This window comes from Desmodus rotundus, chromosome X (assembly GCF_022682495.2).
Source record: "Desmodus rotundus isolate HL8 chromosome X, HLdesRot8A.1, whole genome shotgun sequence".
Lineage (NCBI taxonomy): Eukaryota > Metazoa > Chordata > Mammalia > Chiroptera > Phyllostomidae > Desmodus > Desmodus rotundus.
The window spans coordinates 47,335,058-47,479,236 of NC_071400.1; the positions used below are offsets into that span (position 1 = coordinate 47,335,058).

Genomic DNA, 144,179 nt, shown 5'->3' on the forward strand with positions numbered 1-144,179 from the left:
ATCAAGCTAACATTTTGATTACAATATGAATGGCATCAACAAGGTGGTGTTTTAGGAAGGTAAGCTTGGCAGATTTATGCACAAGATGGAATGTACTGGCAGGGATGGAAAGAAAAGAACCAATAAACTAGTTAGGGGGTTTGTATAGTTCTTGGTGAAAAGGGGGAGGGGGTTCTAGGGTGGTAATAGTGGGGAAAGAGTAAGAGGTGAACTTTTAGGTACATCAAGATATGTCTCAGAAACTAAGCCCCACTGAGACTACACGAATGTGCGTATATTGAAATACACTGACACACATTTTGGTATTTTAAGTTTATCCAAGTTGTCTGGGTCGCTTATTTCATGGCTGCCTACACCTGCCTCCACCCAGTCAGGCCCACAAAGATGCTCCTCATCAGATGAGTCTGTTAGGCTTTCCTGAACTCTTATTTAAACACACATGTTCCAAAGACTGATTAGTTTGAGGCTTAACATATGCCGGACAGAATATGATGAACGTAATTGGTTCACCCTCTTCTCCTCCAACACACCCAAATACACCATCTTTCACTTTCTCCTCTATACTACCAATCCTACCTGCCCAGGCCAGACATGTCTGACCCTACCCAGGATGCTTCTGTGAACAAGATATAGGACATTTCCAGCAAACCAGAAGGTTCCCACATGCCCCTTTCCAGTCAGTAAAGCCATCCTCTTCATATAAAACTTGTTTTCTATCACCACAAATATTTTGCCTGTTCTTGAACTTCATATAAATGGAATGAAAATGTATTCTTTTGTGACTAGTTTCTTTCATATGACATAATTATTTGTGAGATTTATCCCTGTTCTTGCATTTAGCTATAGTTAACTTTTTACACTAGGTTGTATTTCTTTGTATGAATATAACACAGCTTCATCCATTCTCCTGTTGGTGGTCATTATAGTTGTTTTCAATTTGGGGTCACTAGGAGTAGAGCTGCTATAATCATTCTTGTACGTGGACAGAAGTACAGCAGGTCCTCAAATAGCATCATTTCATTCAATGTTTCATTGCCATGTTGATGAGATGCCATAGGAACTTAACTTTGGTTTATAATTGTCTATGGTAAAATTTGTTTTATTGTATACCATTTCACTTAAAGTTGCAGAACCTATTGAGAACTTACTGTACTCATTTCTCCTGGGTATATACCTGGGCTGGGGGTGGCGAGGTCACTAGTTGAACGTATATTCAGCTTTATGAATAGCGAAACAACTTTCCAAAAATGGTTGCACCAATTTCCACTCCCTTCAGCAGTGCATGAGAGTTCACGTGCTTTATTTCACGTCCTCACCATCACTTAGTATTGACAGTTTTTGTTTTTAAGTTTAGCTATTCTGGTGAGTAGCTAAGCACATCTTAATAAATTAGATAGAGAACTCATCATATTTAATAAAGAAACCTTGGGACAATTTCTGGGTAAAGTAAAAAGGAGTTTCAAAAAAGAAAATTCACTAGAACTACAGTATATAAAATTTTTAAAGGTGTAATTCCCCAAGGACATGAGGAAACAGAAATGAAAACAGTAATTTTTTCAGGGAGCCAGAAGGCTGATGTAAAGTCAAATCTTAACAGAATCCTAAATGGGCAGTGAGGACAAACAGAACCAACTTATGTACATTATGTACAATGTCCAAAGTCTCTGGAAACAGTAGAACCAGGTACTTCTACAGATGGAGGTAAAGGGGCTAAAGCCAAAGGAAGGGCTGTCTGAAAGCTCTTCTTAGGGACTGTATCTCCCCGAAATTCACGTTGAAGTTTGAATCCACAATGCGATTAGGAGATGGGACCTTTGTGAGGTAATTAGGTCATGATGGTGGTGGAGCCCTCATGAGCAGATTAAGTGCTGTTATAAGACACAAGAATTTGCTCTCTGTCATGTGAGATGCAGCAAGAGATTGGCTGTCTGTACACCAGGAAAGGGGCTCTCACCAAGAACCTGACAACATTGGCACCCTGATTTCAGACTTAGTGCCTCCAAGAACTGTGAGAAATAAATGCTTTTTTTTTTTAATAAATGCTCTTTAAGCCACACCATCTATGGTATTCTGTTATAGCAGGGCACACACTGAGGCAGCAGTTTAACGCACACACACACACACACACACAGATCCATCAACCACTTCCCTCATCCACAGCACCCACCTCTCACCTCAGCAAAAAAACTGTTTCATGCTTGAGGAATACAGAAACAACCCCCTCCCCAGAAAACTTGGAACATAGAGCATCATTTAAAACAAAAACAAAACACCTTGGGACAGCAAAATTACAACATGGAAGCTAGTGGTGATGGACCTTATGTCTTCTGCCATTCATCTTCCCCTTTTTGCAAAGGACATCTTTTTTGGAAGTCCAGTCATTTTTAATGAAAGGGAAGAAACTAAACTTAAGAAGGTGAGACAGTGTTATGAGATTTGTCTGTGGTTACAAAACTAGTGGTAGAATGAGCCCCGGTTCACTCACCTCTAAAACCAGAACTCTTACTACAGTCTTTAGGGACAGCCAGTCAATCCTTTAAGGCCCTGAGTGTGCTGGCCAATGCGCTGAGCAACCGGAGTGATGAATGCTGTCTGCGTACAGTGATGATGACAGCTAACACAAGCTTGCTATGTGTTATTTGTTTTTTATTTTTTGATTAATTAATTTATTTTTATTCAGTTACAATTGTCTGCATTTTCTCCCCTTCCCTCCACCCCACCCCAGACAGTCCCACCTCCCTCCCCCACCTCCACCCTCCCCCTTGATTTTGTCCTTGTGTCCTTTATGGTAGCTCCTATAGACCCCTCTCCCCACTATCCCCTCCCCACTCCCCTGTGGCTATTGTTACAATGTCCCCTAAAGCAAGGGACATAAAGGAAAGAATAAACAAGTGGGACCTCATCAAAAGAAAAAGCTTCTGCAGGGCTAAAGAAAACAGCATTAAAATACAAAGAGAACCAACAGTATGGGAAAACATATTTGCCAATGACACCTCAGACAAGGGCCTGATCTCCAAAATATATAAAGAACTCACACGACTCTACTCCAGGAAGACAAACAACCCAATTAAAAAATGGGCAAAGGACTTGAACAGACACTTCTCCAAGGAAGACATACAGAGGGCCCAGAGACATATGAAAAGAAGCTTGCTATGTTTTAAACACTTTCTGTAGATGGACTCATGTTACCTCGTAACCATCCTATGAGCTAGGTCCTATTATCAGTCAACCCCACTTTTCCAGACGGAGAAATGCAGCTGAGGGATGTTAAGTCATTTGCCCAAAGTCCCAAAGTTACTAAATGGCAAAGCCAGGAAATAGACTGAGGTAGTCTGGTTCCAGAGCTCTAACACTATTTTATATGTACCCTCATATAACTCAGATAAATGTATTTTTCCATAAATTTTAATTAGACAAACCCTGACCAGTGTAGCTGAGTTGGTTGGGTGCCATCCTATAAAGTGAAAAGTCACCAGTGGTTCGGTTCTCAGCCAGGGTCCATGCCGTAATTGATGATTCTCTCCCTCTTTCTCACTCACTTTCCATGTAAAAATAAATAAATACAATCTAAAAAAATTAATTAGATAAAATGTAAAAGTTATCATTTATTAGCAGCTACTAACAATCCACATGACATGACTACATGTTGTCACATGTGATCAGTGTTAAAGGGGTTCTACCCTATTAACTGCATCCAAGTAACAGCTTTGGGTTCAAATACTACAGATTGGAATGTGGATGGGTCTTAGAAAATCCAAGTTAACTGATTAATGCAATTCTGTAAACTTAAATATGAGTACTTTAAACATATGTATTTAAAAGTTTGGCTAATATTCTTCAAACTTGCAGATTTTATCTCAATGCATAATTAAGCACAAATTAGCTTGATAACATGGGTGAATTTATTTCTTAAGATACAAGTATAAACTTAAAAACAAGAACAGAGCTTTTCATCAAGAATAAACACAGAAATCGAAGTAACAATCCTGCAATCACGCATTTAAACATAAAGTACAAATATGAATACATTCTAATTTGTAACTACATTTGAAAATTAAAATATTTCTTTCCAAATCCCAAATACCACACAGTCTTTAACCTGTTTTCATTTTACCTCAGAAACATCTGTCCTACACTACCAAGAAAATATAGGTGAGGATTATTTATCAGTCTTTGTGACCAAAGAAATATGACTTCCCTTAACTTCTGACTTTTTCAGTCATTCACCTGTATCTTAGTTCTGAAAAGCCATACAATTATACTTCCATTCTAGAAAAGAAAAATCAATAGAAATATCAAGGAGACAAGATACTTTGATGTAATTAAAGCAAAGGTCACAAGTGTTCAACTTAGAAATGTACATAACTAGTAAATTTTTAAAGCACACTTCATTTGAATGGCTGACATTTAGTAACGACAGTGAATGATTTAAACATGTATAAAAATGTAGGATCAAAATCTTTAGGCTCAATTACTCGAAAAGTCTCTATGAATATGGAAAGATCTGTCCACATAAATATGTGTATTTCCTAATGAAAAATCAGAGGCAGTAGCATCTCCCTGGTCCCTTGACAATATTTGGATTTTCTCAAAAAATTAGCAGCACCCAACCTTAAGTGTTAATAACGTGTTTCTAAAGGACCTTATAACAGATTAGTTGGCAGTGTTCTAGCTTTCGGGAGATGGGAGTGGGTGGGGCGCAAATATCTGAATATGCACTTGCACAGTTAACATCACCGTCCCAAATGCGGGAATATGTCACATACTGGAAAAGTCTAGAGAAATCATCCTTAAAGGATCAACAGTGGGCCAAGAACAGCAGAGGCTGAATAGTAGTCTACTTGATAGTAACAGTCTGTCACTCTTCAATGGCCAGTTGGGAAGAATGAGAATACTCACATGGACATAAGTAGATGGAGAACTTGCCCCGAATTTTACACTGCAGAACACTGAACAGAAATCTCTACGAAAACCTTCATTCTTGCTTATAAGCCCAGATGAATTTTCCTTTTTTACCACCATATACATAACATTTAAATATTTTCCTTATAAATATCTTAGAGCAAAAAAGAATGTATGTTGTTGCAGTGGTGGCCCACATCTGTACAAAGCAATATAAGCAATATATATATATACACACACACACACACACACACACACATCTGTATGTATGTATATATATAAAATGATTAAGAAAAAAGTGCAAAGAGTAACAGTATTAAGAATTTTTGCTGTTTACAGTAACTATGGTTCAAGTGTGAATATCTCTCAGGGATATATAATCCCTGATTTTAATTAAAGATTCAAAAAGAAGCCCATACGCCAAGTTACTGTACAAGTATGAGTCCCTTATTGAGTAATTTCCTTTCTCATTGTCCAGTTTCCAAAGTCTTTTCACAAACAGGAAAAAAGTGTAAAAGTGTATTCTTCCCTTTAACTTCCCCAAAGTCATCCATGTTATTTAATCATTCATAGGTTCAAACAAGATACTGGGGAAGCCATTCATCATAACCCGTTTTGCTAAAATTAAAGCAAAATGAAAGGCTTTCTGAAATCTAAGCTATTGCTCTAGAATCCAATCAGCAACTGCAAACAGATCTTAACTTACAAGTATAATTTAATATAAGCACATTTTAAAATCAGTCCCTGTTATCAAAGATAAATTCAGAGTCTAAATCCTTTCCCAGGTTCAGTGCTCTAAACACGATTGATTGCCTCACCCTTTCTAACAGAGAAAAGGCTTCCTGTTAAAATTTGATTCACTTTCTGTCATTTTACTCTTGGTCTCAGCCTTACATTTTGAACAGAGACAGACAATTTTCAACATTTTTTCAAATGTACTTAAGTACTCTTAAGTCACTCAAATAATTACAGTTACTGATTTTAGACCTCCAAGTTTCAAAAAAAGCAGTTCTATTTGTCTTCAAATATATTACTAGATATTTTTGGTGTGTCTGTGTCATTTTATTCTTACTTCAGGCACTGGAATTATTCACAATAAACAATAATTCTATGTCTAACCTATGCAACAATTATGAATCCTAAAACGGTTTCCAAGGTGTTGATTCTCTACGGTACATCATGATTGAATTTTCCCTTCAGGATAAATGGTTAGAAGAGAATTTTAAAGGCCTGTAGCACTTCTGCACTGAGTAGTGTTAATATATATTTTTGTCATGCTTATTATTTTTACACTTCTTCTGAACTAGGAAGACAACAGACATCTGAAGCTGCAAATTTCCTCAAACTATATTCTATTCTAACTGTAATTAATTTTGTTCCACATTAAATATTTTTCTTATAAAAACAAGTATCTTATGCTAATTTTTAAAAACAGAATTTTTACTCTAAAATTAAGAACAACACAGCTAAAGGGAAATAACTTTTCAATTTCAGCTTCACTAGAACTATGCAAAACTAAGTGAGATTTGACTCAACAATTATTTTAATCACTTTTGGTTTCTTATTACCATATCTTTAGAATGATATACTTTACATTATAACAGATAGCTCAAAAAGGCTTAAAATTTTAGAACTGAAAAACCATGAGGCCCTCTTCTGCACAACTGTAAAGAGAGCGAGCAGCATTTTATTTGCCCCCATACATTCGCTCAATGTCTTTGAGGTAATGGTTCTTCAGTTCCTTCCTTTTCAGTTTGAAAGCGTCAGTGACCAAACCAGTTTCAGGGGTCCATGGCTCTGGGCTTAAGCGAACCTTGATTGGAATTTCAAAACGCTCCAGCTTCACTGAAATGAGAAGGAGGAAGGTGGGGGAGGAGTGGGGAGAGTGGGAGAGAAACAATAAAACATTAATTCTGCAGGATTTAACCATATGGTGCAGGTGATGAGGCAAACTTATTTAATTGTGTGTTAATTAATGATACCACTATCTTACAATTTCATTTCCTATTTCTCAAAGCATATACAAATTGCTTCAGTTAGATAGTTTTTGGTCTATGCAGCTTTTATTCTAATATATGTGTAGGCACCCTCTCTCTTCAAAGTCTTGGTGCTTGCCATTCCCTCTGCCTGGAATGGTCTTCTCCATTGTAGATGCACGTCTGGCTTCCTTACTTCATCCAGGTGTCCGCTCAAACGCTGCCTCCTCAGAGCAGACTTCCCTGACCACTCAGCAAAACCCAAGTCCCTTTGTCTCTCTATATCCTCTTACACTATATTTTCTTAAAAAAAACCCTTACCACCCAATGTGTCATATATTTGTCTTATCTGTTAGAATGTAAGCTCCATGAAAGCAGGGCTTTTGCTTTGTTTACTGCCATCCATAGGGCTACACTGCAAGCCCTCAATAAATATATACATATTTACTAATTTGTTCTATAGAAAATTAAGCCTTTAGGCAACTTTTTCATTACCGTTATTATACGTGGAAATCAGAATCAAAAAGGGGGTTGTGAATTTCATATTTTTAAACGGTATGTGATGCAGCACATATCATTTGAGATAGACTACTCGACATATTGAAATATAAGAAAATAAGGACATAGAAGCAATCGATACAATATTCAGTAATTTTAAATTCAACAAATGACATTTAAATTACTTATTATTCATACCAGCTCATCCTTAAAATTCTGAAGGCCCATTCGCAGTACTAAGAATCTACAGATAAGCTTTATCTTATATCCAATTATTTAAAACAACAATTTTGAAGAAGCATCTGCATGTCTAAAAACTACTGCTAACAGCCTAGGTGACTCTAGAAACAACTTCATTTCAGTGACAAGTACAAAAGAACTCAAATTCATGGGAGTTTTTGTTCAAATACTAGTCTGAGTTTTATGAAAGCCTGGTTGAATTAGTGAGTTTCTCATTAAAATGGGAGAATGTAAAGTTCTGTGTGAAAAATAATCTTTCAAATTATTTAGAACCAACTTCCTAAAAGTAATGCCTAAAGAGGTAGTGAAAGAACAAAAACTTGCTCAAATTAACCATGTCTACTTTGTTGATATATTACAACTTAGTCACGCTGGGGCGCCTGAAATAAGTCCATCTGCTCCCAAGGTCAAGTCACATCTGAATCTCAAAGAAAGAGTACAGTTCCCAACTATACATTTGGTTCCGAAACCTTTTATTTCATATTACTGTCCCTGCTTACACAGGTTCTATTCCACAAACACTGACAAAATTGGGACAAGGCAGGCACATTACTGCAGTTGCACAGAAGCAAATTCAGCACATTTATAAAAGTTCCTATATTTAATCTTTATTAACTAAATTTGTTTGAGCCAAAAAAAAAAAAAAAAAAAAAGGGCTGCATTAGAGGTTTCATTTTTGGAACTCTTAAATATTATCTAGCACCACAGCCTAAAGAGAGTAAAGAGCAATCACACAGTTCCTATAAATAGACTGAATTATCAACGAGTAACAAAGACTAGTGGAGAGAAAAAACAAAAATGATCTTACATGTGGCATTTTTATATGAATTACCTAGAACACTATGAAATATGACCAGCAGGGGGAAGCAAAGGGCAATTTTTCCAGCCCCCCAAACAATGCCATACTTTGCATTCTTATGATACTACATATACCTCATGCTTATATTTAAAACATGAAAAAGACTGCTATGAAATATGTATAAGTTCAGACAGATATAGTTGAACACAATCAAGACTATGTTATACTTTTTGGCATAAGTCCTGAAATTATAAGTTCAAGCAAAAGGCTAGCAAGAGAAATCTTTGTGACAGAAAAGCTTACGATTATTACATTTAGTACATTATCTAACTCATGAGTTGTTCAATTTCATTCCTCACTTCAGCAAAGTTATGGGGGCCAAGCAGGTCCTAGAAGTTGATTCCATTTTCCACCTGATTGTGATACAGCTTGACTTTACACAGTATTGCTTTTTAGTTACATACGCAATGATAAACTATTGAAATCAAATTCTACTCCAGCCCTGGCTTGTGTGGCTCAGTGGGTTGAGCGTCACCCTGAGAACCAAAAGGTCACCAGTTCAAATACCAGTTACGGCACATGCTTGGGTTGTGGGCCAGGTCCTCACTTGGGGGTGGGCAAGAGACAACTGATCCATGTTTCTCTCTCCCATCAATGTTTGTCTTCCTCTTTCTCCGTCTATTCCCCTCTCTCTAAAAAATAAAATCTTAAAAAAAAAAATAGCCCTGGCTGGTGTAGTTCAGGGGATTGAGCGCGGGTTGTGAACCAAAGGATCGCCTGTTCGATTACCAGTGAAGGCACAGGCCTGGGTTGTGGGCCAGGTCCCCACTGGGGGCCACGTGAGAGGCAACCACACATTGATGTTTCTCTCCCTCCCTCTCTTCCTCCCTTTTTCTCCCTCCCTTCCCGTCTCTCTAAAAATAAATAAATAAATATTTCTAAAATTTTTTTAAATAATAAAATTCTACTAAATACATTGAGAATTACTAAGAACAGCAGCCTATTGGCTGAAATAGTTTTTTTAATTAATTTATTTATTTTTATTCACTTAGAATTGTCTGCATTTTCTCCCCTTCCCTTCACACCACCCCAGCCAGTACCACATCCCTCCCCCACGATTTTGTCCTTGTGTCCTTTATAGTAGCTCCTATAGACCCCTCTCCCCACTATCCCCTCCCCACTCCCCTCTGGCTATTGTTACAATGTTCTTAATTTCAATGTCTCTGGTTATATTTTGTTTGCTTTTTTCTTTTGTTGATTATGTTCCAATTAAAGGTGAGATCATATGGTATAAGCCTCACCGCCTGGCTTATTTCACTTAGCATAATGCTCTCCAGTTCCATCCATGCCATTGCAGAGGGTATAAGCTCCTTCTTTCTCTCTGCTGCGTAGAATTCCAGTGTGAAATAGTTTTTGAAATATTACATTTAAAGGGAAAAAATCAGGATTTGTATCAGTAAAATTCTGGTAGCCTGATGAGATTAATATAAAAGGCATGCTATATTAATAATACCATAATTAACCAACCATCATTAAGGAAAAAACCATTAAGTCACTGTCTTTAGTTTTAACAGGTAACTATTATTTAAATTAACTTTACAGTATTCAGATTTGACTGTAAGAATTCTTGAGGAAAAAGTTTTTCAAAATCAATTTTTAAGTAATATTACTACTTCTATTTTGAAAGTAAAATGGAACCTAAGCAGTTAATTAAAAAAATAAATGATAGCAGCCTGGTTAGGAAAATAGGTATGCTTGTGCATTTATGATAGGAGTATAAACTAGTAGTTTTTCTGGGGAAATAGGAGTTATTTGCAACATAGGAAAAGCCTTGAAAATATACATTTTCTTTGTCTCAGAAATTCCATTTTTAGAGGTTTATACTAAGAAAATAACTACATAAGAAAATATCTGGGGATACAAGATATGTGTTATATTTGTTTACAGTCAGGGAAAAAGCTAAACTCATCCTAAGAGTCCAAACACAGGAACTTAGGTGGATATGCTTATACCGGAATACTATTTAGTTACTAAAAATTATAATGCAATTCTGCATCTACTGGCTTGGACAGATATCAGTGAGGTTGATAGGTAAAGTATATACACCAGAAAGTAATGCCACCACCCAAACATAATGACTATCACCAAGTGATTTTTAATTCCTCCTTTATAATTTTCTGTATTGTCCAATATTTATAATAAATACCAATAACTGACAATCAGAAAAATGATACTTTTATATATTTATTATACTACACTTTTGTTATTCTTTTCTTTTAAATTATATTTTATTGATTATACTGTAACAGTTGTCCCAATTTTTCCCCCTTTGTCCACTCCACCCATCACCCTCACTCCCTTCAGGCAATCCCCACACCACTGTTCATGTCCATGGGTCATGTATATAAATTCTTTGGCTACTCCATTTCCTGTACTGGACTTTACATCCCCATGGATATTCTGTGACCACCAATTTGTACTTCTTTGCTTTGCTTTGTTTTTGTTTTTTTCTCCCCAACCCTCCTGCATTCTCCCCCCTTAGTTCATGTCCATGGGTTGTACATATAAGGTCTTTGGCTTCTCCACTTCTTATACTATTTTTAATGCCTTGGTTGTTGGACTTCCATGCAGTTTTGATATCCTAGCAGTTCTGGTTGTTTTTTGTTTTTAAATTGGTTGTTATCCTTCTTTTGGTTATGCAAGGAAGTGTTTTCACCTATGCCTCCACCTTGGCCAGAACCAACTGAGGTCCAATTTGTACTTCTCAATCCCCTTACCTCTTCACCCATTCTCCCCACACCCCTTCCCATATGGCGACTATCAAAACACTCTCCGTATCCATGATTCTGTCTCTGTTCTTCTTGTCTGCTTAGTTTGTTTTTAGATTCATTTGTTGACAGGTACATGTTTACTGCCATTTTACTATTCATAGTTTTGATCTTTTTCTTAAATAAGTCCCTTCAACATTTCTTGTAATAATGGTTTGGCGATGATGACTCCTTTATCTTTACCTTGTCTGGGAAGCACTTTATCTGCCCTTTGATTCTAAATCATAGCTTTGTTGAGCACAGCAATCTTGGCTCTAGGTCCCTGTTTTTCTTCATTTTGAGTATTTCTTGCCAATCTCTTCTTGCGTGCAAAGTTTCTTTTGAAAAATCAGCTGATAGTCTTATGGGAACTCCCCTGAAGGTAAGTAATTGCTTTTCTCTTTCTGCTTTTAAGATTCTCTCTTTACCTTTAACCTTTGGCATTTTAATTATGATGTGTCTTGGAGTGAACCTCTTTGCATCCATCTTGTTTGGGACTCTCTGTGCTTCCTGGACTTGCATGTCTATTTCCTTCACCAAATTAGGGAAGTTTTCCTCCATTATTTTTTCAAATAGATTTCTAATTTCTTGCTCTTTCTCTCCTTCTGGCATCCCTATGACGTGAACGTTGGTATACTTGAAGTTGTCCCAGAGACTCTTTACACTGTGCCCTTTTTTTTAAGATTCTTTTTTCTTGTTGTTGTTCTCATTGGTTTTTTGTTTCATTATGTTTCATATCATTGATTTGATTCTCGGTTTGATCCACTCTACTGTTGATTCCCTGTAAATTGTCCTTTATTTCCATTAGTGTATCCTTCATTTATTACTGGGTCTTTTTTTTATGCTGCTGAGGTCCTCATTAAGTTCCTTGAGCATCCTTATAACCAATGTTTTGAACCCTGCATCTGATGGATTGTTTATCTCCATTTTGTTTAATTCTTTTTCTGGAGTTTTGATCTGTTCTTTCATTTGGGTCATGTTTCTTTGTCTCCTCATTTTGGCAGCCTCCCTGTGTTTGTTTCTATGTATTAGGTAAAGCTGCTTTGACTCTGTGTCTTGGTAGCATGGCCTAATGTAGTAGGTGTTTTGTAGGGCCCAGTAATACAGCCTCCCCTATCACCCAAGCTGGGTACTAGACGTGCATCCTCTGTGTGGGCTGAGTGCACCCTCCTCTTCTGGCTGAACCCTGATTTCTGTTGGCGGGTCAACTGGAAGGATTTATCCAGGATAGTCAGCTGCAAGAACTGGCTATGACCGCTGATGACCAATCTCTGCCCTCCATGAAGGACCACCTGTGCAGGCGTAGTGTGCAGGGGTGGTGCTCTGATGTGGTCTGTAGGTGTCCACTAGGTGTGTAGGCTCTGGAGTTTCCCAGGTGGTGCAGGCCAAGGTCAGCCCCAACCTCAGTTTAGCCCGGGGTCACCCAGCATGAGCTACAAAGCAATCTGCAGATGGCTGCTACCTGTGCTGGAGCCAAACTGTGTTCCAAAGCTGGCTGCTGCTAGTGCTTGGCCTTGGGCCACTTAGCCAATTGTATGGAGCTTAGGGGCTCTATGCGGCTGGTTGTTGCTTGTTTGAAAGGATTTCGGAGGATGTGAAGCCTGAGCACAGACCAGCTATTTATGTGGAAAAGCCATTGTTAACAGCTTGGGTGAGCTGTAAATTGGGTGGTTTGGAGCCTCAGGGATTCCCTAGAGCAGAGCAATCTCTGTCAGCCAGCTTCATGGAGATTCAGATATGGTGCTTGGTGCTCTGTGGGGCAAGGGCTCAGAAAAGGAACAATGGCCTCTGCCAGCACTTCTGTCTGGGAGAAAACTGACCCCTAGCTCTCACCCTGATGCCAGAAACTTCAGTTCCTCCCTGCATGCTGCTGGTGCCTTTCAAGCTGCTACTCTGCTGCTGGAGCTCTAAGGGAGTGAGTTTCAGTAAATCAGAGTGTGAGCCCTTATAGGCACTTCTCGGGAATCCGGTAGTTCTTTTTACCCACTCAAACCCCACTGGTTTTTAGAGCCATAAGTTATGGGAGCTTATCTTCTTGGCACTGGAGCCCTCAGCTGAGGGGCCTGGTGTGGGGGTGGGTCTCCTTGCTCCAGGGATATCCCTCCCTAATTTTTATCCACCACACCTAGATGTGGGACCAGCCCTTTCTGCATCTCCACCCCTCCTACAAATCTGGATGGATGTGGTTTCTTAAATTCTGTACTTGTTGGAGTTCTATTCAACTCAATTTCTGACAGTTCTGAGTGATGGTTGTTCTGTAGTTTAATTGTAATTTTGATGTGGTTATGTGAGTAGGTGAGCCGTGTTTACCTACACCTCCATCTTGACCGAAAATACTATTATTTTTTTAGGAGGGAAAACAATACATTAAAACTGGGCAAATAGCCTCCAATTAGACATGAAGGTGACACAGTTCATCTGTGCTCCCCTAGAAAATAACTTAAAAGCTTTAAAATAATTTAAAAAATTAAAAAGGCATTAACCACAAGGAAAGTAAACTGAAACAAAAGAAAGAGGGCACTAGGTGAGAGAGTTCAACAAAATGTTAGAAGACCGAAAGCAAACGAACTAGAAGTCACTAATTGGGAGCCAAAGAACTAATAGCTAACTGCCAACAAGAAGCAAACCTACCTCCTGAGATTGTATCTCTGAAGACAGGCGGGGATGAGCATCACACTGCTCAGAGGACAGTTGTCCTTTACCCTGCTCTTCCCCAACCAGGCTGGAGACACATTTACTTTTTGGAAAAACTGAACTAGAGACTCTGGACTCAAGCACATAGGTACAATAGAGGGAGGGGCTAAAGCTGGCAACAGAAGGACTCAGTGAGGTTAAGACTCACTCACTCCACACACAGCCCTTTCCAATTTCATCTATTTGGCTACCAGAATACTGGCAGTCAGGCTAATAACCCAGTCAAGAGACTGGAGAAGTCATCTTTGGAAAAATGGAATGACCCAAGACACTAACATTTGAGTAACTTTTCAGTGAAGCCCAGTAAAACTTAGACACAAGTTTTCAATACCTCATTCTCAAATGTGAATGGACATACAAGGATCAGCACACGTGAGAGGCCATGACCAAAGCAAGCAGACAGTGGAACTTGGAGGAAACAGTCAATAACAAAAGAAAACATCATAGGAGGAATGTCTTTAAAGTCCTCAGAGGAGTAAGAGATGACATATTGACAGCATCCATGAAAGAATGAGAGGATGTTATTGAAAGAACACTGAGAAAACAGGAAAGAGCTCTGGAAAATAAAATTCTCACATTGGAAATTCAAAAGATAGAAGATGATAAAGATGAGGGCACTGCCAGAGTACAAACAAAAAATAATAATATAGAAAACAAAAGAAAACGGCATAAAATTAGAGGACTAAAGCTCGAGGTCCTACATCCAGATAAAAATAGTCCCACATGAAAACACAAATACAGAATTTGGAGAGGAAAACTGAAAGAAGAGCAACAAACAAAAAAGGATACACAGATATTTCCTAGAACCGAAGGGCAGAGACCACTAGATTGAAGGGCTCCACACCAATTGATGTGATGTGGGATGTTTAGACATGATGAGAAACATAAACAATAAAAGATCCACACAAGAACACATCATTATGAACTATCAGAACAAAGATGGACCATTCCAAACACAGGCTAGATGACCAGTTAGCAGGGACATTGTTACATTCAATAAATAACTAGATAGGTTATTCTACTATATAACATGTAAGAATCCCTCCAATATGGAAATTCATTATACATATTTGAGAAGCAGGTTTTCCAACCATGTATTTTATTATTAAAACAAAACAAATAAATAGACATCTTGAAGAACCCAGTACACAAAACACCATTAAATGACTTTAAGGTACCAAAAGTCTAGCAATTTCTTACTTACTAGCATTAGCAGCTTCTCTAATTTCTTTCAGTATTTCAGCTTCCATGGCAGGGTTATTGCAGATATCAACCCAAGTTCCTTCCACCCCTTTCTGTTGTGCCAAAAGTGTCAACCTTTTCTGATTAGGAACCACAAAACTAATCACATAGGACTGGTCACTAAAAAATTAGAAAATAAAACAAAAAAGAAATTAAAACACTGAAAACAAATATCCCTAAAGTTCCCAATGAAATAGTACATTACAAAATAACTCCAAATATACATGTTACAGTTTCATTAAGGAAAACGTCCATAGTGCTGACATAAAGACAGATAATATACACCAATGAAACAGAAGAGAGAACCCAGAGAAAATCCCTTGTATATATCGTCAAATGATCTTCAACAAGGGTGCAACAACCACTCAATGGGGAAAGGATGGTCTCTTCAACAAATGGTGTTGAGAGACCTAGATATCCACATAAAAAGGAATAAAGTTGGACCTTTACCTTATACCACATATGACAAGTAATCGAAGACCTAAACATGTAAGAGCTAAAATTATAAAATGCCTAGAAGAAAACATAGGGGAATAGATTCATGACATTGGATTTGACAATGCTTTCTTGGCTATGACACCAAAGCATAGGCAATAATAACAACAAAAACATAGATAAATGAGAATATAATGATTTTTTTTTAAATTTGTGTGTCAACACAGTCAACAGAGAGCGAAAAGTCAATCTATGCATTGAAGAAAATACTTGTGAATCACTTATCTGAGAAGGGGTTAATATCTAGAATATGTAAAAATGCCTACAACTCAGTAACAGTAACAAAATAACCCAATTATAAAGTGGACAAAGACCTGAAATAAAACTCCTAGAATAAAACACAGAGGATAAGGTACTTGATATGGGTGCTGGAAATAACTTTTTGGATTTGATGTAAAAAGCAAAGGCAAAAAAGCAAAAATAAACAAGTGGGTCTATATCTAACTAAAAACCTCTGCAGAGCAAAGGAAACCTTCAACAAAATGAAAAAGCAACCTATAGAATGGGCAAAAATATTTGAAAGTCACATATCTGTCTGAATAGGGGTTCATACCCAAAATATAGAAAGAACTGATAAAACTCAATAGCAGAAACAAAACAAACTACAATCTGATTTTAAAATGGGTGGTTGCTGTTGTGGGAGAGGGGGTTATAAGGGGACTAAAATGGTAATAGAAAAAATATAATAAAGATTATATATTTAAATATATATAAACATTTTTCACAAGAAGGTATACAAATGACCAATAGGCACATGAAAAGTTGCTTAACACGGCTAATCATTGGGGAAAGAAATGCAAATCAAAACCACAATGAGATTATTACCTCACACCTGTTAGAATAGCTATTATCAAAAAGAAAAGAGATAAACTGAAGAAAAAAAAACCCAGGAGATAACAAATGCTAACTAGGGTGTGGAGAAAAGGGAACCCCTGTAACCTGTTGCTGGGAACACAGATTGGTTTAACCACTATGGGCAACAGTATGGAGGTTCCTCAAAAAATTTAAACAGGACTACCCCATCATCCAGAAATCTGATTCCTCAGTACATATCCAAAGGAAATGAAAACAGGGTATCGAAGAGATATCTGTACCATCATGTTCACTGCTGTATTAATCACAACAGCCAAAATCCAGAAATAACCTAAGTATCCATCAACAGAAGAATGAATAAAGATGTAATAAACACATACTAGAGTTATTATTCAGCCATGAGAAAGAAGGAAGTGGTGCCACTTGAAACAACATGGATGCACCAGGAGGGCATATGCTAAGTGAGATAAGCCAGGCAAAGGCAAATGTTGCATGGTAACAGTTAAATGTGGAATCTTTTAAAAAAAAAACAGTCAAACTCAGAAAAAAACAGTAGAAAATATGTTGCTAGGGACTAGGTGTGGAGAAAATAGGGAGAAGTTAGTAAAAGGATACAACCTTTCAACCATAAGATGAATGGGTTTGAGCATCTAATGTAAAACATGATGACTACAGCTGATAACATTGTATTGTATAATTGAAAATAAGAAAAAAAATTAATGGACAAAGGACTTGATTAGACACTTCTCTAGAGGTGATATACAAATGGCCAACAAGCATAGGAAATAGTGTTCAATTAATCATTAAGGGAGAGATATCCCCTCACGCCCATTATGATGACTACTATAAAAAATAGATACAATTGTTGGTGAGGATATCGAGAAATAAGAATCCTTGTATATTGCTGGTGGAAAGGTAAAAATGGTGCTGCTATTATGAAAAATACTACGGGAGTGCCTCAAAATATGGAAGTAGAACTACCGTATGATTCAGCAATACCCCATCGGAGAATATGAGGTCTGTCCAGACAGTATCCACCCATAAAATATGAAAAATAGAGACATTTATTGAAGAAGATAAAAGGTACAAGAAACACTGGACATAGGACAATGATGCCTCAGTCTCCCTCAAAGTAGGCACCTTGGGACCTCACACAGTTCTCCCCACCGCCACCAGCTACCCTGTTGTGTTTTCCTGAATCTCATCAATGGTCTGAAATCTCTTCCCTTTCAAGGGTGATTTTAGTTTTGGGAAAAGTCACAAGTCTCAGGGGGCCTAACCTGGGCTGTAGGGGGGCTGAGTCACCTGGGTGATAAAACTTTGCATGAAACATGATGCATGAGCAGGTGCATTGTCATGATGAAGCTGCCAATCACCAGGTGCCCATAGCTGTGGCCTTCTGAATCATCCAAATAGTTTCCATGGAGGAATGTTCGAGCTTAATGCAAAATCTGATGCAGATTCATTGCTCTAGTCACTCAGTCATTTAGAATGTGACAGCCACATAGTACACATGCTCACTCAACAGTGTCTACCACCCCCACTGACTAGTACAGTGAAGTCATCATTGTTCACACATGTGCATTCGAGTTCATTCTCCTTGGCTGCCAGGTTACATCAATGTCCTGCAAAGCATTCTCGTTATATTAACAATGGCTGGACTTTCTCTGGACAGACCTGGTATATCTGAAAGAACTGAGTAGGATTTGAAGAGACATTCATATATCCATGTTCATAGCAGCCAATAGTCAAGAGGTGGAAGCAACCCAAGTTGTCCATTGATGGGTGATGGCTAAACAAAATTTGGTCCCTATGCATACAATGCAATATAATTAAGCCTTAAAAGGAAATGAAATTCTGACATGCTACAATATAGATGAATCTGAGGACATTATGCTAAGTGAAATGGGCCAATCACAAAAAGACAAATTCTGTATGATTCTATTTATATGTGGTATCTAGAATAGTCCAATTCACAGAAACATAAAGTAGAATGGCCAGGAGCTGTGCAGAAAGGAACATGAGGATTATTTAATGGATACAGAGTTTTAGTTTTTGAAGATGAAAAGTTCTGTAGATAAGTTGCAGAACAGCGTGAATATACTTAACATTACACTGTACACTGAACTGTACACTTAGCAATGGTTAAGATGTTAAATTTTGCCTTGTGTTTTTTAGAATTTTTAAAAATACACATCAATGGTACTTTTATTAATTTTTATTCACTTATTTTTAGAAAGAGAGAGGAAAGGTAGGGGAGAGAGAGAAAAAAACATTGATTTTGTTGTTACACTTAGTTATGCATTCATTGGTTGATTCTTGTATGTGCTCTGACGGGGGATCGAATCCATAACCTTGGCATAAAGGGATGACATTCTAAACAAGGGCTAGAATTAAATTTTTCAAGGAAGTAATAAAGCCCACAAAAATGAACTATATTAAACTACAAAGAAAATGGTTTAATCTGTCAGGATTTTTATTTAGAAAACTTGTACTAGCTATGTTACCTTCTTGGAAAAATTACTTACATGCTAAGTCTCAGTTGTTATGAAAATTAAATAAGTTTTGTGGCATAACTATGTTTTTAATAAGACATAGCAGGGGTCTAATAAAAAGTTAAAATATCTAGATTATCTCAAATAATCTTCAAGCTGCTGAACCCAAAAACTTTCAGAAATGTATAACATTTCAAAACTCTGATGAAAATCTGATGTTTCCCTTATAATTGTACATAATCAAAAATTTCCCAATTATCCTTTTACTGCAAATATATGAAAAACAAATTTAACTTTTAAAATTACCTTTTGGCAAAAGCACAGATGTTGTCAATAAGTGGGCAGTTCTTCAATGCAGCTTCCACTTTTCCAAGAGATACATATTCCCCTGCTTGTAACTTCACCAGATCTTTCTTACGATCTGTAAGTCATGAAGAATGATGTTAAGTTATCCTTAGTCCATTTTATTAAGGTCTGTACAATTCTGATTTTCTTTCAATCTCAATGCCCTCATCTTTATTTACAAAGATACTTCTTCTAAAATCTGATTATACTTAATGCTTACCCATACATATCAGTTAAGAAAATGCCTAGTTAAAATAAAGAACTACTAGCTAAAATGTTACACACTATACCGAAACCTTTAGTATCTTATCATCTCAAACATTATAATCAAGTTAATAGAAGGAACAGAACTTTGGAACATTAGACTTCAATGGTAGCTACGCCAGTTATGTGATCCTGAGCATATTAGTGAATGGACCTCTCCGACCCTCAGTTTTATCAGGGGTAATGAATGATGCCTACCTTATACAAGCATGTAGTACAATGTCTGGCGTAGAGAACATGGTCAATGAATGGTAACTCCTCATGTTCCATATGTGACATTATCTTGTTAAAATGACAGTGCTCTAAGATTGTGAAGGCACAGGATGGCATGGCATAAATATCACCAGGTTGCCTTATGACTCCTGTGTGAGTGTTGGCTTGCCTATCCACAGCCTGGGAACCTACCCTACATGCCAACAGAAAAAACCTTTGATTCCAGTGCAATTAAGGGTGAAGAAAGTAAAGTAGGTGGGGTTATTGGTTCTAGACTGAACCGTGTTTTCTGGAAATTTCCCCAGAAATCTTTAACTATATTCAGGTCAGATATGGTTCCAGAGACAGACTTAAATGGGTCACTACAAATATGACTGAGGGAATTTTATGGCTTTAAAAGGACCTGACAAGGCCCCTACAGAGTGGTCTTATCAGCTAGTCATCTTTTTATTTTAACTTTTGCCTGATTAAAGTGAACAGCATAAGGGTCATTTAGAGTAGCTTTTTGAACTTACAAGTCTATTTCAGTAGGCTCAGAAAGGACGGTGCCAAATCAAATGATAATCTCAGAACAGATTAATGTTGGGGATTGGTATAATAATTTTCTAAGGTTCAGAGCTAGTTAGAGCCATATAAATGGCCACCAGGGAAAATACGTCCACACTGTCTCTTGGGTGGGGAGGTAGAGGGCGAGGAAGGACTACATAGGGAATGTTACAGTAAATGGTTATACAGAACCATATGCAGTTGACCAAAAAAAACCCTCTTCTGAGCAATTTTTGTTTTATCACCCATCTGCTATTTTCCTGTTCATCCTCCCCATGCTTCATGCTGCCGCTGCTACCACTTTTACTTAGATACAAGCAGTGTCCTGCTCTAAACACTTTCCATGTATCAACTCATTTAACGCTAACAAAAGCCATACCAGGTCAGTGTTCGTGTCCTTATTTTACAGAAGGAGAAGCACAGACATAAGTTAAATAACTTTCCCAAAGTTTAAACTAATGGAACCATCAACATTAGTAATGACTTAACCAATATCACCTTTCATATATGCTGAAGTTGCAAAAAGTAAAGAAAACCTCAAAAAAGGAAATGTACTGACCGATAATCTGTAAACATCCATCAGGATGGAATTCTCCAATGTCACCAGTGCAAAACCACCTTTGGCCATTTTCATCCACAGAATAATCCTCTGCTGTTTTCTCTTCATTTTTAAAATATCCCATAGAGATATTCTGTCCACCAATTACAATTTCACCTCTGGGGTTTGGCTTATCGTGAATTGTATAACCACCTGGAAGTCATTAAAACAAATTAGCTGGGCAGATCAAATGAGATGGTTGGTAGTCATATTGATGCTTAAAGCTCCTCTGCAAATACTTTCCTGCTGGCCAAATTGAGCATCACTTTATAGGAGAATATTAGTTTGTATTTACTCAGATTTATGTAATGATAGTGGGTGACTGTGATTTCAAGAGTACCAGGCTCAATGATAATCCTCAACCACTATGCACCCCAAACCTTCCCATGACCATAAAATTTCACACTTAGAGTATCATTAAAGTTTCAGGTTCATAGAGCTCAGTTAAGATAAATTATTCCCAAGAAGGGTAACACTGGAAGCTATTTTAAGTAAATTAATAATAGGTTGATAGCAATGCATTTCAGATTTTTTCTAAGGAGGTTTTAATCAAAGGGAACACAGAGTAAGTGCCTACCAAAGGCAACACCATTAAGTAAGAAAGGGAGGCCATGGAAAACAGGAAGAAAATTTTATTTTCTTCATTTTGCCTATGGCCAATCGTGACTCTAAAAATTAAAACACCAAATTAACTAATAATAACTATTGAAATATTTATTTTTTAAGATTTTATTTATTTATTTTTAGAGAGAGGGGAAGGGAGGAAGAAAGAGAGGGAGAGAAACATCGATTGGTTACCTCTCACACGCCCCCCAACTGGGGATCTGGTCTGTAACCCAGGCATGTGCCCTGACCAGGAATCGAACCAGTGATGTTTTATTTCACAGGCCAGTGCTCAATCCACTGAGCCACACCATCCAGGACAACTATTAAAATATTTAGTCACTATTCATTATGTGGTCATTACTGAATAAACCTTACTTTAAGAAAAATATACAAAACTCTGAATTTATAAACTTATACAACACTAACTAGATTTTACATCATAAAAAGGATTAAAAGCAGTATTCCCTTCAGCTGTGAAATGCTCTTTAAATTGAAAACTGCCCTGACTGGTGTGACTCAGTGGATTGAGTGCCAGCCTGAGAACCAAAGGGTTGCAAGTTTGATTCCCAGTCAGGGCACATGTCTGGGTTGTGGGCCAGGTCCCCAGTAGGGGGTGCTTGAGAGACAACCACACATTAATGTTTCTTCTTCCTCTCTTGCTCTCTCCGTCCGCCTCTCTAAAAATAAATATACAAAATCTTTAAAAAAATAAATTGAAAACTATACAATATTTCAAGAAGATGAAGCCCAGTGTATGTAAACATTAAGATTGTGACTATTACATAAAGCAAAGGTTCCTTCGAAGAAAGAAAACTCCAAATAAGTACATATTCAAATATGGACCCACTCCCCAAAACTGACATTGAAGCACAATACCAGGAAACCGGAAAGTAAAATTTAAAAGGCAAAATTCTCCTTACCAAGTTTTACTATATACCTTGTTTCTCTGATTACAATGCCTAACAAATAACCGATCTCAAAAAACAATTCTGAAGCTGGTGCCCAATACACAAAGATACTTATGGTAGGTTTACAGTTGTGAGTATATGAAACACAGTTTATTCTTGTATTATTATTTATTATTTATCATATTTATTTGCACTACAACTGTAAACCTACTCTTGCCCACTCTTGTACTATCTGTATTTTCTTCAGATTTTCATTCAAAAATTGGGCAGGTGTTACCATGGGAGAAAGGCCTAATTCCCAGGATGTAAAACTCTTGGGAATGAAATTGGTTCTTCAATGTGGTATTTTTTTTTAAAGTGGCTATTTGCTCATGAGGCATTAACAATAATGTACATAATAAGAACATCATATAGTAGTAACACTTTTAGAAACTTTACATTTATGTCAGATGAAGCCTATTGATTTTCTTGGGTTTGTCCAACCTAAGGGATGTCCTATAAAGTAGCCGATGCTGTATAAGTTCTCAGTTTGTGGCTCCATCTCAAGCTCTACATTCTCTTTTAAAATCTTAAGACTTTTTAATTATTCTTTATCTGGTAAGGCTAGGTTGTTAATTATTTATTAATTTTGCAGTTAATATATATGTTTAATATTTTTCCACAATTTTATCATAGGAAGACACAAAGCAGTTTCCCTTTATCTTCAACTGATTTGTAAAAAGGATTATCACCAATGCTTATAAAGTGCAGATTTCTTCTAAGCGGCTTGCCTTGGCAGTTACATATAAAAATTCAACTATACAGCCCTGACTGATCTGGCTCAGTGGATTGAGCACCGGCCTGCGAACCAAAGGGTCACCAGTTCAATTCCCAGTCAGGGCACATGCCTGGGTTGTGGGCCAGGTCCCCAGCTGGGGGCACGCAAGAGGAAACCACACATCAATGTGTCTCTCCCTCTCTTTCTCCCTCTTTCCCCCCCCCTCTCTAAAAATAAATAAATAAAATATTTAAAAAATTTCAACTATATAAACAGCCGGACAGTTGGGTCTCAACTATGATGTTTGCTGGGGTCAAGATCTATAAAGGGGTGTGTGTGTGTGTGTGTGTGTGTGTGTGTGTGTGTGATTAGTCACACAACACCCTGAAAATGATAACACATCCTTCCCCTAACCCAGGACTGCCCCACTAATAATTTTTCTCCTTTGCCATCAAGTATTCCCAAAATCAGAATCATCATGCCTAGCTTTGCGAGATTTTCTTTTCCTCTTGGCAACCTACAGATGCTACTGCAGAAAGAGAATGCACAGGGAGCAAGCAATAACAGACAACCTAACACTTGAAAGAAATAGAAGTTATGAGGCTTACAGTGGTTTTCAGCTAACTAGAATCACTAGCACTTGTCATAAAATTCTTACCTTCCTGCCAGTCTTTTAGCTTAATTTCACAGCAAATGAGAGGGGCTCCAACTCTGCCAGTAGTAAAGTCAGTAACTATGAGGGGAAAAAGCAACAATGACATTAGAATACCACATTCCAGACTTGTGCCAATGTGATAACAGGAATACTAGAGCTAGAGCCAGATTCTGAAAGATGACAAAAGGAGAGAACATATTGAGAGGAGTACCAAGTGTGATCATTTTTCCATATGTCAACTTCATTTCAACAGTGCAATCGATTCCAATGTTGTTACATCATTTTTCCTTCTCATGGCTGTATTTCAGATAAATCAGTACAAAAAGCTGTTAAAGAAGGACAGCTGGCTCCACCACCATCTATGTGGATTTTGATAAGACAGATTTTGATTGGAATTCCCTGTCTAACATTCGCTGATGGGCTATGTAACTTAGGCAAGTTATTTAACCTCCCTAAGCCCCATTTCCTCATCTACTAAATTGGGATAGTAACAGAGCCTATTTCATATAGAAACATGCTCCGAAACTTAAATGAGATATGTGAGCAGTGTTAACACTTCTTGGCAGAAACAACTAGTTCAATAAATGTTAGCTGCTGTCATCAAAGATGTAGATATTATCCTTTTGTAACTTGTGATTATTACTAGCAATATCAAGTATTTATGACAGCCTGTTAATAAATAAGTAGCATTATATTAAATATTGTGAGGACAACATAAGGATGAGAAGGCCCTGCTCTCAATGAGCTTACAAACAAACTACTTGGGAAGAAATACATATGAAACAATTTAGAGCACCTTTAAGTACTAAAGTGCATGGTACTAATGGGGATTACAATAGAATCCCAGAGACTAGAAAGATCTATGAAACGTAAAATAGTTGGGGAAGACTTAATTGAAGAGTTGCACATTAGAAGATGGCTGTGGCTGGTTAAGAAAATGGGCATTCCAAGAAAAGACAGCGGAAAATACAGAGAGGTGGGACCAAGAATGCCTATATGAAAATGGTGAGACTATCTTGTGTGGAGGGAAGAGCCAAGTATGTATGTACATGGGGAAAAAATGGAAAATAAGAATGGCTGGGTACAATGGTGTCAGACTAAAGATATGTTGAAAGCTAGGCTCACCGGGTGCTTGAGGTAGATGTGTCTGACAGAAGTAGGCGGGAATACCAGAATTTATACATTAAAGGCGGACACAGATGTTGAAAGGCAGCCACTGAAAGGCTGTTACCTCAGAACACCATGAAGTTAATAAAAGGGTGGATGCCAAATGTGGCATGTAGGGAAGGGCACGATCCAATGGCAAAACGGGAAGAGCTGATAAAATTTAAAGATATTAAAACTAATCAGAGGACTTCAAAGCTAATACCCTGAAAGGCTTGAGGGATGGTAACACCACTGTCACAAACAATTCGGTAATGTAGAGACAGTTGAGGATAAAGGCATTTGGACACTGTGTCCAATTCTGGACACAATACATTTAAAGTGAAAGTGGGATAATCCACAAAAATTACTACGCCCATTGTTTCACAACCTGGGGTGATTCTGCCCCTTAGAAGATATTTGGCAATGTTTGGATGTACTTCACTGACCCAACTTGGGGCAGTAGGTTACTACTACTATCCATCCATTAAACATCCCACAATTCACAGGAGAACCGCCAGCAAGAAAGAATTATCTGCCTCAAAATTTCAATAGTGCGTAAGTTAAGAAACCTGCGACAGGCTGTTGAAATACGAGAAGAGAAAACAAAAAAGAAGACAGGGCAGGAGCATAGATTCCAGGAGGAGCAAAAAAAGTGATACTTTATTCCAAGAGTGCAGTTCTTCAAAGAAGAGATCATTTAGAGATAAAAGGTTATAGGAAAAGGGTGACAGAATTTTGAGGACTGACAATGGGGCATAAATATGGGGACAGGCAAAAGTAGGTTTACAGTTGCTCATATGGAAAATAATACAATAACTAATAAATAACAATGTAAGAATATAGTCTGTGTTTCATGTACTCATCACAGTAAACCTACTTTGTCAACCCCTGTATTTACAAGGCTTAAAAATAAGGGTTCATATGATACTGCTCTAAAAGTTTCTAAAACTAAAACTATGTAAGTTTGCATTGAATCCTGGTATTACTTAAGAGGTATAATATGGCCCTGGCTGGTGTGGCTTAATAGATTGGGTGCCAGCCTGCAAACCAAAGGGTCACCGGTTCGATTCCCAGTCAGGGCACATGCCTGGGTTGTGGGCTAGGTCCCCAGGAGGGGTGCGCTAGAGGTAACCACACATTGATGTTCCTCTCCATCTTTTTCTCCCTTCTCCTGCCTCTAAAAATAAAATAAATAAATCAAATCTTTAAAAAAACCCCACCAGAGTATGTATAATATGACCATGATTCCATAAGGCAATGCAAATAGGCTTTATGAGTAGCAATGGCTGTGCTTACCTTCAGTAACTGTCCCAGCACCGCATGATTCTGTCAATCCATAACCCTGACCAACTGGGCAACAGAAGCAGACATTCATGAATCGATGTGTCTGAGGTGACAACGGTGCTCCACCAGACAGCATCATGCGAACATTCCCTCCTAGCAGAGCCTTCACTTTTTTAAATAGTATCCTTAACAAAAGGAGAGATAAATTATTACAGCACATATACTACATTATTCTTGAAAACACACTAATTTATAAGCTCTGGGGAAGATTTCTCACCTTTGTTGAGACATTTAAATTTCATAACCATGGTTATAATGAGAGGTTAACAGAGCAAGTAGTAGTAACACTTTCAAAAAATGCCACATACTCTTAAAAGTACAACAAAAAGTGCAATGTCAGGAATTTGCTTTGATACACAGTAAATAAAAGAAAATGATGACTTCCTGCCAAGATGGAGGCGTAGATAGACACACTGTGCCTCCTCGCACAACCAAAAGGACAACAATTTAAAAACAAAAACCAACCAGAACTGACAGAAAATCGAACTGTATAGAAGTCCAACAACCAAGGAGATAAAGAAGAGACATTCATCCAGACCGATAGGAGGGGTGGAGACGGGCAGCCGGGGTGGAGAGGACTCGCGCCTCACAGGAGAGGTCGTTGGAGAGACCCACAGGGGCCTAGAGCATGCACAAGCCCACCCACTCGGGAAGCAGCACCAGAGGGGCCCAATTTGATTGTGGGTAGTGGAGGGAGTGACTGAAAATGGGCAGAGAGCGGAGCAAGAGCCATTGCTCCCTATAGGAAACCTCCCCCACATACAGCATCACAGCCCAGCAACCAGCATTACCCCACCCCGGGGAACACCTAAGGCTCTGCCCCTTTATGTAACAGGTGTGCCAAGACACAAAAAGTGGCCCAAATGAAAGAACAGATCAAAGCTCCAGAAAAAATTCAACTAAGCAAGGAAGACATAGCCAACCTATCAGATGCACAGTTCAAAATACTGGTAATCAGGAAGCTCAGAATTGGTTGGATTTGGTTGCAAATTAAATGAAAAAATGAAGGCAATGCTAAAAGAAACAAAGGAAAATGTACGGGGAACCAATAGTGATGGCAAGGAAACTGGAACTCAAATCAACAGTGTGGACCAGAAGGAAGAAAGAAACATCTATCCAGAAAAGAATGAAGAAACGAGGCTTAGGAACCTCCAGGGCATCTTTAAACATTCCAACATCCGAATTATAGGGGTACCAGAAGGAGAAGAGGAAGAACAAAAATTTGAAAACTTACTTGAACAAATAATGAAGGAGAACTTCCCCAATCTGGCAAAGGAAATAGACTTCCAGGAAGTCCAAGCTCAGAGAATCTGAAAGAGGCTGGACCCAAGGAGGAACACACCAAGGCACATCATAATCACATTACCCAAGATTACACAGAAGGAGAGAATCTTAGAAGCAGCAAGAGAAAAGGACACAGTTACCTACAAAGCAGTTACCGTAAGACTGTCAGCTGATTTCTCCAAAGAGACCTTATAGGCAAGAAGGGGCTGGAAAGAAGTACTCAAAGTCATGAAAGGCAAGGACCCACATCCAAGATTGCTCTATCCAGCAAAGCTATCATTTAGAATGGAAGGGCAGATAAAGTGCTTCTCAGATAAGGTCAAGTTAAAGGAGTTCATCATCACCAAGCCCTTATTCTATGAAATGTTAAAGGGATTTGTCTAAGAAAAAGAAGATCAAAAATATGAACAGTTAAAATGACAGCAAACTGACAGTTATTAACAACCACACCTAAAACAAAAACAAAAACAAAGTAAGCAAACAACTAGAACAGGAACAGAACCACAGAAATGGAGATCACATGGAGGGTTATCAACAGGGGAGTGGGAAGGGGAGAGAGGGGGGAAAGGTACAGAGAATAAGTAGCATAAATGATAGGTGGAAAATAGACGGGGGGGGGGGGGTAAGAATAGTATAGGAAATGTAGAAGCCGAACAATTTATAAGTATGACCCATGGACATGAACTATAGTGGGGGAATGTGGGAGGGAGGGAGTGTGCAGGGTGGAGTGGAGTGAAGGGGGGGAAATGGGACAACTGTAATAGCATAATCAACAAAATATATTTTAAAATTTTTCAAAAGAATGCTAATAGAAAGAAAGGTCTCAGCTTCATAAAGGCTATAGATGACAACTTCACAGCTAACATAATGCTCAATTGTGAAATAATGAAAACATTTTTAAGACCAAGAACATGTCAAGAATATCTACTCTCATTACTATTATTAAAATAATAATGGAATACTTGGATATAGCAATCAAAAAAGGAAAATTAATAAAATGCATCTAAATAAAAAAGAAACTTTCAAAAAAAAAAAGAAAAGAAAATGATGAAGTCAAAGAAAAACTATTTCAAGTTATGTTTGGCACATTCAGTCATCTATCTTATCTCCCTTCCAATGAAAAACACCTCCCCATCTCCAAGCCACAGCACTGCATTTAAAATAACTGTTATATTCATATACTTACTATGCTATTTTATGAAAACAACAAATCAGAAACACCTACATGCAGAATAAGTCTTGAAAATCACTCTTTAAAAGTTCGAAATGTCACACTTAAATTCAAATGTCTTGATTTAAAAATCTAGTTTTTCTTCATGAGACCAAATCTTATCATTAAATCTTAAATATTGATACTCAATTATTAAAATTTATTAAATTGCCAAGATCAGAGTTCAGGGTCCTCTGCTTGCTGTATCAGCAATGAAACTTAAAATTAAATGAAAGAAAATTTCAATCTTATGATCATGGTGGTAATGCTCAAATTAAGTTGCCATTTCCTTATTTATATTCCAGATATAAAAACAGAAAAACTATCTGAAGACTCAAAATATAGTCTATGAAATATACTCACAGATTGCAAAGTGGAGCATCATATCCCTTTTTTATCTGTTCCAATTTGTAATCGTACCCTATCTTGAACAGAGTTTTCTGAATATAATTCATTTCTTGGACTTTGCTCATAACATTCTTATAAATTCGATCCATGATTTCCTATAAGGTAAGCAAAATATCCAATAATCATAAAAAAATTACACCAATACTGAGACAGTCTTTAGTTGAAGATACCTTATTTACCAAAGTTTATGTAAATGCCTTTAGTATAATAAATATGTTTACTTCACTATATAATTAATTTCACTGACGGTCCTACTACTTCAAAAAGACTAAGGACAAGGATAGGCGTGTCTTCAATTCTATACACTAAATTTACCTGAAATTTTAAAAGATGACTCTAATCCTAATATTTTTCTCTTCATTACTACTACCTAGTGACTCTTGCAGCATGGCACAGAGCTTTACAGGTTCTTAAAATTCTTATGTCCCTAGAATTTAGGTATTTCTATTGCAATTTAATAGAAGCTCAGATAATAAAAAAGGAACAGGTCTCTTGGTCACAGCTCCTTGGAAAATTAGAAGTAGGACGAGGTTTGTCACACACCGACTACCATGCTACTGCATACAAAACACAAAATCAAACAAACAAAAATCCCAGACTGTCACCAAATGATGTTTTCTTGAAATTACTTAGCACAGATTAACAGAACTATTGTATAAAGCATACCTATTTATAAATACCTAATTTTAAATATTGAAAGTAGCAAATAGTGTAAATTCAGTTGTGCTACAATGAATACCTTTATGAATGGCTCTTAATAAAAGGAGGAACAAAAATAAAATGCTGTTTACAAATGCAGACAGCAGAACTGTCCCCCGGCATTATGCTAAGTGAAATAAGTCAGAGGAGATAGATAAATACCGCATGATCCCACTTATATGTGGGATCTAAAAAGGCCAAACTTATAGCAAGAGAGAATATACTGGCAATTGCCAGGAGCTGGGGGTTGGGGAAACTGGGATGGTATTGATCAAAGGGCATTAGCATCCAGTTAGAAGATGAATAACTTCTGGGGGTGCAATGTACAGCATGCTGACTATAGTTAACAAGACTGTATTGTATACTTGACAGATGCTGACAGTAAATCTTAAAATGTTCTCACAACACATACGAAATACACACACACACAAATGGTTAACTATGTGAGGTGATCAATGTATAATCTTATTGTGGCATCCACTTCACTACATACACATATCCAATCATGTTGTGCCTGTTAAAGTCACACAATGTTATATGACGATTATATCTTAATGAAGCTAGAGGCTGCCGTGGCATTCAAGCACGGTACAATGTTGTTTTCTCCACTTCCACAAAAGGAATCACTATTATATAACTAAAATATTTGTATTGATCTGTGGCTGAGAAATCCCAAAAGTTCCCTAAAAGGGCTTTAACATCCTAAAAGTATCCCTCTTAAAAAAGTGAATGGGATGTAGAGGCTAAAAGAACACGTGGGAGGAGAGCGATGTGTGAAAACCACTTCCACTGCTCCTCTCAACACCAAGCATAGGCACAGAAAGGCACCACAGGTAAGGAACACACGCAGCTTCAACAAATTGGCGGGATTTATTGTTAGCACAGTATGTCGCTGGTTTACCTTAACCTAATTACATAATGTTCAATTGAGTCACTGCTCATAAGAAGTTGTGATTTATTTTGAATTCTCACAATGTGAATATTACATACTTAAACGACTCATTTATTCTGACTCAGGAAAAGAAGAAACCCAGAAAACAGAACGGAGCAAAAATAATTCTCAATAAAAATATTGTAAAAGCCTATTTATGAAGGAGTGTTCAGAGCTAGGGGGAACAACAGCTTTGCTTAAGCATCAATGGACTAGCAACATGGAAGGTCATTGATTATCCCCAGGCTTGAAGAAGTACAAGGAGAGAAGTGTTACTGAAACCTGAAGGAGCACTGTAGCCATGGGAAACACCACCTGGTTACAGCCAATGGGAAAGAGGCTGTAACCAACGTATGCCTTACAACTCGCCAAAGTTGCAGCCTAGAGAAAAAGCAAAGACAGTAAGTATGCGGATCTCTCTCTCACTCCTCCTACCCTCTGATCACTCATGAGTGCCAACAATGGGCTGAACTCAATCAGAAAGCAGAGGCAGGCAAGCCCTGATAATTCATTCACAAAAGTTAGCCTCCCAAGACACAAAGTAAAGAAGGATGGACAATGGGCAACTGGAAAATACACAGAATATCAGCTAACTCCTGTTTATCCTTCAAGCCGCAATTCAGACATTACTTCCTAAATTTCTCAGCCATTCCCACTCCCTAACTATGCTGTGTGTGATACGCTTTACTAGGGACTCCTGTTCTTCGGATAATGAAGCTAACGTAATTACTTCTCAAAACCAAACAACAAAAACAATCCTGAAAGGACAGCCTTGGTGGTTAAGACTCTGGAATCAGACTGGTAGAGTTCAGACTTTAACTCTACAACCTATTGGCTGTATTAAGCAAGTATTTTTGTTTATAAAATGTGGGTAACAAGACCCAGCTAACAAAGTCTCAGGGAGAAGTGAGATAAGCTACCTAAATAAAGCACTTAGCACAGTACCTGGAACACATAAGTATTCCCTGACATATTATCAGCAACGGTTTAATTTGTAAGCTTGCTGGATTCTATAGCACCTCTAAATAAAAAGGCAAATGCCACTCTGACTTACTCTAATTCTTTAGTTATCTGGTAATTTTGTAATTACAAGGTAAAAAAAAAAGTATCTTCCATTTCTAATTCTTAGAAAAATTTACATTGAACACTTCATTATCTGATCTCAGACTTTCCATGTGCAAAAACAATTCTGTGAAAGATATTGGGTAAGATTTAAAGTCTGGTCGTAATACAAGCAGTACTGATACGCAGCCCCACTGCAGTTTCCAAAGCCTAAAAGCAGGAAAATTTGTTTGAGTACACAAGTTTGAAACACTGCATTAAATATTTCAGAATTTGTCATTATAAGGCTATAAAATGTAACATCTTATTTTTATAAAAGGTGGTATTTCACAAAAATATTTTGAATAGGATGAATAAACTTTTTTCTTTGTGAGGTCTCAAATGATAGCTTTCTTAGTCACCGTAAGGGTCCGGAGGCTTGGATTCTAGACTTACCTCTGTCACTGACCAGCTCCGTAACCTTGGGTGCGCCTCCTCGGTTCTCTACCATGGGCTAGATTTCCCCGTGTTTTAAATTAAGTGACTATACAAAATGATCTTTACAGTTTATTCTACCTTTAAAGTATTACGATCAATCCTCTCTCTGGGTAGTCTGAACTTAGCCATTTTCATCACCTAATTTTCAAGTATCAGTAATCTCTAGCAGCTACACATTTCAGAAGTTTGCCACTGCATCTTTCCCAATACTTACCTGAGATTTTAAGTAACATATCTGCCATAATATGCACCAAGAAAAGTTATCTTAATATATATGTAAATGTCTAATATTACTTTTTAAAAATCCAAGTGCAAGGAATAAATGACATTTATACTCTGCACTTACCGGAACAGCTGCCATGAGGGTAGGCTTCAGCACAGTACAGTCTCCTTTACTTCCTTTTTTAATTTTGCTGGACTACATTAAAGACCAAGTAAATAGGATTAGGGTACCTAACCTTAGCAAAAAAAATGTTATAATTCAAGCGTTAACAACAACAAAGCCAGAGATTTACACATGGAATTTGATCTTCTACTGCTCAGTGAATTATTGGTTAGAACTACCGTAACCTGTAAGTCTGTTGCCTTGGACCACTCGGCCATCCTGACACCCTTATAACCTGTAAGTCTGAAGTATAAGTGCTTTAGTGCTTTATTTCTTCTAGCACATTTCAGCCTTCCTTAGAGGATAAACTAAGATGCAAAAGAAAGGACAAAGGGATATTTTGGTAAGTCAAGCATTCTTATTAATAACATTACCATCAAACATAGTACTGACTATCCATTTTCAACAAAACAAAACTTCTCAACTAAGGTAGATCAAACACTAAAACAAAGGTTGAAGATAATTTTAACTTTCTTTAATTAGCTAAAAGGCAAAACCAGCAACTCAACTCACCACTACGATCATCAAGTAACATACAAAAATACTAATTTGATAGCATTTTGGTTGACAGAATACTGAAGACACTGCCAGTGACCATGAGGTGATATGCACATACATTTGTAAATGCATGTATGTTTTTCTTTTCAATTCTTTTCTTTCTTATACACATAAATACGATCTGGGATTTCAGACGTCAGAGCAGTAGGTAGAAAAGCTGACAGTCATCCACTGAAAGAGGTAGACAAAAATAAGAATCTGCTATAATGCAGTTAGTCTGGAAGTTTAGCTGTATCACGTGTTAGCCATGGCCAACACAGGCAAGAAGAAAACCAGCTCTTAAGAGGCAAGGGGATCCTCTGGTATGACCCGCTCTGCCACATAGAAGGTTCTGCTGATAGAACTCAATAGTTTTTATGCTACTTTTCTTTATGAGATAAATAGAGGAAATAAAATAACTTCTTGTATCTCGTGTCTGTGAAAATGTGTGCACATTTGTGAGTGGAAACCTACACCTGTATACGCACACCACACACAGGGGGCTGCTCCGTAGAGAGAGAGAGAGAGATAGGCTCTCGTGTCCTGTGAGTCCAAGCTGATCTCCATGTGTCGCTGACCAGTTTCTGCTATGGAGAGCAGTTCCAGGATAGCAGTAAGCCACAAGGAGTTGTTCCTGGCTTTATTATTCAGAGTAATATTTCAGTTCTTGTGTTTATTATGATTCTAGTAACCCTAGTTTTGACATCGCTATCATCTGCAGGGTTCCAAGGTGGTCCCTCTGGTCTCTGACCTTTTTCTGATTTCCTATCTAAGGGAGACTCCTGGATTTTATATTCCTGATCAGATCAAGACTCTTTAGAACAAAGTTTATTGAAAAGGTAAGTGTGAATGCTTCTGACAGTTCTCTAACAGGTTTCTAATGTACTACTTGGCCTGAGAGACAGCAAGAATGAAGTCAGACCAGCAACAGCCTCCAACTGCCCCCCTTTCCCACACAGAGGCTATTGTTTTCAGAAAGGCAGTGAAAGCAAGGGCTTTCTGCACTCCCCTGCTCAGGGGGAAATCATACTCAAAGCTTAATGGAATGATTTTACATTTTGAAAACATCTCCAGACATAAGAAAAACTCACTACAATGCATCCAATGTAATCATCACAGATTTTTCTTAAAATTTTTTTAAAAATGTAAGCCATAGTCTCATTAATAGGTCTATTATGACTTTACTCAATCAAGTCCTGTTTATCAGTTTACTTGATAGTTTAGTTTATGTATTTCACTCATTACTATTCTAGCGGATTGTAAATGTGAATTTTTAGCTTAGTGGTTTGGTGAAATACAGCAAGTTCTCCATCTTACAAAGAAGTTGTGTGGTCCTTAAATTACAAAGTTGGCAATTATTTGGAACACAGAATGTTTTTCTCATGGTAAAGACACTGAAAAGATGGTTGGATTATCCTTAGGGGTACGGTAGTGGTAATGACCATGAAGGGACACAAGGGACATTCTGGGATCTAGAAACGTTCTTTTTTCCTCCCTTGATCTAGACGATGATCATCACAGAAGCCTATATATGCATGTGTATGTTACATGTAATCAATCAGTACCCTTAAGATTTTTGCACCTTAAGTTTATATCCAAAATCAAGCCCCCCCAAACAGAAAAAGATGGTTGCAATCTCAAATATCAAAAACATCAATTTAACTTTTTGTCTTAACATTATACAGCCTACTAACCTCTACCAAAAATGGTATTTGTAACAAAAAAAGTTGAAAGTATTACAACTTCTAACTGTGAACTACAAGGGCACATCTTGTCAATGCCTGCTCCAGTAAGACTCCCAAATAAAAGGCAGCACTGCCTGCGGTTCTGAAATATGACAGCTGGGCCTCCAGTGTTGAGAGCGGCAGAAGCCACACAGAGAATCAAGTCATTCCCACCTATAACTCAGTTTACCTTTCAGCATTTGGAACTCCACGGCTCCCTTCAAAGCTCTGTTTTCCACCAATGTCTGGTTGAAGCTTTTTGAAATGGGCTTAAAATAAATGAATCAGCCCTACCATTGTTGGATTTACTGCTATGAATGACAGGGAGAAGGGAGGAGCCTGACTCGGTAGAAATCTGGGGGCTGCCTTTGGACAGACATGCTGCAATGCTGCCAATAGAACTTCCACGATGGTGAAATGTTTGCTATCTGTGCGATCCGCATGGTAGCCACGAGTCACATGTAGCTACTGAGAAGTTGAAATGTGGCTAGAGAAACTGAAAAACTGAATTTTTCTGATTTAATGTTAATTATTCTGTATTTCAATATGTAGCTAGTGACTACTGTATTGGACAGCATTACCCAAGAGAAAACTCAGAGGAAAATTAGGCCAAAACCGTACCACTACCTCTCTCCCAAATCCCACCAATAATCACGAGTAATATGGCAAGAAAGTCTCAGTGTATTTATATTCTCTATCCTAGCTCTCTAAAATACAAATCTAATTGGGAAAGATAAGATGAAAGGAACGATTAGTTTCAAAATAATTTAAAAATATGTAGAAAAGCAACAGAAAAAACAATTTTATTTAAAATAGCTACACATTGCTTATGGGAATTTCTTTCAAAGTTATAGAAAAAGTTTCAGCTGAATTAAAATATCTCATGTTTGAGTAATATATTCTCAGCCAAACAATGGAACTTGATATGATCAAGCCAATATACTGAAAAGCTTTGTCACCTGGTCAGAGAGTGTAAGTGGAGAAGAATATCCAATCCTACAGCCATAGGTAAAGCAAGATATTTCTGCTGTCAATTCTAGGACATGAGCCAAAGGCAGGTAGCCAATATATGTGTCCTTTGGTCTAAAAAAAAATAAGAGAAACATTTTAGCCAATCTTAAAAAGGCATTACACATTATAAATCTCAATAACCTTATCATTTTAATATAGATTGAGTAGAGAATGCGAATATGACCTCTGATTTCTAAGAAAAAAAATGGTTGAATGATTCTCTTACCCAAGGCCAGGAATCCTCTCACACTGGCCTGCCATTCCAGCTATCAAATTGCTATGATGCATCATCACTCCCTTAGGTCGGCCAGTAGAACCACTGGTATACATGACAATAGCCATGTCTGAAGGAGCTGGTCTATTCGGAGGAACGCTTGCTAAATGAATGGAAAAGTACCACATTAATGATTTGAACACACAAAAATACCTCTGATACTATCACTGCCATCAGGGTAATAGACATACCCATCACCTCCTTGGGTACTGTTGTTGTTGTTCTTAACTTGATATTTAAGGTGATTTCAACTTTAAAATTGTAACATGCTAAGTTTTAAATAGCACATTGAATCTCAACCTCAACATAGTATCACGCTAACCTAATAACCTCCTTTCCATCCCAGAATATACCAAAATGCTCAAGAAGACAAAGATATATTATCAGAATTAAATGAAACTTTAACAAGATTCTTGGATTTTAAAAAATCAGTTTATACTCTGCATGATACTATAATAATGGGTACATGCTATTATACTTTTGTCCAACAAATCCATAGAATATACACCACCGCGAGTGATCCCCACAGTAAACTATGGACTTTGGGTCATTCTGATGTGTCAACGTAGGCTCATCAATTGTAATGAATGTACCCTCTTCTGGGAAAACTTGATAGTGGGAGACACAGCGTCTATGTAAAGATAGGGGATATATGTGAACTCTCTGTACTTTCCTGTCAATTTTGCTATGAATCTCTGTTCTACAAAATAAACTTCTTTTTTAAGTTAGTTTAAGAAAATGATTTACAGAGGACTTCTGGCCAAGACGGAGGCGTAGGTAGACACACTGTGCCTCCTCACACAACCAAAAGAAGGACAACAACAATTTTAAAACAAAAAACAACCACAACTGCCAGAAAATCAAACTGTATGGAAGTCCGACAACCAAGGAGATAAAGAAGAAACATTTATTCAGACCAGTAGGAGGGGCAGAGAACGGCAGCCACACAGAGAGGACTCACAGCAAGGCTGCAGCCAGCAGACCCGGCAACAAACCAAACAACTAAGGGCCCAAGCGTGGGAAAATAAAGCTTCAAGCCACTGATTGAAAACACCTGTGGGTCCTATGCAACGTAGTATTGGAAGTCCTAGCCACAGCAATCAGACAAGTAAAAGCAATAAAAGGCATCCAAACTGGAAAGGAGGAAAGGAAAATGTCACTGTTTACAGATGCCATGACAGTGTACGTGGAAAATCCTATAGACTCCACCAAAAAACTACTCGACCTAATAAATGAATTTGGCAAAACAGCTGGATACAAAGTCAATACTCAGAAATCAAAGGCATTCCAGTACACCAACAACGAAACTGCAGAAACAGAAATCAGGAAAAATATCCCATTTGATATAGCAACAAGAAAAAGAGAGTACCTAGGAATAAACCTAACCAAGGAGGTAAAAGACCTGTACACAGAACACTACAGAACACTGAAGAAAGAAATCAAGGAAGACACAAACAAATAGAAGCAAGTACCATGCTCATGGATTGGAAGAATTAACATCATCAAAATGGCCATACTACCCAAAGCAATTTATAGATTCAATGCAATCCCTATTATAGTACCCATGTCATATTTCACAGATATAGAACAAACATTTCAGAAATTCAGTTGGAAGCATAACCGACCCCGAATAGCTGCAGCAATTTTGAGAAAGAAGAACAAAGCAGGAGGGACCACAATACCTGATATCAATCTGTATTACAAGGCCACGGTAATCAAAACAGCCTGGTACTGGAATCAAAACAGTCACATAGACCAATGGAACAGAACAGAGAGCCCAGAAATAAACTAAAGTTTTTATGGTCAATTAATATTTGACAAAGGAGGCAGGAGCATAAAATGGAGCAAAAACAGCCTCTTCAACAGATGGTGTTGGGAGATCTGGACAGCTACGTGCAAGAAAATGAAAGTCGATCACCAACTTATGCCATACACAAAAATAAACTCAAGATGGATAAAAGACTTAAATATAAGTTGTAACACCATAAAAGTCCTTGAGGAAAACATTGGCAGGAAAATCTCAGACATTCCACACAGCAACATCCTCACAGACATGTCCCCTAAAGCAAGGGACATAAAGGAAAGAATAAACAAATGGGACCTCATCAAAATAAAAAGCTTCTGCATGGCTAAAGAAAACAGCACCAAATTACAAAGAGAACCAACAGTATGGGAAAACATATTTGCCAATGATACCTCGGACAAGGGCCTGATCTCCAAAATGTATAAAGAACTCACACAACTCCATTCCAAGAAGACAAACAACCCAATTAAAAAATGGGCAAAGGACTTGAACAGACACTTCTCCAAGGAAGATATACAGAGGGCCCAGAGACATAGGAAAAGATGCTCAGCATCACTAGCCATCAGAGAGATGCAAATTAAAACAACAATGAGGTAACATCTCACACCAGTCAGAGTGGCCAACATAAACAAATCGACAAACAAATGTTGGAGAGGATGCGGAGAAAAGGGAACCCTAGTACACTGTTGGTGGGAATGCAGACTGGTGAGGCCACTGTGGAAAACAGTATGCAATTTCCTCAGAAAACTAAAAATGGAACTGCCCTTTGACCCAGCAATTCCACTGCTGGGATTATACCCTAAGAACACTGAAACACCAATCCAAAAGAACCTGTGCACCCCAATGTTCATAGCAGCACAATTTACAATAGCCTAGTACTGGAAGCAACCTAAGTGCCCATCAGCAAACCAGTGGATCCAAAAACTATTGTATATTTACACAATGGAATTCTATGCAGCAGAGAGAAAGAAGGAGCTTATACCCTTTGCAACAGCATGGATGGAACTGGAGAGCATTATGCTAAGTGAAATAAGCCAGGCGGTGAGGGACAAATACCATATGATCTCACCTTTAAGTGGAACATAATCAATAGAAGAAAAAAGCAAACAAAATATAACCAGAGACATTGAAGTTAAGAACAATGTAACAATAGCCAGTGGGGAGTGGGGTGGGGACAGTGGGAAGAGGGGATTACAGGAACTACTATAAAGGACACATGGACAAAATCAAGGGGGAGGGTGGAGGTGGGGGAGGGAGGTGGGTTCAGCTGGGGTGGGGTGGAGGGATGGGGAGAAAAGGCATACAACTGTAACTGAATAACAATAAAAATTTTTAAAAAAGAAAACAAAACACCTGTGGGGGTTGAGGCAGCAGTGGGAGAAACTCCCAGCCTCACAGTAGAGTTCATTGGAGAGACTCACAGGGGCCTATACCACACACAAACCCACTCACTGAGAAGCAGCACCAGAAGGGTCCAATTTGATTGTGGGTAGCGGAAGGAGTGACGGAAATCTGGCAGAGAATGGAGGAAGAGCCACTGTTCCCTCTCAGACCCCTTTCCCACATACAGTGTCACAGCGCAGTGACCTGGGTTGCCCTGCTCTGGTGAACACCTAAGGCTCTGCCCCTTACTAAACAGGAGTGCCAAGACAAAAAAATGGCCCAAATGAAAGAACAGATCAAAGCTCCAGAAGTAATACAACTAAGCAACAGAGAGAGCCAACCTATCAGATGCACAGTTCAAAACACTGGTAATCAGGATGCTCACAGAATTGGTTGCATTTGGTCAAAAATTTGATGAAAAAATGAAGGTTATGCTAAGTGAAATAAAGGAAAACGTACAGGGAACCAATAGTGATGGGAAGGAAACCAGGACTCAAATCAAAGGCAATGACCAAAAAGAAGAAAGAAACATCCAACCAGAGAAGAATGAAGAAACGAGAATTCAAAAAAATGAGGAGAGGCTTAGGAACCTCCAGGGCATCTTTAAACATTCCAATATCCGAATTATAGGGCTACCAGAAGGAGAAGAGGAAGAACAAAAATTTGAAAACTTATTTGAACAAATAATGAAGGAGAACTTCCCTAATCTGGTAAAGGAAATAAACTTCCAGAAAGTCCAGCAAGCTCAGAGAATCCGAAAGAGGCTGGACCCAAGGAGGAACACACCAAGGCACATCATAATCACATTACCCAAGATTAAAGAGAAGGAGAGAATCTTAGAAGCAGCAAGAGAAAAGGACACAGTTACCTACAAAGCAGTTACCGTAAGACTGTCAGCTGATTTCTCAAAAGAGACCTTACAGGCAAGAAGGGGCTGGAAAGAAGTACTCAAAGTCATGAAAGGCAAGCACCCACATCCAAGATTGCTCCATCCAGCAAAGCTATCATTTAGAATGGAAGGGCAGATAAAGTGCTTCTCAGATAAGGTCAAGTTCAAGGAGTTCATCATCACCAAGCCCTTATTCTATGAAATGTTAAAGGGACTTATCTAAGAAAAAGAAGATCAAAAATATGAACAGTTAAAATGACAGCAAACTGACAGTTATTAACAATTACACCTAAAACAAAAACAAAAGCAAACTAAGCAAACAACTAGAACAGGAACAGAACCACAGACATGGAGATCACATGGAGAGTTATCAACAGGGAAGTGGGAAGGGGAGAGAGGGGGGAAAGGTACAGAGAATAAGTAGCATAAGTGGTAGGTACAAAATATAGGGGGGGAAGTTAAGAATAGTATAGGAAATGTGGAAGCCAAAGAACTTATATGTATGACCCATGGACATGAACCAAATTGGGGGAATGTGGGTGGAGGGGGTTTGCAGGGTGGAGTGGAGTGAAGGGGGGGAAATGGGACAACTGTAATAGCATAATCGATTAAATATATTTAAAATAAAATAAAATAAAATGTCATAAATATATCAAAAAAAAAAGAAAATGAGTTTCATTTCAGGTACCAATTAAAATACAAATTTTAAACAGTGTGATTTTACCATTGAAATAGCCAGATAATGTTATACTTAAATTGGTTAATGGTAATGCTCCTTAAAGATATGTACTGTCAAGGGTTTATAAATCAAAACAATTGGAACTGGATCTTCCATTTGATGAGTAACGGATGCAGCGGCAATACATACAGGGTGAGGCCGAAGAAGGCTTACAGTGGTCAGTATGGAAAATGCAGTCATTAATAAATAGTACAAAAATAAACTGTGTGTTCCGCATGCTCACACCTATACACCTAATTCTGCCACACCCCATATGTTAAGCTCTTCTCAGTCTAAGCACACAATGTGACACCTCACTTCTTGTCATCATAACTACTATCTACTCAGATAAAGTATCATAAAAAATGTGTCTTAGCTAGTGTAGAGATGAGTGGAACTAGGTGGGATATGTGGTCTACCATGTTATTGTTATGAGGACTCAATACTCCCATAGTTTTTTACCAACAGCGTTTGAAGAATCAGTCAAGTTTCCCCCATCTTGCAGGGTCAACACAGTGTTGAGAGACAATTCCCCAGGTGTCTCTTGAGTTTCCAAACAGCTTGTGAGTAGAGGCACTGACTTTATTCTGAACTATCTTTTCAAGAAAGTTTGGACAGTGAAGAGCCTAGGAAGACAGAGAGAGTAGAGTGTCTCTGTCCAAAGCAAAGAGCTGGCTTGCTTACTGGCCAGGACAATGGAGATAATCTCTCTCCAGGGCACAGGACAGGCATGCTTATTGCGCATTGTAAGAACTGGGTTCCCTACGTTAGGCGTCTCTCCTATAACATGACCTACTACATGTGCAGGTATTATCTAACCCTCTTCATATTGCGCTGTGGAAACTGGGGTGCAAGGAAGCAACATAAATGCTGATACTCTGGGTACTGCTATTTGCAGTGATTAAAAAAAAAAAAAAAACTGTCCTTCATCTCCGATGCAAGTCTTGTGTCTCCAAGAAGCTGTGGCAAGCTCGTTTGTTTGCTTGCACAGTTTGGTAAAATGTCAGCCCCTACGTCATGCTCCCCAAGTAGTAGAGTGTTATACTCGATACCTGTTATGCAAACCTGTGTTCTGTTTCTAATGGTGAAATATAATATCCATAAGCTAAAAAGAGATTCAACCAACATTTTCTTCCGCCGAAATGAATCCTTTCCTCATCTGGTAGAGTATCATGACCTTTACATTAAACATGACAGAAAAACTAGTTAAATGGAGTGTTTAATTCCCTCAACCCCCTGTTCTGATGACCAACTAATATTTTGCTACAAGGCAGATTCGCTTGTTTCAAATGAAATACCAACTACCACCTCAGTGGCAGAATAAATCCAAGCATGGAACTTCTGGGCAAGATGGTGACATAGGTAACCATGGTACTCACCTACTCCCACAACCACATAAAAATTACAACTAAACTACAAAACAACCATCATTCATAACTGCCTGAAATCTGGCTGAATGGAAGTCCCACAACTGAGGGATTAAAGAAGCCACATTGAGATTGATAGGAGAGGCAGAGATGTAGAACAGGCTAGTCCCATACCAACGTGTGGCAGATAAAAAATTGGGAGAGATATATCAGCTGCAGAGGTCACCCCCAAAGAGCAAGGGTTCCTAGCCCCATACCAGGCCCACGATCTCAGGCTTCAAGGGCCACGAAGAGAAGTCCCCATAACTTCTGTCAGTAAAAACCTGCAGGGATTATGGCTGAGTGAGCTGTAGGGCTTCTGGAGTCCTAAGTGCTCCTCTGAAAGGGTCCACGCATGAACTTACTTGCTGATGGACTCACTGCCTCTGAGCTCCAGCATAGGGGCAGCAGCTTGAAAGGCGACATAGACATGTATGGAAGCACTGAAGTGTCTGGCATCAGGGCAAGAACTGGTGGGGCAGGTCTCTCCAAGACAGAAATGCTGGCAGAGGTCATTGTTCCTTTTCCGAGCCCTCCCCTCACAGAGCCACAGAACTAGCCAGCAGGCAACATATCTCAGTCTTCATCAACCTGGCTCACACCGTATGCCCCACTGTGGTGATTCCCTGAGGCCACATTTCACCCAACTTTTGGGCCCACCCAAGCTGTTTCCAGCGGCTTTTCCATATGAATGACCTATCTTGGCTCATGCTTCAAGTCTTCCTAAAATCTCTCAAAGAAGAAGAATCTAGCCTCAGTGTGCTGCATACCTCTTGCTAACTGGTTCCAGCCTTGGCACTAGCAGCAGCCGGCCTTGGTTCACAGCTAGGCCTTGCCTGGGCACCTCTAAGCACAGCACAAGTAGCACCCATCTTCAGATCACTCTGTAGAGCTCATGATGGGTGGCCCTAGACAGAACACAGGGGGCAGTTGACCTTGGCCTGCACCTCCCGGGAGGCCCAGAGCCACTGCACTCAGTGGACAGCTTCAGACCATGTCAAAGCATCACCACCCAACCACCTCCACAAGTGATACACACAAGAGGCGGATTCAACAAGCACCAGAACCCTAATGAACTGAGTCCTGCTCTGTGGGGTGGGCCCCCTGTACAGCTAGCTGAGTCTCCACAGTGATTGGAGGTCAGTGGTTGCAGCCAATCCTTGCAGCTAATCAGCCTGGGAGCAAATTCTTCCCTCTGACATGTCAACAGCAATCACAGCTCAACTACAACAAGAGGATTTACACAGCCCACACAGGGAATGCACCTCAAGTGCCCAGTGTGGATGACCGAGAAGGCTGTGCCACTGGACCCCACAGAACACATACTACATACTACAGAACACTCTACCAAGCCAGGGAGTCATGTCAGCTCTACCTAATACATAGAAACAAACACAAGGGTGGCTGCCAAAATGAGAAGACAAAGAAACATGCCCCAAAAGAAAGAACAGAGCAAAACTTCAGAAAAAGAACTAAAGCAAAATGGAGACAAGCAATCTACTAGATGCTGAGTTCAAAACACTGCTTATAATGATGCTCAATGAACTTAGTGAGAACCTCAACAGCATAAAAGAAGACCAGTCAGAAATGAAGGACACATTAACTGAAATGAAGAATAATTGCCCTGACTGGTATGGCTCTATTGGTTGGGCATTGTCCTGCAAAGCAAAAGGTCACTGGTTCAATTCCCTCTCAGGGCACATGCCTGGGATGCAGGTACATGCCTGGTCAGGGTGCATTCAAGAGGCAACAGATCACTGTTTCCCTCTCATATCGATGTTTCTCTCCCTCACTTTCTCCCTCCCTTCCCCTCTCACTCTCTAAAAATAAATAAATAAAATCTTTAAAAAACAATAATTTACAGGGAATCAACAGTAGAATAGATGAAGCCAAGAATCAAATCAGCAATTTAGAATATAAGGAAGCAAAAAGCACCCAATCAGAACAGGAAAAATAAAAAAGAATCCAAAAAAATGAAGGTAGTGTAAGGAGCCTCTAGGACAACTTCCAGTTACCAACATTCACGTCATGGGGGTGCTGGAAGAAGAGCGAGAACAAGAAATTGAAATCTATTTGGAAAAAAGTGGCAGAAAACTTGGTGGAAGTAATAGACATGCAAGCCCAAGAAGCACAGAGAGTCCTAAACAAGAGGAGCCCCAAGAAGCCCACACGAAAATACACCATAATTAAAATGCAAAAGGTTAAAGACAAAGAGAGAATCTTTAAAGCAGCAAGAGAAAAGCAGTCAGTTACCTACAAGGGCCCTCATAAGACTGTCAACTGATTTCTCAACACAAACTTTCCGGGCCAAAAGGGGTTGGCAAGAAATATTCAAAGTGATAAAAAGCAAGGAAGGACCTACAACCAAGATTATTCTACCCAGAAAAGCTATCACTTAGAATTGAAGGACAGGTAAAAAACTTCCCAGACAGGAAAAAGCTAAAGGAGTTCTTTACCACCAGACCACTATTAAATGAAATGTTTTTTTTAATTAATTTATTTATTTTTAGAGAGAGGGTAAAGGAGAGAGAAAGAAAGTGAGAGAGAAAGAGAGGGAGAGAAACATCAATGTGTGGTTGCCTCCTGCGTGCCCCCATAGGGGACCTGGCCCACAACTCAGGCATTTGCCCTGACTGGGAATTGAACGGGCAACCCTTTGCTCTACAGGGCTGCGCTCAGGGTTAAAGGAAATGTTAAAGGGTTATATTTAAAAAGAAGAAGAAAAGAAAGATAAAAAATATGAACAATAAAATGGCAATAAATACATCATAACTATCAACAACTGTATCTAAAAACCAAAATAAACAAATAAGCAGAACAGAAACATACTCTTAGATATAGAGAACATTTTGATGGGAGGGTTGTTGAGGGGATGGGTGAAAAAGGTGAAGGCATTAAGAAGTACAAATTGGCAGTTACAGAATAGTCACAGGGATATAAAGTACAGCATCGGGAATATAGTCAGTAATATTCTAATAACTGTGCATGGTGCCAGATGGGTGTGAGATTTATTGGGATGATCACTTAGTAAGTCATATCATTGTAATCTAGTCACTGGGGTGTACACCTGAAACTAATATAATAATGTATATCAACTGTAATTGAAAGTGAGAAAAAAGTAAAATAAAAATAAAATAAAAAGAATAAATCTAAGCATCGATACTGGCAAATAGCTTTGCATCACCTAAAAACATCATTAAAATCACTAGAATTAGCAGTTTTTCAAAAAAGTTTACTAAATGGAAGCCCTGAGACCATTTCCTTACGTGAGGTCCAAATTGGAAGGTTATAGTAGGTTATTTGAAAAAAGAAAATTTAGGCAGCAACCACCAAAAAGTCTCATCCATTGCGTACATCTCTACTTCTCATAAATTTCAAAACCGTAGTTATCTTTTAGAGGAGAAGGGAAGGGAAAACTTTAATTATATATGGTCTGGACAGTCTTTAAACATTTTAAAACTTTTTTAATCAAAGAATTTTACAATTTTCACTCATATCACTTCTTTTCCTAACCTACTGAAACAAGCTTGAATATATGAATTTATTTGTTTTAGCTGCTTTACTTACAGTTTTCTGGCTTAGATCCCAACTCTTCTACTGACTGCATGCTGTGAATCTCAAATCCTTCAGGGTATTCTGTTTTATTGATAGTTTTATTGTCCACGTAAATGATATGTTTAACACAATTAATATCTAACAATGCAGTCTGTTGAACAGAAAGAAAATCCAGTTATTAAATAGGAGCCTGCAGTAAACTCAATTATTGAACATTTTTCCATCCCGTCAGATAACACTACCATGAATTAAAAAGAAAATTTCATACTTACCTTAAGTTTACTTTCCAGAAGTTCAACACTAGTAATCAGATAGGCAGCTTCAGATTCATTTAACCCATGAACAACAGCGTCTTTGCCAAGTGTGGCATACAAAGTCACAACTACATAATACAAACATAAACACAGAAGTTAAATGATAAACATTCATTCAGTATATTGTTTAAGTCAGCCTTTAATGATAGGTATATTCACAGATGCAAAGACATTTTATAATTTAATTTGATTTCACAGTCTCTGCTATATTACCCTGCAACCTTACGTCAAATCCCCTGGCAGTCCAAAATTTGCCTCACAGATCCTCAGGACTCTAGCTTTCTAAACCTGAACAAACCCAGAAATACAGAAGAGCCACAACTGATCAAAAACCAGTCATTTATGACTGTCAAGGCCAATAGCTTCTGGCTGAAGTTGTTTTCTTTTTAAGTTGCATTATTTTCAAATTTTAAATAATATTGAATTAGTTTATATTCAGTATTATTTTGTATTAGTTTCAGGTATGCAGTGGCATGATTAGACAATCATATACTTTACAAAGAATTCCCCCTGTGTCCAGTAACCAACTGGCACCATACACTTATTATAATATTACTGACTACATTCCCGATGCTGTACTTCATATCCCTCCGACTATTCTGTAACGACCAATTTGTACTTCTCAATCCCTTCACCTTTTTTGCCCAGTCCCCCTACCCCGCTCTCCTCTGGCAGCCATCAGTCTGTTCTCCATATGTATGAGTCTGTTTCTGTTTTGTTTGTTTATATTGTTCTTTAGATTCCACTTATGGGTGAGATCATATGGTATTTGCCTTTCACAGCCTGGCTTATTTCACTTAGCATAATGCTCTCCAGTTCCATCCATGCTGTCGCAAATAGTAAGATTTCATTCTTTTTTATGGTCTGGCTGAACTCTCAATGCAGGTCAGAGCCATCCCAGCAAGGTCCCCCTGTGACACACACTTCTGTTGGGCACAACACGGAAGAAAGGATAAGTCTTTGAGAATCCTCACATTTTGAGGATTTCAAGTCAGAAGACAGCCATGAATTCTGTTCTCACTTTTTCTAAGAAGCTTTTTTAGTGGGTCTCATGTCCATGCTGATTGGTGACCTCCAAGCCTAAACTGGAGTGGACAAGGAGATCTACTCTTTAGGATTTAACAAAGAAAACAAACTGAAACCGAGATCAGTTAGAAGCAGAGGGTATCTGCTAAACTTAGATAGGCTTGGAAATTCAGCTCTAGGCTGGTAATTGAAACAGCAACATGGTTAAGAACAGCTACTTTTCATGAGCTGTTGATTGTTAAAGTTGGGTGATGCATACATAGGGGATTATTTTCTTATTGTCTATTTTTGTTTGTTAGAAATGTAAACCCTTGATTCCTACACCACACCTATAGGGCTCTATTTCATTCAACAAATAACCAAGTGCTTATTAGTATGTGACAGGGGTTGCTCTGGACTACTAATTTTTAAAAATCATTTCTTGCACAATGGCTACAGAAATATACCCAATCTTACTTTCTGGCTAACTTATCTAATGCCATTTCAAGCTGTCACATGCTTATTTCACCTATGAAATGGATAAAGTAAAACATGAGGAGATACATACACACACACACACACACCTAATTCAAAAACTGGAAGATCTCAGGACAATTTCACATGTGAGCAAAGCCCTCTCCCTCTCCAAAAACACAAGGCACTTACGAGGGAAGTTGTACTTAAAGCAGGTCTGTGCCGCAATCATCCATTCGGCCCTGGTCTCACAGAAAATGGCAATAGTACTCTTCGGTTTTAATCCCAATGCGGTGAGTCCACTGCCAAAGTTATTCACTCTGTGGTTCACTTCAAGGTAGTTCATCCATTTATAATTCCCAAGAATTAACTGTTAATGTGAGACATTCTTTAATATTAGCACATTTATTCAAGCAGGCAATTAAAAAAAAATTATTCAAAATGAGAAACTCTAAAATTGCCCTTAAGTGAATATACAGAAGCTCTGGGTACCTTCTGAGAATTAGTTACACAGCTCCATAATGGAATGCAAGGATATTTAAAATGCTTTTGATTTATAATAAAGTAAAATGTACCCTCCCCCCTTTAAAAAAATTAAAAGCACAAACATGTTTTACCTTCTTAAAAACCTTTCCATTTGGCTGCATTTCATTTTCTTCACTCAGGATTTCCCTGGTCCCAAGGCTGTCCTTCTTCCCGAACTTGGACACGGCATGATCGAACAGTTTGTCAAGAGTGTCTGCTCCAGGGATGTCTATGACAGCTAGTGAGTCGAAGTGCGTGACAGAGCGATATGGACTTCCAGGTTTGTCTGAAGTGGGCTTAGCTTTTATTCTCTTTGCCATAGCGTTTTTCTTCTTGGCATTGGTAAGAAAATACCATGGAATAAATACAAGGGCACTGTATATTGTTATTAACAAGTGGACAGGCAGCAAAATAATGGTGGGCACATTTAGCTTAAGTTTCATAGTGGCAAGGCTTCTAAAATGCTGTTTATTTCTTGTTATTCTTTGGCTTTGGAAAGCCTTATTTTGCTGAAGAAGGCAATAATGGAAGCAGCAGTAAGAGTAGCAGTACAGCCAAGGAAGTTCAATTTTAATGATACAGATAAAAGTTAGTAACCTTTGGAAGCCGGCAAAAAAGTACACCTGCAGGTGAAGACAATGAGCCAGGCAGAGAGCAGGAAAAAAGACAAAAACAAAAACAAAAGAGTATTAACAAGTTGATAGAACCATTGATTTAAATACTCAGGTCTTTATTAGTTTATATAACTGATCGGCTACAGAAAGCTGAAATAACTGGTTTGAAAGACTGGTACTTCCCATTTTAATCATTATTGCCAGAAACTTCTGAATTTAATCTCTTCTGGGTTTTGAGGTACACTGGTATTCTGCAAGTCAGTTTAGCAACACTACTGTAATACTCACATGAATACATGAATATGATATTTAACTTTGGAAACTTTGTAAAAGTAGGGATGCCAATAATTAGTTTTTCTTAAATATGTCTATGTAAACCAGACAACTTTTAAGTCAGATTTGGTTTTGTATCCAAAAGGGAAAACCAATCCACCATTTTAGGTTGATTTCGCAAAGATCAACCCAGAAATCTTATTCTGAATTGTCCAGTGAGGTAAAGTTCTGAGATAATGCTACTCATGATCTTGTAGGCCAAAAATTAGAGCAATACAATCATAAAATCATTTCCTAAGTGTCTACTTTGTGCTCAAAATTGCACCAGTTGCCTGGGAGTAGTAGTATTAAGTCTGAAGTAGTGTAAGTCCTGGCCCTTGCCTATCACAAGTTGAAAGTTATGAGGCAACCAGCACACCAGACAGATCCAGCATTTTTTAAATTCTTTTGGTGTGTGTGTGGGGGGGGGGCAGTTAACCACTTCTTCATTAAAAGCCCCTGCAGACTGCCCTTATATAAAACTAAAGTGGAATTGCTCTGGCTGAAGCAAATTGGGAGTACCCAGAGTCCCACCCTGAACTTCCTAAACCCTACTCCCAAAGGTGACCAATGAACATTTCCGATGAAAAGCCCTGTAGGAATACATAGGTGCTATGGTGTGCAGGAAAAGCAATAAATGCAATAAATGCAGAGGAAGTATGAAATGGCCAAGAGTAACTAGTAGAGGATATGTGGAAAATAGACTTAAGCTGGATCTTACGTTGGGGATCTGGTAATGAAGGAGAAAGAATGGATGGCACTCTGGATAGGAGAAAGACATGAAGATAAAGAGGTAGGAAGGAAAGGACTTACAATAGAGAGCGCAAATAATAAGGGCACTAGCCTGATTGAGGCATAAAGTACTCATTGGCTAAATAGGCTACAATAGTATAGGATCTGAGAAATTAGGCAAAGCAGTTTTGATTCAATTAGGCAGAAAACTGGAGGCCACTGCAGGTCAGAAGAACAGTGCCAATTAGAAAGGAAATGCACAAACAGCCTCCCAGATACTATCTCTTTGGGAGTGTGCCTTGAGCCAAGAAAGCTGGTTTGGTGAGTAGCACTGTACTTTAACCATAAAAATTAAAATGTTAGTTCACTTGGAGAAGACAAATTCAAGCCCACCTTTCCATCAATCTTGTGGAAACAGACAGGCAAGACTACTCACCCCAGGATAGTTGTTTGTTTTTTACACCAATTACTATAAAATGATAGCTTAATTCTGCCTCTGCTTTTGTTCATGTCCTTCAACTAAGTGTGGTGAAATGAAGAAGAAACTACAAGTGAGAACTCAGATTTCGTCCCCACCTTGTTCACTAACTGGCTGTGTAACCTCGAGTAAAGCCAGGTGTTTGAGCTTAAGATCAGACTAGATCAGTAGCCCTTACTTAGAGGTAATGGCTTCCTTTGAAAATCCACTGAGAACTGTGAACCCAATGCCCCCAAGAAAGATAGGCAAAACATTACTCAATTTCAGGGGATTCATGAGTTCTCTGAAATGCACCCATAAACCCCAAAGGGTGATGTCAACCTTGAACTGAGAATTTCTGGCCTAGATGATTTCCCAGGGCCTTTATTACTTCAAATGTTATGCTTTACCCAACCTAAAAATTGTTTTCTCAGTCTGGCAAGTCTGGCCATTCATTCTTCAGATAAGGTATGTCGAGTATCCATCACAGTGCCTGGTCCTCAATGTGCAAGAGCCCCTCTAACAATCCCCTCTTCCGTCAAAGATTTCATGATCTTTGCACAAATCCACAAATCTTTCTGTTCTCTAGTTTCCTGCATCATTTGAAATGCCTACCACTCATTCATCTAAGCACCCGAGCACAGAGCACAGATCAGCAGTTCTCAACTCTATCAAACCCAACGTCTCTTTCTTATACCCAATATTTTATAACACTCCTGTATAAATCTTAAATGATAGTTACAGATGATAACCTACCTACACACATAATTTAAAAATTCCTTACTGGTATTATAAAGGAGTATCAAAAGCAATTAATTCAAAGTAAACAATACTTATTTCAACATATAAATTCTCAGGGACAATACTAGAAAACAAACAAAAGTCTTCAATTGATGAAGTGCCCCTAAGAGGTGGTGAGTAACACCTCATCCTCATTTGAGAAACTGTCAGACTTGGGGGTGAAGACATATAAAGAAGAAAACAGCTTGTGAACGGTTTTACAATCTAATTGGATTTAAACTGTACTGTATGGTTTTAGCCATACATGTTGTTATATATACTTAATCTTTTATACACGTTTGCCTTAAGTCTTAGAGGTGGAGAAACGTCTTCTACTTAATCCTCATAGTACAGAGGCACATACGTGCATCCACACAGACACACACAGTAGGCAGGGCTCAAAGCACATTCAGGTGAAGAGACATGAGAGAGATCATTTAGTCCAGAGGTTTTCATATTCTTTCCGGTGGTGGTGAGGGTCATCCATTTGAACACAATTTTATGTGGACATAAAATACAAGTATAGCCCTGGCCGGTGTGGCCCAGCTGGTTGCAGCATCTTCCCATAAACCAAAAGGTCGTGGGTTATATTCCCAGTCAGGGCACATGCCTAGGATGCAGGTTTGGTCTCCAGTCAGGGTGCGTACAAGAGTCAACCACCTGATGTTCACTCTCACACAAATGTTTCTCTCCCTCCCTTCCCCTCTCTCTAAAACTCAATAAGCATGTCCTTGGATGAGGATTAAAAAAGTTACATGTATAGATAAAAGCAAAAAGCAGAGCTGCTTTGGTGGGGAAGGCTGTGACAGCTCCTGAAGTGACTCCTTGGAACCTCCAGGTCAGCTGTGTCTTTTAACCACTGATATTGTCTGATCCTTTACATAACAGAGAAGCAAATAAGGGACAGTAAAAATTGTAACTGAGACCCATCTCCAAGTCTGGTGCTGTTTTAAGCCCAACAGCTAGCCTCTGCCCAGTGTTACCTATCATCGTGTCTATTGATCAATTCTTTTGAAAGTGAGATTTGAACACCTACTATGTGTAAGTTTTGAGCACTTAATACAAAGATGAGTAAAACATGCCCTGCATTATTTGTTTACATGTAAGCATGTACATGTGTCCGTATACATGGAGATGGGCAGGGGCATCAGTGCACAAATACGTAAGATAGAACATGGTAAATCCCGTAAGAGAAACAAGAACAAAATGCTAAAGGTATTCAAAAGAGGGGTGACTGCATCCAGTTTTGGGGAAAAAGAGATGAGGGAAGAAATAGAGCCATCTAGAAAGATTTCACACACACACACACACACACACACAAAAACATAGCATTTGAGGCGGCTGTGAAGGATGCCTATTTTTTCAACAGAAGAGGGCAAAGATTAGGAAATGAGGACAATCCTATTAGAGAGAACAAGTGGATGAGCAACTGAATGTGGCAGAACAGTGCAGGATACATCGGAAAAGCAGCAAGTAGTGTAGCAGCTGCTTTAATGCTCTCTGTGTAAAGTGCTGCTCCACTTTGACGATCCAAAGCAAGGGGAAAATTGAATTGCTTCAGAGTCAACTTTACTAGATTACAACCATACTCTGAGACACACATGCATAAGACAAGTTGGTGACTCAAGATTGAACACCCTGCTACTGTATTAAGAGGAAATGAATTGTTCTCTAAAGAGAGAACATCTGGTATCATCCTGGGTGGTAAATGGGCTAAACCGAGTTAGGAGATCAGGGTTCTAACCTCAGTGTCTACTATGAAATATAACTTTGAAAAACTTACATGATCTGTCACTGAAAAGCTCTGTACATAAGTGGCACCTTATGTAAAACAGGAATACTAATATAACCAGAGACATTGAAGTTAAGAACAATCTAACAATAGTCCGGGGGGGAGTGGGGAGGGGACAGTGGGGAGGGGGGAGGGGACAGTGAGGAGGAGGGATTACAGGAACTACTATAAAGGACACATGGACAAAATCAAGGGGGAGGGTGGAGGTAGGGGAGGGCGGTGGGTTCAGCTGGGGTGGGGTGGAGGGATGGGGAGAAAAGGCACACAACTGTAATTGAATAACAATAAAAATTAAAAAAAACAGGGATACTGCTTATAGTAGCTATGACATAGTATTGTTGGTGGAATCCTTCATTTTATCCAGGTTAAATTCCATGAGAAATAATAATCAGTCCCTGGAACATATGAGGTCTGTCCAGAAGGTATACAGCTACATGATATGAAAATTACATTTATTGAAGAAGATACAAGATACAAGAAACATTGTACATAGGACAATGATGCCTCAGGCTCCTTCAAAGTAGGCATCTTGGGACCTCACACAGTTCTCCCAATTGCCATCAGCTGCCCCACCATATTCTCCTGAATCTCATCAACCGTCTGAAATCTCTTTCCTTTCAAAGGTGACTTTAGTTTTGGGAAAAGCCAGAAGTCACAAGGCGCCAAATCTGGGCTGTATTGGGGCTGAGTCACCTGGGTGATTTGATGTTTCGCCAAAAAACTCTGCACAAGGCGTGATGCATGAGTGGGCACGTTGTCATGATGAAGCTGCCAATCACCGGTTGCCCATAGCTGTGGCCTACTGAATCATCTGAGTAGTTTCCAGGGAGGAATGTTCAAGCTTAATGTAAAATTTGATGCAGATTCGTTGCTCTACTTGCTCAGTCATTTTGAATGGGATGGCCACACAGTACACATGCTCACTCAACAGCATCTACCACCCCCACTGACTGGTACAGTGAAGTCATCATTGTTCACACATGCTCATTCCAGTCTACTCTCCTTGGCTACCAGGTTACATCAATGTCACATAAACCATTCTCGTTATATTAACAATGGCTGGACTTTTTCTGGACAGACCTCCAACTCTCAACACTCTTGTCTCTCTCTTACCTTGTTGTACTTCCTTGGCTAAATCACGACTTGGTTAAGCTCAGTTCCCCAACAAATCAGCACTTTTATTCACATAACCAAATTTGGCTGGAGAAAAACCTGACTATCCCCCTTTAAATCTGTGATTCCACCCTCAAGTGGGGCACAGTGCACTGCACTAGTCCATGCACTGCCCACTTGCCAGGGTCTCATGCCTTCTCCTCTCTGCCCAGACCACCAATATCCGCCCCCCGCTTCATCCTCATTCTTAACTGCTAACCTAACTTACAAAATATTGCTGAGAAAACTGAAAAAGTCTGAAGAGAAATTCCACAAAATCCAACCACCTGCCACTGTATCTACCCATCTACTAACATAAGTGGTCACATGCACTTTTCACTCCTGTGATTATGGATGAATTGATACTCCCAGGTAAGGCCAACCCCTTCACTCATGCAGGCCACCTTGTCTATAAAATCCAACAGGTGCTGCTCTACTTATTCTTTCTTCACTCTCCTGCCTCATTAATGTTTCCTGCTCTACTAAATCATTCCATTATAATTACCATTATAATGGGCTACTTTTTCTTTACCTTTCATTAATTTACAGTTTTGCACATTCTCCTTAGTTTTGCATATTCTTTTTTACTGTATTTTTTCCACTGCCAATTAGTCCCTTTATGCCCCCCTCCACCCAGCAATCACCACACTGTTGTCCACGTCCATGAGTCCTTTTACCTTGTGGCTGAATCCCTCCACCTCAACCTCCCCCTACCTACTAGCTGTCATCCTTCTCTCCATCTATCAGTCTGTCCCCATTTCCCTTGTTAGTTCAGTTTGTTCATTATGAGGGAAATGAGCACATATGAAAGAAATCATATGGTTTTAGTCTTTGACTGGCTTATTTCAGTTAGCATTATGTTCTCCAGGTCCTTCCATACTGTTGCAAAAGGTAAAATTTTCTTCTTTTTTAAGATCCAGTAATATTCCATTGTGTAAATATTCCACAGTTGTTTGATCCACTCATCTATTGATGGACACTTGGGTTGCTTCCATTTCTTGGCTATTGTAAATAACACTGCAAAGAACATAGGAGTGCTTATGTTCTTTCCAATTAGTGTTTTGAGTTTCTTCCGATATATTCTCAGAAGTGAGATCATTGGGTCAAAAGGCATTTCCGTTTTTAATTTTTTGAGGTATCTCCATACTGCTTTCCACAGTGGCTGCACCAATCTGCATTCCCACCAACAGTGCAAAAGGGTTCCCCTTTCTCCACATCCTCACGGGCACTTATTTTTTGATTTATTGATAAGCCATTCTCACAGGTGTGAAATGGGATCCCATTGTGGTTTTAGTTTGCATTTCGCTGACGATTAGTGACATTGAGCATCTTTTCATATGTCTACTGGCCATCTGTATGTCCTCTTTGGAGAAGTGTTCATTCAGGTCCTTTGCCGACTTTTTAATTGGGTTGTTTGTTTTTTTGGTATTGAGTTTTGTAAGTACTTTATAAATCTTGGATATTGACCTCTTATCAGATGTTTCGGTGAATATGTTCTCCCATTCTGTAGATTGTCTCTTTATTTTGTTGATGAATTCCTTTGCTGTGAAAAATCTTTTTGGTTTGATGTAGTACCATTTGTTTATTTTTTCTTTGGTTTCCCTTGCCTGGGGAGACATATCTCATAAGAAAACGCTACGAGCAACATCCAAGATTTTGCTGCCTATGTTTTCTTCTGGGATTTTTATGTTTTGGGGTCTAACATTTACGTCTTTGATCCATTTTGAATTTATTCTTGTGTGTGGTATAAGAAGGTAATCTAGTTTCATTTTTCTGCACGTATCTGTCCAATTTTTTCCAACACCATTTTATGAATAAACTATCTTTAGCCCATTGTATGTGCTGTCTTCCTCTGTTGAATACTAATTAAATATTAAGGTGTAGGCTTATTTCAGGGCTCTCTATTCTGTTCCACTGAACTATGTGTCTGTTTTTGTGCCAGTACCACGCTATATATGCTACCTCCAAGATACCCATCTCATATTGAAAGATATAAACAGACTAAAAGTGAAGGGAATGGAAAAAGATATTTCATGCAAATGGGAAAGAAAAAAAAGCTGCAGTAGCAGTACTTGTATCTGACAAAACAGAGTTTAAAACCAAGGCTATAGTAGGAGACAAAGAAGGACACTACATAATGATAAAGGGAGCAATCCAACAAGAGGATAAACTCTGGTAAACATTTACCCACCCATCAGAGAGCACCTAACTATGTAAAGCAAATCATAATGGACATAAAAGGAGACATCAACAGAAATACAGTCATAATTGGGGATTTTAACACTCCACTGACTTCAATGGATAGATCTTCCAGGCAGAAAATCAACAAGGAGACAGCAGCCTTAAATTCACACTAGATCAAATGGACTTAACTGATATCTTCAGAGCACTTCACCTCAAAGCAGCAGAATATACATATTTTTCAAGTGCACATGGAACATTTTCAAGGATAGACCACATGTTAGGACACAAAACAAGTTGATAAATTTAAGAAGATTGAAATCATATCAAGCACCTTCTCTGACCACAATGCTATGAACCTAGAAATCAATCACAAGAAGAACACTGAAAAACATGCAAAGACATGGAAGCTAAATAACATGTTATTAAACAATGAATGGGTCAACATTGAGATCAAGAAATAAACCAAAAGATACCTTGAAACAAATGAAAATGAGGACACAACAACCCAAAACATGTGGGACACTGGGAAAGCAATCCTAAGAGGGAAATTCATAGCATTACAAGCCTATTTCAAGAAAAAAAAAAAAAAAAAAAAAAAAAAAAACAAGAAAAATCTCACATGAACAATCTAACTTTACATTTAACGAAATTTGAAAAGGAGCAACGAAGCCCGATGTGAATAGAAGAAGGAAATAATTAAGATCAAAGTAGAAATAAGTGAAATAGAGTCTTAAAAAATGATATAAAAGGTCAATGAATCCAAGGGCTGGTTCTTTGAAAAAGATAGACAAACCTTTAATCAAAATCATCAAGCAAAAAGAGAAAGGACCTAAATAAATAAAATCAAAAATGACACAGGGGAAATAACAAATGACACCAAAGAAATACAAAGGATTGTAAGAAAATATTATGAACAGCTATATGCCAACAAACTGGACAACCTGGACAAAATGGATAAATTCCTAGAAACATACAATCTTCCAAAAATAAGAATCAGAGAATCTGAATGGGCAGATTACACCTAGTGAAACTGAAGCAGTAATCAAAAAATGCCTAATAAACAAAAGCCCTGCACCAGATGGCTTCACAGGTGAATTTTACATTCTGAGAACTAACACCTGCCCTTCTCAACTATTTCACAAATTTCAAGAGGGAAGGCTCCCAAACTCTTTTTACGAGGCCAGCATTATCCTAATTCCAAAACCAGATAAAGACACTACAAAGAAATAAAATTATAGGCCAATATCCCTGAAGAATATAGATGCTAAAATCCTCTACAAAATATTAGCAAACTGAATACAGCAATGCATCAAATACAAACTACACTAAAATGATTGGGATTTATTCCAGGAATGCAAAGTTGGTACAACATTCACAAATCAATAAATGTGATTCACCAAATAAAAAAAATATAGGATAAAAACCACATGATCATATCAACAGATTTAGAAAAATCATTTGATAAAATCCAGCACCCATTCAACATAAAAACTCTCAGCAAAGTGGGAATAGAGGGAATATACCTACACATAATAAAGGCCATATATGACAAACCCACTGCCAGCATCATACTCAAAAACTACAAGTGTTCCCCTTAAGATTGGGAACAAGACAGGGATGTCTTCTTTCATCTCTCTTATTCAACATAGTACTGGAAGTCCTAACCATAGCAATCAGACAAGAAGAAGAAATAAAAAAGCATCCAAATTGGAAAGGAAGTAATAAAACTCTCTTTATTTGCAGATGACATGATAGTGTACATAGAAAATCCTATACACTCCGCCAAAAAACTGCTCGACCTAATAAATGAATTTGGCAAAACAGCGGGATACAAAGTCAATATCCAGAAACCAAAGGCATTTTTTATATCAACAATGAAACATCAGAAGCAGAACTCTGGGAAAAAAAATCCCATTTGATATAGCAACAAGAAAAATAAAATACCTAGGAATAAACCTAACCAAGGAGGTAAAAGACCTGTACACAGAACACTACAGAACACTGAAGAAAGAAATCAAGGAAGACACAAACAAATGGAAACATATACCGTGTTCATGGATCGAAAGAATTAGCATCATCAAAATGTCCATACTACCCAAAGCAATTTATAGATTCAATGCAATATCTATTAAAGTACCTATGACATATTTCACAGATATAGAACAAACATTTCAAAAATTTATATGGAACCATAAATGACCCCAAATAGCTGCTGCAATTTTGAGAGAAAAGAACAAAGTAGGAGGGATCACATACCCGATACCAAACTGTATTACAAGGCCACTGTAATCAAAACAGCCTGGTACTGGCATAAAAACAGACAGATAGACCAATGCAGCAGAACAGAGAGCCCAGAAATGAACCCAAGTCTCTATGGTCAATTAATTTTCGACAAAGGGGACAGCGGTATAAAATGGAGTAAAAATAGCCTCTTCAACAAATGGTGTTGAGGGATCTGGACAGCTACCTGCAAAAAAAAATGAAATTTGGGCACCAACTTACACCATTTGCAAAAATAAATTCAAGGTGGATGCAAGACTTAAATATAAGTCATAACACCATAAAAGTCCTAGAGGAAAACATTGGCAGGAAAATCTCAGACATCCCACACAGCAACATCCTCACAGACACGTCCCCCTAAAGCAAGGGACATAAAGGAAAGAATAAACAAATGGGACCTCATCAAAATAAAAGGCTTCTGCATGACTAAAGAAAACAGCATTAAAGTAAAAAGAGAACCAACCATATGGGAAAACATATTGGCCAATGATACCTCAGACATGGGTTTCATCTCCAAAATATAGAGAGAACTCACACGACTCCACTCTAAGAAGACAAGCAACCCAATTAAAAAGTGGGTAAAGGACTTGAACAGACACTTCTCCAAGGAGGACATACAGAGGGCCCAGACACATATGAAAAGATGCTCAGTATCGCTAGGTATCAGAGAGATGCAAATTAAAACCACAATGAGATACCACCTCACACCAGTCAGCATGGCCATTATAAACAAATCAACACACAACAAGTGTTGGAGAGGTTGTGGAGAAAAGGGAACCCTAGTGCACTGTTGGTGGGAATGCAGACTGGTGAGGCCACTGTGGAAAACAGTATGGAATTTCCTCAGAAAACTAAAAATGGATCTGCCTTTTGACGTGGCAATTCCAGTGCTAGGATTATATCCTAAGAACCCTGAAACACCAGTCCAAAAGAACCTATGCACCCCAATGTTCATAGCAGCACAATTTACAATAGCCAAGTACTTAAAGCAACCTACGTGCCTGAGGTCTTTTGCTCAGCAAAAGAGTGGATCAAAAACTATGGTACATTTACACAATGGAATTCTATGCAGCAGAGAGAAAGAAGGAGCTTATACCCTTTGCGACAGCATGGATGGAACTGGAGAGCATCATGCTAAGCGAAATAAGCCAGGCGGTGAAATACAAATACCATATGATCTCACATTTAACAGGAACCTAATCAACAAAACAAACAAGCAAGCAAAATATAACAAAAGACACTGAAATTGAGAACAGGCTGACAGTGACCAGAAAGGGGAGAGGGGAGGGAATTTCAGGGGAAAGGGGTGAAGGGTTTGTAGGAACAATTATAATGGACACATGAACAATAATGGGGGGGTGGAAATGGGAGGGAGGTGGGGAGGGCTGGGGGTTAGGCTGGGGTGGGGGGAAAGGCAGAGAACTGTACTTGAACAACAATAACATTTTTAAAAAATAAATAAAACAGTGGGGAAAAAAAAAAGAAATCACATGTCCATGAAATGTACTCTTAAAATCCCTGGTACTTAAAATAAATTGGAACATGTTTTTAGTTGCTTATTGAAAATATAAAATCAAACAAAGTGTTGCACAGAGAGAAAGATTGGCGTAATAGAAGCACAAGGGCGATAGTTTGTAATATGTGCTTTTTTGTGTGCCTTCCAGGTATGGAGAGTGACACCACTGGCCCACCATGGTAGTCCATGAACTCCGAGTTGTGCTTCCTTGCAATGAAGTAATACATTTATTTCTATATGAGCTGGAAAAGGACAGGACATCACCTTCGGTCACGGAAAAGATGAGTGTTCGTGTTAATGTTTACTATTCCATATGAAAAGCATACTAATAATCAATTGTTGAGCATTTACTATGGGATAGGCACTATGTTCAATCCTTTAGATACATTATTTCATTTAATCCCTCAGAAAGCCCCTTTAAGGTAGTATTCTCATTTTACTGCTGATGTAATAGTCCCAGAGAGATTAAATAATTTGCCCAAGATAACATGGCTAAGTAGGGATTTTTGACCCAGGTCTGTGTGATTTTAAAATCCATGCTTTCGGCGGCACTGTCTATGATGCTAGTCATACTGGTTTAGCCTAAATTGTTGAGAGTGACAAACTTTGTATATAAAGAAACTGGAAACAATTTTGAGCACTGATGTGCCCGACATACAAATGCATTTTTATAGCGGAAAATAATCCCTAGGAGTTTCAGTGAAAAATCATTTGCAATTTTTTTTGTTTGTTTGTTTTGAGGCCAAGTTTAATGGTAAGTATTTCATTCCAGTTACTTCAAACGTTCTGATATAGTTAGGCTAAACATAAAAAGCATTAGTGATACATGAAGCACTAGTATACAAAGGAAACAAATACTATATAATGATTAAAGTCCAAATTTAAAAAAAGAAATCATCCCCAGAAGCATGTGACAGACGCATCATCAATTTAAGTATGAAAGAGAAAAACTAATAGACTGAAATCATATAAGGCCACTACAATTTTTTCAGAAGTTTTAGAAAATGGACTAAACCAAGCAAGGTTCCATGCATCTGCCAAGTTAAAACACGCATTAAGGACAAATTAAACTAATCTGTCCTTGACCTAAAAGCTTATAAAAATGTAAAAAAAATTATCAATTTGAAAATCGGTGATTAACTATGTAAGTGCTACTTTAAGACATACATTGTTCAAGTCGCACATCATTTAAGGGTAAATGATAAAGAGATAATTGCCTTCTGAAAAAGATGAGCTGTATCTACTAAATATTAAATCAGAAAACAATTATAAAAGTTTCAAGAGATTAAAGAGATAACCATACCTGTTGCACCATATTTCTACATACATGTTGCACCACCAAGGGTTTTGTAATGGGTGGAGTGCTTTTTTAAAAATCCTATTTTCTTTCACACACTATTAAAAAGTTCCAAATGATTTTAAAACATACAGGACAAAGCTCAAATACTATGTTAAAAAAAAAGAATGGCTGCATTTGGTTAATAAAATCAAACTTACAGGAGCTATATTACAATATAATTAACTTTATATTAATATTAAAACTTAAAAACTTAGTATTTTAAGAAAATAAAAGGCATTAGGGTAGCTAGGAGGATATCTTCTCATCAGTCTACAAGACTGAATTATAAGGTGAAATACGCTTCAGTCTGACCCTTCAACGTTTCATCTGACTCAAACTGGTAGGCTGATCTAATCAACATGAAATAGCTTGTACAATAAATCTATAAACTCAGTAATTACAATAAGTAAATTTGAAAATCATAGTAAGTATATTTATTATGTTATAATAATTACAATAAATACACTTGAAAACTGAAAACAAAAACCTAGGGTAAATAGTAGATGCCCTATACCAACACATTGCACCTGTGCCCAGCTATTTTCACTAGACGTGTCTCACGAGTATGGCTGACACTTGGCTGCTTCTCACTAACAAGATTAGCCAAACCTGTTTCCTTCATCACCTGAAGAGGCATTAACTGCTGAAGGTGCCATTTTGCCAGCTTCTTCCCAGCTTTTCCCAGCAAAGCAAGCACCTCTGCTGCCATGTTGAAGATGCTCTTTCCTGCTCTAGCACAAGTTCCCTCCCAAAATGCCTTTAAGAAAATCCCCAGCATGCATCTGATAATGTTTTTTCTAGGTCACAGAAAGGTACAGTTGTAATCCTTTCTGTTTGTGTTGAAATCAGGATATGTAGGAGCCAGTGTTACTGCCTATACACTTGATGTACACTGTGTATATCTATTTCTTTATTCCAGAGATCACACATGATTTTTAAATATGCAGCTGTCTAAAGTCAGGAGTTAATTGTATATAATTTAATCTAAAGCTTATATTTAAGGAATTTTGAGGACAAATCATGCTAGAAGTGGTACCTACTGACAAAGCATGATATTACAATCCACCTGTATCAGACATCATGAAAAGGGGGAAAACTAAGTTTTAGGATTTGCATGTTGGGAGAGAAATATAAAGGACGCAATGCTATAGAAGGGGGACAGACAGCACGATGACAACTGCAGTGTCCGACAGCTGCTACTGAGGAGTAACTGCTAAAAGTCCCTGTAGACAAAATCTTGCTGCTAAATTAAGATGGACTATTGTGCCGTGGTGTAGACTTTAATTTTGTTTGTAAAGTCTTCCATTTAGTAAAAGTCTTCCATTTTAGGTCTTTTTCTCTAGGGGAACACAGTTAATGATTTTAACATGCTAATCAAAAATAATTGTTGCAGGCCCTGGCTGGTGTGGCTCAGTGGATTGAGCATGAGCCTGCAAACCAAAGGGTCGCCAGTTCAATTCCCAGCCAGGGCACATGCCTGGGTTGCGGGCCTTGTCCCCAGTAGGGGTGTGTGAGAGGCAACCACACATTGATGTTTCTCTCCCTCTCTTTCTCCTTCCCTTTCCCCCTCTCTAAAAATAAATAAAAGAAGTGTTACAGAACTTGACTTTTAAAATTAACTCACTGTTATAATAAATGTGTTTGTCCCAGTGATGAATATATAGTAGTCCTCCCTCATCTGTGGTTTCACCTTCTGCAGCTTCAGTTAGCCACGGTCAACTATGGTCTGAAAATATTAAATGGAGAATTCTAGAAATAAACAATGTGTAAGTTTTAAACTGTGCACCATTCTAAATAGTGTGACAAAATCTCACACCTTCTTGCTCCATCCCAGCCAGGATGTCAATCATCCCTTTGTCCAACATATTAAGCTGTATACATTCCCCACCCATTCGCCACCTTTTAGCCATTTCGGTCATCAGAACTACTGTCACAGTATCCGTGCTCGTGTTCGAGTAACACTTATTTTATTGTTATAATTGTTCTATTTTATTATTAGGTATTGTTGTTAATCTCTTACTGTGTCTAACTGATAAATTAAACTTTATCAGTACTATGGATATATATATAGTACAAATAGTATTCATAGGTTTGTTACTACCTGCAGTTTCAGACATCCAGGGGGGTCTTGGAATGGATCCCCCGTGGGTGAGGTAGGACTAGTTTGCAGACTACATCCGCCTCCTGTCATCTTACCTATTTATTACAATGCAGTAATGTCACTGTGGGCTGCCAGCCATGAGTACGAGTTCAAAAAACAGTCTCTCACTAGGAGTAATACTTACCACAGGGAGTATCTTTGTGTTACAGAGAGAATTTATGCAACTCTATCTTTGTGTCACATGACCTATCCTCTGCATTTGCTAGAGGAGGAACCAGTTTAATAGGTTATCTTTTTGTTAATGTTTTTTCCCGGTCCTCAATACTGTTAAAAATCATACAACCACATATTCTTAAACCATTTCCTACAAAATGACCTAGTAAGTCACTAAAATGAGAAAGTCAGCTACTTGGCCACCAGAATGTGAAACTGTATCATGGTTAAAAAAAAAAAATGTTTACTCTGTTCTTCACTATTAAATACTCCTTATAAATGAGACTAATAAAAGAACACAAAGACTGATAAATCTGTTGAAGATCCAAATCTTATGGCCATTAAGTCAATTCTCAAATATTACCACTAGTAAAGAAGAACAGATATTCCAAAGGCTGAAGATAACTCAAAATGTATTCTTATTCTTAACACTTCATTATGGGTATGTTTGATGTTTCAGAAATTAAAAAATTCTATTTTAATTAAACTTATTGGGGCAAGAGAATTCTTAACTAAAGAAGGAAGCCACATGAAGCCAAATATAAGTAGCCATGAAAAAGGACTCCTAGAGGTAATGTCTCCATGTTAAGGATGGGGAGATATTTTCCATTCTCTTCTCTTTTTTCATGTTTATTTGTTTACCTGGCCTAGATGTGCTTCACTAAGGTAAGACAGGTAAGGGAGATAAAGGAATTAGTTGTTTTTGTCTTGAAGTGTATTCTGGGATAGCCAAGGTAAAGCTGTACCCATGGAGTCTCTAAAGTGTCACAGACACTCCAAAGTGGCTATAAACTCCTGAAAACACTGGCCAGATGTTCCTGCTAATGCTTCTGCTAACTCTTACTCTTTACCTTGGTAGTTTTTTCTTATACATGTAGATGGGCTTCAGGCCAACTGTTATATGTGTTTATCTATCTGTGTAGGGTGTGTGTTTGTATGTGTGTGTATATGAGAGAGAGAACACATGAGGAAGCAGGAAGATTCTCTGTGGGTAAATAAGTTAACTTTAGAAGCCTGAATACCATGGCCCTCATAAAGGCACCATCTTTTCTTTCCCAAAGGGAACACTAACTTTATTGGTATTGCACCTCCTTTGTCAATCATGAGGTAGCATGCTGCCGAAATAGCTGAATTCAGAAAGAGTTAATTCTGGCCTGCTGATAAAAATATTTGGTTTTTATTTTTAAGACCATGTTTAAGATTTTTCTAATAAAGGCTAATCAGTAGAATTTAGTACTTAGCAATACAAGAACACTAAGTCTTTCAGATTTCCTTATACCTGGAATTCAAAATTAGTCATGAGCACATACAAACTACTAGATTTTCTGTTTCAACTTCATAATCTATTATAATGACAGCAATTCTCAGAAGACCAGAAATACGAGAGAGGCACCACTGTATAAAGGGTTTTGATCCTGGTTCAGCAGCTTACTGAGCTGTAAGACCTGACAGAAACAAGTAACGCCCAGTCTGTTTCCTCATCTGTAAAATGAAAAGGTTAGATTCAGATTTGAAGATACCACAGACCAGTAAAAAATTTATAAAGAAAGAAGGAAGGTGAGGGGAATAAATATAACTGTTGACTTTTTGGCAGGCAGGAACATTTAAAAAAAAAAAAAAAGAGCCCTACCACTTACCATCACAATTATTTCATAAAATATGGAACATGTTTAATGCCCCCAAATTAGAAGGATATATCTTGTAATAAGAAGCAATCCTTTAAATGGGAAAAACTTAGCTTTGAAACATTCATGGCCCATTGTCCTTATTCTCCGCACTTTACCATGGACCAGTAAAAATAAAAACTCTTCACTGACCAGCATTGGTCTAAAAATAAATGTTTGAGAAACACTAGACTAGGTTATTTTCAAGGTCCGAGACTCAAACACTATGATTCTGATTTTAGGTGTTCTGTTGTAAATATTTCTTTTATTCTTTATTATTGTCTACAACAAGTGCCTCAGTGAACTATAGTGCGAACACTTAAATTTTTGAAGATCAGAAGTATGTTTAAAATAGTCTAAGAAAAATAGTAACTACAATAAACTTGAATTTATTGTGGGAAAGTGTACACTACTACAGATTTAACTTCATCAATAATAATGAACCATTCACTGAACACTTACTATTAAGCCCATTTTACAGATGAGGAAATTGAGACAAAGGGAAGCTAAATAGCTTGCCAAGACACATGTTGATTAGAACTCCAATCCGTTACTCCATTTTTTTATTTCGCAAGGAAAAGATTTTATTTAGATTTTAATGATCACTTCCCCCTTTATAAATGAGTGACAGATGGTTTAAATCTTAGGAGTTGCACAGGAAAATTTTTTCCTATTACTTTTCCAAATATTACCTTTTTAAACACAAACATAAATACTGGCAGGATTCTTCCACTATAAGAAGAGTCAAGATGCCTGTTATTATGAGCAGTTAATTTTCTCCAAAAGCTGATAAAAATACATGTTTAGAATTTTTAAAGGACAAATACTTACAGATTTCCTCTTTTTCTCTTAAGAAGACACGTATATTTTTCACGATTTCAATCTGCAATAAGAGACAACATTTATGGGTACAATGACAAGAAGAAAAGAACCCCTCAAGTGCTATTTGTGAACGTTAGCTCATGATGAGCCATGTACTAAAGGAAAAACAAAGAGTGACTGGAGATGAGTGCTTAATGAGAAGGAGTGCTACTAGGAGCTCGGAAAAGTAAAAGTAACTGAGAAACAGCACTTCGAATTCTGTGAACAAATGGCAAGATTAAAAGATAAGCAGAGGAACTAACAGACATTTTCCCAAGAAGACATACAGATGGCTAATAGGTAGATAAAAAGGATACTCAACATCACTAATCATCAGGGAAACACAAATCAAAACCACAATGAGATAGCGCCTCACCCTTGTTATGATAACTATTAGCAAAGAGGCAAGAGATAATATGGGTTGGTGAGGATGTGGAGAAATGGGAACCACTGTGTACTGTTGGTGGGAATGTGAATTGGTGCAGCGGCTATGAAAAATAGAATGGTGGTTTCTCAAAATACTAAAAATATATCTACCATATGATTCAGCAACCCCACTTCTGGGTATATATCCAAGGGAAATGAAAACAGAGTATCAAAAAGATGTTTGAACCCCCATGCTTATTGCAGCATTGGTTCAAAATAGCTAAGAAAGTAAAACAACCTAAGTGCGTGCCAACTGATGAACAGATAAAGAAGATGAGGTGCACACACACACACAGAGGGGTACTGTTCAGAAATAAGAAAGAAGGAAATCCTGTCATTTGCAACAACACAGATGGACGTTGAGGGCATTATACTTAGTGAGATAAGCCAGGCAGAGAAAGACAAATATTGTACAATATCACTTATATGTGAAATCTTAAAAAGCTGAAGGCATGGAAACAGTAAAATGTGGTGACTAGGGGTTAGGGGATAAGGGGAAATGTGGACATCTTGTTAAAGGGTACAAATTTTCAACTAGAAGATGATAAGTAAGTTATGGAGATCTAATATACAGCATAGTGACTGTAGTCGACAATACTATGTTCTATTCTTCAAAACTGCTACGAGACTAGATCTTAAATGTCCTCACCACAAAAAAGAAATGATAGTTATATGACATGATGGAGATGTTAGCTAAAGTTATGGTGGTAATCATATTACAACATACAAATGTAACAGAGTAACATAGTGTATACATTAAACTTACACAATGTTGTATGTCAATTATACCTCAATAAAAATTAGAAAGAAAATGCAAGAAGCTGTAGTCATGTTCTTAACAAATTTGTACCTCTCAGTCCTCCCAGTCGGGATAGGAGCCAACTTTAGAGACAGAGACGAAGGCTGACCACAGGATACCAAACAGACATTCCCACCCACAAAAACCTGCAGGCACCTATTCTCCCAACAAAATAAAAAATGACCCTTGGCTGGTGTGGCTCAGTGGATTGAGCATGTGAACCAAAAGGTCTCCAGTTCGATTCCCAGTCAGGGCACATGCCTGGCTTGCAGGCCAGGTACCCAGTAGGGGGCACACAAGAGGCAACCACACATTGATGTTTCTCTCCCTCTCCTTCTCCCTTCCTACCCCTCTCTCCAAAAATGAATAAATAAAATCTTTTTTTAAAATTAGATATTTTCATTCCCCCTCAAGGAATATACAGATCAGATTTGTGATCTTCAAAATATATACACTAGGGTTTAGGGGTCAGTTTACAGTTAAGGCATTACCATGTTTTGGAATATGCAGGAGGAAACTATAATACCATGTGAATACTCAAAACAATAAAATAAGGCCCTTTGGTAATTTGATATTGCTTACTTATATATTTCAACTCCCCTGGGGTGTCCTGGGCATGATAAAATGATTCTGAAAAACTAAGCTTTTATTTTCACTCAGTAGTACTCAGTACTACTTTCGTACGATTAAGAGAATAACCCTTCAAATTTCAAAAATCTATATAGTCCAATGGAAGTCATAGCTGGTAGTAATTAAGACAGTTAATTTTCTCCTTTGTTACCATTAGAAGGATGAAGGAAAGGATGATTTATACCCAGGCTTATTACTAACAGAGTATGCCTTTTATTTTTCTTTCTTTCTTTCTTTCTTTCTTTCTTTCTTTCTTTTTAGAGAGAGGGGAAGGGAGGGAGAAAGAGAGGGAGCGAAACATCAATGTGTGGCTGCCTCTCTCACGGCCCCCACTGGGGACCTGGCCCACAACCCAGGCATATACCCTGACTGGGAATCGAACCGGCGACCCTTTGGTTTGCAGCCTGTCCTCAATCCACTGAGCTACACCAGCCAGGGCTATTTTTCTTTAAAAGAACTACTTCCCAACACCAGGTTACTATCCACAATCTACTTTTGGGTAGGGGGTGCTGGTGACAGTATCAGTACATGTGTGAATACAAATGGTTTAGACTATTTATACACAGAAAACATGCTATTTAACACTTTATTTTCCTCCCAGAGGGCTAACATTTATTATTAACACAAAGAAAAGGTAACTTCATATACAGTCATGTGCTACATTTAACAACATTCTTGGTCAACAATCGACCGCATATACGATGGTGGTCCAATAAGATTATAGTAGAGCTGCCCTGGCTGGTGTAGCTCAGTGGATTGAGCATAGGCTGTGAACCAAAGGGTCACTAGTTCAATTCCTAGTCAGGGCACATGCCTGGGTTGTGGGCCATGTCCCCATTGGGGGCCACATGAGAGGCAACCACACATTGATGTTTCGCTCCTTCTCTTTCTCCCTCCCTTCCCTTCTCTCTGAAAATAAATAAATACAATCTTTAAAAAAAGATTACAGATTTGTTAATAATAATAATAATAATAATAACAATAATAATAAGACTGTAGTAGAGCTGAAAAATTCGTCTTGCCCGGTGATGTAACATTGTGACATCATAGCACAACACATTACTCTCATGTTTGTGGTGACGCTGGTGTAAACAAACCTACTGCACTGCGAGTCCTATAAAAGCACAGCAAATATAATTATGTATAGTACATAATACTTGGTAATGAAAATAAATGACTATGTTACTGTTTTATGTATTTAATACACTATACACTTAATCATTACTTTAGAGTGTACTCTTTCTACTTAAAAAAAGTTTGCTGTGAAACAGTCTGCTGCGTTATGCAGGCAGCAGCCTCATACATCTCATGACTGTGCATCACTTGATTGCACTATTTTCTCTTGTGCTTCATTTAATTTCGTGTTGTTTTTTACAGTAACATACAGCACAGGCTTGTAGCCTATGAGCAATTAAGCAGCACATGACTGTACATGTTGAAATAAAGTCGAAGGAACTCACAGAGAATGTTGGGGAGAAAACTTAGTATTTCTACATACAAATGTATATATTTCCCCCACCTCACAGATTAATTCTGGTAATTGATAAACACTAAAAACCAACTTTCTATAAAATCATTTAAAGACGTATAGGTGGTAGAGCAGGAGGTGGGGGTAGGGCTACAAAACTATCCACTAGTTTGCTTAATTTGGAAAATAATTTCATTAGTGAATATTTGCAAAGGATAGTTAACACTTGGTAACTGGTACTATGGAGAAATTTAAGAGGATAATCAAAAATGTCAAGGAATTCTCTCAGCTGGATGAGAGTCCCTGTTTAGCCCTTATCAAATGGGAAGAATGAAGCAACTCAGAGGGTTTGTTTTTTTTTTTTCCACTTTTTATTCCAATAATGTCACTTTTGGGAATTTATCCTATAAAAATAAGATGAATAGTTTTATTTTTTAACATTTAGCTCTATGGACCATTTAGAATTGGTCACGGTATATAGTGTGAGATTCAGCTACAATTTTTTCTTCTTCCAAATGGCTGTTCAGTTGTCCCAACACAATTTGTTTTAAAAGCCCATCTTTATGTCAGAGGTTCTTTAATACACAAGAACGACACAATTTTTCTCAGTGCCTATAACCTTAAAGGACATTTCTTTCATCATAAAAAAGAGAGAAAGCAAGCACTGGCTGCCAGGTAGATAAAAGGGAAACAACACACATTTTCTAAGCTAGCCCGATCGAGTTTCTCTACATAAGAGAAAATCTGACCCTACACTTGCCTTTCTCCGAGCCTCCCCCTACCAAACAGCACCCACCTTTTAATCAACCTACTTAAATAAATTAAAGATAACTTAATATAAGAATTGAGCAGATTATCACCATGCAGGTTCTACTTACAGTTTGTAGGGAAGAGGGATAATCTTGCTATGATTATAGTGCAAATTTTAGTCATACTTTCCACTTTCATGGATATGCAAGTTTTTGTAATATAAGAAAGTTGGAAATCTTTAGCATAGCAAGTTTTTAACACACTGAAACATATAATATGGTTCGTTTCTACTTAACAATCACCTGGTGGTATGAAAAAAGAGACAATACAGCATTTAGAGTTTATCATCTTCCAATTAGGGAACGAGGCAGCACTGAGAAAGCTTTGCTCACTGAATGAGTCCAGGGGAGCAAAGCTGCATCCATGCAGCTAACAAAGTGATTGAGGAAAAAGCGACACAAATCCAAGGTGGTGTCACTCAACTTCAGACAACCCTCATATTTTCAGACAAAGTTAAAGACAAACCATTAATGCGCTTAAGTTTTGCCCTCTCTTCAGATAAGTTAGTCTGTTAACCAATATTTTGAAAACATTCTTCCAGAAGTAAATACTAATAAACTTCTAGTAGCATCTGTTGGAAATATTTCAAGCATGATGCATCCTCCTCCTGTACTTAATGTCAAGGATCAATCTCAGTAAATTTAAAAACAAATATTTCAGAAAACAGTAGAACATATTGACAAAGCCCTAACTAGTTAGTGTTCAAATCTAAAAGAAAATTCTGGTGAATCCCTTGCAAAACATTTCCCTAAGCAATGTTCTTTTACAGGTCGTCTTCTTACATTTACTGGGGTGACACTGGTTAACAAAATTATAAAGGCTTCAGGCACACAATGCCACACACATCATCTGTGCACTGTAGGCGTGTGTTTACCACCCCTATGTGTCTTATTTTACATAAATATATGTCATATGTTGGCAGGTAGTAGTAGGTAAAAACTGCCCTTCTGTAAAAACAATTCAAATATTGGAAATGTTGCAACCAAGAAATAACGTAGGTACAAAACAATATGTGTCACAATGAGGTACCATCTCACAACGGTCAGAGTGGCCAACATAAACAAATCCACAAACAAATGTTGGAGAGGATGCGGAGAAAAGGGAACCCTCGTGCACTGTTGGTGGGAATGCAGACTGGTGAGGCCACTGTGGAAAACAGTATGGAATTTCCTCAGAAAACTAAAAATGGAACTGCCCTTTGACCCAGCAATTCCGCTGCTGGGATTATACCCTAAGAACACTGAAACACCAATCCAAAAGAACCTGTGCACCCCAATGTTCATAGCAGCACAATTTACAATAGCCTAGTACTGAAAGCAACCTACGTGCCCATCAGCAAATGAGTGGATCCAAAAACTATGGTACATTTACACAATGGAATTCTACGCAGCAGAGAGAAAGAAGGAGCTTATACCCTTTGCAACAGCATGGATGGAACTGGAGAGCATTATGCTAAGTGAAATAAGTCAGGCGGTGAGGGACAAATACCATATGATCTCACCTTTAACTGGAACATAATCAATAGAAGAAAAAAGTAAAGAAAATATAACCAGAGACATTGAAGTTAAGAACAATCTAACCATAGCCAGAGGGGAGTGGGGAGAGGGGATTACAGGAACTACTATAAAGGACACATGGACCAAATCAAGGGGGAGGGTGGAGGTAGGGGAGGGAGGTGGGTTTGGCAGGGGTGGGGTGGAGAGATGGGGAGAAAAAGGCATACAACTGTAATTGAGTAACAATAAAAATTAAAAAAAAAACAGTATGTGTGACTCCATTATATATACATATATTTGAGTAGGTACATATTTAGCAAGATATCCACCAAATATTAATGCTAGTTATTTCTGTGCAGAACTACAGGTATGTTTTTCTATTTTGTATTCTTTGTGCTGATTTAGTATCTTCCAAATTTTCCATAAATAAAAATTGTTTACTTAATATTTGATTTCAAAGTCACAAAGGAGCAAGAAAATGACATTTCTTTTTTTTTCTTTTTTTAAAAGATTTTTATTTATTTTTAGAGAGGGGAAAGGAGGGAGAAAGAGAGGGAGAGAAACATCAATGTGTCGTTGCCTCCCACACACCCCCTACTGGGGACAAGGCCCGCAACCCAGGCATGTGCCCCGACTGGGAATCAAACTGATAACCCTTGGGTTCGCAGGCTAGCACTCAATCCACTGAGCCACACCAGCCAGGGCAGAAAATGACATTTCAAACGGACCTACAGGACTTTCATAAGCCAGTCAGAGGACCTACTGGAGGCTGCTGCTCCAAATTTATGATAGAGCAGAATCCTTTCTTTTCCCTTTAAGAACCTACTTGAGTATAAGTGGTCCAGAAGCCTTAAATGGTCATAAGATTGTGAGTCACCTGATTCAAAAACATTAAAATGAATTAAAGAAATGTTATAACCTATGTAAAACAACCCAACATCTATTGTGGGTAAAGAGTACGGAGATAATTCCAGATTGTCATAGACTAGAAGCAACGTTGCTTCTAGTCTATGTTGCTAGAATGGAAAGGTTAGGTGACCTAAAACAAAAAAGTGTTTTTAAAACATGCATGATATGCAACAAAACTGTTTAAAAAAATTGAAACATTACAAAATTTAAAAATCAAAGTGAAAGTATCTTTTTAATTCAATCATCTACAAATAACAGGTTTTAGTAGTTTCATTGATACCCTTTGGGACTTTTAAAGGCAGATTTTAGTACATACACACAGATTTGCAACTTTCTAAAAAACGCCTCTCTTGCATATCTTCCATGTCCAAACACATAGATCTACCTAATAATTTTTAACAGTTCTATGGTATTCCACTGTATGATCATAGCGAAATTAATTATAACCAATCTTCCCTATTGATGGACATATTGGATTTTTCTAATTTCTCATTAAACATACAGCAATGAACATTCTTAGTAATACAGTTATGCCAGTGCTTCTATAGGATAGATTTCTAACAGAATTGCTGAGTCAAAAGGGTATGACCATTTTAGATTTTAGTCTATTAAAATTGCCCTCCAGGTCTAGAAGCAGAGACACCCTAGGTTCACAGGGGGCAAACACAAGGACTGCGGGCCAAATCCATCTAGAATCCAGATGGCCGTCCATCTTGTTTCTACCCGGAGGTGACAGCACCCAGCTCTCACTTAACTGTTAAGAAATAGTTACATTTACACAGTCCTAACATTACATTCAGCCCTTTGAAGGCAACCACAAAGCTGATGTGGCCCTCGGTGAAAATGAGTTTGACACCCCTGCCGGAGTCCTCTTTTCTTTTTTCTTTTCTTTTTTTTTTTAAAAAAGGTCTTTTTATTTACTTACTTTTACAGAGAGGGGAAGGAAGGGAAAAAGAAAGAGAGAGAAACATCAATGTGCGAGAGACACGTGGATCAGTTGTCTCTTGCACACCCCCAACAAGGGGCCTGGCCCACAATCCAGGCATGTACCCTAACTGGGAATTGAACTGGTAACCTTTCGGTTCAATCCACTGGCTCAATCCACTGAGCCACACCAGCCAGGGTGATACCCTAGTTTCAATGATCATACTTAGCACCTAGATCTTGGGTTTCCAATTACCATTCTCCAATTTTAAAAAACAAACAAGGTTCTTTGGAGAACCAGTTGATTCCAGAGCAAGGGCAGGAAAAATGGGCAAGTTGAACCTAGTATCTTCTGGTGTCAGAAAGTAATAAAGTGCTTTTTAAAAAAGTGGGGACATGTCAGAAGGATACAGGGGCCAACCGAAAGGAGCTCCCAATGGTCAAAAGCTGGAACAATTTGCACAAAATAAATGATAATATTAGATTATATCCCAAAGAATAAAATAAATATCCATGAGCCAATACTAACACAAATAAATGATTGACTGAATAAATAAATGAGGGAAAAGGGACCAATAAGACCCTCTGTAAGGTCCTCTGTAAGGACCCTTCTCCAACTGAGGGAGAAGGGTCCTTACAGAGAATTTTAATTAAAACATCCTCCATCCCAGATGGAAGGAATAAGAGAAATAGAAAACCTCCGTTAATACGCCACAAATCTCCAGTTATAACTGCTGCAGGCAAAATCCATCAATGGATGCAAACAGTGGTGACTAAAAGTTTAAAGTTGAACTGGATATATTCATGTTCTTAAAGCATCTACCCCAGATATGTATTAATACAACATATTATAATGGCTATTTATTAATTGCAAAGAGAAAAATTGTAACCTCAATATAGTAAAACACAGTTGACATCACTTTAACTAGGTGATCAAGATTATTAGTGTATACACGACACAGAAAAATGACACAACTTTGCTTCTGTTGTATTCTTACCCAAACTGCACAGTCTCAATCTAACCATGAACAATATTACATACACCCAAATTAGGGACATTCTACAAAGTAACTGACCAGTTAATCTTCAAAGTTGTCACGGTGATGAAAGGCAAAGGCTGAGGGACTGTCATGGATTAGAGAAGACTAGGGAGACATGACAACTAAATATAATGGGGGATCCTGGACAGAAAAAGATGTTATTCAAAACAATAATGAAATTTGAATCAAGTCTATAGTTTAATTAATAGTGTTGTACCAATGTTAATGTGTTAGTTTTGTTAACATCTTACATAATTATGTTATAGTACAAAATGTTAACATTAGGGGGAGCTACGAGAAAGATCCATGTAAATGGTGTATTTATTTTGTATTTATTGCATTGGAAACTTATTTGAAAAAATAATGGTAGAAAACTTCCCTAATTTGGTGAAGGAAATAGACATGCAAGTCCAGGAAACACAGAGAGTCCCAAACAAGTTGGACCCAAAGAGGACCATACCAAGACACATCATAACTAAAATTCCAAAGGTGAAAGATAAAGAGAATCTTAAGAGCAGCAAGAGAAAAACAGAGAGTTACCTACAAAGGAGTTCCCATAAGAGTGTCAGCTGATTTCTCAAACTTTGCAGGCAAGAAGGGAATAGCAAGAAGTATTCAAAGTCATGAAAGGCAAGGACCTACATCCAAGATTACTGTATCCAGCAAAGTCGTCATTTAGAATGGAAGGGCAGATAAAGTGCTTCCCAGATAAGGTCAAGTTAAAGGAGTTCATCATCACCACACCATTATTATTCAAAATGATAAAAGGAATATAAGAAAAAGAAGGTGAAAACTATGAACATTACAATGACAACAAATTCACAACTATCAATAACCGAATCTAAAAAAACAAACTAAGCAAACAACCAGAACAGGAACAGAATCATGGATATGGAGATCATTTGGAGGGTGAGGGGAATGGGGGAAAATGGGGGAAAAGGTACAGGGAATAAGAAACATAATTGGTAGGCACAAAAGAGACGGGGGGGGGCGGTTTAAGAATAGTACAGGAAATAGAGAAGCCAAAGAACTTATATGCACGACCCATGGACATGAACTAAGGGGGGGGGGGCATGAACTGGAGGGAAGGGGTGTAATGGGAAGAGGGGGGCGGGGGGCAGAGGGGGAAAATTGGGACAACTGTAGTAGCATAATCAATAAAATATACTTTTTAAAAAGTTGTGTCAACTAAGAATAAAGAAATTACTCAGTGCTGCCAAACATATCTAAAAATGCACTTTATATACTGTTGACAGAAGTGTAAATTGGGACAAGCTTTATAGGCAGTAATTTGGCAGTATGCATCAAGAGGCCTTAAGTTATACTTCATAGCGTAGTCATTTCACTTTCTACTTCTAGGAATATCCTAAGGAACTAATCAGAGATGCATGCACAAAAATGTAGGCAGTAGTCTTCACTGTAACATAAATAACAAAAAACTAGAAATAATTTCAAATGCCCAAAAGGAGATTGGTAAAGTAATGATGTATCCACATGATTAAACATGGCAGTCAGCAATGCAACATTATCAAAGAATATTAAAGGACGTGGTAAAATATATGTAGTGAAATTGGTTTAACGTGAAACAAAGCACAGTATTAGCTTCTTTAAATATACACAGGCTACAAGACAAACTGTTCATCTGTGGGTTGCAGAATTACAGCTGATTTTTAGTTTTTATCCTTATGTTTTCCTTAAATTTCCTAACACTTCTACAGTGAATATATTACTTTTACTATTTAATAAATAGAAAATATAGCGCTAGTCTTTCAACTAATTGTAGTGTGTGTCTGCATATGTTGATAAGTGACAATGAATATGGCTGTGTGGCCTGCTCAAGTGGCAAAGTGACCCTGTAAAAGGAGCCACAAGTTGACTTGAACTGCTACAGAAAAAGACTGGACACCTCTGTTTTTAAACTCAAAGGAAAATAAACTTATTTTGCATATGTACTACAATCTATGAAGCTAAACAAAATTTTCTTTTTTCTTACTGTAACTAAAATGCTAACTGTTTCTTTCCGGTCACCTATGTCAAAATGTGACTAACAAAGTCTGACCACTACTAGCAAGTGAAGAGACAATATCGAACAGCCAGACAATCCTGAGGGGTTCTCCACTGATGTAAATAAATTTTTTTTAAAGCTCAGAGTTTGACTCACTTTTCTTATTAAAACAAACAGGAACTCAAATGCCAAGGCCAGATGTTATCTGCATAAAATTTAATAAGCATACTTGCACTTTTCTTCTCCAAAAGGAACATGTTTCTCAGCTGACCAGGATCAGCCCCCTTATGGTGACACGTGCTACCAGAAAGGTATCAGAAGCCAAAAGGCACCAAATGAGTATCACTTCTTTGCTTTCCGCTCAGGTAATAACAGGGATTATGAAAGGAGGGGATTTCAGAAGTTAGTTCTCCATCCGTACCCTGTTTACAACCTGATTTCTGGGAGCAACTACTCAAACTTCAGAGAATGTCATGTTACCAAAGACTGTCTTGCTTCAGACATTATAATCAAATGTAACATCATATTACAAATACGTACAAGCTAACATCTAAAAGTAGGAGTCATAAAAGGCTGAATCATTTCTTTCCCTCAAAGTTTTCATTTCAAAATGTTTTGGGCAACAGTAAGGTATCATTAAGTAATCTCACTTCCTGTAAGGACAACAGTTCTGAATGTGTCCTTTAATAACCCCAACAGGGCTTCACAGCATGGACTTCACAATGCAAAAAAACTGTAAAAAGAACACAGCTGCTACACATACAACTCCACTGTAATATACAATAATATTTGAAATTTAGTGGTTTCACTCCAAAGTAAAGGGAACTCTGTGGCTCCTGGTTACCTCAACTGGTTGAGACAATGCTTCTGAAGCTAAGTTCACAAATTTGATCCCTGTATGAATTGTTTAAAATGAGAGTGATTACATTTCCCACCTTGCCAAGGTCTGTCCTCTGGTTTTCAGCCACTGTTCCAGGGTAATTATTATCAGAGCTCCCCACCCCTAGTGATGACCCCAGGAATAACCCTAATTCTGGTCCCACAGAGAACATGGCAAGAATGTATGGCTACATCAGCAGAAGCCAAACTTCACTACTGGAAAAGGCATTTCCAAGTACTAGTTCCTGAATGAATCCATAGTCATATGCAAATGGCCAAGTAAATGAAAGCACCAGCTTTGGGCCATTTTACACACGTGTGCATGCACACACACACACACACAACTCTCTATTCCATGTTTCCGCTTCCAATATCAAATCATGACAAGCTCAAACAATTTATGTAAAACTGAACATCCAACTTCTAAAACCTAGTGTAGCCCTGGCAGGTGTGGTTCAGTGGACTGAGTGCCAGCCTGCGAACCAAAGGATCGCCAGTTCAATTCCCAGTCAGGGCACATGCCTGGGTTGAGGGCCAGGTCCCCAGTAGGGGGCATGTGAGAAGCAACCACACACTGATGTTTCTCTCTCGCTCTTTCTCCCTTCCTCCCCCCTCTCTAAAAACAAATAAATAAAATCTTTAAAAAAATAAAAATAAAATCTACGGTAAAACCTTAACTGATAACTTAAAACTGAAGTCAATTCCTCATCTTATAAAACACACTTGTATTTTAGGTACATAAAGGATAAATCAGATCCACTGTAAGAAAATACCTCCATGTATAGATTTTTAATTTATATGACTTTTAAAGACTATAGCCTTATTTAAGAAGTTGTGTTTACCCTTTAATACAAAGTCAGAGAAAAGGATATGGCCAAGTTAACTTGAGCTTTCCAAAGAAAAATTCTAATCTTCTGAGGAGTCTATATATTCATTTGTTTTTTGCAAACAAACAAATAAAAATAACCAATTATAATTTCCCATCTATGATTTTTCTGGAAAATACCAGTTAGTAAACTTAAGGGTTGTCATCAAATGAGGTATTTGACTTCCAATCAGTGATAAAAGACTAAAGCAAACCGGAGATTTTCTGGGCTAACCCAGATACTAACTATAAGGTTAAGGGATTTTTCACATATTCTTAAGTTGCAGCTCTTGGAATGGTCTGTGACTAGGACAATTTACTGAGAAAGATTTTATTTACCTAGGCCCAACAGGAAAAAAAATCAGAAATTAACACAACAAGATGCTACACTTCATGGAAGTCTAAACAGGTGGCCAATGCCCTGACAGGTGTGGGTCAGTGGGTTGGGTGTCATTCTGCGAACAGAAAGGTCACGGGTTCAATTCCAGGTCAGGGCACCTGCCGGGGTTGTGGGCCAGGTACTGAGTTGGGGCTGTACAAGAGGCATTCGATGGATGTTTCTCTCCCTCTCTTTCTCCCTCCCTTCCCTTCTCTCTAAAAATAAATAAAATGCTGAAAAATAATAAAGAAGTGGCCAATGAATTTCCAACATAACTGAATGCCCTGCCAAGAGGCAGTCTACTGTGGAAGTTAGGGGACAACATCCTAGAGCCAGATGGCCTGGGTCCAATTCCTGGCTGTGGCACTTTCCTAGAGTGTGATGACCTTGAGGAAGTTAGTGAACCTCTTTGCCTCATTTGCCACAACTCTAAAATGGAAAGAATACTAATGCTACTTACGGGGACTGCTGTGAGGCTTCAATGATTGATCTCATGGCTCCAGCCATCAGAACTTTCTCAAAAGCACCAAGTTTAATCTCCAACCTCTGCATCTGGCATACACTTTTCCCTCTGCCAAGAACATTTTCTTCCATTTTTTTGGCTTCCTTTAGGTCTTAGCTTCAATGACACTTCTAAAAAGCCTTCCTTGACCTCCCCATACTATGTCTGGTGCCTCTGCCATTTGCTCTCCAAGCACCCAGATAGTATAGCACTTAAACTTGTTCTGGTCTTTGTTCCCCCGCTGGGCTATAAGCCTATTAAAGGCAGAATTCAAGTCTGTGTGGATTGCCACCATAATCTTCAGAACCTGGCACAGTAAAGGAACACAGTAGGTGCTTACTGAACAGCTCTTAAATGAACACGGAATGAAATAACAAGTCATACACAGGAGAAAGGAAACCAAAGAATGTGTTCTGAGTTAAATATTTCACTTTAGGTAGAAGTTTATGCCTCTTCACATCTGAGATATATAGGAGTACTTCCTCTCATATATTGAGAAGCTTGAAATTAAACGTGAGAAGTGCCATATTCTGACAGAGTAAAAAATTTACACTGATTTTGCATTGGAATCATGGCTTCATAGCAGAGAAATAGCAGCTGATTTAGTGTGTTTAAACTTATTTCATGTCTCCTATTCCATAGCCTTTATTTAAATAAGGATATCACAGCAAAATTATATGGCTGGTATAGCTTCCTAAATATTATCAGCTAGGCTAAAGGAAACCCATAAGTTCCACTGGCATAAATGGGGAGAAAGGGAAGGTGAGACCATGGATGTGAAAGAAAGGAAGTGAAAGTATTTGAAAGGTTGGAGAGTAGTACAGCAACATCAGCAGTTCATCTATAAGGTACCACTGCGTGGCACCAGTGCCCAGGTGAGCCAATACAAATATGGAACCAGGAGACAGCTGTTGGGCTACCTTGCAGAGCTTTGGTCGAATGCTCAGAAGTCTATTTTCAATACACTGATAGGCAGATGCAATTCATTAGGGTTCAAGTTCTCTGCATACGTCATTGACATGGGCAGAGGTCTTAAGGATGTGGTTTCCAGAGCCACTTGGAAGGTCTTTGTGTTTCAGAATTGGCTTACCGTTCTAAAATGCAGAACTTCTCAGTAGAGTGAAAGCCCAGGGATTTTCAGTGGAGTGAGAAGAAGGCAAAAGAGATCGGAACAACCCAGAAAGATTTTCCGAACTATTACAATGACCCATATAATACTGCCAATAGTCACAAATCTGTTACATACAAAAAAACAGCAATTTCAAAGGGTTCGGCCAAATACACACATATTTAGAATCACTGAATGAATGAGCTACTTTTACTGATAAGTGTGTGTCGTATTTTCAGGTTTGTTAGGGGGAAAAGGTTGAGAATACCTGCATAGTTTGACCTTAAGTAATGAAGAATTAAATAAGCAAAGAAATGGAAACAAAACACGTAAAGATAGAGAATACATTAAACTATAACTACATTTAAAACAGCAGACATGGGAAGATAGTCACAAAAAGTATGAATGCCATTTAAGTGTTAAAAAAAGTAAATTACCAAAAAAAACAGTATATAAAACACATTTCTAACCTGTCTTTTAGGAAAATCCAAATAATTTGGAGGTGGGGGGGGATGGATTCATATTCTCCATAGAAAAAAAATTGGAAGTATAGAAACTAAAAATTTCAGTAGTTGTCTCTGTGTAGGGGAATTGCCTTTTCTTTTATCTTTTCATATATATGTTTTCTAAAGTAAACATGTATAGCAATTTTAGACCCTGGATCAGAAAAAAAAAGACTTTGGTAGACACACTAGGGAAGTCCAAATAAATTCTATAGTTTAATTAAAAGCACTGCACCAATGTTATGCCATGTAAAATGTTACCATTAAGGGGTGCTGAGTAAAGATATATAGGACCTCTGGACTATCTTCACAAATTTGCTGTAAATCTAAAATTATTCCATAATGAAATATTTAATTTAAAAAAAAATAAGCCATGTGTTAAGATCACATTTCAATAATCTAGAAGAATCCATTTGGTTAAGAGATACCTACATATAAACAATATGCCAGCATAAAACTTCTCTGGTAATAAGTCACTAGACTTTCTAGCACGACAATAGAAAGCTGTATAAAGACTATTCCAGAATATGGCCGCTCCAAAATATGAAAGTGTTGTCACCAGATTGGGCACAGACTCACTGAAGCAGAAAAGGTTACGTCTCTATTTTCTTTGGTTTTGTAAACATCATTGCTAAAGATTAACTATCATAGTAACATTTTTATTTGAGGGAAGAAATTAAAAGTAAGTATAGCCAGTAACAAGCCTTTTCCAAGAAACCTAGTTTCCCAAATCCTGGACAGTGAGAGGTGCAGGCACATGCATTTGTCTAAGAAATATTCCGTGAACATTTATTATGTCCTGTCTTTGTGGAGCTAACTATTCAATAGATAATACCTTAAGTGAACATTAGGCTAACAGGGAGAGCAGACATATAGGTAGAATAGGAAAGGAGAGTCACCCCTGAGGCAACCCTCAACCCTATAATAATAATACTCCCAACCAGACAATTATATATTTTTACAAAACTAATAATAATAGCTACCCTCTGGGATTATCCAGTTATACCTGTTACTGCTTATATATCAGCTGGCTTGCCTAAACACAGTATTTTTTTAAAAACATCCTTCAAATATTGGGGAAAGAAATACACAGAGCTACAAAATATAGACAGACATCTAAGCCAACTTGATCGATTTCATTTGTGGACCACCCGCAGCTGTTACAAACAACACTACCTACTGGTAATGATACTACTCCAAGTATAAAATTTGGAATAGGTTAATTCCACTGTGGAACACATCCAATGGAGGAGGTCTCATTACTTGGAGGTTTCACTACTTAAATATTTAAAATGCTTCAATGAGGCACTTTTGCAAAGGATGAGATCCAAAACAAGAACTTCAAGAACATATTTAAGAGAAGTACCAGGGTACTAAAAAGTGCCCAGCAGAGCAGGAGCCTTTTCCCATCTCAGTGAAATAATGTTTAAGGAAGGGGTTACTATTCCATACAAAGGTCAGCCAAGACACCAGCTAGTTTCAACAGTGTGGCTTTTTCCTACTAGTAAACATTGCCCATTTATCCCTAAAGCATTTAACTTCTGCATCTGCAATGCAATTTTGCTTTTAAGGTATTTCTTTGCAGTTATTTCTGCGAATATTTAATCTAAATTATCACCTTTAGATTATAATTCAGTCCGCAAAGTATCTGCAACCAATGGGAGCAGCAGTAACAGCTAAGAAGGTGGTTTGCTGTCTCATGTCTATGGGGCAATCTGCTGCTTATTCTTCAAAAGCAAAACTAAGGTCAACACAAAGGAAGTTTTGAAAGCAAAAGTTTTCTCTTGCCATACATCTGAAGGTCTGGTGGTTATGTGACAGTGCCTTAAGGCAGTGATCTTCAACCTTTTTCATCTCATGGCACACATAAACTAATTACTAAAATTCTGTTTATTATATGTTTTGCTAATCTGACCAAAAAATAGGTGTAATTTTGATTTATTCATACTGAATGGCTACTGTTGTGTTGGCTGTTGTCATTTTTTAAAAAATCCTCACCCGAGGACATGCGTAGTGATTTTTGAAAGACAGGAAGGGAGAGAGACAGAGAGGGAAGGAAACATTGATGAGAAAGAGAATCATAATCATTGATCAGTTGCCTCTCATATGCACCCAACCTGGGACTGAACCCACAACCCAGGCATGTACCCTGACTAGGGATCGAACCTGTGGCCTTCCAGTTTATGGGACAATGCTCCAACCAATTGAGCCACACCAGCCAGGGTGGCTGTTGCCATTTTTTAATTTTAATATCTAAGGGAAAAGAGGCCAGTGCCCCTGATTAGTCAGGTATTGCATATTTTAAAAACTCTTGAGGCCACCAGTTGAAAATCACTGTCTTAAGGTGCTTCCAACACCCCCATTTATTGTTTCCTGGGCTGCTATGCCTGAAAGCAGAGGGTTTGAAAGGCACTGAGGTTCCGTGCCTGGTACCAAGTTCAGGCAACATCCTGGCCTTCCAACAGCAATGGGGTGGTGCTGCTAAAAATAAGAAGCTGTTTGTTTGTTTTTTCAAAAAAGGTCTAGCAATGGTAGGACATGGCCTCAGATCTGGCCAAGTACCAAACTCCATCCTAAACAAACTCCTAATCACTCTTCCCAATGCAAAGGAATAATCTCATGAGAAAAATGTTGACTTCTAAAAGTGAATGGAAAAAAAATTGACCTCAGTGTTACATTAGCTAAGAATGATACAAAATTAGAGAAATCAACAAGGTTGAAAACTAACTCTTTCAACCAAAATTAGCTGCTTCAAAATGAGTAGCTTTCATCTCTTTGTCATTAAAGTAACCCATATATGTTATACAACAACAATCCCACCTTTGAGAACTACAAGTAGAGTTTTGACTCACTATTGCAGATTTCCAATGGAGACTGTTATTAAACACTGCAGGGCTTCTCGCTATGTGTACAGTAAATCCTCACTTAACATCATCAACAGGTTCTGCAACTTTAAGCAAAACCATGTATAAGCAAAGCCACTGTTATCATAGGCTGATTGATAAGAGTTAAGTTCCAACAGCAACTCACAACATTATAATGAAACAACACTGAATTAAATGACACTATTTGAGGACCTGCTATACACTTAGCTTAAGGAACCCCATAGACCATAACTGTTTTTAAAATATGTCTCTAAAGTACAAACTAGAGTTGAGATTCCTGGTTTTCAAAGCTGAAGGTCCACTCTGGCTAGACCATAAATTCAGTGCCACCTGCTCCTCCTTTGGTAACGCCCTAGTACAGCATCCACCTCCTCTTCCCTGCCAGAAGTGCCCTCGGCAACATGCACCTTCAAACAAAGGCAGGAAGGAGCTAGTCAAGGGTCCTCATGGGGTGAGGTGAATTAAAAACAAGATTGTAAGCAAGAACTGTCTCCATAAAGAGTTTTGAAAATAAAATATAATCTTTAGGGTTAGGGGTTCTTTGAGGAAAAGATCAGCTGTCTGAAAATTGTATTAGGAACAAACGTCCCATTTTACCAAAGGTTATCATTGTGACCATAAGCCAATCACCCCACACCAACACGTCATGTAACCAAAGAACAACGGCCTAAATGCAGGGCACCACGGAGATAAGAAAGATATTGGGAGGCTATGTGAGCACTGGAATGTCCTCCCAAGGGCCAGAGGTGCCAGTCTTACAGAGAACTTCCGTCTACAGCAGCTCCGGGGTAACCCCCATGGAGATGGGGCTCCAGACAGCTAGCAGGGCCGGTGTCAGTGTCTTTATATCTCCACTGAATACTTGGTACTCCTGGGGTCATGAATCATCCCTCGTTCAGTTCTACCCACTCAATCCCAAAAGAAATGCTGTAAAAGTGGTGTGGAAACTCCATTTCAAAACAAATAAAAAAGGAGTTCCAGCCAAGATGGAGGCGTAGGTAGAAACCCTTCACTTCCTCGCACAACCAAAAGGAGGACAACAGCCAGTATAAAATCAATAAACAAACAAAAGCGCCAGAAAATCAAAATGCATGGAACTCCAACAACCAAGGAATTAAAGAAAAAAATCCACCAGAACAACCAGACCGGTAAGGCGGCAGACTGCACCTGCGGACTCAGAAAAAAGTGGCAAAGCAAAAAAGGCCTTGGGGGCAGGGCCGGCTGGGCAGGCTATGTGGGCGGGGCTGACTTAAGGGGAAAACTGAGACTCAGAGCTGACAGTGGGCTAAGGCTGGGGTTGCCATGGTGGGACATACTTCCAGTCTTGACACCAGAGTCTGTTGGAAAGTGTGTTAGAGACGGGCCGGCCAGCCTCACTCTTCCCTCTCTGGCCCCTCCCCCACAGGCAGCACCACAGCGCAGCAAAAAGGGCTGCCCCGCCCCCTTACAACCTATCAGCTGCACCAACACAAAGAAGTGTGGCCCAAAGGAAAGAACAGAGCATAACCTCAGAAAGAGAACTAAGCGAGGTGGAGATCACCAACCTATCTGATGGAGAATTTAAAGCCCTAGTAATCAAAATGCTCACAGATCTGATTGAACTTGGTCAAGAAATGAAAAAACAAAGGAAGGATACCCAAAGTGAAATAAAGCAGAATGTTCAGGGAACCAACAGTGACAGGAAGGAAATCAGGACTCAAATCAGCGATTTGAAACAAAAGAAAGAAATAAACATCCATCCAGAAGAAACAAGAATTCAAAAAAATGAAGAGCAGCTTAGGAACCTCTGGGACAACTCGAAACATTCCAATATCTGAATTATAGGGGTGCCAGAAGAAGAACAATGGCAAGAAATTGAAAACTTATTTGAAAAAATAATGAAGGAAAACTTCCCCAGTCTGGCAAAGGAAACAGACTTCCAGGAATTCCAGGAAGCCCAGAGAGTTCCAAAGAAGTGGGAACCAAAGACGAACACATCAAGGCACATCATCATTAAGTTACTCAAGATTAAAGATAAGGAGAGAATCCTAAAAGAAGCCAGAGAAAAGGAGACAGTTACCTGCAAAGAAGTGCCCATTAGACTATCAGCTGATTTCTCAAAAGAAACCTTGCAGGCAAGAAGGGGCTGGAAAGAAGTACTTGAAGTCAGGAAACCCAAGGACCTATATCCAAGATTACTCTATCCAGCAAAGCTATCATTTAGAATGGAAGGGAAGATAAAGTGCTTCTCAAATAAGGTCAAGTTAAAGGAGTTCATCATTGCCAAGCCATTATTACATGAAATGTTAAAGGGACTTATCTAAGAAAAAGAAGATCAAAACTATGAACAATAAAATAACAACAAACTCACAACTATCAACTGAACCTAAAAAAAAGAAAAACAACAAAAACAAAAACTAAGCAAACAACTAGAACAGGAACAGAATCACAGAAATGTACATCACAGGGGAGGAATAGTGGGGAAAAGGTACAGGGAAGAAGAAGCATAATTAGTGGGCATAAAATAGACGGGGAGAGATAAAAATGGTATAGGAAACATAGGACTCAAAAGAACTTATATGTACAAGCCACGGACATGAACTAAGGCGGGGGGAATGCTGGAGGGTTGGGGGGACAGGGTGGAGGGGCGATAAAGGGGGAAAATTGGAAAAACTGTAATAGCATAATCAATAAACATACTTAAAAAAACAAATACAAAAAGAGGTGGGAGTTTCACCATGAGGGTTTCTATTTTGCAGCTATCTCTTCTAAAACTACTTTAAAGGATACCACCTATGAAGAAGCAAATTTGAGTGGTGATGAACATTTTCTAAACAAAGCTACTACCTCATAAACATTTTAATACTTAACAATCTCTTGATGGTCAAGAGAATTTTAAAATTAATGTAAATATGCGTTTAAATTAAAAACCTACTTCCACATAAAAATCCTGACCTTCATACTTGACAACGAAAACAAAATCTAGGTAATGGAATCCAAAAATTGGGAGGCAGACATTTAAGTTTTATAACATCCTTACAAGTTCAGTCATTTGGCTTAAAAGTATGTAATCTATTCATTTGAATGAATATGTATGACATTTCTTTCTATTGAGGGAAATAAATACTACATAGACTCCCATTAGCACATGGCGGTAATTCACCAGCAGAGAGCCTGAACCTTGCCTTTTCTAGTTTTCACATCATGGAAACTACTTGCTTCACAGAACTTCTAACCTACTTCTGTAGGTTATTGCCTGGGCACAGAGGGAGTCCCAAATATTTTACTTTAAATCATCCTAGACTAACTTTGCATGTGAGCAAATCCTGAAGGGTTTCTGTGGTTCTGTGTATACAAATGCCATGATCCCTGGTCTATTTTTGTTGTTGTTCTGTTTGTTTGAAAAACATTCATCTGAAAATTGTTTGTAACTAATTCTGCCCAGCTCTACCTCTCAGTCAAGTTATGATTTGTCAACTGTTCTTTTAAGCTACTTCTCAACTTAGTATCTTCAGTGGTATTGTGGAACATACAGCGTCTTTTCACATGGATTTGTCCCATGAGCCATTAGTGAGAGTTCTATCTTCTCTAGTGCTTTCCACACCAAGACTGACTTTTAAGCTCATTCACCAAGTTCCTCTGAGGGAAGTTTTCAAGCTTTCGGTTCATTTGAGAAGCAGAAATGACTAACATGCAGGTCCCCCCCACTTTAAAAAAGTTCACTTTATGACAATTCGCTTTGACAAAAGGGCTACATTAGTAACAGAAATCGAAAAAACATTTTGCTTTTACAAAAAAGGGCAAAGTACAAAAATAGTATGTGTTTGCTTTGCAGTGAGCCCTTACTGAGGTAGCGTGCATCCCCAACAGCAAGGGCGACACAGCCCAGTTGCTTCCTGGGAACTACACTCAGCATCTCAGCATCAAGCCCCGAAAACTTTGAAATGTGGGAGCATCTGTGCTTTATCTCAATTTCTTCTGTGTATCTGCTAGCAAGATGTGTCCTAAGGTAATTGCTTCTTCACTTTACACCATTTTAGCTTAGGAAAGGGTTCATAAGAATGTTCTACTTTCAGATAGCGAGGGAAACCTATATTCCGAACATAATGACTAATGACCATTTCGGTGGCACCAGCTCTGCCCATTTCTTCAGGTTTTCTTTGATGACTCGTCACTCAGGTACCTCCAGGGGAGTGCTCCTTCAAAACCCTATCATTAGTTTTTTATAGTATAAAAATACTTTAAGCTCATGGGTAATAAATAGAATACCTAAGAGAAAAACAGGTATTTCACCATTCCTTCCACTGCATTAACTTTATAACCACTGGAATCTACCATTACTGTTAACAACATCTAATAGGCCAATCTCACATGCACCTCTTACTAATCAAGTGAGAAATATGGAACCTCTACCCTGACTGCTGTTTAAAATCTAGTAATTTGACAGTACCTTTGAGTGAAAAATCCTCATGCTGTGAAATCAATTCCAAAAAGGCCAATAAGCACATCCTTGGAGATCAGGGATACTGTTTCAATTGCCAGAACAAAAACATGAGCAGCTATACTGGCCTTCATATTAACACCACTGTTTACATGGTAGACTCTTTCTTATATAAAAACTCTACTGAATCCACAGAAAATGATTAAAATATCAAACAGTCTTCAGTATAAAGTGAGGTATTTCACCCTTAAGACCCATAGTATAAATCTGAAGAGTTTATACTGAGTCTTCAGCAGATGTGCTCAATAAATATTTCTAGATGACATGAGAGAGCAGAATACATATATACTTCCCCAATTCAAACCTGGTTCTCCAACACAGTTCTCTTAATATTCAATTTTATATACTATACACTGATGTACTACAGAAAAAGATTCATGTTGCTATAGATACCTAGATTTTCTTTACTTTCATAAATTGTAAAATACAACTAAGCACACACCTTTACCAAGAATTAGAGTTGTTTTTTCCTTGAACCGAAGTTATTCAAGCTCAGTTTTAAAACTTCATTAAAACCAATCTCCACCCAAAAGATATTCCTAATGAATTTTAATATTTTGCACTTTTTCATCATTATTAATAACTACAATTTAAATAACATGTTCATAGTTAAATTCAAATCAGAAATGAACTGGTTTAACATTGAGGGATTTAAAAATTCCTTGGTTATTTACTTTTGCTGACCGTGGCTTTTTTTGAAAGAATATATAGTTTGTTCTAGAAACTGGTTGTTTTAGTTAGAATAGAATGCTATATTCGCATGGCACCATATGGTTCTTTTCTCACCAAGATGTCTTTTTCACTTAGAGTTATCAATCGTGAAAGATGCTCACAATAGTGTCAAGTTAAAGGAAGCAAGTTACAAGTCATTCTGTATAGTAAGAACCCATTTTGTAGGAAGATACATGTTTGCACATGAGCAAGCCCATGTGTACACCTAGGCATGCAACTGTGCATACATGGGGTACACAAACATGTGTGCACAAGCAGATATACTCAAAGTTGATCATGGACCTCTCTGGGTATGAGGTTAGGTGTTTTTATTTTTGTATGCTTATATTTTCAATGCAGAAAATACATAAAGCATTTTAACAAAAGGAGAAAAGTATTTTACAAAAATACCTGAGTCCTCATTAAGTACAAGGCACTACACTTCTAGCACAATGTCTTTGTATAATATACAATGAAGAAATCCCATTGTAAGTGTCTTCCAGTGTGTACATGTTTTGTATTATTAATCTCTATAGTTACTATCAAAACTGTACTTGTAGCCCTGGCTGGTGTGGCTCAGTGGATTGAGTGCTGGCCTGGGAACCAAACGGTCACCAGTTCCATTCCCAGTCAGGGCACAAGCCTGGGATGCAAGCCAAAGTCCCCAGTACGGAATGCATGAAAGACATCCACACATTGATGTTTCTCTCCCTCTCTTTCTCCCTCCCTTCCCCTCTCTCTAAAAATAAATTAATAAAATCTTTTTTAAAAAGTACCTGTAAATTTAGAAATACACTGTAGAATTGCATAGAATAAAAAGTAAAAGAGAACCAACAGTATGGGAAAACATATTTGCCAATGATACCTCTGACAAGGGCCTGATCTCCAAAACATATAAAGGACTCACACGACTCTACTCCAGGAAGACAAACAACCCAATTAAAAAATGGGCAAAGGACTTGAACAGACACTTCTCCAAGGAAGACATACAGAGGGCCCAGAGACATAGGAAAAGATGCTCAGCATCACTAGCCATCAGAGACATGCAAATTAAAACCACAATGAGGTACCATCTCACACCAGTCAGAGTGGCGAACATAAACAAATCCACAAACAAATGTTGGAGAGGATGCGGAGAAAAGGGAACCCTAGTGCACTGTTGGTGGGAATGCAGACTGGTGAGGCCACTGTGGAAAACAATATGGAATTTCCTCAGAAAACTAAAAATGGAACTGCCCTTTGACCCAGCAATTCCACTGCTGGGATTATACCCTAAGAACCCTGAAACACCAATCCAAAAGATCCTATGCACCCCAATGTTCATAGCAGCACAATTTACAATAGCTAAGTACTGGAAGCAACCTAAGTGCCCATCAGCAAATGAGTGGATCCAAAAACTATGTACATTTACACAATGGAATTCTATGCAGCAGAGAGAAAGAAGGAGCTTATACCCTTTGCAACAGCATGGATGGAACTGGAGAGCATTATGCTAAGTGAAATAAGTCAGGCGGTGAGGGACAAACACCATATGATCTCACCTTTAACTGGAACATAATCAACAAAAGAAAAAAGCAAACAAAATATAACCAGAGACATTGAAATTAAGAACATTGTAACAATAGCCAGAGGGGAGTGGGGAGGGGAGAGTGGGGAGAGGGGTCTATAGGAGCTACTATAAAAGACACAAGGACAAAATCAAGGGGGAGGGTAGAGGTGAGGGAGGGAGGTAGGACTGGCTGGGGTGGGGTGGAGGGATGGGGAGAAAAATGCAGACAATTGTAACTGAATAAAAATAAATTAATTAAAAAATGAAAAAATAAAAATAAATTTTAAAAAGTGAAAGTATCCAGACAACTGTAATTGAACAATAAAAACATAAAATGAAAGTGAGTAAAAAAAATAAATAAATAAAAGTATCCCTAAACTGCCTTCCTCTACCACCACTCCCTTCCCTTTTCCTCTAGAGATAACTACTTGTGGTATTGATCCCAGGGGTGTCCAACATTTTGGCGTCTGGGTCACATTGGAAGAAGAATTGTCTTGGCCCACACATTAAATACACAAGCACTAACAAATGCGATCAGCAAAACAAAAGGTTTTAAGTAAATTTACAATTTTGTGATGGGCCACATTCATAGCCATCCTGGACCGTGGGTTGGACACCCAGAGACCTTTTTGTTTTATCCATACGCATGGTAAGGTCTTTTTTTTTTTTTTAGGTCAGTGGAATAATGGTATATGGACTGTTCTGTAACTCCCTCCTCTATCCCTTACCGCTTTAACAATGCTTAGGCACTCCTATGCCAGTTTATATAGGTCCAAGGGGTGTCTTTCTTCTAAAAGCTCTATGGTATTACATACAACAGCATATTTTTATTGAACTCATTCCCCTATTGATGGGCATTTAGGTTACTTCCAAGTTTTCACTGTAGTAACATCTGACATAATTTTTTTACATTTTGCTTTTATTTTTTAATTATATTTTATTGATCATGCTATTACAGTTCCTGTTTTTCCCCCTTGTCCCACTCCACCCAGCACCCTGTACTCCCTCAGGCAATCCCCCCACCATTGTTCATGTCCATGGGTCATTCACATTAAGTTTTTTGGCTACTCCATTTCCAACACTGTACTTTACATCCCCATGGCTATTCTAGAACTACCTATCTGTACTTCTTAATCCCCTCACCTCTTCACCCATTCCCCCCTCCCCCCTCCCATCTGGCAACTATCTGGTAACTAACTTCTTTTCTCTTGCTGCTTTTAAGAGTCTCTCTTTATCTCTAACCTTTGACATTTTAATTGTGATGTGTCTTAGAGTGGCCTCTTGCCATTGCTCTCGTTTGGGACTCTCTGTGCTTCCTGGACTTGCATGTCTGTTTCCTTCATCAAATTAGGGAAGCTTTCTTTCACTATTTTTTTCAGATAGATTTCCAATTTCTTGCTCTTTCTCTTCTCCTTCTGGCACCCCTCTGACGCAAATGTTGTAAAGCTTGAAGTTGTCTCAGAGGCTGCTTATACTACCCTAATTTGGGGGGAATTCTTTTTTCTCCTTGTTGTTCTGATTGATTGTTTTTTGCTTCCTTATGTTCCAATCATGGATTTGGTTTGTGGCTTCATCCACTCTACTATTGATTCTCTGTAAATTGTTCTTTATTTCAATTAGTGTGTCCTCAGTTTCTGGCTGGATCTTTTGTATGCTGATGAGGTCCTCACTAAGTTCCTGAGCATCCTTATAACCAGTGTTTTGAACCCTGCATCTGATAGATTGCTTATCTCCATTTTTTTAGTTCCTTTTCTGGAGTTTTGATCTGTTCTTTCATTTGGGTCATGTTTCTTTGTCTCCTCATTTTGGCAGCCTTCCTCTGTTTGTTTCTATGTATTGGGTAGAGCTGCTTTGACTCCATGTCTTGGTAGTGTGCCCTAATGTAGTAGGTGTCCTGTAGGGTCCAGTGGCACAGCCTTCTCTATCACACAAGGTGGGTACTTGAGGTGAGCCCTTCACGTGGGCTGACTATACCCTGCTCTTGTAGTTGAGTCTTAGTTGCTGTTGGCAAATCAATGGGAGAGATTTACCTGGGCCAGTCAGCTGTGAGGATTGGCTGTTACCCAACTGACCACCAACCTCAGCCCTCTGGGGAGGATCAGCCGTGCAGGGGCAGGGTGGTGGTGCTCTGACGTAGTCTATAGATGTCCACTGGGTGCACTGGCCCTGGGGTTTCTCGGGTGGTATAGGCCAAGGTCAGCCTGCACCTATGTTCTGCCAGGGGCCACCCTGCCTGAGTTATAAAGCAACCTGAGATGGCTGCTACTTGTGCTGGGCTTAGAGCAGGGGTGTCAAAACTCATTTTCACTGGGAGCCACATCAGCCTCAGTTGCCCTCATAGGGCCAAAATAATTTTAGGACTGTATAAGTGTAACTTCTCCTTCCTTAACTGTTAAGGAGTTGAAATTACATTCAGCCCTTTGAAGGCAACTGTGAGGCTGATGTGGCCCCCAGTGAAAATGAGTTCGACACCCATGGCTTAGAGACTCCCAGGTGAAGCCAAGCTGTGAGTCTAATCAGGCTGCCACTAGGGCTCACTGAAGCCAGCTGTTGCTTGTTTGATAGGATTTAGGAGCCAAGACCAGCCATTCTTACGGAAAAGCAGCTTGGGTGGGCCCTAAGTTAGGTGGAGCGTCTCTGGGGATCTCCAAGGTGGGTCAAACAGTGTTAGCCAGGTTGATGGAATCTCAGATATGGCACCAGCCTACAGGCTCTGTGGGGGGAGGGTTTAACAAAAGGACAATGGCCTCTGCTCAGCTTGATGCCAGACACTGCAGTTTCTCCCCGTATACCACAGGTTCCTTTCAAGCTGCTAGTCCAGTGCTGGAGCTCAAAGGGAGTAAGTCTGAGTAGGTGAGTCCGTGTGTAGGTTCTTTAACGGGAACTGCTTGGGCTTCCAGCAATTTCTTCTACTGACTCAAACTCCGGTCTGGTTTTTGCAGCCAGAAGTTGTGGGGGACTTACCTTCCTGGGAAAGAATCCTGGGCTAGGGGGCCTCATGTGGGTCTAGGACTCCTCATTCCCAAGATATCCCTCCCGAATTTTTATCCATGAGGTGTTGGACCAGCCCATTCCACATCTGTGCCCTTCCTTCCAGTCCAGATGGATGCAGTTTCTTTAATTCTGTAGTTGCCAGACTTCCATTAACCTCGATTTCTGATGTTCCTGAGTGATGGTTGTTCTATATTTTAGTTGAAATTGTGATGTGGTTGTGCAAAAAGGTGAGAGCCATGTATGCCTACGTCGTCATCTTGACCGGAAGCCTCCTTCCATATGCCTTTATACACATGTGCAGATATTTCCCTAGAATAGGTTCCTAACAGAATTGCTGGTCAAAATACATGTACATTTAAAAAGAGAGGACTGTGTATTCTTTATCACAAACAATCTGCAGTCTCATTAACAATTTATGACACTGCCAAGTTCTTGCTAAAAGTGGATATTATAGTTTTTGCGAACGTATTTGGTGAAAATGGGGTTTTAAAAAAGGGAACAGCAGCCAAAATGGAGTCACTTTTGCTTAGCCCCATCACCAAACCAAAACTTAAAAACTAACCTAACTAATCTAACCGTCTCTCCCAGGAGTAGAAATTCAAACCAATCAGTCTGAAATGTCCTGATTAGTACCAGTGAGGTAATCTGTATGATAAAATCTGTCATTCCCTTCTGCCTCAAAAAAAGAACATTATCTGGCCTAAAAATAATCCTTCATTTTCTTTTATTAGTAACACTCCTGCCATACTCTTCTTCCTATAAATACCTTCTATATTGTGCAACCCCTCGGAACACCCTGCTAGTTGCTAGAAGGCACACTGCCTGATTCATAAACTGCTTGATAAAACCCTTCAGAGCCTCAAATTTACTGGGTTGAATTTTGTTCTTTAACAATCATTTTAATTTCTCTAATTACTAGAGTGAATTTGAGCATCATTTGTTTTTTATTCGTCATTTTAATTTTTTTTCTAATGAGTACCTTTTCTCTTATTGATTAATTTGTAGGGGTTCTTTATATATCATGAATATAAAGTAGAAGACTTTTAATCTAATGTTATTTGGAACAGTTGATTAGTTAATGAAAAGGTCAATTAAGGTGAATAATCATAAAAAATGCATATGACAAACATTTCATTTTTATCAGTGGTAAAATGAACACTCACTCATCAAACGTTTGATATAGGGCCAAGAGGCCAAAACCTTTTTCTTTAATGCAGACCCACACTGAGTGTAAAGAAATTTAAACAGGATTCTTAGACATTACTTAGAACTTCAAAGAACCTAAGACACTTGGAAGGAACTGAGTGAAGAACTCCTTTAGATTTTTATATTTATTTTATATGAATCTTTTATCATGTTACTCCAATTGGGCATTAATAACTTGCTTTCACAAACTCTTTACGATACACTCAATTTGTTTTGTATAAAAACATGAACCTAATGTAACTATCACCCAGCTCCAAAAATTGCATGTGCTGCATTTGACTTTTAATATCTCTACATACTCCACATCTCCACCATCTCTCATAACATTTAAAGCAAATCCCAGACATCACATCATTTAATCCATAAATTTTCAGTAAGAACTTCAATTACCCCCACTTATATTTTATCACATTACAAAATATGAAAATAAATTATATATTTACAAAACAAAAACCACCACATACATATGTTCAGTGATAAAAGCATGTGTTCTGCTGATGGGTGCACAAGCATCCTGGCATAGACCAGCTTACTCAACAGCGAGTGTCCACTGCACAGTTTTTTTACAAAGGAAATAAAGAGCATCATTTAATGTGGTGAGTCAGTTCAGTAGAAGTCAATTAATATTGTACTGCATATGTAGAAGCTATTTTCCCCAGCCTTTCATTTACCTCTTACACTTTGTTATAGTTGTCTTATGCTTTCCAGATGTTTTTTAAAATATATCCTTTATTTATGTATTGTATGATGTGAGATGGGAATCAATTTCTTTCCAAACGTACAGGCAAATGTCCTAACTCAATTTACATTTTCAACATCATACATAAGGCATTTAAAAGAACTGAAGTGTCAACTTTTAACTTACAAAACAAAGCTGCATAAAAAATAATCAACCAACAGTCTAAGCTCAGCTTGATAGGCTTAAACTACTATGTACTTAAAAATCACATAGCAGTTTTGGGAGCAGGTATAACAGTACTGCTATTCTTGGGCTTTTCTTTACCTTGGCAACAACAGAATCACCAAAGGGCATCAGGACCACATATGACTCTTTCTGAATCTCACTAGTTGCCATACCTGTAAATTTACTTTCCCAGTGAAACAGTGAAATCAACCCTCTCCACTCATTCCTTAATGCTGCTCCTAGAAAACAGTGCCTTGAGGACTTAGTAAAGAAAATGAATCCACTCTTCCCAACCACTATTTTCCATGGAAATATAACTAAAATGTAGTAAAAGTTGCAGTACATTTCATTAAATTTCCTTTATAACATAAACACTCAATGATTTATAAGGCTGATTTGTCCCTAGGCAAACTTTTTCTGTAATGGACCAGGGATTAAATAGGCTTTTAGGGCCATAAGTTCTCTGTTTGAATTCTGACATTGTATTTTGGATGCAGCCAGACAATGCATAAATGAATAAATGAAATTCTGTGGCTGTGTTGCAACAGAAGGTGGTTTTTAAAAACAAAACCAAAAGCAGGCAGTGGGCAGTATTTTGCTGGTCCTTGAATTACACCAATGTTTGAAAAACAGCAATCTACTACCTTAGCTGTACACTTATTTTAAGCAAATATGGTTATTCTGAAGGGACAAGTAGTCATGTCAGTACCGCATTACAGAAACAAATATTCTCAAAGTTAATCACTAACCTTTTCCTATAAGTTCTCATAATTATGAGCATACATTTTTCAAAATATAAAGTTGCAATTCCCCTTAAAGCTAATGTTTATTTTAAAGATACTTAAAATGAACATTAAGTAGCTACTATAAAAGGAAAATATACAATCTAGACATACAAATTCAACAGTCTTTTACTGATTATTCTGATAATGGATAGTGAGTATAAAAAGCCTACTAACTACATGGTCATTATTCACAACTTCAGTATTCAAAATGCAGAAGTAAACTTCCAACATACATTTAAGTGAGAATACAAATTTTTTCTTCAGATTATTTACCAGAAAACTTGATTAAAAAACCTATAGTTTTGCCAAAATATTTTTAATTCAGAAAGTGAAACCAAAACCCCCTTGGCACATTGTGTGGCTATTTAATTTTAAAATATTAATTTTAACATTTTACTTGACAGCCTAAGTAAAGGGAGAAATGATGTTTATAAGACACAAAAGGACAGCAGCCATTTTAATATAGCAAGAGCATGTGTGAGTATGTATTCACTCTCAGCCACCAATACCACTTGCTCACAGATACATCTGAACTCCAGAACTGTGAAAGAAAAAATGTTCACATTGCTTACAGAAATGTTGGATTACAGAACAGCAAGGAATAAACTAAATAACAAAGGTATATAAGACCCCTTGACACCAAAGACTGATAAAGAAAAAAATTGTAAACTGGGACTTATCAAATTTAAAGACTTGGTCTGTGAAAATCACTGTGAAGAGGATGAAAAGTCCAGCTACAGACTGGGAGAATATAGTTGCAAACCACATATGCAACAAAGGACTAGTATTTAGAATATATGAAGACCTCTCAGAACTCAACAGTAAAAAAAATCCAACCAGAAAATGTACAGAAGACATGATCATACATTTTGACTAAAGAGGATACAGAGATGGCCAATGAGCATATGAAAAGATGTTCAACATCATTAGCCATCAGGGAAATGCAAATTAAAACTACAAGATATCACTACACACAAATCAGAATAGCTAAAATAAAGAATAGTAATGCCACCAAATGCTGGCCAGGATAAGGAGCATTCATAATTCAGATGTTGCTGGTGGGAATGTAAAATGGTAAGCTACTCTGGCAAACATCTTGGCAGTTCTTCATAAAACTAAACATACAAGTAACATACAACTAAGCAATTGTACTTGGGCATCTATCCCAAAGAAATGGAAATTTATGTTCACGTAAAAAAAAAACGTATAGGATTGTTCACAGGAGCTTTATTTATAATAGGTTTAAAAACAAAAACAGGAAACAGCCAGATGTCCTTCAAAGGGTGAATGTTTAAAAAAACTAGTATATCCACACCATGGACTATGACTCAACAATAAAAAGGAACTATCAATACAAGATACATTCCCTGCATGAATCTTTAGGGAATTACGCTGAGTGGAGGGGGGAAAGTCAACCTCAAAGTTACATACTGTATGATGCCATTTATATAGCATTCTTGAAATGACAAAAGTACAGGCATGGAAAACAGATTAGTGGTTGCCAGGGGTCAGGAAGGGAGTGAGGAAGGGAGATGGCTGCAGCTACAAGATGGTGATGGTACGGTTCTGTATCTTGACTGTGGTGGTAGTTACATGAATTTCATCATGTGGTAACACTGCACAGAACTAAACACACACACACACAAACTAGTGTACATAAAACTGAAGATCTCCGAATCAAGCAGATAGATTTTATCTATTTCAATTTCCTTATAATGTTATATCACAGTCATGCAAGATGCTACCTTTGGGGAAAATTAGATAAAGTATATTATTTCTTGACAACTGTTTAAGAATCTACAACTATCTGAAAATGAACAGTTAAAAGAGAAAGAAAAAGAGTATAGATGGAGGGGAAGGGGAGAAAAATGGGAACAACTCTAACAGCTTAAACAATAAATAAATAATGATGTCCTGGCTGGTGTGGCTCAGTGGACTGAATGCCAAGAGGTCATAGGTTCAATTCCCTGTCAGGGCACATGCCTGGGTTGTAGGCCAGGTCCCCAGTAGGGGGCACATGAGAGGCAACCACACATTGATGTTTCTCTTTCTTTCTTTCCCTCTCTCTGAAAATAAATAAAATATTTAAAATAAATGAATGAGTAAATAAAATAAAAAATAAATTTATTTTAAAAAAGAAAAAGGAAAAGAGTATATAAGACTAGCCAGCGTTAGGAGTGGGAAAAAATGTTTTATTTTTGCTAAAGTCTCAGCAATTGAAAGGTAAGGAACAACAACAAAAAAGGAATGCCACCCAGAGAATACAATTAACACAGTCACTCACCTCCTCCCCTGGAGAGCTCAATATCCTCAAGACTTTATGTCCATGATTTGACCGTTATTGTTGCTGTTAATAAAAATAAACTCTGAGAACCAAGATGGTGGCGTAGGTAGACACACTGCGCCTCCTTGCACAACCAGAACTGACAGAAAATCAAACGGCAAGGAAGTCCGACACCAAGTAGATAAAAAATAAACATTCATCCAGACCGGTAGGAGGGGCAGAGACGGGCAGCCGGGGCGGAGAGGACTCTCGAATGTTGCCCCGGTGGGACCCAGACTGGCAGAGTGTGGGACAAACGGCGCAGGCAGTCCGACCACTAGCAGACCCTGCGGCCCCACATTCGCGCACAGATAAACTGGGAGGAACAGAGGGGGAGCGAAGCAGACCGAGTAACCCAGGGCTCCAGCGCAGGGAAATAAAGCCTCAAACCTCTGAGTGAAAACACCCATGGGGGTTGGGGCGGCAGCAGGAAAAACTCCCAGCCTCACAGGAAAGGTCCTTGGAGAGACCCACAGGGGCCTAGGGTGTGCACAAGCCCACCCACTCGGGAACCTGCACCGACGGGGCCCAATCTGATTGTGGGTAGCAGAGGTAGTAACTGAAATCCAGAAGAGAATGGAGCAGGCGCCATTGCTCCCTCTCGGCCCCTCCCCCACGTACAGCATCACAGTACAGCATCACAGCACAGCGACCAGCATCACCCCGCCCTGGGGAACACCTAAAGCTCCGCCCCTTTAAGCAACAGAAGCACCAAGACAAAAAAAAAAAAAAAAATGACACAAATGACAGAACACTTCAAAGCTCCAGAAATAATTCAACTAAGCAGCGAACAGGTAGCCAACCTATCAGATGCACAGTTCAAAACACTGGTAATCAAGATGCTCACAGAATTGGTTGAATTTGGTTGAAAACTAGATGTAAAAATGAAGGCTATGCTAAGACACACAAAGGAAAATGTACAGGGAACCAATAGTGAGGCGAAGGAAACTGGGACTCAAATCAAAGGCAAGGACCAAAAAGAAGAAGGAAACATCCAACCAGAAAAGAATGAAGAAACAAGAATTCAGAAAAATGAGGAGAGGCTTAGGAACCTCCAGGACATCTTGAAACGTTCCAACATCCGAATTATAGGGGCCAGAAGGAGAAGAGGAAGAACAAAAAATTGAAAACTTATTTGAACAAATAATGAAGGAGAACTTCCCTCATCTGGCAAAGGAAATAGACTTCCAGGAAGTCCAGGAAGCTCAGAGAGTCCCAAAGAAGCTGGACCCAAGGAGGAACACACCAAGGCACATCATAATTACATTACCCAAGATTAAAGATAAGGAGAGAATCTTAGAAGCAGCAAGAGAAAAGAACACAGTTACCTACAAAGGAGATCCCATAAGACTGTCAGCTGATTTCTCCCAAGAGACCTTACAGGCAAGAAGGGGCTGGAAAGAAGTATTCCAAGTCATGAAAGGCAAGGATCTGCATCCAAGATTGCTCTATCCAGCAAAGCTATCATTTAGAATGGAAGGGCAGATAAAGTGCTTCTCAGATAAGGTCAAGTTAAAGGAGTTCATCATCACCAAGCCCTTATTATAGGAAATGGTAAAGGGACTTATCTAAGAAAAGAAGATAAAAAATATGAACAGTAAAAATAACAGCAAACTCACAGTTATTAACAACCACACCTAAAACAAAAACAAAAGCAAACTAAGCAAACAACTAGAACAGAAACGGAACCACAGAAATGGAGCTCACATGGAGGGTTATCAACAGGGGAGTGGGAGGGGGAGAGAGGGGGGAAAGGTACAGAGAATAAGTAGCATAAATGGTAGGTAGAAAATAGACTCGGAGAGGGTAAGAATAGTATAGGAAATGTAGAAGCCGAACAATTTATAAGTATGACCCATGGACATAAACTATAGGTGGGGAATGTGGGAGGGAGGGGGTGGGCAGGATGGAGTGGAGTGAGGGGGTGTGAATGGGACAACTGTAATAGCATAATCAATAAATATATTAATAAATAAACTGTCCATGCATCTATCCCTCCACAACCCCCACTACTATCACTACCATACCAGACTAAACATATAGTAGGGCTCGTCTTACCCATCAAATCCTGGTGGCCTGGCCAAAAAAAAGTGACAAATGAGGGAACAAGATAAATTAATTGAATGAATGAATGAGATGCCTGCACATTCTTTTATAGATCTTAATCAATTACAGTTACAAGGCAGTACTGATAAATTCTCTTACAAATGCCTAAAAGCCAAGAACATTTAAAAAAAAATTATTTACTTATTTTTAGAGAGGGGAAAGGGAGAAAGAGAAGGAGAGAAATATCAATGTGTGGCTGCCTCTCGCACGCCCCCTACTGGGGACCTGGCCTGCAACACAGGCATGCGTCCTGACTGGGAATCGAACCCGTGACCTTTTGGTTCGTAGGCTGGCACTCAATCCACTGAGCCACACCAGCCAGGGGCCATGAACATTTTTAAAACTGTGGTATGCACACATTTTACTTGCAAACAGAAACTTGCAATACTTGAATTTCGTAAAATGCTTCCCAATTTAAAGATATCCACATAGAGTATAATCATTTCATAAGGATGAATTTAGAATTATGTATGTAGCCCTGGCTGGTGTGGCTCAGTGAATTGAGCACCTGCCTGTGAACCAAAGGGTCACCAGTTGGATTCCAGTCAGGACACATGCCTGGGTAACGGGCCAGGTGCCCAGTAGGGGGCGCATGAGAGGCAACTACACATTGATGTTTCTCTTCCTCTCTTGCTCCCTCCCTTCCCCTTTGTCTAAAAATAAGTCAATAAAAGTCTTTTTTTAAAAAAAGAATTGTGTATATATAAATTGGAACTAGTATATACAGATCTTTGAAAAACAGCATTCTTAACAACTGGTACAGCTAATTATATCTGGCACAGCCTTGATGCAAACTGCATCAGATAGACTGATTTCAAACTGGGGGATTTATGGATCATTCTGCCAACCATCAAGATGCTTTTACAGATGCAAAAACTGAGAGAGCTAAAGTGATTTGTTCAAGGTTATGCAATTATCTAGAGCTAGAACTGAACCTGAGCCTCTCCAGCGTCCCAATTCATTTCTCACTGAATTGGGCAACACTCTCCTTTCTTCATCCATCCCACCCCTACCCAAAACAAACATCTTAATATAAATGGCTACTTTTTCTAAAAGGCATTTTTAGGGGAAAAAAAGCCCTGAATTTGCTCAAGCTTTTCATTGTTGCATTACACCTTCTGTGGACCTTTAGGTGTCAAATTACTTCTCACATCAGAACAATAAGGTACTTTATTCTATGGTGCACGTATCATACTAACAGTTTAATGTTTCATCCTCCACGTAAATGGCAGATGGCGTGTTAATTCTTACAGGAGTCATATATCTTACACTTGAGCAGCTTCAAAGCAAAACATGAGCTATTTTACAATTCAGGGAAGAGGCCTTTACTATTAAAACCTTGACTGATATGCTCATCCACAGTGCTGTAATTGAACCTCCAGTTGTATGCAGCTTAATGTATGAAGAACACTTAAAACTATCTGTTTGAGGAAAAAGAAAAGAAATAGTAAAGTGACAGTAACTACTGGGAAGTGGTTGATTAGACCATAAAGGATACTGCTTACTTTTCCGAAGGGGTTAATTTAATTGCCATTTTGCCCTTTTTCTGCATCTCACCGCAGTGATGATTGTTTTAAGGTCAAAGAGCAAACAGAGCAAATTCATTACAAGGGGGTGAAAAAATGCCTTTGAAGGAGGAGATGCTGGAGTGAGGAGGAGAAATGACGTTTTATTTAAAATATGTAACCCCTTGATGGGGGTTAGGCAATGAATCATATTCTCCTCGATTTTTCCTATGTGCTATAGACATCAGCGACGGTTCTTTCTGTAAGGGACTGAAATGAGAGGAAGAGGAAGTGAATAAAGCTAATACTAAATATATACCACCCACAGGGACAGGGATATCGATAGAACAGGAAAAAATAAGACCGTGGTTCTGCTAAAATCTAGCTGTTCTGTAACATACGTAAAGATACGGAAGCTAAGAGGATATCGAAAGTCAGGGCATCCCTCACATTCGAAGGGCGGATGCTTCTAGAGTAAGAGAGACCTGCTTACCCTCGGATATTGACCGAGCCAGAGCGCACAAAATGGAGCTGAGGTCTAGGGGCGCCCTTAAGGTCATCGGGAAGCCTGGGCGGCTCTTGATATGCTCTTTTAGAAACGATCAAGACAAAGAGTACTGCCCCGATCGAGAAGATGATTCTGGCTCTCCAGGGGCGGTAAGCGGCACAAGAGACAGGCCAGGGTCTCGAGGATCCCAGACTTGAGTAAAGGGGAAGATCTAGAGATGTCGGGGATCTTCCCGGCACCAGGGGAGGAGGGCGGATAGATCGGGCTCCAGAAGAAAGCGAGCCAATTCCGGGAACGTGAACGTTCTCCCAAACGCCTGTGGACTCACGTGTGGGAGAGTGGCGCCGCCGGAGCAGGGGCCCGGAATGCGACAGCACAGGGGCGCCGGTGCCGCAGCCTCACCGGCGGGGGTTACTCACCCGAGGCGTCGTCCCCGGAGCTCTCGCAGCCGCCGGCGTCCGGCCCTCAGGAAGCTGGCGGAAGGGAGCCGCGTGTCCGCTAGCGCTGGGGCGAGTACCGGCACGCCGGAGAGACCGGAGCCAAAAGAGGAAAAAAAAAAAAAAAAAAAAAAAAAAGAAGGAAGAAAGAAAAGGAAAAAAAAAAAAAAAACCCGCAGCAGCGCGCGCACCCGAAGAACCTGCGGAGGCGGGGCGAGGAGCAGCGCGGCGCGAGCCCGGAAAAGACGCGCCTGGAGGGCGGGCGGAGAGCGGACGCGCGGTGGTGCGGCCGAGCCCGCCGAATCGCCTGCGGCCCCGGCTCGGCCCACCCACGCTCCCGCCCCCGCTCGCCCGCGCGTCAGCCGAAAAGGCGGGGCCCAGCGGGCCCGTAGGAGCGACCGGAGGTAGCGCGGCGGGGGCGTGTAGCCTAACGGCGCCTTCCCCACTCGACCCAACGTCCAGCTCCCGCTTCCGAGCCTCCGGTGCCCGGCTGGCGGGCCGCGTTATCCGGTCTGTTTTCAGGGTCTACGCCTCTGAGATTTCGGCGAGGTGCGCTACCGGCCCACGCCCGCACCTGGGTTGGCTTCCCAGGATTAAAGTTCCCCTCAGGTCATCTTCCAGCTGCCATTTAAAGATTAATTCTTTTTTGGCTTTCACGGCCCCTCCTTTGGAGAGAGATATTACCGCTCTGATTAAAGACACCCTTCGCCTCCAAGCCTGAGCTGAATGACCCTAGCTTCCATTTATCTCGCCTCTGACTGCGTTAAGACCCCCACTCCCTCCCACTAACGAAATATCACGAGGATGCAGGGTCTTGTCTTCATGCCTTCCATACACACAATGGTGTAATGGCAAGAGAATCCACAACTGATAAGGAAAAGTCACCGCAGCGCTGTAACATCTCACTGGACCTGATCGTTTCTTATGAGCTAGTCCTACAAATGCTGTTCCCAAAAGATTAAAGAGATGGCTGTTAAAAAATAAAATTCCGACAAACTGTCTCCGAACTGCAAAAGGGACAGGCCATAATTGCAAATGAGCCACGACAAATTGCCAAGAATATATCACTAATAATAATAGTAATAAAGCGCCAGTATTACGGGGCCCTGAAGCATATGGAGGACTAGCTTCCTTTTCCTGCTAGTAGTGGACATTTCATTTCACTTGCTATTTTTCGGTTTCATATTACCAGAAGTAACAATGTGCGTGTGGGTCTCATCGCCTCAGATTACAGGCTAGAGCCCTTCTAAAGCTTTAGTTTGCATCTAAATCATTTGGGGTGCTGGTTAAAATATGGGTACCTGGAGCTACAACCCCCAAGTACTGTAATTCAGATCTCAGTGGAGCTGAGAAAATTTAATTTTTAATAAACATTCCAGATAACACTATAGGTGGTTGGAGGCTCACAATTAGAGAACATGGACTTATTGCTTTTGTATTACTACTCTGAAGTGGGATAAATCACCCGTTTTCCAACAGGCCCACCCGCTTATATACAGCATGCCTATAATTATTGTTATGGCAGTCCTGTGACTTCATTTTTCCATTGACCTAGAAAGTTCAGGAATTCAAACAACAATTTTAATTTCATGTTTATTTTACAAGATCTTGCTGTAATACCAAAAATAAGTAATCATTTGTCAGCTATATAATTCACTGAGTACATATAATGTACAGCAGTTCTGGAATAATGTGGTTAGTTCAATGTCATTTCGTTATAACGTTGATGAGATGCATGGGAACTTAACTCTTGTTTATATCAATTAGCCTTGGGTAAAATTGGTTTATTTATACCTTGTTTTTGCTTACACTTGCAGAACCTATTACTGATGAAGTTGAGTGAAGACACTGTACAGAGAGCACTGTCATCTACGGTCAGGTTAACACAAGTGAAATCAAAGAAATGATCCTTGCCCTCAACATACTTAGTGTCTAGTTGTGGCATTAACACACAGACACAGTACAGACCCAGTGTAACACATCAATCTGTTGCACCAAGATGAAAAAGAACTTGTAATGAAAGAGTACTTTTGTCAATTTTCTTTACTATCAGTCACTTAGCCCAGACATTTTCATTCGTGTAATTTCCTCTGAACACTGTCTCAGTTTTTGTTTGTATGTATTTATGCATACCTATGTATATGCATGTGTGTATAATATAGATATATTTATCAGACCAAGAAACTACTTGAATTTTCGAGATCTTTATCACTTAATCCAGGGGTGTCAAACTCATTTTCAACGGGGGCCACATCGGCCTATCGGTTGCCTTCAATGGGCTGAAATAATTTTAGGACTGTATAAACGTAATTACTCCTTAACTGTTAAGAGGTTGAAATTACATTCGGACCTTTGAAGGCAACCATGAGGTTGTTGTGGCCCCCCCCCCCCAGTTAAAATGAGTTTCACACCCCAGAGTCTTAAGCTATTCATTAATGCTGACAGTTCTGCCTTTTTATTGCCTACCATGGGTCACCTTTTCTTCTACAGTGTATCTACACTATTTCTAGCTTTTCCTTTTTCATTTTTTCAGGATCAAAACAAACCTTGTTTAATTTCTTGTCATCAGAAACCCTTCAGAACTACTACCCAGGAGCAAAACATTTCCCCTGCCAGCTGTCTGACATTTTAGAGAGAACATTTGCACCATTGTTTACTAGTTAGGAAGACAGGATTACCATCCTTATTTTACAGATGGAGAAACCAGATGCAGTTCAAATGACTTGTCCAGTCACACAACTAACTAGTAGTAGAGCTTGGATTTCATACCACAGTTCTGATTACTCCTAGACCAGGGTGTTTGCCACTATATCAGGCTTCCTGGATAATAAGTCCTCCCCAGAACCACCAATCCAATTAGAAACAGAAGAGAAAGACAGGTGGAAATTGAACAGTTAGGAAATTGTACAGTACAATTGACAGATCCAAAATACAACATAAAAAGCATTGAACACATGAAAATTAAACTGTTTGAAGTCAAGCAGAATTGAACAGAACAGCTCTGTTAGCAGGTACTGATATTTAGGCCTTGCCCATTTTACTCTCCTGTAATAAGAAGCTGAAACAGATAGCCTGGCATTAGTTATTTATGGAAGGGCAGAAAACAACAGTTCTTCATTGACTGGGTAACAAACTTTTGCATGTTAAACCTATTTCACAGGTTCGTAAAAATAACAATTTCCTCCTGTGGGGGGAATTTACAAGCAGCAGGACTTTATAATAATATTTGCACAGCCCAGTTATGTTTTGTCACTAATAAACCTTTATTTTTCTCAGACCCAATAACCAGACCAAATATTGTCTTCCATGGCACATCTGAAACAACTGGTGAAATCAGAAACCTAGATGGAAGATGATCTCACTGTGGGCATAAATAATAACCCGAGCTATCCTTTAAAAATTGCTCAAATACATAGTAGTTCTAAATGTTCTTTTTTTTGAGAAATGATTCTTTCATGTTTTCAAATAACCATTTCTTTTTATTCCAGTACATTTTACAGGGTTTTCTTAAATTAATCAAAAAACCAAAACAAATGGAAAAACATCTAATGCTTCTGGATGGGAAGACAGAGTATTGTAAAGAGTGAGTTCTTCTGAAATAATTCTATAAAGTCAATGCAATTCAGATCAAAATCCCATCAGGGTTTTAATGGACCTTAATTTCAGTGTCTCTCACTGACTTGCTCTTTGTCTTTTTGAAAGTGAAAGAGACTTTACTTTGGGCAGTGAGCATACAAAGTAGTGTGCAGATGATGTGATGCCAATGTCACCCTAATGAATTCAATTAAAAAAAAATCAAACTCCTATCCTCTCTAAATAAAATCTTCTGCAATATCCTTGCAAAGTGTTTTACCAACCTTCCAAAAAGAGGTAAAAAAAGCACAAAATATAAACATTACCCATAAGGCCAGAGGCAAATGAAGTAGGCTGTGGCAGTCAAGTCTTCAAGAATGTCACCTTTGGTATATTTGCACCCACTTTCTATAGCTATTCTAGCCTAGGTTAGGGGAAAAGCTCATCAATATGGTAACTCACCTTAAATTTTTCTTTATTTTTCTTTCCCTTTCACATACAAGAAGAGTCTTTCATCTCCCATTATTAAAAAGCAAGTCAAATAATAACAAAATTCAAAACTGTCCCTTATTCTGAATCATTAACTGTTAGAGTCTGGAAGCCACGTAGAGGCAGAGTAGTAGGATAGGAACCATATGGGCTTTGAACTTGGACCACCGTAGACCATGTTACATAACTTCTTCAGAGGCTTAGCTTTCTCATCTGTAAATTGGGGATAATAATGTTACCTCATACATAAGGCTCTTCTGAGGGAGGATTAAATGAAATCATGCTCATAAAATGCCTGGCTTATGGCAAGTGTGTAGTAAACGGTGGCTGCTAATTACCAACTCCAGTCTTCTCATTTTACAGATGAGAAAAAAGGGAAGCTAGAACCAAAACTCTGTTGTACCACACAAGTCTCTCTCCAGATTCTCCTGCTTATTGAATGCCATTCTTTAAAGCTAAGGGCTAAATTCCTTAAGGAGTGGTCTACAACCCCCACCTTAATTTGCATTTATTAAATCACTCTGTGATCTCCAAGATAATCTGCATTACCTGCAATCCTTTAAATACACTCTTTGATAACGCCTTCTATGAAATGGACATACCCCATCATTATACCTAGATATTCACTGTGTATCAACCTTTGAACATTTATTCAAAGCAATCCTCCTTCAAACTAAATGCTGTAATAAATCTGCTTCCTTCACTTAGACCATATATGGCACCTGGTGCAGGCCAAGTTATTGTTATTCAAATGGAAAATCTTTAGTGATGTGTTTGAATAATAATGGCTACCAGTTGTTGAGTACTTACTATGTGCCAGGCGTTGTCTGGAACATGTTACATATATTATTTCATTTTACCCTTACAATAAGCCTATGAGGTAGATGCTATTATCTCAGAGGAAAACGTGCATATGGGTGAATAAGTGATGTTTCAGATGTCCATCTCATTATCCTATAAACCCATCTAGAAGAGAAGCAAAGTCTCATTTTGGAACATCCTACTTCTATATATGCAGGGGGAAAAGACATTTAAAGCAAATACCTTGAAGGTAAACTCATAGATTCAGAAAATCACTCTTGGCTCTGATATGTATCTAATCTATATCATCTATACAGGTAACTTTCGGGATTGGTGGCCAACGTCATCTTTCTGCAATGTCTTTTCAATGGTGTTTATGAAGTCATAAACTTCTGATTTTATTGTCACTGGGCAAAATTTAGGTGTGACAATCTAGATCAGCTTATGAATAACTTCCTCCCTGTGACTATTCTCTCTCTTTATGGAGCCATGGTGCAAAGTAGGCTCTATGTGAAGGTCTCTAAACTCTTTGTAACTGTACGTCAGTGTACATGGACTAATATATTCTTTAAAGGCTATTCACAAAGCAAATTTTCACACAGTAAGTCTTACTTTTCCACTGACTATCCCTTTTTTTAAAGATTTTATTTCTTTATTTTCAGAGAAGGTAAGGGAGGGAGAAAGAGAAGGAGAGAAACATCAATGTGTGGTTGCCTCTCACATGCCCCCCTACTGGGGACCTGGCCTGCAACCCAGGCATGTGCGGACCGGAATTGAAACTGTGACCCTTTGATTCACAGGCCGGCAATCAACCACTGAGCCACACCAGTCCGGGCTGATTGTCTCTTTATTATTTTTTATTACAAAAGACGTACATGGTTGCTTCCTTTGTTGAATTGGAAATACATAAGGTAAAAGAATCTCTGATCAAAAAAAAAAAAAAAACAGAACTGAGCAACAAAGACATAGCTGACCTATCAGACGCACAGTTCAAAACACTGGTAATCAGGATGCTCACAGAATTGGTGGAGTATGGTCGCAAAACAGGAAAAAGTGAAGGCTATGAAAAGGAAAATAAAGGAAAATGCACAGGGAACCAGCAGTAACAAGAAGGAAACCAGGACTCAAATCAACAGTTTGGAACAGAAGGAAGAAAGAAACATTCAACCATACAGGATGAAGAAACAATAATTCAAAAAAATGAGGAGAGGCTTAGGAACCTCCAGGACAACCTTAAATGTTCCAATACCTGAATCATGGTATCAGAAGGAGAAGAGGAAGAGCAAGAAATTGAAAACTTATTTGAAAACATAATGAAGGAAAACTTCCCCAATCTGGCAAAGGAAATAGACTTCCAGGAAGTCCAGGAAGCCCAGAGAGTCCCAAAGAAGTTGGACTCACAGAAGCACACACCAAGATACATCGTAATTACATTAGCCAATATTAAAGATAAGGAGAGAATCTTAAAAGCAGCAAGAGAAAAGGAGACAGTTACCTACAAAGGAGTTCCCATAAGACTGTCAGCTGATTTCTCAAAAGAAACCGTTTACACAAGAAGAGACTAAAAAGAAGTATTCAAAGTCATGAAAGGCAAGGACCTACATCCAAGATTTCTCTTTCCAGCAAAGCTATCATTTAGAATGAAAGGACAGATAAAGTGCTTCCCAGACAAGGTCAAGTTAAAGGAGTTTATCATCACCAAGTCCTTATTATAGGAAATGTTAAAGGGACTTATCTAAGAAAAAGAAGATCAAAACTATGAACAGTAAATAGACAACAAACTCACAACTATCAACAACCGAACCTAAAAAACAAAAACAAAACAAAAAAACAAACTAAGCAAACTACTAGAACAGGATCAGAATTACAGAAATGGAGATCACATGGAGGGTTATCAGCAGGGAGGGATGAGGAATGGGGAAAAAGGTACAGGGAATAAGAAGCATAAATGACAGGTCAAAAATAGACAGGGGGAGGTTAAGAATAGTATGGGAAACGTAGAGCCAAAGAACTTATATGTATGACCCATGGACATGAACTCAGAGGTGGGGAGGGGAGTGCAGGTGGGAGGGGGTGTGCAGGGCAGAGGGGGATAAAGGGGGGGAAATGGGACAACTGTAATAGCATAATCAATAAAATACGTTTGTTTTTAAATAAAAAAAAGAATCTCTGATCCCATTCCACAGAGATAAGTATGAACAATCTTTCCAATTGTTTGTCATGCATATATATAGTCACACATATTTTTTTCACAAAAAAGAATATATTATACATATTGCTCTACAAATTGCTTTTACTCACTTAATATACCAGAAACATAATTTCATGTAATTATGTTCATATGTAGATATCTAAAAAATTATAATGCATACTTCTTTTTACTGTTACATAGTGTTCATAGTATGGATATACCATAATATATTAGTCATATCCTTACTGATGAACATTCAGGATTTTTCCCTAATTTTTCAAAATACTCCAACTAATATCCCTGTGCATACGTGAGTTTGCTCAGACAGTTACATAGAGGACCCCTACAAGTGGAAATGATGCTGGATCAAAGAAAATGTGCATTTTGCCCTGGCTGGTGTGGTTCAGTGGATTGAGCATTGGCCTACAATAATCTTTAAAAATGTTGCCAACCCAATAGACAAGCAATTCTATCTCATTGTTTAATTTACTTTTTATTAAAGTGTTTGATAACTTTAATATCTTTTTCCAGAAGTAATAAGTATTACATAGAAAATGTGGAAAACACCAAAAATACCAAAGAATTCTTTTAAAATCCACATCTGCTGCCCTTGGAGAGCTACCGTTGATCTATTTTTACTAGTTTCTCCTTATGCATATTCTTCCCCAAACCGGAACCATTCTGTATATATATATAGTACTGTGTGGTTTTTTTCCTTGATATTTAACATGAGCTCTCCTCCATGTTATTAAAAATTCTTTAAAAAATATGTTTAGGGATGCATAATATTCTAGTATATAGGTCTCACAAAATTTATTAACCAGTCTCCTATTGTTTGTGGGACATTTAGGATAGTTCTGAAATGTATACTGTACTATAATTGATGCTGTTATAAACATTCTTGATTAGAAATTTGTGTTTCTCTCAAATTAATTTCTTAAAATATCTCCTACATGTAGACTTGGTGAATCAAACGATACATTAGAAGGTAATTGACTCATATCACCAAAACACTTTTTCCTCTGACTTTGAAAAGAAATTGCCAACAATTAATCTGTAGTAATAGTCCCGTTGATAAATAGACCCCACTAAGAAAGCAAGTGCATGTACTGCTCTGCTGCAGAATCACAGAGTTTATTTTAAATTAAATTAAACAATTCTTTGAATAAGCCACTGACACAAAATTGTGTTTAATTCAGGATAGATAGGTTGTTTCTTTTATTTAAGATTTGAGTTTGGATAATTTTTTGACAGGAGTACAATATTTTAACATTCTACTGGGGGGAAAAGTCCAGAAAGAGACAGTTTAATAGAACAGAACACACTACCTTAAAAATTCCTTCAGCTGCAATCAAACCTCCTTCTCCCACACCCCTACTCTACCTTATTTCCCAGCATTTTGCAGAAGCTGCTGATTTTTTTTAAATAAACAAGCTGACCTAGGGCTGAAAGAAAGACTAAATGGGGAAACCCAAGGAAAGCATTGATGCAAAGTGCACCTGTAAATTAACATAAAAGGGAAAGCCGAGGTTATAAAAAATATCAAAAACAGGTCTTTAGATGATGTATATCAGACCAGCTCTGTAATAAACTTCTGTAATAATAAATTTTGACAGAACCTTTATCTTATCTACTACAGTTTTTAAACATTTGAAAAACCTTCAAAATTGGGAATAAATTCCAATGCAAAGACCATGTCAGCTACTTTCATCTGAGGCTTTGCATTTTAATCCCAACATCATCAACAAACACATGCTACGCCGAACCTGAATGTAACATCTTTCCCAGATACAATAGATCTTAAGTTCTTAACTCTTCATCAGGGGCTGTAGTTGCCAATTGTAGTCTTTTGGCAATGAGAGCTCCCTAGGTCCTGTGTTAGAAGGCCTGGAGGGAAACCCCTATGGAAGCAAAGCAGAATCACTTTACCATTTATTGTAACTTTTCCTACAAGTGAGTGGGGGGAGAAGTTTCAAAACCTAGTATCCTCCTTAAGAAAATAAAATGCATTATCAATTAAGTGAAAGCCTAGGTGTCCTAATTTGGGGTCAGAGAAGTTATAAAATTTAAGACTGGAAATGTTCAGGAGATGAGAAGCATTTTAGCCACTGACTGGGGTATCTTGCTGTGTCCTGTATGAGCTAGTTGTGCTCCATTTGATAAACAAACATATGGGACACACATTGCAAAATGTAGATTAAGAACCCTCAGGGCAGAGGGCAGATATCACACATACAAGTGTACCTAGGCACTTGCCCAGTACACAAAGAGGAACATGGCCTCAGAACTTGGAAGCCTGTGTCCCTGGGCCACTTTTTCCTTTTTAACTTATTCTGCTGTTGCAGGTTTAAACTGAGGAAACAGTTTTAATTTCTATACATGTGAACAAAGAAAGAGCTTATTGGCCTTTGAAATTTAAAGTATATAACACATGAACTTCTCAACTAGAAATTTAAAGCGGTAAAGGACTTTAAAGTTAATCTAGAGTCCAATCATTCATTTACTTACAAATGAGTAAACAGGGGCTCCAAGAGGTTAGGTAACTTACCCAAGGTTACGAAACTTGTTATTTCAGAACTCGTGACTGGAACGCGGATCTCCTGACCCTGGGCTCAAAACTCATCCTACTTTGTCACATTGCCTACATCATGTCAATTTCCCAGAAGTCTGGCAATTTAGTCACAAGCAAAATTACCATAACTATGCTTATTAAAGTGCTCTGAGTTTCTAGGGAAAAAAATCAGGAATATCTAAAGAAAACAAGAAAATGTGGTCTGTTCAATTTATTTGGAACATGTCTAAGAAAGCAAATAGAAACTTTGAGGGGAACAATGGTTTCTTATTTTTTACTTAATTTTGAAGGAAAAAGCAAACTTTTCCAATACATTTGTCAATTATCTTCACGTGTTCAACCTACTCTACACAGGTCCACTCGAGGTTGCAACCTCCTTACCAGTAAATACAGAGTTCAGAGCCACCTTGCCCCATCTGCCACTGCCTTCCTTATTTCCTGTTTGCACTTTCATGATATTTCTGTTATTTCATTTAACTTGTCAGCAAATATTCAAGGTCTGTGAGAACCAATATCAGAAAGCAACTTTCCAGTGTTGCAGAAAATGTGAGATTCTCAAGGGTTGGGCCCAGGAAGACCCATGACTCATTTTCTAAGAGTGAATGTTTTCTACATCTGCATAGGACCTTAAGTCCTAAAACCTTCAGCTTCACTATTGATGTTTTTATCTGTCCTCAAGGGGTTTTCTGCTTCTATTAAATGGGGAAAATCTAGAAATAAAGTTGCAATATTTTAAAATTCAATACAAATTCATAATTATGTGAATAAATTCTTCATTTACATGCAGTATAACACATATAACCATTTTATGATCTAACAAAACTTACATACTATGTAGTGTGTTCCTAAGTGATGAAGCATTCAAGCTATAAGTGATTCTTTTGAAGTATTCCATATTTTAAAATGTTACTTCCCAATTTTATTTTTTTCTTAGGTTTAAAAAGCACAAAGAAATTCCTGCATATATAGAATTTCCAAAAATATTTAAACCTTTACTCCAAAGTCATTCATCCATCCATTCAGACATTCTACAAATATTTATTTAACTGTGACTCTGTGCTAGACTAGGTGTATGGCACACAGGTACAAGCTGAACTAGAGAGACAAGGTCCTTGCTCGTAGGGAGCATGTATGCTAATGTAGAAGACAATCACATAAGATAACTTCAGAAAGTGGTAAGTGCTATTGACAACAGAAAACTATGTGATCAAGAATATGTTTTGTATGAAGATGTACTTTAAATAGGGTGTTAGGAAATGCTTTGCTGAAGAGGTGATATTTGAGCTGAGATGAGAATGATGAAAGGCAGCCAGTCATGCCCAGGTTTAGGGGAACAGTGTTCCAGGCAGAAGGATCATCAAATGCAAAGGTCACAAAACCAGTCAGGGCTTGGGCCTTGTACAGCTGGATGGATCAATAGAGCCAAGGGCAGAGGGGTCTGGAAAGAAGACAGAAAGGTGGGGAGACCTTGGTTTTCAGGATTTTATAGGCTAGGGTAAGGAGTCTGAGTTTACTCAAGTATGCGTATGCTCTGGAATGTCCTTCAACCCCAACAATAATGTGGCCGAAAGGGGGTTAATCACATGCACTCACACACATGTGTGCACGTACATGCCATTTAAAGGGGGACATACGAAGACAACTATACCTCTCTGTGGTTGTGAGAAATTAATTTGATTAACCTGGAAGGTTATTCTCTTCCCCTTCAGTTCAGAGTTTCTCAAAGTCATCACTGTTGGCATTTGTGGCTGGATAATTCTTTTATTTGGGGAGCTGTCTTGTGAATTGTAGCATGTTTAACAGCAACCCAGGTCTCTACGCACTACATGCCGGTAACACTCCTCTCCCAAGGTTGTGACACCTATCACCAAACTGCTTCCGATATTGCCAAATGTCTTGGGGGGGGGTACAAAATTGACTTTGGCTCAGTGCCACTGTTTTAGTTCAACGCAAGAAAGTGAAAAGGTGCTGTGTAGAGGAGGCCAACTTTGAAGGAAATGGCATTTTTGTAAAATCTCATCTTTCACACCTCCAAGCTCATTTCAAAGCTTGATTACTGAAACTCATACAGTGGTGCTAAGTAAATATTCAGTAAATTTATTCAATGCAGAGTACAAATGTGTACAAGTTGAGCCATTTCTTTTCTTTAATGTCAGAGTGGTAGGTGGAGGATACCACTGGATTTGAATAGTCTGAGTACAGTCAGACCATCCCAACTTCCCAGGTCATTTTGTTTATACAGAGCCTTAGAGAGACAAAACATCCTATTTTATGTCTAGATTAAACCAAAACAATTATTAATTTTATGCATTTCAACAAACTTATCTGAAAACACAACTTTTATTTACTGACTTCAATTACAAAAATTAGAGCTGCATTTCCATAGGCAGCACCTAACAGAGTAGAACATCAAAGGCTCTACAGCAGGGTTTCTCAACCTTGGTGCTATTGACATTTGGGGCCAGATAACTTCTGTTGTGGGAATCTGCCCTGTGATTTACAGGACAAGCATCCCTGGTCTTTGCTACTAAATGTCATAAGTGCCAAACCCAGATCCCTTACAAAACATGAAATATCTCCAATAAGTATCCTGCAGTCCATATGAATGTAAATAAATGATGAATAAATAAATATGGGAGAAGATACAAATCTCCCATACAGAATTCCAGTAATTTTCTGTAGACATTGCTACACCCTGCACCCCCTCCCCCCCGGAAGATGGAGCATAGCTACTCACCAGGCAAGTGAGGGCTGCACATAGTAACTTGCTTCCAAAGATTAGAGTGTTGAATGTGTTAGGGGAGGGAAATAACTTTACAGTGGAAAAATCTTCACAAACTCTATCTTGGATAGGTGGTCAAGATTAACACCATCAATGATAAGTCATGTTGATAGCCCTAGATATGATAAGAGTGGCATTTCATCACGATTGTCCTTCCCCATAAAAACACATAACCCCAGTCTAATTGTGGAAATAACATCAGATAAATCCCAATTAAGGGACATTCTATAAAATACCTGACCTGTATTCCTCAACACTGTCAAGGTCATAAAAAGCAAGAAGCCCTGACTAGTGTGGCTCAGTTGGTTGGACGTCATCCTCCAAGGTGAAAGGTTGCCAGTTCAATTCCTGGTCAGGACACATGCTGGGGTTGCCTGTTCGGTGCCCGGTAGGGATGCATATGAGAGGCAACCCATTGATGTTTCTCTCTCTCTTTTTTAAAAATATATTTATTCATTATACTATTACAGTTGTCCCATTCCCCCCCTCACTCCACTCCATCCTGCCCACCCCCTCCCTCCCACATTCCCCCCCTATAGTTCATGTCCATGGGTCATACTTATAAGTTCTTTGGCTTCTACATTTCCTACACTATTCTTACCCTCCCCCTGTCTATTTTCCACCTATCATCTATGCTACTTATTCTCTGTACCTTTCCCCCCCTCCCCCTCCCACTCCCCTGTTGATAACCCTCCATGTGAGCTCCATTTCTGTGGTTCCGTTTCTGTTCTAGTTGTTTGCTTAGTTTGCTCTTGTTTTTGTTTTAGCTGTGGTCGTTAATAACTGTGAGTTTGCTGTCATTTTTACTGTTCCTATTTTTGATCTTCTTTTTCTTAGGTAAGTCCCTTTAACATTTCATATAATAAGGGCTTGGTGATGATGAACTTCTTCAACCTGACCTTATCTGAGAAGCACTTTATCTTCCCTTCCATTCTAAATGATAGCTTTGCTGGATACAGTAATCTTGGATATAGGTCCTTGCGTTTAATCTTGGGTAATGTAATTATGATGTGACTTGGTGTGTTCCTCCTTGAGTCCAGCTTCTTTGGGACTCTCTGAGCTTCCTGGACTCTAATAGACTTCCCTGAAGTCTATTTCCTTTGCCAGATGAGGGAAGTTCTCCTTCATTATTTGTTCAAATAAGTTTTCAATTTTTTGTTCTTCCTCTTCTCCTTCTGGCACCCCTATAATTCGGATGTTGGAACGTTTCAAGATGTCCTGGAGGTTCCTAAGTCTCTCCTCATTTTTCCGAATTCTTGTTTCTTCATTCCTTTCTGGTCGGATGATTCTTTCTTCCTTCTGGTCCACACCGTTGATTTGAGTCCCAGTTTCCTTCGCATCACTATTGGTTCCCTGTGCATTTTCCTTTGTTTTTCTCAGCATAGGCTTCATTTTTTCATCTGATTTTCGAACAGATTCAACCAATTCTGTGAGCGTCTTGATAACCAGTGTTTTGAACTGTGCATCCGATAGGTTGGCTATCTCTTCCTCGCTTAGTTTTATTTTTTCTGGAGCTTTGAAGCGTTCTGTCATTTAGGCCTTTTTTTTTTTTTTTTTTTTTTTGTCTTGGAGCATCTGTTACTTAAAGGGGCAGAGCCTCAGGTGTTCCCGGGGAGGGGCGGGGTAACTCTGGTCGCTGCGCTGTGACACAGTACGTGGGGGAGGGGCCAGGAGGGAGCAATGGCGCCCACTCCACTCTCCACCGGACTTCAATCTTTCACTCCAATACCCACAATCAAACTGGGCCCCTCTGGTGCTGGCTCCTGAGTGGGTGGGCTTGTGCACACTCTAGGCCCCTGTGGGTCTCTCCAACGACCTCTGCCGTGAGGCTGGGAGTCTCTTCTGCTGCCCCAACCCCCACTGGCGCTTTCAATCAGAGGTTTGAGGCCCCAGAGCTGGAGCCCTGGGTAACGCGGTCTGCTTCGCTCCCCGCCGTTTGTCCGGTTCATCTGTACTCGAATGTGGGGCCTCAGGGTCTGCTAGTGGTCAGACTGCCTGCCCCGTTCGTCCCACACTCCGCTAGTCTCGGTCCCGCCACGGCCACGCAAGCCCTCTCCGCCCCTCCTACCGGTCTGGATGAATGTTTATTTTTTATTTCCTTGGTGTCGGACTTCCTTGCTGTTTGATTTTCTGTCAGTTCTGGTTGTGCGAGGAGGCGCAGTGTGTCTACCTATGCCGCCATCTTGGTTCTCCTCTGATGTTTCTCTCTTACATCCATGTTTCTCTTCCTCTCTTTCTCCCTCCCATATCCTCTCTCATAAAATAAATAAATTTTTAGAAAAGTTTTTAAAAGCAAGGAAAGTCTGAGAAACTGTCACAGTGGAGAGAAGCTTAAGGAGATGTGACAACTACGTGCAATATGGTTTCATTGATGGGATCCGGAAACAAACAAACAAACAAAATGATGTTAGGTAAGAACTAAAGAAATCTAAATAAAGCATGAACTTCAGTTAATAATAAAGTATCAAATTGTTTCTTTAGTTGTAATAATGTATCACACTACTGTGAGATATTAACAACAGGAGAAACTAAGTAGAGATATTCAGAAGCCTCTGTACCATGTTTGCAACTTTTCTGTTATTCTAAAACTACATGAAAATTTAAAAGTTTATTTTTTAAAATAATAACTGCAGGCATTGCCAGAAGTCCCCTAGGGGGCAAAATCTCCCCTGATTGAAAACCACTTCTCTGGGTCAATCTAACCACTTGCCTCTCTCATAGCACTTCACACCCTTTATAATATTTTAGCTACTCCAAGTTCTTCTCTATGTTGTCAGAAATTCTTGATACATAAGAATTTTTCTTATGATGTTAAGATCTCCTGAGTCCTCACACACAGCTTCCAGAACCTTCCCCCTCTTCACTTTTGTCTGCAAATTCACAGCATACCAATTGAAGTAGGGTTTATTGTCATTTTTCTCATAGGTAACAATATCTAACAAGTGAAGTCTCTAAATTCTTCTACTTCAAGACATGGGATAATAGTTCAATTATTTGTTTCTTTTTTATAGTTTGAAAATCTTCATAGTGAGATGACGAATTAAAAAGGGTTACCTGCATTTCTTCACTGTTGCAGTAACTATAGTTTGAGAGTGATATTGTCTTCATATTAAGGCTGCTTTGCTTGGAAAGATACTGCACTGACTTATAGAACAGAAGGCTTTGGCTCAGATATAAAATAGAATTGATCTAAGGCAAAAAGGCCTGCCAAAGTCAACATCATAAATTGTCTTAACTAGTGGTTGTTCAGCCATGAATACTAATTAATTTCTGTCATATTCTTGATGTAAAAATGAAGGAAAAAAGCAGTTTGACTCAATGTTGAAATTAAAACTGAAAAAATGGAGGGAACAGGAAGAAAGAACAAAAAAAGGGAATCATTGACTTTTTTAAGTTTTAATTCTCTTTCCGAAGTGGTGGTTCCTTTTATACCACTTTCCTTCCTCTGATATGCTATTCCTATTCCCACCCAGGCCCTATTAGAAATATAGCCTATGTTTTTGTTATATGTGTAACAGTATCTTGGCTGGTCCAAAGCTTGCGCTAGAACTTGTGTCTGAAAGAAATCAGGTGATGCTTTCTTCAATTCCTTCCTTGACCTATTAGCATAAGTCTCTATGAGTGCTGCCTTTGGGGTTTGAGTCTAAGAAAGAGTGACGCATTGGGTTCTTGTTTGTTGTTTTTTACTGGAGTACACAAAAGAAGAGAGAGAGAGTGCTGGAAAGAGTGGAGGGGAAAGTAGAGTGTTGGTGCTCTGGCTAGCCCTTTGGATTCAAAGCAGATTGGGGAACACAGAGCCAAAAGCTGAAGGAACCATTTTCATGAAGGGTCTTCTATGATTATGGACACAAATAACGTTGTTTAGGGCCCAAGTGGTAAAATTAAAATACAGTTGAGTGAGGGGCCCAGTTCTCAGTACCTCAAGGACTAGAAGCTCAGTGCTATTCACACAAAGGGAATCAGCAACAGATACGGTGATGAGGTGCCTGGACTAGTAGTCTGGATTATAAAAACATGAGTGAGCTTGTTATAAGCATATCCCCCTTGCTGAGGAGTCCTTGGAGAGTCTTTGGAAAGGGTGACATTCTTCTGTAAGCAGGCAGGGCCTTGTGGCTGATGAAATTTGGATAACAATGTTCATGAGATCTCATTTCACCATCTGGAAAAGTCCAGGGTATTTGTGTCACATAATTCTTGCTGTCTAGCCCTCAGTTCTAATAAGAACTTGAATTTCTTAAGCTAACTTCCACTGTAGAATAATACTGCTCCAAGCCTAAGCCGTCATTTTCCTCCTAAATCTAAAAGAATTCTATTGCAGTTTCCATGAGAGTCCTTGGAGCTATTTTATCTAACATCATAGTAACTGGCCACAGCTCTCATCCTCTGTAAATTCCCTAGGACTAGTCTTCCTCAGATAGTCGCTTAAGTCTACAAAGACACTCCTCCCTCAGAAGACTCATTTAGCTTTATCTTTCATCTCCCTTGGTAAGATCTAAATATCCTTTTACAAACACTTTCCAGTGGGAGCTACTAGCTTTTTTCAATGACCAATGTTCCTTTTTATGAAAGTCAGTCTCTTTAAGCCATTGCTTGGCTGAAAATCCAGGCTGTTGTAACTCTTAGATAAATATAACATCATTTTATTCTTTGTCTCATTTTCTTTGAACTGTTTAGTCAACATGAAATAACAGGCATTCATGCTCTTTGCATTGTGACAGACACAAAGAACATTAGTGAACACCAAGATTTCTAGACTATATTATCAACTGAGAAAATATTTAGGACAGTTTTTCCTGGACCTTTTCCACATGCATTATTGCTAAAATTCATATGAGATCCATTTAAGATTTCATAATAAAACAGTGAGTTATATAATTGATGTTAGCATCATGACAATTCTCTGTCACTAAGGATATAAAGAAGGTAGGTTCATTTGTATCTCTGGCAGCTGGGAGTGATGACCCAACAAGGAACTTGGAAAGTAGTCTTTGGGGTACACTTCTAGTCTGCTTCACAATTAACATGTAACTCACAGAAGATCCGAGTGCCCCCTGCAGTGTTTTCAGGATGACATGTAAAGGATCAAGACAATACATACAAATACTACTAAGGTCATATACTAAATTGTATAATAGAAATGTTACATGACATCCTAAGATATTTATGGAGATAGACAACTAAAAACTACTTACAAATCCTGTCTAGACAAAGCAGAATGCCAAAATTATAAAATCAATGTCTCAGGAGATTAAGTAAATATAGAGTGTTAAAGCAAATCAATCTTTAGATCGATCCAAAGATCTTCAGAGTTGGGTCTGGGGGTTTTTTAAAATAACTATAGCATCATGTATAAAATCAAATGAAAACCCTAGATAACAAAAACAGATATTTTAGAACAAAGGTAAGTAGAATTATACTAGATACGGTACACATACCAACAGTTTCCACATAGCAAACAAAAGTTGGGTAACTATAGACATGTAGCCCCTCTCCCTGAGAAAAATGCCATAAAGTCTAAGTAAAGTGAAGGTCTGAAGATGTTCCCATTACTATAGAATTTTAGATATTCATAGCAATAAACACACCAACATGGCAGCAACCATGCACGTCATGAACACGCAGAAGCTTCAATGCATTTTCCACTATAGTAGGTGCTGGGGGGATGTGAAAGAGACATGAGATATAATTTTTGTAATCCTCACCTGAGAGCATGCTTATTGGTTTTAGAGAGGAAGGAAGGGAGAGAGAGAGAGGGAGGGAATGATCAATGTGAGAGAGAAACATTAATCAGTTGCCTCCCCTATGTGCCTTGATCAGGAATCAAACCTGCAAACTTTCAGTTTATGGGATGGTGCTCCAACCAACTGAGCCACAGGGAGAGACATAAGATAGAATTTTCATTTTGGAGATAAGATTTTAGTACATAAATCAGAGAAACCTATAAAACAAAAAAGATGGGCAAAATGCTTTGGTGATAACTGGCAGTGTCAAAACAAGTCCAAAAATGCCAGGGTAGTAGAGAGTTTCACAGAGATTTGAGTTGGCTGGACACTGAAGGAGAGTAGGAAGCACGGAAGAGTGCTTCATTTCAAGAAGAGACAAATATGAGTGAGGTCAGAAACTGACAATGAACATGGGATGGCAGAGAGTGTCCAGAGACTGGTCTGATGCAAGCAGAAGATTCATACTGGGGAAAGCTGGAAGGAAGTTGGGGAGAGACAGAATGCCAATTGGGGTAGACCTTTTAAGATATAAACCTTGAAAGACCACAGAAATGGCAGCTAGATGTTCTTACACACATGAGTGTTGAGAGGACAGCATCATTTATGAGACTCTTCAGTCATTCTTCCATACATGGAGGACAAAACTCTGCCAACAATGTCATCTTTTAATAGTACAAGAGGAGGTATGATGATACAGATATGGAGCAAAGTAAACATATGAAACAATGGCTTGGGGTATAGTCCTTGTTCACCATTAATTCTCCATGCATTGAGGTTGAAGACCTTTTCTTATGTAAAACTTAACCTTTGCCTGGGTATACTAATAACAATTTGATTAATTGTAGAGTTAATAGATAATAAAGAGCCTACCTTTCTAGCCTGTCAATACTTGAGTAAGCAATTTACCTTTTTAAATTTTTGTCTTTTTATTGATTCCAGAGAGAGGGGAAGGAAAGGAGAAAGAGTGAGAAATAAAAATAAATGTGAGAAAGAAACATGGATCCGTTTCCTCCTGCATGCACCCCAACTAGGGACTGAACCTGCAAGCTGGGCATATTCCCTCACTGGGAATCAAACCTGCCACCTTTTGGTTTGTGGGGGATGATGCCCAACCAACTGAGCCACTCTGGCCAAGGCAGCAATTTACTCTTTAACAAAGATCACATTACTTTCTTTTCTTTTTAACTTTTTAATCTAAGCAGAGATAGTATATACAGTGAAATGTGGCATTAAAAACACAACAGGCACTTCTGGTTTCCTATCCAGCTTGTAAGGAGCTTGGAAGTTGTCACTCCATTCTTAACAAAAGTGAAAAGCTGAACACAATGAAAAATCAACAACTCTTCTTAGATTCACAAACGAGTGAGGTCACAAAGCAAAATGCTGCTCTCACAATTGAAGAGACGGACAGGCAGATTCAGAGAGTCACAAGCAGAAACCCAAGGCAGAAATTTCCACAGAAGCCAGTACTGGGGTAGGAAAACTGAATTGTAATTGATGAATTATTGGAGTCTCAGCATAAACAAATATGTGAGGTAAACTCCAGCAGGTAACCTGCACTTACTTGTATGAGTTTTACCTCCTGGATCTCTACCAGATCCTTACGGTGAAGAAAAATGGAAAATCCCTTCAGGCTTCTGGCAGGAGGAGGGGAAAAGCAACCATTTTTCTTCACAAGAACTGCCTTCAAAAGAACCTATTTTACCAGAGCCTCACCTAGTGGAAAGGAAATTCTCAATTTCAGCTTGCTTTAGCCTTCCACGTGGGGAAAGCAACATGCACAATTCTGGGGGAAGGGAAAAACCCAACTTCCACTCCCTCTAGTCTTCCACAGGGGGGAAGGAAAATACCCAACTCCAGCCCCCTCCGGCCATCCTGTGCTATCTAAGGTGGGAGGAGGAGGACTGAGAAACACTGCTGAAGTTTATAGGTTTGGGGCACCTGCTCATTAAAAGAATGAGACCTAATCATAAGACTATAAAACACTTTTCCTCCCCTTACATCTTATTAGCATGTCATGAAAGACCTATTTATTACAGATATTTCCATTTAGTACATCATGTCTGGCTTTCAACAACAACAAACAAATTGAGGCATACTAAATTGCAAAAAATGTATAGTTCGAAGAGACAAAATAAGCATCAGAACGAGACACATATGGCGGGGATGTTGGAATTATGACCAACTAATGTAAAACAACTATGATTAATATGCCAAGGGCTCTGATGAAAAAGTGAACATGCCAGAACAGATAGATAATGTAAGCAGAGAAGTGGAAATTCTAAAAAAGAATAAAAAAGAAATGGTAGATATCACAAGTACCGTAACAGAAATGAAAAATGCCTTTGATTGGCTCAGTGGTAGACTGGACATAGATAAGAAAATAATCACTGAGCTTGAGGATATGTCAATAGAATATTCCACAACTAACTAGTAAAATAAACCCAAAGCAAGCATAAAGAAGAAAACAATACAAATTAGAACAGAAATCAATAAAATTGAAAACAAGAAATCAATAGAGGAAAATCACTAAACTAAAAGTTGTTTCTTTCAAAAGATCAGTAAAATCGGTAAGTCTCTTGCTAGGCTAAGAAATAAAGAGAGATGATACAAATTGCTAATATTACAAATGAAATATGCCTGGCTAGTATGGTTCAGTGGATTGAGCGCTGGTCTGAGAACCAAAAGATCGCTAGTTTGATTCCCAATCAGGGCACATGCCTGGGTTGTGGGCCAGGTCCCTGGTTGGGGGAATGCAAGAGGCAACCACACATTGATGTTTCTCTCCCTCTCTTTCTCCTTCCCTTCTCCTCTCTAAAAATAAATAAATAAAATCTTTAAAAAAAAACGGTGGCACATCCACACAATAGAGTTTATTCAATGATAAAAAGAAATGAGCTATCAAGGTATTAAACAATATGGAAGAATCTTAACTGCATATTACCAAGTGAAAGAAGCCAATAAAAAGGCTACATACTATATGATTCCAATTATGTTCTGGGAAAGGTAAAACTGTGGACATAGTTAAAAGGTCAGTGGTTTGCAAGGGCAGCGGGGAGGGAGGGATGAATAAGTGAAGTACAGAGTATTTTTAGGGCAGTGAAAATACTCTGTAAGATACTGTAATGGTGAATGCATATCATTATACATTTGTCAAAACCCATAGAATGTACAACACCAAGAGTGAACCTAATGTAAACTATGGAGTTTGGGTGATTATGATGTGTCAATGTAGTTTCATCAATTGTAACAAATGTGCCACTCTGGTTCAAGATGCTGATAGTGGGAGGTGTAGCAGTTATGTTGGGCCATGGAGTATATGGGAACTCTCAGTATTTTCTGCTCAGTTTTGCTATGAACCTAAAATTGCTTTAAAAATAAGTCTATTTCAAAGGGGGAAAAGCTTCAATGGATAAACTGTTTAAAAATTAAATTGTTCTAAAGGTACTGAGGTGGTATTCTCTTCAATGGTTACATCAGAAATTCCAGTTGCAAAGCTCTATCCCTTTCATTTCACTGGTATTTAAATTTATGGGAGGCATAACTAGGTCTATTTTTGCCATCCTTGAATGTACTATTACAAGACATAGGCAACTATTTGAACTTGGGCATGGCTATGGAATCCACTTAGTAGCTTAAGAAATGTAAAAAATTGAAAAGATCTAGTATATTTTTTTTCTCCAGAGAAAGAGTCACTGACCCAAAGTACTTTAACACACATAGTCATTCATTCAGCAAGTATGTATTAAGTATATACTAGGTGCCAGACACATTTAGACACACTAAATTCTTGCTCTCAAGGAACTAACAACCTAGTGGAGAGACAAACAATAATGAAATAATCACATTATCAAATTTCAAAAGAAACTGAGAAGTGCTGCAGAGGACAGTACACAGGGCTATGACACCTTGTAACAGTTGGAGCTGACCTACTCAGGGGGATTAAGGAAAGCCACCTCGAGGGTGTTATTTGAAATGAGATCTGAAGGATGGTTAAGAGACAAAAAAAAGGAACAACAAATGAATCAAACAAATCAAAATATGCCAAGGCCTCATAGCAGGAGGGAGCCTGATGATGTGAAGGCCTTAGAGACAAATGTGGTAGTACAGAGGAATCAAGATGAGTCTAGAGAAATAACTATGTGCCAGGTCATGCAGGTCCTTGTAGGCTGTATTAAGGAATTTTGTTTTTATTGTAAGAGTGATGGGAAGCCATAAAGCTTTTAAGCATGAGGTTAATGTGGAGTTTCTTATGCAAAGATCATTCTGGCTGCAATCAAGGGAACGGATTAAAGGGGAGCCAGAGTGAATGGGAGTAGATTAGGAGCTATTGCAGTGGTCTAGGAAAGAAGCGATGGTAGGATGGTGGCAATGGAGGTGGGAAGAAGTGGATAGATTTTGGAGATATTTTTAGGAAGTAAAATAAGCAAAATTAGACCATAAAACCCCACAAAAACCAGAGTTCAACGTGGGGGAGGAATTGGGAGTTATTAAAAGTTCCCTAAGTACAACTGGATAAAATGGTAGGACAATCCAGAGATAGGGAAGGCTAGGAGACGACCAAGTTTCAGTAGCAAAGTTGAGTTTGAGGGGCCTTTGGAATATCCTTGAGGAGAGGTCCAGTAGGCATTTAAATATACTGATCTGGCCCTGGCCGGTTTGGCTCAGTGGATTGAGTGCTGGCCTGTGAACCACAGCGTTACCAGTTTAATTCCTGGTCAGAGCACATGCCTGGGTTGAGAGCCAGGTCCCTGGTGGAGGGGTGCGTGAGAGGCAACCACATATTGATGTTTCCCTCCCTCTTTTTCTCCCTCCGTTCCCCTCTATCTAAGGATAAATAAATAAAATATTAAAAATAAAATAAAATAAATAAATACATATACTGATCTGAAGGTCCAATCAGGGGTCTGAACTGGAAATATAAACTGGGAAATTCATCTGCATGCAAGTGGTAATTGAGCTGCGAATGTGAGCGAGCTTGTTTAGGAGTGAGATTGGAGACAACTGGGCTTCAGAAAAAGTGAATATTTGCAATGAAAAGTAGCTGTGACAGTACATGGATTATCTCTCTACTTCTGGAGTTCAGAAATCCTAAATTCTTCTTCTGCTTTGCCACTCAATTACTTGATAATGTTCAAAAACTAACTCCCCCCTTTTCAAATCAGCATTACATTTGTTGAAAGGGATTGAGCCATTTTTATGAGGATGTACTTTTACTTTTTACCAAATATTATTAGTAACATGCTAGTAAATATACTATTAAATTGAGTACATGGTGGCAGAATTTTAACTTGGTAAAATATTGAGCCTTATTTGTAGACACATGGGACCCAGAGAGATCTGGTGTACTCTTCCAGAATGGTTCCTGTCAGGGTAGGAAAAGGATGGTCCCTGTACTGTTGCGGTGTTCAGAGCAGTGGGGTTCTACATGCTCAGCCATTCTGTGAAAGTAGAGCTATGCTTTCAAAGTACATAGGCTTCTGGTAAATGACCCTGGTATGGGAGAGAGAGGAGAGAAAGAGGTCTTTCCCCCTCCATTACTCAATTTCGTAGTGCATATTTTTATGCCCTTGAGAGCTGGAAGGACAGAAGCTGATAATTTGGTTGATTCAACATTTTGACCTCTGAGTCAGAAGATTACTCAATAATACTTTAGCAGGCATGAGGGAGTGGTACATTCAGAGTTAGGAGTCTCCATTTCTGATACTGACTCATGCTGAGTATTCTTGGGGTAAACCGTATCAACTGCCTTTCTTTCTATATCAGTAAATACCCACCATCCTCCCTGTCTCTTGGGGTTGTTATGAGAGTCTGATGACATCACAGATCTGAAAGCATTTTCAAAATGTCAGACATTATCATTCCAAAAAATAAGTCATCCACTGAGAACTAGTCTGCCTTGAGTAAGACACAGTGCTGTTACACTGTATCTGTATTGTTTTTTTTTTTTTTTCCAAATTATGTTTCCTTTGAAAATAAAGGCTTCTGAGATACTTAGGTATGGCTGCTTCTACCACTGTGACTAAATATCAAAATATCTAAATAAGGCATTATTATATTAATCAATTGTCCAGTTTACAAATAGAAACTCTAAAACAAATGCAAAAACAAGATCAATTTTTATCATAATACGAGCTCCAACATTATCTACTTCCTATCTCTTTGACGTTAGCTTATACCATTCCCCCTTTTCCCTCACTCTGCTTTTAGCCTTTTAGCAAAAGCCTCCTTGCTGTCCCCAGAATAACCAACCCAAGCACTATCTTGCCCCAAGGCCATGCATTCCTGCCACTCAGAATGCAACTCTTACATCCCTCATTTCATTCAGGCCTGGGTGGATATAGAAGCCTTCCCTAGCTACCCTATTTAACTACCTTACGTAAAGTAGTACACACCCTTAACATTTATTCACTCATTCTCTCTCTTTCTGTCTCTCCCTCCCTCTTCCATCCCTCCTCTTAACTTATTATTCTTCATAGCAGTTATAACCACTTGGCATCCTGTATTTGTTTGTCCATTTCCTTCCCAGCAAGAATGTAAACTCCCTGAGAGCAGGGGATTCTGGTACATTTTGTTGTACTGCTGTATCCCTAGCACATAGAATATAGCCTGGCACATAGTAGGCACACAATAAATAGCTGTCGAATGGAAGAATGAAAGAACATATTCCTATTTCTCCTCTGGATGGCAAAATTCTTCCTAATACAGTACCTCACAACCATGAATTCAAGGAATTAGAATGAAATATTAAGCAGCAAGATGTTTCCATTGTGCATGATCGTTTGGGTGATTTTGCAAAAATGTAGGGAGGAACACTAAGATCACACATGGTATTTTGACCTACAGAAGCCCTTAATGCCATCAATAGAATGGGGCTATGGCAACTTTTGAATAAATCTGGCTGCCTTGAAAATTCTAGCTGGTTCACAAGTTCCCCAACATACAAACAGTATGGGCCTGTTAGTGGGAATTGGACATCTGATCTAGGTATCCCTGGAACTTGTTAGCTTACCAAATTAAGTGTGTTGGGGTCAGCTACAAGCTGTAATTAGCATTGACTGTCAGGATAGAATCACCAATAACCAAGTCCTGGAATACAACAAGGTTATTGGCATTGAAACAATGTTAATTCATTGTAACACAAACCAGAGAATAGAGGACACGAAAATTGCTGCGGCTACCGGTGACCCCAAATAGTGCAGTTATTTCAGAAAGCAGAAGCAAAGCTTTGTGCACCAACTGAGGTAAAATATGGCCTATCTTTTGGTGAGGGGAATCTCAATTTTGTTGGAATTTGGGCTTCGTTATTTTAATGGTCCATATCTGAGATCATGTGACCACTTTATAAGAGGAGAGGATGGTCTGTCACAGTGCATCACTGAACTAACCAGAGCCCATAAAAACAATGAACAATATATAGAAAGAAAAAAGAGAGAGCTAAGCATTGATTGTGGTGGTACTCATGACAGTACTGTTTTGATGGTCTGTTAAGTCATATCAGAAAACTGAATGAAATAGGCTACATTTTGTGTACTCACACTTCATCAAATGAGATGTGTTATCATTTTTTTTAAATTGAGGTATAATTGACATATAACATTTATTAGTTTTAAGTGTACAACATGATGATTTGATTTGTATATGCTGTGAAATGGTCACCACAATAAGTCTAGTTACCATCATCCCCATACATAATTATAAAGTTTTTTTTCTTGTGATGAGAACTTTTAAGATTTACTCTCTTGACAATTTTCAAATATAGAATACTGTTTTATTGACTATTGTCACCAGGCTGTACATCTCTATGACTTATTTATTTTATAACTGGAAGTTTGTATCTTTGACCCCCATTGACCTATATATCCTACTCTCTCCTCCCTTCTGGCAACTACCAGTATGTTCTCTATATCTATGTTGTAATTATTTTAAATCTTAGAGAGTATGGCTTATTGATTCATTACTATAGTTAATTAATTACTGCTTGCTTTGATCTTCCTTTTTGTTTACAAGAAAGAAATAATCCAAGTATTGAGATATTTTGACTTCCCCTCACATGCTCAGAGGTCACCAGATCCCTAGGCAGTAAATCCAATACCTGGAACTACTCCTTCATTGGCAATGACCTAGGTTGAGGTGAAACTCCTAGTAAAGAATTCTTTCTCTTTTTCCTCTACATCTTCAACGTCATCCCATCTCCAACAACAATATGGAGATTTACTGAGTAAATTTTATGTGCCTGGCACTCTGCCAAGCCCTGGAATTTTAAAGGCCTTTCTGTATTTCATCTCTAAACCTCAAACGTTAAGTGTTTCCACTTGGCAACAACAGCACATAAACTGTCTTCATATTTAGAAATCATAAATAGAGTGACTCTTTTGGAGAAAAAGATTCAGAGAGACAGGATTGTGGAATGGTTAAAAGCACAGGACTTATCTGAGTCAGAGTCCTCCAAATTAAATTCTTGCTCAAGTACTTTTACAAGCTGTGTGACATTGGCATGCTGTGTAACCTCTCTGTGCCTTATTCTTCTCATCTGTGAAGCAGGAATGATAATGATGATGATGATGATGACGATTGAACCATAGAGTTTTTGTGAGAAATAAATGAGATAATCCTATGTAAGGTGCTTAGAATTGAGCTTGATTCATTGACAGTGATCAATAAATATTAGCTATTATTGTGCAAGGAACTCAAAATTTGCAGACTCTATAAAGAAGTAACTCTGGCTACAAATCAAAGAACATCTTCTTTTGTGAAGATTGTGTGGAAAGACTATTAGTTGCCTAATATCCTTTTGTATCAAGCCCTCATACACAGTGATCTTTATAACTGTGTAAGTAGAAAGTCCAGCAATCTATGGGAAGTTCAACTAAAATATAGGCTTTCAAAAAACCCATATATTTCTGTAAAAAAATAATGCCCTGGCTGGTGTGGCTCAGTGGATTGAGTGCTGGCCTGCAAACCAAAGAGTTGCTGGTTCAATTCCCAGTCAGGGCACATGCCTGGGTTGGGGGCCAGGTCCCCACTGGGGGCACACAGGAGGCCACCACACATTGATGTTTCTCTCCCTCTCTTTCTCCCTCCCTTCCCCTCTGTCTCAAAAATAAATTTAAAAATATCTTTAAAAAAATAAGTTGCCAAACTCTCTGTAAAGGGCCAGATAGAAGATATTTTAGACTTCACAAGACACATAGTTTCTGTTGCAGTTTCTCAACTCTGCTGCTGTGAAACAGAAGCAGTCATAGGTGATATACAAATGAATGGGCATAGTTGTGTTCCAATAAAACTTTATTTATAAAAACTGGCTTTAGGCCAGATTTGATCTGAGTGTGATAGTTTGCCCACTCCAGCTCTAAATAATTATCCTAGCGTATCAGGGTTCCAATGGCCACTTCAGCTGAGTAACCACAGAAAACAAACTGTGGAGGAGAATAAGGGGAGTAAGAAGAATTGAAATAGTGGGAGAATAAGCAGTGACTCCTCCAGTGTCCCTCCTCAATCCTAAATGGTATTAGATGCCTTACATGACAGGGAAACAGTACAGTCCATTTACTCCCTTATTCATTTAACACATAATGGTGAAGCACTTACCTTGGCCCAGGCATTGTACCATGCATGCCATACAATGCTGAGTGAAAACAAACCTAGTACCTTCCTTCATGTAACTTACTATCTAGTCAGGTAGGGATACGGACCAACATCAGTCAAATAACCACACAGACAAATGAAATGCATCTGTGCTTGGTCCTGCCAAAGGTTATAAGGGGAGCTTTGCTCTAGTCATGTGGTTCAAGGTAGGCTTTCTTGAAGAACCTAAACCTAAAACTGGAGGTGATATCTAACAAATGAGGAATAATTAGAGAATAGGGTGGGAGGGCATTCTAAGCAAAGAAAATATCATAGGTTCTTTGGTGGTAGAAAATCTGGTGCATCTAAGGAATGAAAATAAAGTTAGTATGATGTGAGCTCTGAAATGCCTGGAGGAGCATGGTAGGAGATGGGGCTAGGAAGGTGGGTAGAGGTAAGACCATGAAGGACCATGTAGTAGAAATCAGTTATTTATTTATTCAGCAAATATTTATTGAACATTACGCCAGGCTCTGTGGATACTGTGGTGAGTGACAAAGGCAGATATTAAACAAACGCAAATAAATCTATAACAAAACTCTGCCTCTAGAAATTCTATGCCCTAGAACTCTACCCAGTGGACTGATACATTTTTAAAAAATTACCTGGCCTATTTCCAGGATGCAGTGCAATTTAACCAAATTCCTTGGTTAGAGCTATATGCAAATATATTACACAGTCTGTTTCTTTTTGGAATCATAGGTGGGTTTGATAGATCATCACCAGGGCTCATCCTGTGAAACATGTTTCACAGAACTTTCAGGTTAATAAGGAGCCACTAAAAGTCTTTTTTTGGAGGGGGGTGCCTTCAGATAGATGTTGCCTCCTTGTGCTGTTCATATTGAAAAACTCTTTATGACTTGCTGTTAAGGATGGTATCCTGGGCAAGACCTTGACAATAAATAAGATCTGAATATTTGGCATATAAATTCCATTGTTTAAATCTTAGCTCATTTAAAAAACACTTTGCTACCTGCTTCTCTTACATATTTATCCCTGTGCTGAATTCTGGCAATATATTCTAGTTTACATTTTAAAACTTTAGGAGAAAGAGGGATCTGTTCTAGGGAACTGCAAATTTAGCAAATGCTTTTTGATATTGATGGCCGTGAAAACCTAACAAGACTTCTAAAGAGTTTCAAAATGATTTCATTACAATGATACTGTTTCATTCTTATATTGTTGGCCTACTTTTCTATCAAAGAGGGAAATTAAAATGTCATGGAATGACTTGCTATTCAGTACTTTATGCTGGTTTAAATGAGTAAATGGATTATTTGATAATCTCCCTTACTGCAGCACTTCTGCTCTTCAAAACATACTCTACAAATGATTGGGGGTTCCCATGATCCTTGGAAGGTGTTGGGGAGGTCAAAATTACTTTCCTAGATATACTAAAATGTTGTTTGCTTTTCTGGAGTCTTGACATTTGTGCTGATGGTGAAAAAATACTCATGGGTAAAATTGCTGTTGCCTAAGCATGAATCAAGGCAGAGACATCAAACTATACTACTAGTTATTGTGTTCTTTACCACCATGCACTTGCAGAAAAAGAAATGCCATTTTGCTTAAGAATGCCATTGATGAAGCAGTAGAAATTATAATTAGTTTTCATAAAATCCTATCTTTGTTAACATGCAATTAAATGTCTTAGTTTAATTTCTACTTTGATAAATATGGAGAAGTTATAAATCAAATAAACAAAAGATCTTTCGAGTCCTCAATAATGTTTAGGAATATAAGAAGCTCTTCAGACCAAAATAATTGAGAACTGCTGCTCTCTTAACTTTCCAAACATCACTCTTATCAAGAAAAGTTTCCTCTTCAGTTATGGGTTGTAAGCACACTTTTTCATATTTCTAAGTCTATTCTATTTTATGACTTCTCAAAAATAATGACTAAGGACTCTAAATGAACCTAAAATTCCTTTTTTTCCCAACTTTTAAAAAAATTATTGTTCAAGTACAGTTTTGAAGTAATGAAAGGCAAGGACCTACATCCAAGATTACTCTATCCAGCAAAGCTATCATTTAGAATGCAAGGGCAGATAAAGTGCTTCCCAGATAAGGTCAAGTTAAAGGAGTTCATCATTACCAAGCCCTTATTATATAAAAGTGTAACAGGGTGCAGCCAAGAGGGGGGCCCCATATAGGGATTTGTAATGGGGTCCAGAAGAGCTTGGAGATAATTGGCTCGACACCACAGGGCCACACCTGCCCAGAATGCTGGCAGCTGTGGCCAATTGTGAGAGGAGTGGGAATGGGGCTGCAGAGGAAGATTGGCGCTGGGATTTAAACTCAGGTGCGGCAGCCATGTGGCGTATCTTTTTAGGACCACGAAGCTTTGGCAGAGAGGTTGGGACCACACGGCTTTGGGGTGCTCCCTTTTTGTCACATGGATGGTGCCAGGGAGCCTGAACCACAGACTTCTTCTTTCCTGAGATACAATACCCCAGATTGGGCAAATGGAAGAAGGAAGGACTGTGTGCATTTATGGGTATTCTAAAGACCTTTAGTCTGTATTATTTCAAATAAATAATAATTCCTTTCCTTTTCACCAATCTCTGGCATTGAGAGACATCTTTCCTCTGGTGCCCGGCAAAGCGAATCTAGTAGGTGGGGGGGAATGCCCGGAGAAAAAGGGGTGGGTCCTTTTGGTAATAGTATATCATTCACCCCCCTGGGTCTGTTCTGTAACAGAAGGTTAAAGGGACTTATCTAAGAAATAGAAGAAGATCAAAAACTATGAACAGTAAAATGACAACAAACTCAAACTGTCAACAACTGATCCTAAAAAAAAGCAAAAACAAAAACTAGCGAACAACTGGAAGAGGAACAGAATCAGAGAAATGGACATCACATGGAGAGTTTTCAGTGGGGAGGGGGAGGGGAAGAATGGGGGAGGAAGTTCAGGGAATAAGAAGCATAATTGGTAGGCATAAAATGGGCAGAGAGAGGTTAAGAATGGTATAGGAAACAGAGAAGTTAAAGAACTTATATGTACAACCCATGGACATGAACTAAGGACTGGGGGGCAGGGGAAGGCTGGAGGGCTAAGGGATGCAGGATGGACAGGGGGTAAAGGGGAAAAAATTGGGAAAACTAATAGCATAATTAATAAAATATACTTTAAAAAGCAACCATAATAGCTAACATTTATTTTAAAAAATTGTTTATCAAGTATAGTTGTCTCCATTCCCCCCACCACCACTCTACCCCACTCTACTGACCCCTCCTTAAACACTCTCGTATGTGCTCAACCAGTTTGTTTCTTTTCATTCTCTCCTGGTATAGTATTTTGGAACTCATTACCTGGATTTTCTAGAATTTTGGTGTAGTGGGCAGTTGTAGTTGTTGCTCTTGTCTACCTACCACACTTTGCCATTCTTCTTCACCAGAAACATCATCCTCTTGTCTTTCAAGATCTCTATTTTTTGTCTTCCTGATGAAGCTGTCAGTCACAGTGCTCCACCTTCACACCCAACCCTGTAGACCTACAAGAGTGGGCACATGATCCAGGCCTGGCTCAACCATAGCAATGCATATCCCAGGAAACAGAGATTGTTCAAGGGAGAGGGCACATGACCTAAGCTTTGTAAATTGAAATCCTTATCCAAAATTGTCTGAAGTAAGGGTTGCCCTCACTTTGATCATGAGTTGTAGGATATATGATTGGGGCTACTACCCACCATCTTTCCTACCATGTGAAGAAATCTTGTCTATGGAATGAATCCCAGCAGAGGCAAGAAGAAATAAATAAGAGTGGAGAGAAATTTCTGGCAATGTTGACTTTTCACTTTAATTTCTAAGGTCTGGATTCTGGCAACTTTTTCTCCCTTCAATTCTGCCAAGTACCATGCACTTATGTGAACAAATAAAGCCTCTTTTGTGCTAAAGTTACCCTCACAGTTGAATGAGTTTGAAATAGTACATTTAGGGAAGTTACTTAAGCTTCTGACTTCAGTTTTCTAATGGGAGTATCTACTCCCTGGCCTCACAGGTTGGGAGGATTTAATGAAACAACATTAAAACACATTGAATACTAAAAAGTGTTATATAAGTGTTCGGTATAATAAACACTTCTCTGTATATCCCAGTAACAACATGGTTAGCCTCAACACCCCAAAACTATTTTTAGATCACTACACTTATCTCAAATCCTTGGGTCTAAGAATGGCTTAAGAGGACCTTGCATTTCCTCTGAAAGTCAAGTGAGGTTTGGAAACCCTTTCTAACAGTGATTGTAGTTAGAGGGGTCACCCTGAATTTTGTTCAGTTCAAGAATCCTAAGGGTGACATAGTAGGCAGTTAGACAGACATGAGCAGAGTAGGAATGATAGACAGGTATCAAAGGTTGCCAGGGTCAAACTGGGAAAACAAGTATTGTAGGGGGGGGACCTTGCCCCCCTGGATGACATTTCCTCCTCTAGTATATTGCCAGGCTTGCGATTGAGACCTCCTGACCTTTCATACCACTAGTCATAATGATGGGGGAACTCAAGAGCTAAAAATATTTTTAGCTTTAAGTTATAGTTAATAGGTTTAGTGATGAATGCATATGGAAAGCTGTTGTTCCAGGAACTGGAATGCATGACCAGACCCACCCTGACTCCAGGAGGCCTGCAAGCAATTCAACCTCTGTGCCATAGGAGGACTGAAAGCAATCGAGATGGCATCTGAGCCATTGTGCTCCAGGGAGTGAATGTCCCCTGACCACAATGCAGATAAAGAATTGTTGGTATGCTAGGAATATCACTGGACTGCTACTTTTTTTCTGACTAACCTTTTCCCCTGAATTCCAGACCACTTACTTACCCTTTTCTTCTCCTTATAAAAAAAGGTCAGCTTGAGATGAGATGTTAAGATGGTTTTTAGGGTACATTACCCACCGTCTTCTCAGATCACCAAGCATCTGAATAAAGCGCCCATAAAGATTAAATTCTTGTCTGTACTTATTGGTTCTGGTACTGTTAGACAGCAGGAATGCCAATTTTTGCAGTTTCAATGTGGTTTGTGCTCTCCCCTGACCTTTCCTCCTCTGGCATGTCACTAGTCATGTGGTAGACCCCCTTGATCACAGAGACAGAGTTTTGGTCAAACTGGAGATAACATCTAGGCCTCAGTTGTGTTTCAGCTCCAGGCCCAGAAAAGCAGGAAAACAGAGCAGTGACACCATGGCTCACATCAGGACCAGCTGCAATGACTAATGACCCCCTGCCTTGGCACTGACCAATCAGTGGAAATCACAGCCCTGAAGAGACACATGTGGAAAGCTGATGAATATTTCATTGAGATCTTCCCGTGAGGCCTCCAGTATGTTCTCTCTCTCTGTGTGTCTCTGTCTCTGTCTCTTTCTTACCCCACACTTTTCCCCACCCCCTTTTTCCTCAGGTGGCTCTCTCTCTAGACCACACCTGTGTCTTTCTTCCCCGTTTCTTTTCTTAAGGCAAATACCTTTACTTCTTTCTCCTAAGTTCCAAGGGCTCTTCTTTTGCCTCTGTAATTAGTTTCCTGAGTCCATGCAGCCCAGCTGGCTCACTTCTTCTGTCTCTGTGACTTTCTAAATAAACTTTCACTCGTATTTGAGTCTTGGCTCTGAATTCTTTCTTAGCCAGAATTAAAGGACCAATGTTTAACATCTGGTGCTGTTCACCATTAACAAGGACACAAGGAAAGCAGTAACTGTTCAAGCATCTGGTTGGAGGTCTGAATCAGCTTTCAGAGGATTTCAGGAGGTCCAGACAAAAAAGAGGCAATGGAGAGAAATATGAAAACCAGTGACGCTTCCTTGCTGAGAAGGTTTACTTAGCCAAAAATAAAGAAATAAAGGCTAGAATGTTTTCAGAGGATTATCATTCGTTAACCAAAGAGGACTCCCACACAATTAAATGCCTCTTAATATGAAGTATAAATGAATGAAATGAAAATTGCTTCAAAAGGTGGGAGGAACACAGTCAGGTAAATCATCTGTGGCACATGGAATTTGGGGTGTACGTGGGGGCTAAATGTCATGAGAACATTAGTGGCCTCTACGGTGTGCTTGGCAGCTCTAGGTTGCAAGGATATTTTTAGCCACTGTGGCTCAAGCCATCCAAAGACTCCATTGGATCAAAATCAAGGTGTTCTCATTCACTTAGTGGCTGCTTTATACAGTATCTTTTTAGAAAATGACAAGAAAATGTGAGCCCTCCTGTGGGATACTCTATAGTGCTGTCTTATCAAAAGACTGACTTGCCTAAATGACTCTTCTGTTATTTCTCATTGTCTCCCTAATTGAATTTGAATATGTGGCTACAGAGAACACAATTTCCAAGGTGAGGCTTCTAACCAGGAAGTCGATCATGTCTGAGTAAATGCATGACAAACCACCCAGCCAGAGAGTGAGAGCAGCAAGAGTAATTTTATTTTAATTGTTAAAATAGAAATTCTCCCCATTCATTTCAAAAAATTCAAGGACAGTCAGACAAACACTTGCAGTTTATATTCCAGGTAAGTATGTACTATTTTTACTCATTAGATAAGGAACAAGAATTGCTTATGATTTTGAAAAAGAATTTCATACTTAACATTCTTTGTTTATTATTTTGTTTTTCCAAGTACTTCCCAGATGGCTTTGTTTTGGGGATTAAATGTTTTACTCATCACACAGCTTTCTCTTTAATATAACAATGTGAATATTTTCCTTCAATTTTGGTAGTCCTTAGGCCCTCTTCCCTGCCATCAGTGAGAATTCCTGTGGCTTCATAATCATTAAATTCAGAGATGAACACAATGTGGCTTGTTAGGCCCTGAAATTATGACAGCCCCTTACCTCTCCACCCAGAATTGTCATTAAGCCTATATTTCCTTTGCTGAAAACCAAATTTAATCAGAGAATTTTGGCTTGCCTGTCTGAATAGATATTAATTCCTTTGTACCACACAGGAATCAGCTTTGCAGTGACTCAAAGTAAATTCAGAACTTGAAACATGTAGCTTTTACCAGACCAAACTGGAAAAAATAAAGTCAGTTTATTTCATTACAAAGCAGGAAACATTTCACCACAAAGATGTGCTCTAAACAGCCCCCATGACCCAAAACACCCCAAATTTGGCCCTCCATACTGAACAGACCAGAACACTGACAGCAAATTAGGTTTTCATTAGCTCTATCTTTCTAAAAAACATGTTTGCTTGTTTGATATGTGTCAGGATGGGCTGGGTAGGACAAAATGGCAGCCGGACTACAACCCGGAAGAGACGGCTGACGTCAAACCAGGGAACCACCAGTGATAGATTGCCGCTTTGTTCAAGGAGACCAATCCCTAGCCCCCACAAAGAGAGCCAACCAGAATTTGGTGCATAAAACCCCGCCATATTCCCTGCTTGGGCGCGATTTCCCCGGCCCCACTCTGAGGACTGGGGAACCTCGCCCGGATGCGCAAACCCCAATAAAGCTCTGTACTGCCTAATTTTGTGGCTGATTAGCATTTCTTCCTCGGCGGAGCCTAAGAAAACCTTTTAATATGGGGTTACAATCAGTTAATGTTCTATGCCATTCAGGTGCAGCATTATTCTTACTTTTTTTTATATATATAATGAAGTGGATTTAGCTAGCACTGGAAATGTGTAGAAGAGAAAATGCCAAGGGGGAAGGGATTGGAACAGTCACCCTGTTACAAGGCCATTTTGAACACTTTGCTTCCTGACCCAATGGAGTCAGGTACATTATAGGCTCCAGGGTACTATAATGTCCCCTGTTCTATTTCCCCTCCTGTCCCCTCCTGTTCTAGTTCCTTGAATGCCTTCCTGGCCTTCTTTTTTTTATAGGCAATAGAACCAACATTTTAGGGGAAAATATTAGGCAACAGTAGCAAACATTGCAAATGTCTCCACAGACATTTGCAGTGATCCACTAAGGCTAGACCTTTGACTATAGCCATTTACAGCTATTTACAACTATGATTTTGACAAGACTATTTATCTACAACTTACCCAAGAAAGTCACATTGTTACCAGTCCAAAGTCCATGTGCCTGTTACTTAAAAAGAGCAAAAGTCAAAATTTCAGGCTTCGGAGTGAGGACAGTTTTATTGATCGAGAAGGTGCCAATTGAGAAGATGGGAGACCTACTAGTTCCTCAAATCCACCCTAAAAATGCACATAGTTCAGGCTTCTTTTATGTTAAGGAGAAATGAGAGGGACAAGAGGTGATCGACCATCACCAACATCTGGGTGCCAGCAGGAGTTCAAAGAAAATTGGACTAGTTGATGTGAGTCTAGTCATGAGATTCCTGCAAATCTTTGATAAACAATACATATCTCCCTTATCTCCTCAGTCTGCAAGCAGAATTCTTCTAGTGATTATCATGTCTATCTGCAAGACTAAGTAGAAGCTATTAGCCTCAAGGCCATGGTAACAAAGCAGGCTTGATTAAGATGGAGTCAGAGAGGCCTAGGATTTCATTCTGTAATAATTACTCCCCTTTTGCTGTTTACTCCACAATCTTGAGGAAAAGAGGGCAACTGGGTCCAGGTTCAGTTAAGGGAGAGGAATAGCTTTTAAGATAGAATCAGATTTCTCTGCCATTTTTTCTCCTTTTATCTGACTCTTACATTTATCTGACTCATCCACCTCTTCCATGATACTCCCTGAGACTTACAGGGGGCATTCTGGGTGTTCACTGAGACAAAGAATAAAGAGTAACTTTTGTTATTATATACCCCTGGACCTAAACCATGATGAGTGGGACACTACACAAACACTTGCTTGTTTAGCCTACAAGTAATCTAAAACAATCCTATTGTCTAAGGACTCATGTGTCAAGGACTCTAAGGTGGTCTGTTGGAGTCTTAGATCTTGAATAGTAGAATGGGCCAAATGGCTGACTATATGGCTTAAAGTCCATAAGATTTAGTTTGCATCAGGTACTCAGGTAAATTTTCTGTGTGGCTTATACAGCATCAGGCACTGAGATTATTTAACTGTGAACTGATGTGTTAATTTCTCTGAAATTTATATCATGCAAAACAAAACAAAATTCAAAACACAATGAATAACACTAGAATCTAATATCCACAAAAGTATATTACAGTGACTATTGAAGTACAGTTTTCTGTCTATAATCACTCCCATTTTTACCAAAGATAGGCAAATTAAGACTAATTTATCTGCAAAACAATTCTAATTTCAATAAAATTGGCCTGGTGATTTGTATATGTCCAGGAAAAAACAGCAATTAACCATATAAACACCTTTAAATCTGCTTTGCTGGAATTTTCCTAAGGAGTCTTCAGACTGAACTTTATCTTTTTTAAGATTTTATTTATTTATTTTTAGAGAGGGGAAGGGAGGGAGAGAAACATCAATGTGTGGTTGCCTCTCGTGTGCCCCCCACTGGGGATCTGGCCCGCAACCCAAGCATGTGCCCTGACTGGGAATCAAACCGGCGACCCTTTGGTTCTCAGGTTGGCACTGAATCCACTGAGCCACACCAGCCAGGGCCAGATTGAACTCTAAATAGCTTCTCAAGTCTAAGAAGCCAAGCCATATACTTGCCATCAGACTTTGCCTGGAATACCCATAGATGGTGAATTACTCTGTTCTCAACATCCCCAGTGTATCCTGAAGTTTTCTTTGTATCTCCCAGGAAGCAACCTTTGATCCTTACCTGTAAATTATGCTGTGAACAATGTAAACAAGGTACCAGGCTATTTTCCGAAAGGGACTTTTATTGGCTTCCAAAGTAATTCTTAACTCCTCAAAGCTTTCTGGCCATATTCAAGTCTAGGCATGTCTCTCTCAAACATGACATTCTGGTCAAAATCTTGGTAATAAACCAGTTAAACAGATTCTTACTGACCTTATAAAAACAATCACATTGCCATGAAAATAAAAGTACTCACTTATTAGTGGATTCTGTAGAGATCAAGTAAGGAGAAAAAATTAAATGTTTCAATTCTGCTTCCAGAGGTATAATTTACCAAATTGCTAAGTCATAGGTAAACAAGTTTCCTTTTATTTGGAAAATGAAGTGATTAGAAAATTAACACTATCAAACAAAAATGTCATAAAAATTTTAACCATTTTCATCAGTTCATCAGTCATGTGTAATTAAACTTGGTCTGCTTGAACTAAGTTTTTTCATTAGTTCTCTAGACCTTGCCTGATAATTGAGGGTGATAGGGTCAGTAATAATTATAAGAAGTTTGCAAGGCTCTTTGTCAAGGCTTATATGATTTGCTCAGTAAAGTGGGTGACCCAGTCACTGGAGATTGTGGAAGGTATATCCCAAGTGGAAAACACATTTTGCAGACATCAGCCTTGTGTCAGAGGAAAGCTTCAATTCATTCACAAAAAAATACATATAAAAACAAAAAAAAAATATTGATAACCCAAACTAAGTGGCAGTTGAATGAAGTACAGCTTAAATGTACTTTGGTGGATGAAGGCATGGAAAAACTTACAAAATGCCAGGGTGCTGGGAAAAACCAAATAGCCGTCTTGGGTTTCTCATAGACACAACAATTCATTTAATTTACAGTCATTGTTTACCAATTTTAATTTCTCTGATTCAGAAACAGTCTGTTGCCATGTTACAAGAACATGAGGATGGCAAAAGTCTGTCAAGGAGACATCATTTTTTTAAAGTATATTTTATTGATTATACTGTTACAGTTGACCCATTTTTTCTCCCCTTTATTCCTCTCCACACTGCACACCCCCTCCCACCGTCATTTCACCCCCTTAGTTCATGTCCATGTGTTGTACATATAAGTTCTTTGGCTTCTCCATTTCCCATACTATTCTTAACCTCCCCCTCTCTACTTTGTACCTACCACTTATGCTTCTTATTCCCTGTACCTTTAGCCCCATTCTCCCCCCAACTCCCTACCCACTGATAACCCTCCATGTGATCTCCATTTCTGTGAATCTGTTCCTGTTTTAGGTGTTTTCTTAGTTCATTTTTGTTTTCGTTTTTTTTAGGTTCAGTTGTTGAAAGTTGTGAGTTTGTTGTCATTTCATTTTACTGTTCATAGTTTTGATCTTTTTCTTAGATAAGTCCCTTTAACATTTCATATAATAAGGGCTCGGTGATGATGAACTCCTTTGACTTGACCTTATCTGGGAAGTACTTAATCTGCCCTTCCATTCTGAATGATAGCTTTGCTGGATAGAGTAATTTTGGATGTAGGTCCTTGCCTTTCATGACTTCAAATATTTCTATCCAGCCCCCTCTTGCCCACGAGGTTTCTTTTGAGAAATTAGCTGACAGTCTTATGGGAATTCCTTTGTAGGTAACTGTGTTCTTTTCTCTTGCTGCTTTTAAGATTCTCTCGTTATCTTTAATCTTGAGTAATATAATTATGACCTGCCTTGCTGTGTGCTTCCTTGGGCCCAGCTTCTATGTGTCTCTTTGAGCTTCAAGGAGAGGTCATTTTTTGCAAAAACAGAATGGACTTCATCCATGGGTGCTACAGTCCAATATTCGGATTCAGTTATTTTAAGTGTGTCACTCAGTTTTGATGATAGGTATGTTATGTCAGGATATCTCAGTATTCCAGCAATTTCACATATATTTCTGGAAAATTTATAACACATACTTGTATAAGTACAGTATAAAGATGGCTTAATGTTATTTTTTATTTGACAATGCTTCTCATGTAATTTCAACACTCCAAAATAAATCAAATTAGTTTAATATTTCTCTTTTGTAATAAGAGAAAACAAGTCTTTTGAGGTGTTTCAGCGGTCCTTCTGGAATGCCTCAGTTATTCCCAGGTCAATACTCTACTTATAATTTTAATTTTGGGAAATTTTTCATAATGTGCCAAAAGATTTGGACATTTGAGGAGATTCCATTTTCTTAAGTAATCAAGTATCTGATAATATTACAATATCAGTAGCAGACCAATAGTCCTTTTTAGCAGAAGAGAAAACCTAACTCTATTTTTGCATCAGTTTACTTTAGATGTTCATATTCACTTACCTGATTAAATTTATTTTTTAATTGTTGTTCAGTTACAGTTGTCCCACCTTTGTCCCCATTGATTAAATTTATTTTTATCTTAATAAGCTTGACTTAACATAAAACTTTCTTTCCCAGGATTCTTACTTGGTAATGACTTAGATATTCAATAAATATCCACCATTTAATCTAGCTAACAAAACTTTGAAGTTCCAAATTTATCAAAGAGATTTAGAAAAACATTTTAGCCCTGGCTGGTGTGACTCAGTGGTTGAGTCCTGGCCTGTGAATCAAAGGGTCACTGGTTCGATTCCCAATCTAGGGCACATGCCTGGGTTGCCAGCCAGGTGGGGACCTGGTGAGAGGCAACCACACATTGATGTTTCTCTCCCTCTCTTTCCCTCTGCCTTCCTCTCTCTAAAAAAAAAGTAAATAAAATCTTTAAAAAGAAGAAAAACATTTTAAACCTAAAAGAAACCTTTTTGCTACTTAACATTTATTTTATCTTTCTTGCTGACCAAATTTGCAACAGAAAGAACATGACCTATTTAACCAAAGCAAACTGAAAAACAACTTTAATATATTTTTCCAAATCACATGACTATGAAAATCATTTGAGTTTGTTTCTATATTTCTGAAAATTTTATACTACCCAATCCTTAAAAGCACTGTCTCTAAATTAATTTTTAACAACACACACACACAGATATAGATAGACAAAACCAGTGGTCTGAGGAAGATTGTAGTGATTGATGTAAGAGTCAGGTCAAGGGGTTCCTACCAATCTTTGATAGACAATACATACTTTCTTTACCTCCTCAAACCACAAGCAGAATTCCTCTAATGATTAGCATGTCTATATGTGTGACACAGCAGTAGCTATTAGCCTGAAGCCCATGGGAACAAAGCAGGCTTAAATAAGAC

General features: G+C 38.6%; 1 protein-coding gene across 11 annotated transcripts; it reads right to left on the reverse strand.

The window, feature by feature from the left end:
- Window positions 1-3,580: 3,580 nt before the first annotated feature.
- On the reverse strand, window positions 3,581-104,003 carry ACSL4 (acyl-CoA synthetase long chain family member 4). Of its 11 annotated transcripts, none has more exons than XM_053917082.2 (17): window positions 103,534-103,673; window positions 66,386-66,437; window positions 63,201-63,302; window positions 48,511-48,747; window positions 48,086-48,263; window positions 46,373-46,482; window positions 46,113-46,251; window positions 36,298-36,448; window positions 36,020-36,143; window positions 32,761-32,832; window positions 29,201-29,340; window positions 26,296-26,468; window positions 23,857-23,931; window positions 20,889-21,080; window positions 19,268-19,382; window positions 15,121-15,278; window positions 3,581-6,747 (listed from the first exon to the last, which is right to left on the reverse strand). In XM_053917082.2, the coding sequence occupies exons 3-17, from the start codon at window positions 63,252-63,254 to the stop codon at window positions 6,590-6,592; spliced, it is 2,076 nt and encodes a 691-aa protein (XP_053773057.1). In that variant the 5' UTR covers window positions 63,255-63,302; window positions 66,386-66,437; window positions 103,534-103,673; the 3' UTR covers window positions 3,581-6,589. The 11 variants fall into 11 exon arrangements, with proteins under 11 accessions (XP_053773057.1, XP_053773056.1, XP_053773052.1 ...); XM_053917081.2 differs by having other exon boundaries at window positions 48,511-48,750; XM_053917077.2 differs by having other exon boundaries at window positions 48,511-49,041.
- Between the last annotated feature and the right edge of the window lie 40,176 nt (window positions 104,004-144,179).

Excerpts from the sequence above, each read along its gene's own strand:
- ACSL4 (XM_053917077.2), bottom strand. The coding sequence starts at position 63,254 with ATGAGGGAGGACTACTATATATTCATCACTGGGACAAACACATTTATT. Across the intron at positions 48,264-48,510 it reads ATGGAAAGGTTTTTAAGAAG|TTAATTCTTGGGAATTATAA; the intron begins GTAAAACATGTT and ends TCACATTAACAG. Across the intron at positions 46,483-48,085 it reads CTTTAAGTACAACTTCCCTC|TTGTGACTTTGTATGCCACA; the intron begins GTAAGTGCCTTG and ends TGTATTATGTAG.